Source organism: Rhinolophus hipposideros, assembly GCF_964194185.1.
Source record: "Rhinolophus hipposideros genome assembly, chromosome: 17".
In the NCBI taxonomy this organism is placed as follows: domain Eukaryota; kingdom Metazoa; phylum Chordata; class Mammalia; order Chiroptera; family Rhinolophidae; genus Rhinolophus; species Rhinolophus hipposideros.
Genome location: NC_138063.1, coordinates 3,548,752 through 3,692,930, shown reverse-complemented (window position 1 = coordinate 3,692,930; position 144,179 = coordinate 3,548,752). Strand labels below are relative to the sequence as shown.

At 45.3% G+C, this 144,179-nt stretch overlaps 2 protein-coding genes across 7 annotated transcripts; one reads left to right on the top strand and one right to left on the bottom strand.

The window, feature by feature from the left end:
* Positions 1 to 42,946: 42,946 nt before the first annotated feature.
* On the bottom strand, positions 42,947 to 136,786 carry FBXO15 (F-box protein 15). Of its 6 annotated transcripts, none has more exons than XM_081078968.1 (15): positions 136,704 to 136,786; positions 106,981 to 107,204; positions 105,234 to 105,372; positions 104,182 to 104,281; positions 100,804 to 100,947; positions 85,644 to 85,715; positions 82,365 to 82,475; positions 78,300 to 78,404; positions 71,801 to 72,043; positions 71,026 to 71,235; positions 67,932 to 68,058; positions 66,440 to 66,522; positions 65,423 to 65,565; positions 49,503 to 49,627; positions 42,947 to 43,474 (listed from the first exon to the last, which is right to left on the bottom strand). In XM_081078968.1, the coding sequence occupies exons 4-15, from the start codon at positions 104,190 to 104,192 to the stop codon at positions 43,205 to 43,207; spliced, it is 1,644 nt and encodes a 547-aa protein (XP_080935094.1). In that variant the 5' UTR covers positions 104,193 to 104,281; positions 105,234 to 105,372; positions 106,981 to 107,204; positions 136,704 to 136,786; the 3' UTR covers positions 42,947 to 43,204. The 6 variants fall into 6 exon arrangements, with proteins under 6 accessions (XP_080935094.1, XP_080935095.1, XP_080935097.1 ...); XM_081078969.1 differs by having other exon boundaries at positions 106,981 to 107,117; positions 136,704 to 136,741; XM_081078971.1 differs by lacking the exons at positions 66,440 to 66,522; positions 67,932 to 68,058.
* Positions 90,998 to 97,706, top strand: TIMM21 (translocase of inner mitochondrial membrane 21). The gene is made up of 6 exons (XM_081078974.1): positions 90,998 to 92,070; positions 93,208 to 93,270; positions 93,368 to 93,465; positions 94,989 to 95,062; positions 95,151 to 95,256; positions 95,345 to 97,706. The coding sequence occupies exons 1-6, from the start codon at positions 91,776 to 91,778 to the stop codon at positions 95,438 to 95,440; spliced, it is 732 nt and encodes a 243-aa protein (XP_080935100.1). The 5' UTR covers positions 90,998 to 91,775; the 3' UTR covers positions 95,441 to 97,706.
* Positions 136,787 to 144,179: the final 7,393 nt, after the last annotated feature.

The window sequence follows — 144,179 nt, the reverse complement described above, 5'->3', positions numbered from 1 at the left end:
GGATGGTGATGGAAGAACCGTGACACACAGGGAGACTGCCCAAACAAGTAAAGGCGGTCAGACTAATGGGAGACAGATTTTTCCCTATCAGAGGAAGAACAGAGATACAAACATGGAAAAAGAAAACTAGAATAAACCCTGTCAGATTAGACTTGGAGGTATCAGTGTGAATTGTAGATGTAGATTAGATAGATAGATAGATAGATAGATAGATAGATAGATAGATAGGCAGTTATACAAATAAATACAGGTGTGTGCGTGTGTGTGTACATGCCCACAGCCCCAGCACTGCCCACTAAGAGGGCCTGGGAGTGGGGCCACCCCATCGCAATGAGCACCCCTAGTGCCTAGAGCTTGGTTTCTAAATACCTTGCTATTCCCCACTGAAAAGAGCAAGTACTAAATGCAGAAACAGTTCATTCGAGGACTGGAAATGGAAAAGCACATGATACATCTGGAACATTTGTATCAGGAAGAAAGGACATGCTCAAAGAAGGATGATGGAAGACTATCAGGAGGACATGAGATGGAAGGGGCCCCCTCTGGCCAGACCTGGGATAATACGAGCATCAAAACCATAGTGACAGCAATAAATCATGCCTCACTGAGTAAAATGGGATGTCACTGGCCCATACTCAGCTACTAAAATATGAATGAACTGAAGTTTGACGAGGAAGGGGTGACTTAATTAATCTAACATATCAAAGGGGAAAGGGTAGCTTTCCTGGGAGAAGCCTGGCAGACGCCACCCCTGCCGAGCAACCCACATGAGTACCACCGTCAGAAACGGGGCAGGCTGAGGTCACATGCCACCTGGTCGGAAGCAGCGAGGACACAGCACCACTGTGCCCCTGTCAGCGACAGGTACCCTGAATCTCATCAGGACCAACGTCAGTCATTCCCTCGCTGAGGGATGTTCTACAAAATAACGGACCTGTGATCTTCAAAAGTGACAAGGTCATAACATGCAAAGAAAGGCTGAAGAACCACTGCGGTCTGAAGGGGACGAAGACACATAACTGAGCCGGTTTTCTGGGAAGGGCATTGTTGGGACAACTGGCCAACTTGCATGGAGCAGTAATAACGTACCGATGTTATTTTCCTGATTTCTATGATTGTGTTTTAGAGGAAATTACATCCTAAAGTATGCAGGAGTGCTGGGGAATCAGATGGGCGACTGACTGACTCTCAAACAGATCAGCAAAATAAAAGGCCTGTGTACTGTATTTCCAACTTCTTTCTAAGCTGAAGGTTGCTCCAATGTTTTAATTAAAATAACAAAATACAACAAGAATGAACTGTGTTGCTTTTCAAAATGTGCTGGGTGTTTTTTGAAACAGGTATCTTTCCGCTAGCCTTTATTACTGACCCCTTTCTCTCTGCCATATTCCCAGGACTGTTCATGCGCCCTCCCCCGGGTGCTAAAGTATTTCCAAGTCATTCAATCCTCTTGGAAATTGAAGTAAAATTTCTTCTCAATCTAAATCCCTCAGCCCTAGATCTCCTGAAGTTTGTTTTTTCTCTGAGGCAGAAAAGAAGATTCCAGACAACCAAAAAGAGTTTATGCTCAACACAAAACATCCTGCAGATAATTTGTGTCAAGTTTGCTGAAAAGTTATTTGAAAAAGAAATTAGATGTATTATAGAATTGTACACTTGAAACCTATATAATTTTATTAACCATTGTTATCCCAGTAAATTAAATTGAAAAATAAAAAGATTTTAAAAAATTAAATTAGAAACTGTCTTTTTCTTACTGTATACTTTCTGCCAACCCCCTCCCTCACCTGGACGGCAGACGTGCTAGGTAAAATATTCCACGTGTCACTGGGGTGTAACAGAAACTCAGAGAGACACCACAAAAAGCAGTGTGTCCTACTGCTCATCCTGAAGACACTTATGATATCGTGGCCGTGGTGTCGTTTCAACCCATTAATGCTAAAATAAGTGAGCTTGTCTTATTTCCAGCCATCTGAAAATCACTGGCAATAAATTTCCTTGAGCTGCATAAACAATCTAAAATAATGAAAATAAAGCAGGACCAGCAGACCTACTGTTTCTCATGTCATGTGGAAGTCCCACTGCTTTATTCCATATGTGCTATGCCTGTCTCATGCGAGTTGGCTATTGCAGACATGCACACTAACTACTCTTCATGCTCTCAATAGTCCACCGAGGTATATCATGTATGCACAGGTCACTGCCATATAAAAAAATGAGATGATTGGAAATGCATTCTGAATTAGTACATCCCACATATAGCAAGATGCAGGCAGGTGCGTTAGCGGTCGGTACACGCTCCACTCCTGTTTCAATCCTTTTCATCGCTCCTTGTTACCTGATCCTTGACATGGTCAGAACCAACCTTCTTCATGGCTACAGAAGTCAATCGCGTTTTTCTCCATAGGTCGAAAACATATATTTGTAAGAAGAGGAATTAAAATATATTCTCAGTATTTGAATGCAAAAGACAAAGCAAAAATAAGTAGCGGCCTTCCGAATATCAAGGCATCGAATGAGAGTTGTCAACTTTCGAAGAAATAGCGACTTCTTCCATTTCACATTCTGCATGTTGTACAATAAAATATTCTGAAAGCTGAAAAGTGGCTACCATCCTCAGATTACCAGTTATCTAAAATTACAATTTAATGCACTGAATGTTTTGAGCATAATGAATTGTGCCTTCATGAGCACGACAAGATGTGTTGAGTATCTACATTCTATGCCGGGAGCCAGGCTGGGTGGTAGACAAACAGATAACTAAGTCGAATTCTGTCCTGATGACTTCACACGCTAACAGGGACAGCCGACGAGCCCAGAGATCGTGGCAAACGTGCTAAGAGCCCCGTTGGTCCACTAGGGGTGCAGAGGAAGGAGAACCAGCCCTTGGAATGACAGGTACCAGTGGGGCCATGTCTTGAAGGAGTTTGGCAAACTGGGAGGGAAGGGGCGGGAGGACGTGGCCCAGGCCGGGACCATGCAGCAGCGGTGCCTTCAGGGGCGGCTTCCAGTTCCCTGACGGTTGAGCTTGGAGCAGGCCTGGGACTCAGAGATGGTGAGACAGAAAAGGCCATGTCTTCCAGCATTGGCTTAAGTAGGAAATGTGGTCACCTCTAAGATCCAAAACCATACCCAAAGTCTCCTGGGTAAATAAGCACCTCAGCACGTTGCCCTAATGTAGCCATAATGTAAACATTTGCTCAAGGGTCTACATGAACCCCAGCTACTGGCACCAAAGATAGGTTACAAATTCAACACCAGGCTGCTCTGCTTTGCTAACAAGAACCAGACTGGTTTCTTGTTATTCTGGTTATTCTCCGAGGAAATGACCAACTCAGCGTAGCATAGATGACTAATCAGCAGTTGGTACATTTGGATTTTTTTGGTCCCTGCTGCCAAGCACAGCCAGCTAGCAGGGGACCTCAAAAGAAGGTTAACATCACAAAATTCCACCAATTTAGTGAATTTGGGGGAGCATTTAATAATACCAATTCTTAAAAGCCCTGAATTTTTTATTTTTTAATGGTCTCAGGTATATAATCAACTGAAACTAGACAAAAAAAAAAAGCACTAACGAAGCATGAAGCATGCCTACCATGTTTCCCCGAAAATAAGACCAGGTCTTATATTAATTTTTGCTCCAAAAGACGCATTAGGGTTTATGTTCAGGGGATGTCATCCTGAAACACGTGCTAGGGCTTATTTTCCAGTTAAGTCTTATTTTCGGGGAAACACGGTACATAGAAATATTCTGGAATGAACACATGGTCCCATCGCTTTCCCCTTTCCTGCCAAAACCTCCAAAGATGACCTTGTGTGTGGTCCTGGCTCCCTGCCTCCCGCTTAATGCTCAAATGTGCCATCGTCCTGCTGTTGTAAAATTGCTCCGAGCTACCTGTTAGCTTCCCCTGGGTCTCATCCTGTGTGACTCTCTGCTAGAGTGGCAGCTTGTCTTTTCAAAGAATAGCCTTGAAAACATCTCCCATTTCATGTTCTCTTCTCACAATATGACCTCATGATCTTGTCCCAGATACATCAAGAGGTGTGGTCTGTCTCATGCCCTTGAACTGGGAAGACTTTTGTCACTGTCTCAACTAATAGAGTACAGCCAAGTGGCACATGTGACTTCCCAGGGGAGGTCACAGAAACAACACAGCTCTCTCTCTCTCTCTCTCTCTCTCTCTCTCTCTCTCTCTCTCTCTCTCCTCTCCTCTGGCTCTCACGCTCACTCTTCCTCCCACCCTCCCCCAGGGGACTTGCTCTTAGAACCAAGCCACCATGCAGAAGGAAGTCCAGCCCATCACGGTGAAAAGGCGATGATGGTACAGCCCCAGCTGAGATCTCAGTGGGCAGCCAGCACTAACCACCAGACATCTTTCCTTAAGGAGTTTTCATTATTATGTGGGAAGACAAGGGAAAGAAATGTAGTAACAAGACAGCGACAAACACCATGGTGGGGAAGCACAGAAGGCTTAGAGAACACTCAGGAGAGACTGGAGCTCAGCATGGGATGGATGGGGGTGGGGTAGTAAGAGGAGTTTCCAAGGGGAAGGAGAGAACCACACCGGAGAAAGGACTGTCCGAGCTGAGACCTGAAAGATAAGGAGTGGCGGGTGGGAGTGGGTGGGAAGGTGTAGAGAGTACATCCAAGGACCTTCCCCATCGAGCCCCACCCTTCTGTTCCAGCCTCGTTTTCTCCTATTCTCTCCATGCCTTGTCCTAGGCTATAATTACACACAGCTAGGTATGTCATCATCGCATTTGATCAACACGCAGTTACTGAGTGTCTAAGGGCCCGGGATCACATGACAGATACAGTCACTGCCCTCAGAGTGTTCACTGTCTAGTGAGGGGGTGAGATCACTTCACCCAACAGTGTTACAAAGTTCCCTGTAAACATTTATTCAGTGGGAGGATAAAGATAACTGTCCAGCACATGGGGCCCGAACCCAAGAACATAAGAAGAGCAGGTTTGAAAAGATAAGGAGAAGATGAACTTCTTGTAACCATTTAATTCAAGACATCCAACTGGCAACTGAAAATAAGGATCGAAGAGAGCAGTGAGGGCTGAAGACGGCAGCACCCTGGGGATCGCACAGCATGGTGGCACTACAACATGGCGATAATATAAGACACTGACAGCACAGCACGGTGGCAGGATGACACAGTGCCTTCGCACCCACGTACTGGCATCAGACTGAACTGAGTTCAAATCCAAACTTCTCCACCTCTTAACAGCCTCAGTTTTCTCATCTATAAAATGGGGGTGCTAATGGAAGAGTTTCCAGAGAATAAAATAATGATGGCCATTGTTATTTGGGGGGCATGTTGTTTATCATTATGTACAGGATGACTTGAACTTACTGTTTAGCATTTGATAAGAGGAAATAATTTGTCTCCTTTGAATCTGGGCATTCTTCATCCCAGTTGAAGATAATTATACAACCCCCCCCTATGCCTTTCGATGCTGGCTGGTGGGCGACTGCGTCAAAAGTAATACTCAGTCATGATGAGCAGCTCTAGCACATTTAGCACTGACAGGGTTTAGCTTCCTCTGCTCCCGTATTGTTTTGATTTCCTCATTTAATGTTCTTCCTGAAATAATCACTTTATAACAACTTGCCGCCAATCCTTTTTTGGAAGCAAAGGTAACATAATTATAAATATACATAAATAAAATTAACTGATGGAAAATGATTTCGGGATATAAGAAAATACAAACTGTTTCTGCAATGTCTATCTGAAAAATGCAAATAACACTGCCCTCCTTACTTTGACAGCGGTGCTCTAGCACGCCGGCACACGCGCACTTCTGCAGGCTGGCATGCACGCCCAGCTGGCAGCACCTGCGCCTGGCCCGGGAGACCCTCTCCCCCCGCGTGCTTCCTCGTCCCTCCGCTCTACCTCTGCTCTCCTCCGGGAGACGTCCTGTGTCGTGGCTGAGGATTTACACACGTAGGGTTCTCAGACCTCAGTCACCAAGCGTCCTCCCTGAGCGCGAGTCACACATTCATCTGGATCCTTACATTGCCACTCGAGAAGATAGTTATTATTTTAAATTCTGCGTGGCTAAAACTGAACTGTTGATTCCCACCTTGTCACCACCCCCACCCCCGACCAGCCTGTCCCCTCCCACAGCTGACCACTTCCGTTCGTCTGCACTATTTCAGCCCACCCCAAGCTGCCATCGTTGCTAATCTGAACAGCTGCAAAGTCCCTGTCCATGCAGCCGGGAAAGCCGTTACAACACTGCTTGGCCCACGGTGTCCTCTGCTTAGGATCCACTCTCAAACAGCGTAACATCTGAGCCTCAGGTTCCCACCATGAACAGAGTAAAAGCTAAGCCTCCCGCAGGAATCTGCCAGGTCCCACATAACGAGACACTGCCAGTTTCTCACTTTCCTTCTTCCGCGCAGACCCCCACCAGCTTCCTGCTCTCTGCGTCTCTCTCCCCGCCAGGCTCCGCTCTGTGTCAGGTCACTGAGGTCGGAATGTTCTCTGGGCTCACCTGGCTGCTTCCTCTCCTCACCTGGATCTCAGCTCACATGTCACCACTCAGAGAGACCCTGCTTGTGACGCACTAAACCTGCCCATTCCTGTCCAAACCATCACCTGACGTCTCTGCGACCTTTCCCACTTCGGGGAAATCTCAGACTGCTATGTGAAGTTGAAGACATGAGAAGGAGGTATTCATTCTCCTGTCCCTGCAGGAGCTGGGACACGTGCCCATGACCCACTGTGTCCCCACCCAGGACCCTCCCTGGAGGGACTGTCTCCCTCTGAAGGTCAGAGATTGGGGCTTTGTCTGGAGTTGAGACTCGAGTGCTGGCCAGTTTCCACCCTCAGCGATGTGGTGCTGAGGCCAGAGGAGAAGGCGCCCGCAGCCACTCACCGTGGTTTGTACAGCGGGGTCGCCTCCCTCATCTCTTCCTGGCGTCGTCTAGTACATGCTCTGAGCAGCCGGACAGGCCTCCAAACTCCCTCCCGTGTCAGCGAAGCAATGTGTGTTGCTTGCTCTAAGAACTCTGGGTGGTTCATACTTATCATTATCTAAACTATCTGGTCTATGTGTTTGTTCCCATGTTTATTATCTATCTCTCTTCCCCTCTAACAGGCAAGCTCAGGGACGGAAACCGTGTCTTCACCAGTGTGACCCCAGTGCATTCCGTGTTCTCAATAAATATTTGTCAACTAATTGGCTGAAACGACCCTAAGGCTCTCATGAACAGAAATATTGTGTATTTCATATGCTCCCTTATAGCCCCTAATGGACAAAGAGAAATTTAAATAAAGAAAGACACCAATTCATATTTAAGTCCTGGAGAACGTAAGATAAAAAAAAGTTTTGGAAGAATTTTCAGATGGTAAAGAAACTGATGTCAAGACCAAAAGCTGCCTATCTCTGATTTTTCCATGTGAATTCAGGCCAGAAACATCTAAAATGAACTACAGACCTGGAGACTAGGAAGGCATCTAACATCTGCCAGTACAAGCCACTTGGCAGCCATGTCTGGGTGTCACAGGCTCTGCCTACAGTGTCCTTTCTTGGGGAAAACACCACACCACACTGTGAAGCCCCCATGAGCTTTTGCTTCTGATCCCCGTCAGACTGAGTGACATATGAGAAAGATCGGGAGCAGGGTGGATAGTGAGCCGCCTACGCGTCCAAACATGGACGGTACCAGGCACACTGGCCCTGTGTGCCCTCGCCTCCCGGGTTTTCCAGCACTTTCCATATTGGTGCTCACCCAGAAGACTGGCAGGTTTAGAGCCACGCTCTAAGGATGTTTCAGCCAGGTGAAATGAAGTACGCTGCTTCCAGGAGACCAACTGGAATTGACAACAACAGAGATCAATTAAACTGGGGACTGGAGACTACGCAACTGGGGACAATACTCGACTCCTTTACCAGAACTACAGAGCACCAATTAACCAGCACACAGTCAGACATGCTGTCAGTGTTGACAAAAAGCTGCTTGAGGAAATGAATTAAAAAAACAGGGTTTGCCCAGCCCTCCCTACTTGGACGCACCTTACGTGTTTTAGGTCACAGAGTCCTTTGAGGGACCACAACGACTGCTATATAGCCATACTCCGGAGAAGGGCACATCGGACAACCTTTACGAATATTTCATACAATGCAAGTGCCTTCACGGGAAATCTGAAGCAAATCCTGGCGTCCATACGGTCTTCAGACCCAGTTTCAGAACCCACAGCCCAGATTTAACCAACATGAGAAGAATATAAGGGAGGGAGGGGAAGGGAGGCTAGGGGATGAAGGCATGAGAATCGGAGCGTCCTCCGTCTGCCCCACACTTGCAGGGGGACCCTGGAGGGACCCCTCACTTTCAGCACTTCATCTCTCTTCATCTGTAAAATAATGGCAGGTGGAAGGGATGATTCCAAGATCCCTTCTGGCTCCCAAATCCAGCCACACTCCACAGTCCTCGCTGAAATTTTTCCTCTTTGTCATCCAAGCTGACATCCAAGCTGTCATCACGTTCACAAAGTTCTCCAGGAACAACAGCAACAAAAAGCTCTGAAAGTCTCTTACCCTTTTAGGAAAAAAAAAATACCAACATTTCCAAATATAAGGTGTCCCCTTAAATCAGGGGTGTCCAAACTGCGGCCTGCGGGCCAACTGCGCCCCGCAATCCATTTTTAACTGGCCCACAGCAAATTCCAAAAATATATTTCATTTACTTAGATAAACCAGGTGAGGCAATATGTACTTCACCTCGAGTGAGTAGCCCGGCTGTTTGTGTATTTTACTGCATATGGCCCTTGGTGAAAAACATTGAAAAAAGTTTGGACACCCCTGCCTTAAATAGATACCTGCCTGTCTCAGTAGGATTTGTCACTCAGGAACAAACGTAAAAGAATCAATCAAGAAGCTTCCTAAGGATGCCAGCCCCTTGCCCCCCACCAGCTCTGGGAAGCGCAGAGAAGCACCCATGTGAGGAAGCACCCATGTGACAGCAAACAGCACATCTGTCTGTCTGTCTGCTCATGGGGAGGTAACTGCAGAGCCAAGCGCACTACCTCGAGTTAAGTGGTGGCAGCAGCTTCAACACTCAGTTCCAGCCAGAAAGGACGCCAACTTGTGTCAGAAAGTTTGTGTGAGCTGGAACACAACGCTCGGCAGCTCCTGTGAGAAACTGGAGTGGCGGGTCAGCCGCACAGGCTGACAAGGTCCCACAAAGTCTATGGAGCAGACGCCAGCATTAACCTTGACGTGTGTGACATGGTCTTGCTCCACGGGAAGGGCGCACCTGGCGTGAACGTCCATGGAAGCTACGTTGGGGAGACGGCCCTGTCCCTACATGTCTGCATTGATGTTTTAGGTAAACGTAAATATACGTTTAAAGGATCTCTCTTTTCATATAGGCACTTTTGAGGAAACAAAAAGCTGAGATCAATCCATCGTCCTAAGAGTAAAAAGCAGTCAACGAAAATTCCCTCATGTCATGTTTTCCTTCTTTCCTCGCAGGTGTTATGTTCAGACCAAGAGTCCAGTGGTTTCACCTCCACGAGGCTTCCGGTTCTAAGTTTGTGGCATTTCCTTTCACACAGGTCCCATCGCGCCACAGGGCTGATAATAGCAGTGTTCCCTCTTCCTATCGCTCAGTTTTATTTCCTAAAGAGAGGTCCCATGGAGCTGCTTGCTCACAAACAGTCATTTGTTTCAGGGCTATTAAGGAGTTTCCATGAAAATAAACAGACCAGGCAGGCATCATTTTTCTAGGATGAAAAGAGGAATTTTCATGAGATGTGGCCACAGTGGAGTCAGCGGGCAGGTGGAGGGTCGCCCATCCTCCCTGGGCGTCCTTTGCAGGGGGACCACTGTCACACTCAAGGCCGGGTCAGGGCGCTCAGAACCGGTCTGCATCCAGGACTTGTCTAGTCATGCCAACCGAGCAGTCCTGCCCTCCCCTTCCTGCCAGTCTCACCAGGTCTCTCCCTCACCCTGAGAGGCTAGATGGCTCAACCGAGTGAGAAATTCTTTGGACAACATCGGTGCGGTGTCCATGGGCTCAGCACTGTACGAGGCACAGGAAGCTCAGAAACAAACTGGACCCACGTGTCCAGGTGCCGGCAATCCTGGTTGGTGCCTGTGGTTGCAGGAAATGTTAATACACACACAGTCCCCAAAATGGACGAGTTTGGACTGTAAGCCATCCGTTCATCCTGAGCCGTGTCTTGGGCCTGTCTCTACCCTCCTCCCTCACCCTGTCCTCCTCCAGGCGTGACCTTAGGGACGATCTACTTCCACAGCTTCGCTACTATGACGAGTGCAGCCATGGATACGGCAGTGCTAATACTGCTTTGAGATCCCGATTTCAATTCTTTTGAATAAATACTCAGAATGGGATAGCTGGGTCAGGTGGTGGTTCAAGGTTTAACTCTTTGAAGAAGCATGATTCCTCTTGTATGAGGTCCAATTCCCAGAAGCAAAGAGCAGGCCGGTGGTGGCCAGGGGCTGGGGAGGGACATTCGGAAGTTACCACTCAATGGACGTAAAATCCCAGTTAAGCCAGACGAGCAAGTCCTAGAGCCCCGCTGAGCAGCACTGTCCCTAGAGTCACCAATGACATGTAAGTGTTCTTACCAAAATACAACTGAAAGAGAAAAGAAAAAAGGATTTGACAACTAACTCCCGCAAAGGTGTTACGAGCACTGATAATCTACCACTTAGATGCACTCGTATTCATGAAAAGAGAGGATTCTCAAATGATGGACCCTCAGGATTTCAGGCAGGGCTTGCATTTTCCTGGCACGCCTCCAAACACCCATGAAAACACTCCTCTCCTGCCAGCACAAACTGTCCCCTCAGAGGCTCAGTCGTGCGTTATCCCCTGCTGCCAGACAGCCCAGGTGACACAGCCTCGCAAAGGGAAGTTAACCAAAGCCAGCAGCGGTCTCAACTTCTTGTTCAGTATGCCAGTCAGCTGGTCCTCTGGTCAGCGGCCTTCACTGACCACCCGCTCTGTGATGCAAACCTTCCAAGACATGGAATCCACCAAATTTCGTGGTGAACTTCGAGATCCCACACCGTACGTACATTCTCTGAATGAAACATGCTTCCATATAATGTAGCACATCTGACTAATTTATTTAGCTTTCTTCTAACAGTGATTATAAGGAAGCAAAACGAGTTTGATGGCAGACGGCTCAGGTCTAGAGGTAATTTATTCAGACTTCACACTCTCTAAGGATAATAAAAGGCTGTAAATCCTCTGCTAAACAAACTCAGCAGCAGGGAGCCTCAAAATGTATTCCATTCTAGATTAGCAACGATTAAATCATACCGTGATCTATTTTAAAATACAGTGATTTTCAGGACGGCCTATGTTTAAAACATTGAGTTTTCTCCTTCAGCCTAAAATGAAGAATACAATTCCTTCATTTCCTCGAACAAGTGTTCTTCGATTTTTCCTCTGCTCCACAGCTGAGAAGGCACTTTCTGCCTGGAATACCACCCCTGACTCCATAAAGCACGTACATGTGTCCTTTAACCATCTTGCATGAGATATGCATGGCCCTGCACACTGGGAACTTTCCGAGAACTGAATGAGAAGTTGAAGAGCCACCTGCACAGGTCAAGTGAAGAGATGGATTATTAATGTAGAGCCAGCTAGAAAAGTGGGCTGCAACCCTCCGCCCCCCTCAATTGCTCCTCCTCCCCGTGCACAGGCACGGAAGAGGACATGGAGAGAAACGCAGTCCAGTCCTGGACAGAGCAGGAGCAGGATGAGCTCTGAGACCCAGAACGAGGGTGACAAGTAGCTGCCTCTGTCAGCTGCCCGCCTGAGCCCCGACATCTCCCCCAAGCCCTTTCCCCACAGTGTAGCTCTCTTCATGCTGCTACTGACATGGGGAGCCCTTGGTACCCAGCACAGTTCTCAGTAAGTACGACTGGGATCTAATTCGCTGCCACTTGATAAACGTGAACTGAAGAGACCAGCATTCTCCTGAGGCCTTTGTGCTGTGAATCAGACACTGTGTCGATGCCAAGTGTAGTCAGTGCACGGCGTCATGTCCGTTGGACACATGTGACACTCGCCTACATGTTGTCGTGTCCATCAGACACTGGGACTCGCTTACTGGTGATGCCATGTGGCGCCATGCACACACGTTTAGGAACACTCGGCTGACACACGGCCATTTCTCTCTCCTTTCCGGCACTACAGGACTTCCCACACCCCACCCTCCAAAGCTTTCCATCCAGTGACCCACCCCCTCTCCACATATTTACTTCAGGCCTAATTTATGGGAAGTAGGGCAATGGCATTCTGTTTATATCAGAACGCCATGGGAATCTCTATAGTGGTTTTTATATATTCACTATATAACAAAGTTAGGTCGCTCTTGTTTTACAATAAGAGTTTAGTCCCTCTCAACAAAGCTTTGTGTCCTTTTTCTATAAAGTCCCAGTGTAAAGAGCCCTCATCTCAGTATTGCTAACAGGTAGTAGAGACACTCGGCCCCCAAAGCAAGAGCACCAGGTACTTAACAGGTGGGTTTGCTACTCATTATCACTGTGAAGTATGAACCTAAAGACACACCTCTGGTGGGAGGACTCGCCAGGAAGTGCATGGACCATACGATTTTCCTCATAGTGTCTCAAACGTCCCACGTCCTATGTCCAAAAGCACTAAGGAACGTGTGTTAGGTGATAAATGAAGAGATACTAAAAGAGACTTTGGGAAAGTTCTATAAGTGTGTATCTGAAGTGGCTTAAATACCATCCTTCTTAACGACAGGACAGTGCCTAGATGACTTATTAAAATAACTCCTCACAGATGTATTCCTTGGTACAAAGATGGCTCAATATACACAAATCAATCAATGTGACATATTGCACTAATAAAATGACAAAAAAGAACCATATAATTAATCACATGGTAACCATATGATTATCATATCATTATCTCAGATAAAAAGCATCTGACAAAATTCAACATCATTCATGATAAAAACTTAACAAATTTAGCATAGATGGAACACATCTCAACATGATAAAGGCCATGTATGACAAGCCCACAGCTAACATCACACTCAATGGGGAAAGGTTGACAGCTTTTCCTCTAAGATCAAAAACAAACAAGGGTACCCACTCTTACCACCCTTATTCAATATGGTACTGGAAGTCCCAGCTGGAGCAATCAGGCAAGAAAAAGAAATAAAAGGTATCAGAATTGGAAAGGAAGAAGTAAAATCGCCTCTATTTACAGATGACATGACTTTACACATAGAAAATCCTGAAGACTCCACCAAAAAACTATGACTAAAAAAAAAAAAAAAAAAACTATGACTTGTGGATACCAGAGGCGGAGGGATGGGGTTGGAATTAGAGGAAGGTGGTCAACAGGTACAAACTCCCAGCTATACGATAAAGTCCCAGGGCTGTCACGTACAGCATGGTGACTACAGTTAACAGTGCTGTCTGATATGGAGGAACGTTAAGAGAGTAAATCCTGAGTTCTCATCATAAAATTTTTTTTTTCCTTTTTTCTTCCTTTTCTTTTTATTGTGTCTGTATGAGAAAATGGATTTTAGCTCAACCAATTGTGGGAATAATTTCACAATATATGTAAATCAAACCATCATGCTGTACATTTTAAACTTACACAGTGATGTACAAGTATGTCAATTATTTCTCAATAAAACGGGAAGAACAACACTCGTACAGTAATATATATATAAACCATTTCAAAGCAAAGCATTCTAATTTTTAAATGCCCTACAAAAAAGATTCTACATGCTTTTTTTATAAGCTTTTGTAGCATTTAACAACCCTTCCCTGTTCTACTGTTAGTAATAGTAGTAGTGGAAGTTCTACCTTTAATCTGCAAGTGTTTGTTAGCTTTTCTGTCGCTCATAGAGCTTGTTGAGAACCTTTTCAAAGCTATGGACATCTTCCTAAGTGTGGTGGACTGATGTGCATACATAATTTGATTAAATAATTACAAATAAATATTGATCGCCTGATAATAAAATAAATGATATGGGTTGAATTGTGTCCTCTCACAATTCCTACATTAAAGCCCTAATACCCAGCACCTCAGCATGTGACCTGTGGAGAAAGGGTCTTTACAGAGGTGAGCACGTTAAAATGAAGTCATGAGGATAGATCCTTATGCAGTATGACTAGTGTCCTTATAACAGAAGGAAATCTGGACCCAGAGACACAGGTAGAAGGACAGCTAAGTGCAGATAGACAGGGAGAAAACAGACATCTACCAGCCAAGGACAGAGGCCTGGAATACACCCTTCCCTCAACACTCATGAGGAACCAGCCCCGCCAGAATTCTGCCTCCAGAACTGTGAGACAGCACGTTTCAGTTGTCCAAGCGGCCCAGTCTGTGGTACTTTGTTAGAGCAGCCTTAGCAAACGAATACAATAATTTCGTGAGATCCCGTCATGTTGATATATGTACCTGCAGTTCATTTTCACTGCTGCCTGAACATACCAAAATTTATGTGTCCATTCTGTTGCTGGTGGATTTTTTCCAAAGTCCTGCAGTGTTGAAGGTGCTGCTATAAACAGAAATGCATGCCTCCCAATGTGTCTGTACAAGAGCTTCTCTGGAATGTCCAGGACTGCAAGTGCTGCATCAAAAGATACTGTTTGGAAAGTGGATGTACCAATTTATGTTGCAACTGCCAGTATATAAAGGGTTCCCTCTGCTCCTCAAACTTGCCAGAACTTCATATCATCAGAATTTTTCATTTTTTACCCATCTGCCTGGTGTCAAATTATATCACATTCATTGGAAGGAAGGAAAGAAGGAAGGAAGGAAGGAAGGAAGGAAGGAAGGAAGGAAGGAAGGAAGGAAGGAAGGAAGGAAGGAAGGAAGGAAGGAAGGAAGGAAGGAAAGAAGGGATAAAGGAAGGGAGGGGAGGGAGGCAGAGAGGGAGGGAGAAAAGAAAGAAGGAAGGAAGAAAGGAAGGAAGGAAAGAAGGGTTTCATTGATTGACTTACATTTAATATTATCATCATTATTCGTCCTTTTTTATTTTTCAATTTGTAAAAATCATGCAATATGATTTAATGTTAGTATTTTGTATCTCAAAAGTTGTTCAGTTTATGAACGAGTATAACTCCAAATAAGACAACATTGTAATACAGAATCGTACACCTGAAATTATGTAATTTCATTAACAATTGTCACCCCCAATAAATTAAAAAACAAAAAACAACAACAAAAAAAAACCCAGCCAATCAGGAAATGAACTTGTGATTATATCTAACATGTTAAATAAATATCAGCTACTGAAAAAGTTTTGAATTAAAAAAAAAAGAGAGAACATTGTTCACTCCCAGTGACTCCCCAAAATGTTTTTTTCCGTGCAAAGTTATAATTTCAAGGTAGTAGCCATAATAACAAGATGCAGACCCAACCTGGAGAATTTGTGAAAAATAAATACTATCTGATATATTTCTGTCTCAGTGTAGTGAATGTTAATGCACATCTATGGCTACAATATTTGGTTATTTTCCTAGAGATCCTTCATTAATGATAAAATAGTATACAGCCGTTAGAAATCCCATCTTTTTTGTTTAATGTTATTCTTTGGAGAAAATCACCTCATAGCACTCTCTTGAACTAAGAAGAAAGATTGCTCTTGATCCATACAGATGTAAAGCACACAGATAGGACTTAATTTCCCAGCCGTCAATATGCAGGTCAGTGGTAATATTTATAACAGAAGCCAAGTGTTGATCCCCCCATCGCTGCCCCATGCATTAGATGATGCCAGCTCCCTTGGTCAGTATTTGCCTTCAATTCTCACTCCAAAGAAACAGCTTTCACACACTTCATATAGTCTTCTTGACATGAACTTAAACTTACAGAATCAATATTTTAGAGCTGAAAGAAGCTTTAGAAATCAGTCTAATCCAATCTCTCCCATCTTAAATATTTCAAAAACAGGAGAGAGAAAATGGCATTCCTAAAACCACGCAGCTATTTAGTGACAGAACCAAAAGAAGAACCTGGATTTTCTGAGTCCCAGACCCGGCCCCTCCCACAGGACCACCTGTACAATTCACACTGTGAATTGTATACAGAGCAGCCCAGCATTTCACAGTTAACACCTGTGAGAGAAAACCTTGGTTCTCTGGACAGGTCTGCATAGACCTGAATACGTAGCACTGAATGATGGAGACTGAAGAATTTCTCACTGGGTAAGAAATGTTGCATTACCAAAGAAATGCGCTCTGTTTGAGCAAAGCATCCCGAGAGCAGAGAAGCCCACGCAGACCATCAACTAAGCCCAGTCGGGCAACGGAATCGTGAGAAATAATAACTATTGCTATTTTACGGGATAGATGACTAAGCCTTCATCCTCAGACACATTCTGTCTGCTTGAGTGTATGTCTGCTTGCATGAGCATAACTACTCCATACTCTGTTTGTGCCACTTAGAAGCGCTTTGCATTTCCACTAACTTCTCACATTCTTCTGTAACATGACTTCTATCGTGGTTCACGTCATGACTCCTTATTTCTGAGCAGTTAGGTGACCTCCACATACCCGCTATTACACATCCATAACGAGCATTCTTGTACACAAATCCGTCCACGGATATGTCTCTGCATTCTTTGGATGGATGACAAACATGTAATTACAACATCCAAGGGTTAAATACTTTTTATGGTTCTGGTCAAGTTGCATGGAATAAAAATTGTCCCAATTCCATTCCCACCAGCTGTGAAAGAAGATGCTAATCTCTGCCTCCGTGATCTGATGACACCACATATTTTTTTGTTTTCTATTACTGTTCCAATTTGGTAGATGAAAAAATAGTTTTTGATTGTTGTTTTAATTTGCCTCTCATTAATACAGGGTTAGACCTTTCTTTGTGAGTGTGAGAGGTCTGTGGTCGCCACACTTTGCTGCCTCAACCACGCAATAATGTCTTACACAATGTTATCTGACAGTCAAGGTTAAATGGACAATGCTACCAGGAAAACTACATGGAAACGATATTCATACACGCACAACAGGAATAATTTTATAGTAGGGCCTAAAATGTCATAATCAATTTTCCTGACAGAAGAACTTCACAATCCATTGATTTTAAATCACATGGATGGATGATAAAATGTCCAAAGCATTTGTACCTATCTATTTGTTACCTATCTTTAGAAGAAACAGTAAATGATTTCTGGGCAAACCATTAATTGGGGAAATAAATTTCAACCTGATCAAAGTTCTAAAACAATTATTTTATACTACGAACTATTAGTAATGGGAACTAATTCTCAAATTCCTCTTCCACACAATTTTTAATTAAATTGAATATGTCTGGCCCTCCACAGATATTATAGGTAAACAGCTTCTGCTGGTGCTAAAGGTTAGCAATATGGTCAAATAAAGAGCAGATCTGAGCAAACATTATTTATAATGTGATGTGCTAGACAAACAGAATTTTTAAAACCGCAATGCCATACAAAATGTTTCTTTCATTTTGCCTCCTTTGAAATATAATAAACAAAAAATAAGAAAATGTTTTAAAAGACTGAAATACTTAAATTGAACTTAAAGTTATTTTTAGGAGAATGTCACAAATATAACTTTAGATTTTAGTTGCATTTTCACATTATTATTAAGAAGAAAAACAACTAAGCTTTTGCTCACTTTCCTCCTCTCTTTCTACTTGTTGCACGCACCCCCCCCCCCCATTACATATTTCCCCTGGGTTCCATTTCTGCCCTTGTCTTTTAGCTACTATTTATTATTGGTGTACCATGGGAGGATATCAGGCTAAACTCCGTGTAGACATCAGTCTCTGCAGCTGTTTAATAATCACAAGAGTCTCAGGTGGCTATCACTAGCCTCAGCTGACAAAGGAGGAAAGTGAAAGTGAAAGAGGTTAAGAAACTTGGCCAAGTGACAAACACTGTCTCCCTGAGTAGCACCATAAACTAGTTTCACCAGCTAATTCTAAGATGTGATGCCAGCAAGCTGCCATTCCTCCAGGGATAGACTGCATTCAGAGGTCCCTTCCCGACGCCTGCCACACTGACTTATGGTCCTGGGCTCCACAGTGTTAATATGTGTGGTGTCATCCCAGCCCCCTGCCAGGTGAGCAGCCAGGGGATGGAGGACGGATTCCAATCCTGCAGGCAATTCCGAGTACAGACCCTTCACGCGAGCTGCCTTTCCTGTGTTTCTACCCGTGGGCCTTCTGTTTCCACTGCCCCTTCATCAGCTCACCCCGAAGGTCAGCGTGTCTCCCTTAGAGGGCAGCAAGCCCGAGCTCGTGAGAAGGGGAGAGCACAGGGTCGGTCCCCATGTCGAGGGGTCTCCACTGCTGTGCTGGGTGCTGACATGTCCCCAAATTGCTCTACTGGCCCCTGCTGTGCCGAGGCAGCCTTGTTGCTTGGAGGGGACCACGCTCAGCTGAGTCTTTCTATGGAGTGCACCCCCTGAGGAGAGGGTCTGGGATTAGGGAGACGGCAGAACGCCCATTTCTCCTGCCATATCTATAGCATGGTGTGCGTTGAGGTGCAGGCTTTAGAGATATACTAACCTAAGTGAGACTTCAGTTGCTTAGTGATTAATACCAACTGTAGGGAGCAGAGGGAATGTTTCAGAAGACGGATGCTGGCCTTTGGTGTCAGATAACCTGAGTGACACATACGAACTCTGTTGTTATCAGCTGCTTCATCTGTACAAGTGGGAAAAGCAATGTCCACGCCCCAGGGATATTTTGAGGATAAACTCAATAATCACATGGCTGGAAAGCATCTACACGTAACAGGTGATGATTTCTCTTCTTTTCTGGTAAGCTCTACACAGGTTTCTACGGTTGTAGTCATTCCAAACAGCAAGTTTTTGTAAATTCTTCAAAGAGAACAAAGGGGCAGTTTTTGACTCCCGTGTAACTTAAATCAGATGGGGGAGAAAAAGGAGTAGGCATGTTTTCAAAAGTATCAAATGTGTTAGAAATGGGAGAAAACAATGAATCATCTCCAGACATTGACTCTAACGTAATTTCTATTGTTTTCTAATAACGCAGTTTTCTGGAGAGATCAAGTTATCGTCAAGAAAATGGTATCCTGTTAATGTCTTATTAATAACAACTACATTCAGAAACTGATGTGTAAGAAGAATTCAACTTGTTCAAAAAGATACAACTTCAACTGTGTCGTTTGGTTAGAAATGTTCTGGTCACACAATGTCCATAATTACTGTAATTCTCTTCCTTGTTTGAGTCTGAAATTACACTGCTGACATCCCTTTAAGTGACAAAAGCACTTTCAACAACCAAAAAGTTTTAGATACGGCTTGTGCGTCCCTTTTGATTGGAAGTTGGTCGAATGCAGCTGCAATGTTTCTGAGTTAAGCCTTGTTCCAATGTCCTCATTCCGGCTGGAACATTTCAGTCTCTGTTGCTTTGATTGCAATATTGTCCACCAAGATGGGCTTATGATTAATCCACGTTATTAAGATGACTCACGCTCCTTTCAGATGGCAGTTGAAAATCCACAGCAAGAACAGCCTTGAAAGTGATTTGACTGCGGATTTAGGTGAGTGATGGTTCTGTACTTTTCCCTTCCATAATTCAGCAGTTTAAGCAGGATACACTTAACGTCCTGTAGGCTGTTGTGGGTTCTCGAGGGCCCTTCGAGTGGCTGGGAGAAGAGTCAGAACTGCCGTGTCCCCAGGTGGGGCAGGTGAATGCCTGGACACAGTCACTGACCAGGTAAACAGACTGGAGGCCCAGGTGGAAGTCAGAAGCAGGGCTTCTGGGGACCACACAGCTGATGTGCCCACCTCACCTGTGGCTCCTGCAGAACCCCACCCATATCCGGTTGGGGGGTGGCTCTAGGACACACCCAACACTGTGCCAGGGCGGCCACTTGCTCCAAGTGGATCTAGGAGATTTTTTTTTTACCTTAAAAGTTTAAATTAAAAGTAAAAAAAAAATTAAAATAAAAATCCACCGAGATTAGTTTGTGCCGGGTATTATGTGAGTGCGTGTAGCGGTGGGGGCACATCTCATACCCCAAATCCACCTGCTTGCCGGTGTTGTGAGGGGCAAGAGCCAAAAAGCCCGTAGGGAAACCAGCCTACAAAAGTCACACAGAGCGGGTGCACACGAGAAATGAGCTTCCTGGGGACAGAGTGCCCAGGACACTGTCTACCACCCCCACGGTCACTTCCTACGCCTGGGAGCTACGAGACTCTGTCATTACCAGGGATCCTCATGTACCTCAAAACAGCCTAACTGTGAAACCCCAAGTACCAGCGCCAAGGACCAGCCCTGCCCGCCCACAGCCACAGGACAGCTGAAGGTCCTGGGGCAGCTGAAGGAAGCCTCCATAACTCTGAAATGACCCGCGCGAGTCCCTGGGCAGCTTAGGGTATAACTAAGGCCTGAATCACAACTTTTTTTGGTTTTTAATTGGATGTTCTTTCACTATCTTAAAATTGCTTATTCTGGATAATGCAAAAGTGCAAAATTTGAAACCAGAACATGGGGCTCAACTCCTGACTTTATCACTTCCTGTTTCTTCGTGATGGGAAATTACTTAATCTCCCTGAATGTCTATTTTCTCCTTTAAACAGAGAGATGACAGTAATATGTGTCCTGTCGATGCTGGATGGTGTCCCGGGGGTTAGGTGTTTGTGCCTCTGGGAGCTGGAAGAAGATGTGTGGAGTGGAGGCAGGCAGAGCAGACATACTTTATTCACAGGCTTCTCGGGACACAGCCAGGGGTTTCTCACTGTTGTACACAGCTGGACATTCTCAGGTTACAACCTATGGCCGGCAGCGGTCTCATAATTCATCCGCCCACAGCAGCAGCCCTGGGGCACAGCCCCAAGGGCCCACTTCTCAACAGCCCACAAACAATACAGCCCATGGTCTCCACCGTGTTTCTGCCTCAGCCCATTCCTGCCTCAGCCGTGTCTCTCCCTCCTCAGCCTCTGCCCTGCCCCCTAAAATGGCCGGACCCCTCTATGCCATACAGAGACAAAAGAGGCACACAGCCAAGGTGCTTACCTAAGCGTATAAACATCATCATCTTCAAGATGGAAGGCGCTCGTGCGACATTCTTTCTTATTGGACCCGTGGGCCGGTCAGGGTCAGGGCCAGCAGCTGGCCAGGGAAGGAGCCTGACCAATTCTATTTTACCTACATATGTATCAGCTATTTTTACTGTTGTCTCCTTTATAATGCTTTCTCTAATTGTCCAGGATGGAGTCGGTTTGAATGGAACTTGGTTTATATCTCTGTACTAACAACGGACACTGGGATAGCTGATTTTATGTGTCAACTGAACTGGGGCACGGAGTGCAGAGACAGCTGGTCAAACACAATTCTGTGTGTGTCTGTGACAGTGTCTCTGGGTGACGTGCACATTTGAATCAGAGCAGTAAGTAAAGGAGATTGGCCTCATCCAATCAGCTAAAGGTCTGAATGGAGCACACACACGAATAAGAAGGAACTCCTCCCGCCTGACGGCCTATGAGCTGAGACATCGGTTTTTTTCCTGCCTTCAAACTCAGACTAAAATATGGGTTCCTGCTGGGTCTGGAGCCGGCTGGACCAGACTAGAATCACACCAGCAGCTCAGCTGGATCTCCAGCCTGCCAATTACAGACCTTGGGACATCTCTGCCTCTGTAACACATGAGCCAATTCCTTATACTAAATCTCCTTCCAAATAGATGCACATCCTGTTGTTCCATTTCCCGGGAAAATCCTAATGCGGACATACTATATTGTAATTCTCTGCCTGTTGGTTTTCTCCATCAGACTACAAGATCTACAATTGTCGGAATTATTTCAAAAGCATCTTTGTAAGCACAACACAGCACAACATCTGGCACAAAGTAAGTGTTCAACAGACATCAATGAATGAATGACCACCTCTCCAATGGCTTTGTGGCTGTTGGGAGGCATCAATAAAACATGTGGGAGAACTCGGAAAATAGTACAACTCTATACAGAGATTAGCTATATCTCTATGTCAGTCCCAGAATCCAGTCTTACTGGAGAAAATCAAACCAAACCAGGACTCGAGTATTTCTAACCTCTCTCTGTTTTTCACTAATCCCTTGTTGCCACGCAGCAGCCTACCTGTCTGTCTCCTCATACCTGCCCCTAAAGAAAGGAGAATCTGTGAAATGGATCCTTTCAGGGACGTGGCTTCACCTTTGTGCTTGCACCTTATGTTGTTGGGGAAACTGACCTTAAAATGGTTCCCTGCCACGTGGAACTGAGCTAAAATGGTGGCCCGAGCGGAGAGAGAAGTCCCCAGCCTAAGCCCCAGCCCACTTCCGCATAACCCCCTCCAAGCCACACCTTGAGCCAATCACCAGACGACACCTACCCCTTCCCCTACTCAAGGAAGTCCCCAACCCATAAAAACCTGCTCAAAACCTTGCTAGGGGCTCAGTCTTTTGGGAAGGATCCCGCTGAGCCCATCGGCGTCATAAAGCTGTGTTCTGTGTTCTCCCTGACGTCCGCGTGCTGCTAGAGTTTCTCGGTCCTTGTCATTTTTCTGCAACAATGTCTCCCTGTTTGGCCCCAGAAAGATGGCTGGTCAGCCAATGACAAGTAAGATTCCCCATGGGGGGGGACAACTCAAGCCAGGCGCAGTCGAGTGGGGACAAACAGGAGAACCCACGAGGTTCACAGAGGTGGGCACAGCCCCCCCCCCCATCTTCCCCTGGCTAAGGAGAACCTCTGCCTCTGTGGCTGCATTCCTTCCCACAACCTGCAGGGGAAGTGACTCAATGATGTGCTCTCCATCTATTCATATACATAAAGGTTTTGTCCCTTTGGGGAAGGACATACATTCTGAGACTTAGGGTTCAGCTGCCTGCAGGCAAGGATGATTGGCTTGAATCAGTTTCCTATTATGATGCCTGGGATTCACAGATCTTGAGCTTGATGAACTTTATCTCCTTTACTTCCACACAGTCCTTGAGGCTGCAGACCCTTGGCCCCGCTTGCATCTATTCATGGCTACTATCTTTTCTTAACCCTGCGCCACCCTCCTCACTCCCCACAACCCTCTTCAAATCCCTGAGGACAAATAAGGGATCCCCCATCCCCAGGTTGGGGGCGAACTTTAATAAGTAAGCATGTAAACAAACAAGATGATCGCCACTGATAAGAACCTGGAAGGAAACAATGCAAAGTCCTCCGGGGAGCAGAGCCTGCTTTAAATTGCACCAGTGTCCCCACTAGGAGAGCTCTCCTTTCCTGTGTTTTTTCCAGTATCTTCTGAGCTCATTTTCAGTTTCTCCCACCTCAGGAAGGAACTTTACGCAAACTCTGAATTCATCCAAATTAATGTTCCTAAAACAGAGTTATGATCACATCATTCTGATGCTTAAAAATCTGTGTTGGTTTCTCTTTTCCTACAAAGTAATGTACCAACAACTTACTCGCAACCCAAGGTCCTCTGCAGTTTGGTCTAAACCTGTCTACACCTTTCCTTCTTGTTAATCTTTGGATGTGCCGGCCGCTTTCTATTTCCTGAACGTACTACACCCCCCCACCTCAACCCCATGACTTCACTCACTCCACTCCCCGAGAAGTCCCTTCTTTCATCCTCAGTCCCACCCATCAGCACAGAGTCCAACATTTAAGACCCGGATCACATGGATAATGGGTCTTTGGTATGTGTTTTCTGCTTAGTGAACAGCAGGTCCTTCCTTGCCAGCTAGCAGGCAATCTCTGCTCCGCCACGTCTCGTGGTGCTTGGTCCAAAAACTCCCTTATGGCACGTATCTGGCTCTGCCTTGTGTTATCATTTTTTAGGAACATGTCACATCCTCCATCTGGGTTATTACTTCCTTAGGAGAACAGACTGTTTTATGCAACGATGTTTTTCCTACAGTCCAGTACAAAGCAGCCTTCAATAAGTTGCTAAATGGATCCATTTGGTGAATAAAAATGGCACAGCAAGTAAAATTGGAACAGCCCAAACTTTTTTCACATGTTTCTACTTCAACTGCGGACATCATGTTTCTAATAAGTCTCATGTGGATACTCTGATCACTCCTATGGAGTCTGGTAATACGCAGTCACCACAGAAGTTCTAAAAGTGAGAATCCTGCCTTTTTACCAAGAGTGACCACTTTGGTGACAATGCGGAAAATTATGTGATAGGTATAATTATGAGCCATTTCAACAACAAAAATAAGTACTTTTAAAGTTCTCTTTTACAAGAAATTCTAAGTTTTTGACTGGTGAGTCTACTACATGTTACCACGATAACATCCCCCAATAGGGACACGCAAGACTGGAAGCAGCATCAGAACATCCTCCTAGAGGCTGGCACGAGTGGCCCAGTAGACAGCAAGCATGGTGGTGAGGCCATCTCAGGGGACCAACCAAATGGCCACGGCCACACAAGGAACGCTAGTCCAGACCGGAAGAACCACTCAGTTCTCCAACTGTTGTCCCACAGAATCATAAGCAAGTAAAACCGCTGTTTTGGGCCCAGACTTGTGGGGTGTTTTGTTACGTAGCATGAGCATGAGATCACTGACTGCTGTCTATAACTAAGGGAATGAATAAGAAATACGTGGGGAAATGCATACTGTGGATCAGGACACTCTAGATAAAAGCAACAAACTAGGTATATATTCAGCAGGATGAATAGATGAGGGGAAAGAGTGGAGAGAAAAAAGTATGAATAAGAGTGAGATTTATAGATCAACACCATTTAGGTAAATTAAACATTTGGTGAGTAGACTAGACAAAATTTCAATTTTATCATGTTTTTTTTTTATCTCAAAATAGTTATATATTTCTGTCTCTTCTCCAAACGTGCCAATGCATTTTCTATCACACACACACACACACACACACACACACAAGCACTATCCTTACTACCTGTCATAATTTTTTCTCTTTTTTTCATTAACTCAGTAGAGGTCTCCATCTTTTCACTTTATCTTGTCTCCTAAGAAGAAACAAGCAGCACTGCACCAAATAATGACAGACAGACCACTCCAAACACCCTCATATAAATAGCAGTTGTAAACATATTTTAAGAATGTAGTCTCATGAAAATATCCCTCCTAAAATTCTCAGAGTACTACTTACAGAGCTCAGCTAAACTAGGCACTGTACGATTTAGTCATATCAATGCAGCATCACCCTCAGCGTCCCCAAGCCTGGGGGGCCACCGGAGTCCCCCTTTCTTCCTGTGCCCCCACCAGCAAAGGCAGGCTGACTGGTCACATCCACGTCACACGGTGGAGGCCACACATGAAAGTACAGAGCGTAGAATAAAAACATGGTGCTATCAGCTGCCATTTTAGCACAACTGAAAAAGGCAAAGTGAAAGTTTAAAATCAGTGGAACTCGCCCACGACTCTATCATGGAAACAGACACACAACTCATCAGAACATGAAGCCCTTAGCCCAGTACTGAGCAGTCGGCCAGTCACATGACGACTTAGTTTTCTCCTGTACATCCAAACTTTCAGCCCCACATCCACTCATGTCCTACCTTCCCTCTAGAAGAGCAAAGGAACGGATGGAGAGCAGGTGTCTTACCTACATGGTCCCTGGGGGAGGGAGTCACTCCTGGGAGGCAGGTGTCATCTCCTTTGGGCAGATGAAGAACAAGGGGTTGGAGAAGTGACAGACATGACTCAGATAACATCCCAGGAACTGACCAGGTTACACGAGGAATCTGGGTTTGGTGAACTCCAAGGTGCTCCTGCTTTCTGCTTCACCCTCCTAACTTTATAGTTCATCAAAGTTCTCTAAGAAAGATAGATGTTTGAAGTGACTTGGTTTCAATACACCCAACAGACACAGCACAAGTGCAAAGCTGGGGGATAAGGCTCCTCAATCTCCTGAGGGGTCGAAAGCTCCTCAATCTGCACGTTCAGTCAGACTCTGTCCCCGGGCCAGCCCCACCTCACCCCACTCCCTCTGACTCTCCGTGCCCCACCCAGCAGAGCTCCCTTTCTCTCCGTCACACCTGCCACCTCGCAGGTCTTAGCACCCAAAAGCATATAATGGTGCTTGTCCATTTCCCATCACCATTAATAAAATATGTGATCAAAATTATCAGGCCACGACCTTTCATTTATAAAATGTTCTTATCTTCTCCAAAGCACCTGGAGACATCATTGTATTTCTTTCCAGGTTCTTCAGGGTTTTCTGACTGATACTGAGCAAAAAAAATGGTCAGAACCAAAAGGACAAGTCAGAGAATGAAGGGGGGGGGGGGCATGAGATAACAAAGCTTTTTATAAGTGTGAAGCCTCGGGACCATCCAAGACATCTATTTGCTTCTCAAATATTAAACAGCAATTATCTCCTTGACCTTCAGAAAGTACGAGACTGTTAAGGAACTTGCCAAGCGTGCTAAAACAGGCTGCTCTTCGTTCAGAAATAATGGTCATTAATGTGCTACCCACTAAACCAAATCGGCCATGGTGGCAACTAATCATGGATTTCATTCATTTTTTCATTAAGTAAATTACATTTTTATTGGTCATTTACTGTGTGCCAGGCACCGGGGGTTCTCAGTGCTCCGGGGGAAAGAAGAAGCCCACACATCTCATCTCCCTGGCTCTTCAGCCTCACTCTTCATCCAACAGATGGAGTGGGCCTCCAGCTGTACCCAAACACAGAGGTGGGACAACTCTACCGGGAGGCCAACTCTCCAGTCCGCTTACGCCGCACTGCCCGTGGGGACACGCAGCTGCTGCCACACTGGCCAGGGGACATGCAGCTCACGCCGCACTGGCCGGGGACACACAGGCGAATACGAGAGGGAAGCTTTGGGAGCTTTAGGAAGCCAGTCGCACTTATCAGGTTAGATGTCGTCCAGTAGTTTCATTTCATTTTCCTCCTTACTACTGCAAGGCAGCCTGGTCCTGTTTCCAGGCCCTTTACTGAGAGTCCAAAGCTGCTGTCAGGGCCTTTGAGTGTGTTTCTACCAAGTGGGCAACAGGAAGTGAGCCGGGGGTGGGGAGGGCGCCCACAGCAAGCCCACGTAATTCACCCACCACCGAAAAGGACTCTGCAGACGGGCGTGTAATGACGATGGGCCCCAGGCAGCCCGAGGACAATCACTGCCTTCATGGGATTTTGCAGTTCTTCCCGGTCACAACGGGAAGTGACCGCAGAGCTCCGATGACAAGGACTCAGCAGGCATCACGGGTTCTTTTCTCACAGCAGAGGTTACTCATTGTTGCGGATCCCTCCTAAAGCTACACAGAGTAGCTCTCCTCAAATCAAAAAATAAGTGACTAACTAGTGTAGTCTGATGTGTAATCACCTAATGTACAAAGAAAAACACATCCAAGCAAGTGATGGAAATGTTTGCAATCACGTTATCCTCTTGTTGGCCTAATAAATGTGTATCTTAAAGCTCAGGCCACAGACTCGTTTTTCCAGACTGTTCTTAAATCCAGTGTTTATATTTCAGGTTTTATTGATGCTTCAGGTGTGAGGGGTTGGCATGGAAGGGCTGGGTTGGAGGGGATTACATGAAGTTCAGACAGTGCCTCACATCCACATTTTGTTTTCACATGTTCCTGAGAATTGTCAACTGATGTAGCAAATAAGATTATAGGTGTATGTATATTAATATATTGCTAAGGTTTATAAAAATTTAAATAAACCCACTTTATATATAATAAAGTACAATCAGGGAATCACTATTTAATATAAGTTTATGAAATACAGCAAACCCTTACTAAGGAATACTGGAGATCTTAAAATTTAAGACAGAAGATGGATGGATGGATGGATGGATGGATGGATAGATAGAAATGAATAAGTGAAAAGATGGATGAATAGACGGATATATGATGATACATACTGATGATATTTTTAACTTCCATACAAAATATTTCAAGCATAATCACTTAGTCACTTCTTAATATTTTGCCATGTTTGCTTCATAACACTTTTTTTTTAAGGATTCTCAGTCCCTTTACCATTCCTCCCTTCCCCTCTATCCAAATTTAAACACTCACTTGACTTGACATTTATCATTCCTATGGTTGTTTTTAATGTTTAAAGTGCATTTTCAATAAATGCATGTTTCAATAAAATATATGGGAGTTGCTTTCAAAGGTTTTTAAACATTATATAAATTGAATCACACAGTAACAGTTTCTGAGATTTATTCATGTTCTTGCACGTACGTAGCTCTGGTTCATTCACTTTAACTTCTGTATAATATTTGCATTTTATGAATATACCTCAATTTTTACTCATTTTCCTGTTGATGAACATGTAGGATTTTTCCAATTTCTTACCAACAACAGTATTATAAATATTATACATCTCTCCTTATGCAAACGTGCACAAATTTGCCACTGATATACTTAGAAACAGAATTGCTAAAGAGCGTGCAAGTTTTCAACTTATTAGACAACGTAAAATTATTTCCCAAAGTGCTTGTACCAATTTGTACCCTCACCAGCAGGACATACGAGTTTCTAGGCTACACATTTTTCAGCCGGTAGTTAAAATCGTCAGATCTTCACATTTTTGCCAGTTGAGGAATGTGAAATGGTATCTCACTCGGGTTTGTTCTTGGTTTTGTTTTTGTTTTGTTTTTTTAGTTTCAGGTGTACAAAATGATGTATCCCAAAGAGATAACTCCCCTCCCCCAATCTACTACCCCTCTGACACCGAATATAGCTGTTAAAATTCCATTCACTCTATGCCCTATGCTGTACTCCACATCCTGTGACTATATACTGTTTCCCCAAAAATAAGACCTGGCCGGACCATCAGCTCTAATGTGCCTTATGGAGAAAACTTAATGTAAGACCCGGTCTTATATTATATTGTGTTGTATTGTATTGTATTGTATTGTATTGTATTGTATTGTATTGTATTGTATTGTATTACATTACATTACATTACATTATATTATATATAAGACCGGGTCTTATATTATATTAAAATAAGACTGGGTCTTGTATCAATTTTTGCTCCAAAAGATGCATTAGAGCTGATGGTTCGGCTAGGTCGTATTTTCGGGGAAACGTGGATATATTATAGTTGACATTCATTCTTATTCAGCTTCAGCCTCAGGGGTACAGCGCAGTGGTCAGGCATCTACACCGTCCCTGAAGTGGTCTCCCTAATAAGACATGTGCCCATCACTTAGGTTTTAATTTGAACTCTGAGGACTCATGATTTGGATTATTTTTCACATGCGTAGTGGCCACCCGTTCCTGTCCTGTGACCTGTCTGTGCACGTACTTTGTCATTTTCCTGTAGAGTTTCTGGTCTCTGGCTAATTGCTTTGAAGCAGTTTTAGTGTATTCTGGCTAGCAATCATTTTATCAGTCATTTTATCACAATTTACAAATAGCTGTCCATCGGTGGTTTGTGTTGTCATTGTTTGTGAACGGAAGTTTAGTTTGTGTACAGTCAATTTGATCCGTATTTTCTTCTATCATTTGTCTTTTTGTTTAAAAATCCCTCCCCTACACAGAGGTCAGATATTCTCCACTGCTTTCACTTCAAATGTCAAACTTTGCTTATATCTTTAGTCTACTAGAATGTACTTTTGTGTATGGTGCGAAGTAGGGAGTCTAATTTTACTTTTTTCATATGGGCCTCCAATTGTCCCAGCACCATTTACTGGCTGTCCTATAATTTCCCAGCTGATTTATAATGCTACCTTGCCATAAACTGTCTCCATTACGCATGAGTTTGTTTCTGGGTTCTCAATTTTCTGTGTTTATAAATCAATGTTTTACTCTTGAGCTAATTTCACACTGTTTTAATTGCTAGAGGTACCAAAAAAACGTCTTAAAAGCATGGCCCACTACCTACTTCTTCACAACTGTCTTCTCCATTCTCAGCCTTACAGTTCTCTATTAGATTATTAAGAGTAAAACATTTTTGCAATTAGATTGCAATGGTATTGAATTTGTAGTTTAATTTATTGAGAACTGAAATTGTTAGAGTGAGTCTTTCCATCTATGAAAATAGTTAACTCTATTTATTTACATTTTCATTAATGTCTTTTGTGAAAGTTGTAAGTTTTCTCCATAAAGGTGTTCCATATCATTTGTTGGTTTGTTCCCAAGTACCACAGAGTTGCTTTTGTTTTGGGTAGATTTTTTGACAGTTACAAATAATACATTATTTAATTAAACTTTCTGATTGTTGATTTTAAAAGGAATTAAATTGATTTTTCACCAAAATGTTTTATCCAGGAACTCTTCTGAATTCTATAATTTTAATAATTTTCCAGTGGTTTAGTTTGGGGTTTTGATGTAGAAAATCAGATTATTTGCAAATAAGTTTCTTTCTTTCTAAGCCTTATTCATTTTTCCCTTTTTCCAGTCTTACTCCACCACCTCATATCTCTACCTAAAACATTTGCACAAAGTTCACACATGGACAAAACTAAAACGTTTAGGAATATATACTTAGATTATTAAAGTACAAAGAAAAATGAGGATGTAATTACTCAGAAGTCAGAATCATGGTTATCTTTAGGGAAAAGAGAGGGAGTTTTCTTTGGAAAGGTACTTGAGGACTAGTGGGGTTATGGCAATATTGGGAGGGGGTTATACAGGGCTTTGCATTATAGTAATTCATTAATCCGTACGTTTTTCCTTCATACAATTTTCTATATGTACTATAATTTACAATTTTACAAAGATGTTGAAACTGTTTAAAATGAATTGGAGAGAATTCTCTTTGCATAGGCTCTAAAACAGTTGGTTAAATATTGGTATTATCTGTCCTTGAATAGAAAGTGAAAAATGAGCTTTGAATTATTTGAACTTGGTGGGTTTTTTAATATGTGGTTTTTTGATTAAGTGAATTTCTTTAATATTTCATTCCCATGTTCCATTTCTTACTGAATCCATTTTTGGTATATTTTTCTAAAAAAAAGTTTGCTTTGTTTTACCTCTGAAATAGATTAATGCATGATGCTCTCGTATTTTTAAGTCTCTATCCAATAAGTACTTTTGTCCATTTTTTTATTGCTAATGTTATTTACATCTACCCTTTTGAGGGTGATTTTTACTTCCCTTTGTATTCTGTTCTGTACTTTTTAAATTTCTTATAAAAGCCATGTATTTCTTCTATAATCCGTAACAATCTACGAAGTCTATTTCAATTTTTAGAGGGGAAAAAATAAGGCCTCTGGGAATTCTTTCATAATGTGAAGAGGCACCTTATGAGGCAAAAAAAAAAGAAAAAAAAAGAAAAAATCCCCCCCTAATATCTCTAATGAGCAATCTAACATTTCACAAAACAATGCACTTAGGGACACGTATGGAAAGAAACATCTTGCCCCACGGACAGCCGGACGCTGTGTCCCTGGACATCCTCACTCTCTTGGTCTCCTGAAGACAAAGTGTTGCTTTGTTTCCATCTGGGTATTGGAATGAAATTTTTGGCAACATACTTAGAAAGATCACGTCCCTCAATGGAAAGGAAATAGATTAAAGACTTTTCACCAAACCCTAATATTCTGAGAGACTGTAGGGACACAGTGGTAGAAAAACGATTTCATTTGCTTTCAAGCAGGAGTCACTTACCAATGACTTGAATTCATGTCATGCCCCTTAGCTGCACCTCAGTTTTTATTTTAAATAAAATGTAGTGCCACAGGATCTCATCTTTATCTTGTTCTTTAAGCTACAGAGCTAGTAAGTAAAAACATCATCCTCATAGGTCAGCATTTAACTGCCAATTTCTTCTTTACTTCTTAGGGACAGACAGTCTCTCCACCTTGTAATCCCATCTTCCACACTCCACGTACTCTGCAGTTGGTAGTTTGGAAGGTAATTCTGCAAAGGATAGGAGTGGTGACTTGTCACCTGTATGGTGCACAGACTGCTGAAAGAGGACTTCTCCCAGTTTCTTAGGTGAATTTCATCCCAATTACATACATCTTCAGAGACTGACTCTGGAATTTCACAAAAGCTATGTTCCCAAAAATGAAGCTATTAACTTCTCTGGTCACACACAGCTGTAAAACATGCCGTACACAAAGATTTGGGTACAACCACTTGCCTCTGAAACGACTTGCAGAATCACATAAAAAAGCACCATTTCTCTGAGGAGAGAAGCGCTTGACATTCTGAGTCAAGTCAGGACAAGACTTGTAATTGTACTCATATCAGCAACCGCACTGGGCTGAACTTTGGTTGTCTGCCTACTATGCGAAGGGTGACATCAGCTCATCATTGTAACTTCTTTCCTTGGACAGACTTTCGTCAAATATGAAGCTTTATCAATTCAACATGTCCTCTTTGTAGGCTTTATTTAGCCTGGGGTCTTGGTTAGCACGATTCTCCTGTGCATGGAATCCTAGAGGTCGTGTGAAGGAGAACCACCAGGTTAGAAGCGGGACACAGCATCCCCCACGCCCTCCTCAGCGCCCAGGGCATGGCAGCAAACACTGTTACTGACGTCTGCGCAATCACAACGCCCTTCACGTTCTAAAATGGAACGTTGTCAGCTGCATCCTGCCGTCCCCAGCCACACAGCTAACGTCTTCCTTAGTTTAGTTGCTGAGGAGGGAGAAGGATACTGCAGCTGGCTGTTATATATATCGGATTTCCGATCCCAGGATGGGGTAACTGACTTCCTTTCACATGGAACAACTTCTCTAAGATTCCAGTACAGCAAGTGGAGACCAGAGTCAGGAACCCGTCTTTAATTCATGGGGAGTTTCAATTTCACCATGGAAAGTTGTCCGGGAGTTTTAATTTGAGCTCTGAAAATGTAGGCATATCTTCAAGTTTAATAGATACTGAAGGTTGAAAACAGGAAAATTACTGTTGAATCACAAACAAGTTTTATTACAGACTGTGGTAGCATAAATGTTATTAAGAGACAGGTAATCACCTGTGCGCGCTCTGCACTCAGTAAGTATCTGTTGTATTAAAGTAACGGCTTGGGAAGGAGCCTGCATAAAGGCAGCTCTCCACTCTGTCACAGCCGTGGTGTCTTCTGCACTTGTGCCTGGGTCCCAGTCCTCCATTGGACTTTCTCAGCAGGGAATGAGCTCCCACAGGGATCTCTCCACTCACCTCCATGTGGTCTGTCACACTGTATGTTCACGGTGCCGATGGGACAGTAAGAACACAGTGATCTACCTGAGGGCCTGGGTTACGATTCAGAACGCTTGGGGATTATCTGCCCAGAAAACTAACCCTGATTTCTGGAGGAAAGATTGTGGAGGGGAGTGTGCAGGCACAATATATATTTGTGCATTAAGAGTTGCATCATGGCTTTGCCACTGAAAGCGATGAAATTCACACCTACCCCCACCTCCCACAAATTTCCTACAGGGATGACCTCCAGAAAGAAGCCAATAAACAGTTGTTGAACAGCTACTAAAGGCACAAAATGAGACCCTGGGATGGGCAGCATGTAAGACAGAATTCTTAACTTGAAGGTCACTGAAAGTCATTATCATAAGTAAGAAATCTGAGTTTGACAAATATTAATACATGGTGTTCCTCGTTAGCATATCAAACACTTCAGCCAATTAATCCCACCCCAAAAAACAGACAAAGAATTATGCCTGGGGGTATCATCTCCTTTCCCAGCATTTGTGGAGAAACCTGAAAAACAGGATAAAGACTTCTACCCCAAAATTTTATTAGGAAGCTAAACTGTCAGAAACTACTAGGTACATAACACAGACGTTAAATCAGAAGTGTTTGTGCTCACCTGGAGGGTGGGGCTTAGACTCAAGGCCATATGTGACGGGTCTGCCTCCTCCCTCCCCTAAGTCTCATCATCAAGTTCAGGGGTACACACAGCTAGTTTGGAAACGTGCCCCGTGCCAACTAACCAGCCCCACTGTCTGTGCGGAGAAAGTGAGAGGGGGAGAGGACAGAGGCCTAGTCCTGCTGTGCCCGAGGCAGGAAGCACACAGCTGACAAGACCCTGGGCGCCTACCTAGCTTCAGGGCCCAGGCGGGAACCCTGCCCACCAGTAACAGGAGCCTTCCCTCTGCCTTGTGGCCTCACCGCTCCGAGTGTGGCCCCTGGGAGCTGGTTAGAGATGCCGACTCTCAGGCCCCACCCAAAACCACTGGAGCAGAAGCTGTAGTTCAACAGGATCTGAAGCTGCTTTGCCAAAACATCAAGACACACCGAAGCGCTGCCTGGAAGGCAGAGTCCAGACCTGAGCTCAGACAGCCTGGCACCAGGCTTTCCCCTCTAGGCCAAGGACTTGACAAACGAAGCCTCCTAGACCATGAGCCACCCACGCCCTGTCCAGTCTCACTGAGAAGATGGACCGTTGCGCTTTTGCCCAAAAACTTGTTTTCACTCTATTTACACAGAGGCGACCACATGGCCTACATGGCATGAAGTGTTCACATTCAGCGTCATTTACAAAGGGAAAATATGGTTTAAGGCATATCATGTGTGAAATCAGAACTGGATGCTATAAATGATAATGAACTGTATAAAATACAAACTCTTTCCATATTACTTCCCGAAACTGTGCCCACCTGAACTGCTGACATGAACCTCCTATGCGGACAACTGGCTGTTGTCCAGAACTCGGCAGTGTCCATCGCCGCTAAGAACACACACTGAGTGTTTACAGCGTCTATGACAACTTCCGTATGTGCGACACAAGCAGCAGGCACCGACTGGACCCGTGAACTGCCCGAGACTACTGACAAACATCAAAATAACATGACACACGTATCAAAGAAACCTCCCTGTGCGCACGAGACAGTGTAAGAGGGTATTAGAATACCTGACTCCTCTTAGGCAAAGAAGAGGAGTGTCTGTTTCGTTACCCAGCCACACCTCCCCTCCCCACGTCCCAGGGCACGGAGCGCTGTGGGGCGAGCCGCACGACCCATTCCATCAGTGAATGTGCGGAATGTCCACCTTTGTGTCACCAGGCCCCTGGGCACCTCCTGTACTGAACAGGTGCACGATAAATGCTGACCTTCGTTCCTGGAGTCGGTGGCCATTGTTCAGGGCAGAAAAGATTCCCTACCCGTGATTTATTATAATAGAATGAATGCCATGAAGTACGAGCAAGAACGTGCAACTGAAGTGTGAAGTACGAGCTGCAGCTCAAGGAGAATTTCCAGGTCTCAATCCCAGAGCACGTGCGGAAGGCTGAGACCAAGAATTTCCATTCATCTGCTACACAACAGTCTCACCACTTTCATGTATCTTAAAGAACTGAAGTCAACCCTCAGTATGCTATCCAAGAAGTCATGTTCAAGTCCTGACACAGGACCAAGTTTCAAGACTTAATGTGAAAAATTAAGGGACAATTTTCTCACATAGCCCAGCCACCTACAGATTTGGCGGGGGGGCGGGGGGGGAGTGTGGAGAGGGGGCCATGCCACACACAGAAGTAATGCTCTCTGAGGCTGGTAGGTTTTTTAACATAAATCATAGTGATTAAAATACACAGTGACACTTGCTAATTTAATAACACCCTTGAGGACTAAACGTGAATGGTGACATAAATCCATGAGGTTTCTTTACACTCTACGGCTCTAAAATGAATCTTTTAACCTTTTCCTAATACCACTGTACAAGGCTTTCCATTTTTGCCCCTCCATGAAACAAAGCTTGTCCAGGGTCTTTTATTCTCAGACAGCTCTGAGAATCTCTTTAAAAAATAATTAGAAACATGCCATAATTATCTCCTTATGAAAGAGAGAAGTGCCCACAAGTCAGGACGGGCATCACACAGGCCCAGTTTAGCCCCTGAGGCTGCGTGGAGTAAACAGAGAAACGTTAGCAGAGCTGTTTGAGAGGCTGGCTTCAGGAACCAATTTCTGCTGCGGGACCATTCATTCCACTTAAGCAGAACGAATAATAGGGCAAATGAGAGATTTCGTTGTGGAACTGTGGCCAACAGTCTTATTACAGAAAGAAAGAATCTTGTTCTGGGAAACTGGGTGGATGGGGTTTATAAATCTGTGAGCTGATACGCTTAGTATCTTATTCCATGGCAACTGCAATTTCTTGTGCCCCAACCAAAGGCAAGAAATCAGTACGTGTTGGAAAAGCACAAGAACCAGGGGCAACAAAGGACTATGGGGGGCGGAGGGTTGTATGTAAATAAAAGATAAAATAATTTTTATCACAGGCTCCACAATCTAGTTGACAACAGAGTTAATGCAACTGCAAACTAAATTTCAGGTTTTTAAATATTTGATTGCATTATGGCCACGTTAATAGAATTACAAATGGAATGTACTCACAATGCCATGACTTCAACATATCAACGCGCATTAATTTGTCCATTTTCCTTCTAGTCCCTGTTATAAAAGTAGGCACGTTTTGCTTAGCTGAAAGCACACTGCAGTTACAAAGTACCTGACATTTAAAGTCGATACAGGATGTTTTAACTCCACCATTATGACCCCAGGATGTTTACTCTATCAATAACAATATTTTCCTCAGAATTATAGCAACATTAAATGTCATTAAGCCAAAATAATGCTCTGATTAGTTTTGAGACTGCATGAGTAAACTGTCTGCATTTTTTCATTTTCATCAGGACCAATCCCTTTCCATGTAAATTTTACAACACAAATTTGATTGATTCTTTGGTCTCTATCAAACTTTGTAAATCAGCATTTTTGCCACTTAGCATTTTCTTAGGTGCCCATTACTCCTTCCAAGTCTAATGTTCTTATGAGAAGTTTCAGCTACTCTCAGTTTTAGTTTAGATTTATCATTTCCACCAAGTCTAAATTTTCCAGATAAGGTACAGTCAACACATCACTGCAGCTAAGTTTTGCAGTAGAGTTCAAAACTTCTGTTTTATTTACCCATACGTTATGTAACAAGACTTTCCTTTTCTTTTCCACGGGGATTGTCGTCCATGAATGCATAAATCCCCTATCAGACACAGCACAGGTAAGTCCTCCAGCTTCTTCAGGTGATGCTTTGAACCTGCCTCCACTTTCCCTTTAAAAACAACAGAGGCGGGGCCGGGTGGGTCCAGACTTACTCTGTGCTTTTCCAATGGGGGCACTGTGGCCTCTCTTCCCCCACGGCCCTGGTACCACCTTTATCAGGAAACGCGTGTCTAAAGAGAAGTCTGTTTCCTAGCTCTGTATCCTGCTGCATTTGTCTGCTGGTCCTCTTCTTGCTCCAAAGGGCTGTCTCACCTGTCCTCTGGCTTGAAGGGAAGTCCTCCTGCACAATAGAGCAGGCCCTGCCTACCTGTGCTTCTGCAAAGTGACTTGGTGATTCTCAGCTTTTTACATTGGTGTACACCAGTTTCATTGATTTAGGCATGATTCTTTTAAATGTTTTGATCCCTTCCTCACTTCTCACCTGTGTTTGCTGACTCCACGCTAAATACCTACTTGACAATATTCTCTCTCATAACGGTCCTTCTACCTCCCAGCACCAGAGTCTGTAGCAGGACGCATCAAGTTAGGGTGCGGGCTTCAGGAACAGGAGAAGCCTAGCTCTGTCTGTTCCCAGACGTTCACCTCTGTGTATCTTAACCTCTCTGAGCTTCAGCTCCTCACTGTCATACCATCTACCCCATAGGGTTATCGAGGATTTGAAAACATACAGGGAAAGCTGTTGCACAGTGCCTGCCACACAATAAGCTCCCAAGTTTGAAAAATCAAACTTCTTACTTCATGGGGGATTCTCACGTTCTCCCTGGCCAACACTAGGTCAGCAACAGATCACGCGGTTTTGTCTAGAGTCTACAGGCACGTAAAAAGGAATGTATTTTTTACACCCATTTCACTGTGACTCAATCACGTGACTTACGGTCAAACCAGTAAATGCACATTTGCCTTTGGGGCACTTTCTGGAGTTCACTTTATAACCCCAAGAGGCTGGAAGGTAAAGTGAATGGAGAGCTAAGGCTGCTGCCCAGGGTGAGGCTGAGAAGACTCTATGGTCCCATGCAATACCCAACTTCTACACTTTTCTCAGATGATGCACTCGCCCATGCATCGTTTTCTGGAACAAAACATAATTTTAGGTATACTGGAAGTGATTGCGGTGGGAGCCTGGGTCGCTGCCTGCATACTCTTGTTTCTCTAGTTGCTTTTGGGGACTGGGATGTCGTTTGAATCCTCTTTGACCCCAGATCAGCTTTTTCTTCCCAACCTCTCCGGAAGCCTGGTGACCTTGCACTGGTCAGCAGCTCTGAAACCTGTGTCATGACCCTTGCCCACAGCAGCTCCGTCTCCCTGGGCACCCTGCTGTCTGCCTTTCTTTCCTTCCACTCATTCTGCTGAGCTCACTCGAGAGCGTGGCTCTCGGCCCCAGTAGCTTCTGCAGACCCAGACTAGACCGGCAGAAGCTCATGGAAAATGCAGGTGTGACTCCTTGAAGCTGCAGGAGACCACAGAAGCCTTCTGCTGAAATCGCGGGCCGAGTTCTTCCACGTACAAAATGCCCACTGTAGCATAGGACCCCCTTTCACACCAGTGTTTTTAAAGTACATTTCCTTCCATGACAAGCATAGGAAAAGCATTTTGCAAAGAGTGATTTTCTCATGTGCATACTTTCTTTCTGCAGCTGTTATAACCATTAGACTTAGGAGCTGTTTATGACAGTAAACAGTAAAACTATCAGGTCACATGTAAAAATCATATCTGCTCAATCTTTCGTCTGGTTTTTAAACCAGTCAAGATTTTACATCTGGAGAACACGCAGAATAAAAATATGTCATTTGATTCTACACCAGTGTGGGTACGTTTTTCTGTACCTCACCCTTGTTTCTTTGCCAACTGCATAATTAAGAGTTTGCACCTGGTACTCGAATTGACTGAGGATCCCTGCTTCTGCTCCTCTGGATGTAGTTAAGATGCCCCAGCATAATCACCCTGTCACTTTGCAGACAAAAGGCTTCCTCTCAGACAAAGGAGTGTGATTAACAAATGCCTTTATTGCAAGTGTCTGACAACTTAATTTCAATACAAACAACTAAGATAGCCAACCCCCAAAAAAGGGTTATTGGGTGTCATTTATGACACACAGAAGTAATATAACGGCAGTATTTTCATCCTTGAGGTGTCTCCCTGCCCTCACTGTTGATCCCCACAACCAGCAGTGAGGTGGGGTGAGGGCTCCTGGGGGCAGCCTGGTGTGAGGGAGAGGCAGCGCCTGGGAGGGCGGAAGGACACCCATGCAGAGGCTGTAGTGTGGTGAGTTTGGGCATCTGTAAATGCTGTCTTGCGCCGGTCTTGAACTGTTAATGAAGCCCACCCCCACCCACCGCCCTCAGTGGGCTCGCACCCTGCAGGGTCCCTCTGCACCTGCTCCAATGGGCACGGGCCCAGGCACCACCAAGCAGAGACAGACAGCTCCTGTGCCAGGAGCCCCTGGAATTATTCAAATTTTCCAGTCCACAGGGAGCTTTCGAAACCTAGCTAACCGCAGCTGCTGGCCACACCAGAGACGCCCCCTACAGCGCCAGTGTGCTGTTTCGCCTTCTGCCTCGCCTTCCACCTTCCGGGGTACAGCCCCTTGCATGGCCCTGCTTGGGAGTGTTCTCTCCTCTGAGCTGCCTGTCATCTTCCGAGTGTCAGCATGTCGTGTCCGGCATCAAAAGCATCTTTCAACCTTATAAATAGTGGCCTACCGTGAGGTTTGTTTCTGTGTGGAGGTGAGGAGGCTGCACTGCAGGCGTGGGGGCACCGAGGCCGGAGGTGCTGGGGCCCTGGGAGAGCATCCAATCACAGTGTAGTCAGAGGGGAAGAGAGGAGGAGAGGCACGAGGCTGCGGGGGGCAACCGGAGACTTGTTCACGTTCTCTTTCCTGGTTTCTCTACCATGAACTTACTCTTTTTTCCTTTGTAAACTTTGTGTCAAGAAACTCTGAGGTTCTATGTTAATACCTTCTCGTCATTACTTCACCCACCAATTTTAGAATCCATTGTGATTCTTGCCTAAATTTACTGTTACAGTTTTGCTAAATGGTGAAGACGAAAAGTTTTTGGAAAATGAAAACTAGTAACCTCAGAGATTTTGTACAGGGTCGCAATCTAAAACCTGAAGGCCACATTCAGCCCGTTGCCTGTTTTAGTAAATCAAGGTTTTTGGAACAGCACCAGGCCCACTTGCTTGTGTACTGTCTATAGCTGATTTCATGCTGTGATGGCACAGCTGAGTGGACGCAAAGGACACTGTATGTCTCACGAAGCTGGAACTATTATCAGGCCCTTAAAAGTTTACCAAACATGACTTTCGAGAAAATATTGCATTTCTCAAATAGGTTCCGAATGTGTTATAAGAAACTAGAAACATAAAAAGAGTTCTAATAAAGTAAAAACCCTGATCATCAAAATAAATAAAATTCAATGCAAGGGTTGAAACACAAAATTGAGGCAATATTCCAGAAAGCTGAACAAAAGGCTAAAAGATGGAAGACAGAAGAGATAAGACACTTAAGATGACCAATCCAGAAGGAATGACAGTTGATTAATAAAAGTTACAGAAAAGACACAGAAAATACTGACAGATTTTTTAATCCAAAACTGAAGTACTCAAGTTTGTAGATTAAAATGACCCATGACAAACGAAAAAGACCTACTTCAATGAACATCATTTTCCAAATATCAAGAAAGAATAGTAATTCAAAAAGCTTCCAGAAAGAGAACAGAAACAGACCAGATCATATGCCAAAGAACCACCAAACTGGCATTATACACATCCACAACAGCGGGATAAATATAAGAAAAAAAGTCTTCAAAGTTCTAAGAGAAACTATCTTCATCCTACGATTTATACCTAATTAAACTATCCATCAGACATTTCCAGAAATTCATGGATCCAAAATGTATCATCCCCCCTCACTTATCTTACACGCTACAGGAGGTGTGCCACTGAACAAAAAGGATATAAATTGAGAAAGAGGGAGATCAGATTCCAGAAGACGGATGATTCAAATAGCAAAGTCCCCAGGGTAACAACTGTTCACCAGGGCTACAGAGAAGATGCTTATAGTAAAGCAAACAGAGGCAGAACTCTGGGAATTAAATAGTCTGGGAGGGACAAAAAGTAGAATTCATACATGATTTAGTTTGTTTAAGCATTTAGGGGAAAAAATATTAACCAACATATGAAAGATTGAACAGAACTTTAAGGACAATTTCAGGTTCTTTGAAAACCATGCAAGTAAAAAGGAAAGACAATTACTCATCCAAGAAAAATAAAACGTTGTAAAAGAAAGAAGCATCACAGTACTCTATGTGACCCTGCAGGGAACAGCATCACAGTTACAGCAAATCATGACAACTTATCTAAAATTGTAGTAATTATTTGGTATGATGCAAGAGGGAAGGTGGCTGGTGTAATAGAGCTTATCTACCGTAAGTCAACAGATGTCTAACATTGGTAAGTCCAGAAACAGCCACATTTCCATTTAAAATATGGAAGCAAATATGAGAAGAAACAGCTTTTAAAGGTTGGACATTATCTCAGACCTTGAAAGGGCAAGTGGAGGCAGAGTGTGTCTTCCAGCTCTGGGAAAAGACAAATGCCAGGACTATGAATGCCCTTCCTCTGCTTCACTCAGCCTTCCCCCGGCACTGCCCAACACCCTTTCCTTCAGAGTCAACTCAGCTATGAAGGGGCTCCCACAGGCACCAAGTCAGAATTATCCCACCTCCTTCATCCTCCCACAGCAGCTGGAATATTCCTTATAGCAGCACTGATTCCGAAATGGCGACTGTGTATGGATTATGAGCCTGGCATCCTGTTAGGTGCAGGAAACAGAACAGTAAACAAGACATCACACACCTGCTCACATGACTCCCAGCCCGGCGGGAAGGCAGATGCTAGGCACACAATGAATTCAGTATGGACAAGTGTTGTGACACTGAGACCTGCCCCAGGAGTTTCCCCATGTATCGCCATCCTGGAAGTACGAGGCTTCCCATTCCATCCAAATATCATTAAACTGGGGGGAAAGAGACTAGCACTCTTTCTCTGGCTCTACCTTGCTTCCGATATTTTCAGGCCATCTATTCCCCCACAAGTTAACCCATTGAGTTCAAGGAGTCACCACACATTGTTTTGTGGTCGCTTACCAATTAAGTCCTGCAGGTGACAAGTGGCTTCTGCCAAGCGCCTCCTGAATTTTGTCCTCTTCCATCGTGGCTCACTGCTCAAGCCACTGCCTCTCCGTCTTCTGACTCTCACCCAGGTGAGCCAGGTGCTCTACACCCCCTCTATGGTGACCCAATGAAAATAATGCATTATGATCACCTGTGCTCTCCTTCCCAAGGGCTCTGCCCCAGGCCTAGGAAGTCGGGAGGGTGCCAGCAGCAGGAATCTTTTCAACATTTCTTTGGCCAAGGACCTAACATCTGTCCCAAATCTTTGACTGCTGTCTTCAAGCTCTTTATTCTACACTCATACCATACACACCTGAAAACAGAAAACTGATCAGATCATTCGCTGGGAGAAGAATGAGAAATAAAGAAGAGGGACGTCTAAGTATGGGTGCCCCAGTGGGAGTAATATGGCATTTCAAAAATCACTTCTGAGAATAACTATAAGCGGAAGATAAAATACAATCAAAAAAGAATCAGTATAATCAAAAACAAATTTAGAACCAAATCCCTAAAAAGCATATGCTTAGATACAGGATATGTTACCTCTGTGTGAACCGCAAGCATCTGTCAATTCTCTGAAAACATTTCTGCAGAGGAAGCAATCACGCTCACTCATCTATCTGTCCTCACTTACTGGATTGGGTGTCTTAACCGCATTTCTATCACGCTTCTCCTGATGATTTCAGATACAACTTTCCTGGTGCAATAAGCTATTTGTTTTGCTTTGTTTTATTAAATACTAGTAAATACCATGAAGTTGTATTTAAATATATTCTCATTTGAGGTTCTAACCAATAAAGAAAATAAAACGTGTCTACACTACACACATACACATACACACACACACACATTCACATATACAGTGATTGCATGCTTAAGTAGAATACCTTGGTTTTTTAATTGTCAGGGCAGAAGAGAAGTAAATATCTTTTCCCTTTTTATTTTATATAACTTTTCATCGGAATGTGTTATTTTCATGTATTTAAAATTTACCTTAATCCTCTAAACATTAACTTTAAAATGATCCAGGAATCATCATTTCTAATGTGAAATAAGAAGGCATCAAATGGACTACTGCTTTATTTTAACTTCCAACACCAAGAACAGAACTGGTTAGTCCAAAATAAACCAATAAACAGCAACATAATTTGCCAGCTCTGCTAATGTTTAGTACTGGGTCCCAAACCAGTGGTTGATTTTTGCCACACGGAGGTAAAGGACCAGGCTGACAATAAAGTGCTCTTCTGTCTCTGGAATCCATACCAGCTCCATGTGCAGTCTTCCGGCCGCGTCCACGTAGTCGACATGGTACGTCTGTCCCCAGAAATGAGGACCATCCGAAGGCCTGGGAGAAGACCTCAGGCAAACCGGGGAACTGAAACACCAAAAGGGTTGCCCATATTCATCCAAAAGAGTCATGTCCATGATAGAACAACTCTACAAAACAAGCACAAATATAAGTGTAAGGATAAAATGTCCACTTAGACCTGACTTTCAGGTCTAGTTAATAAATCGAGAAATGTACAAGCGAAGCCTGTCATGAGGATGATAAGAGTTAAGTGAGAGGGAAAAAGAATAAAACAGCAAGAGGAAACAGCATATGCAAAGAGCGTGAGAGAACATGGCACATTTGCTAGAAATGACTCAGTGCGGCTGGGCAGGGAGGGTGAGTTGTGAGGACCGGTCAGGACAGCTCTGTCCATCACGGCTCCTCTGCCACTCGCTTGCAGTAGCCGGTACCAATAAAGGCATGTTGGGTAAAGGAATGACCGCAATACCACGGGTGGGAGCAGGGAGAACAGTGGCATGGCTAACTGGTTATTGTCATACTAGTGAAGAGATGTCAATTATCAGCGCTAGTAACTCACAGGAAAGAAGAGATGGAAGAACCATTTGCAAGACAAACTGAGCAGAAGCTGGTATCTGGAGGTGAGAGGAAGGGAGTTGGGGGTCTATCTCCTCCTCTCTCCCAGAAGAGGAGGATTTGGGGAGAAGAAAGGGGTCAGGTTCAGACATGCTGAATCTAAAATGCAGGTGGGCAGACATCACTGCATGGGGACTGGACTCAGGGAAGAGACAGATGGGAGACACTGATAGTCATTAATGTTATTAATGAGCTATATTTTAAATTTTACTTTTGATTATGGTAAAATACATGACATACAATGTACCATCTTAACCATTTCCAAGTGTCCAGCTCAGTGGCATTAAGTGCTTTCACATGGTTGTGTGACCATCACCACCGTCCATTTCAGAAGTCTTTTCATCTTGCAAAACTGCAACTCTTGACCCAGTAAATAACAATACCCCACCCCCTCCTCCAGCCCCTGACAACCACCCTTTTACTTCCTGTCTCTGTGAAATTGAGGACTTCAGGTACCTCATAAGTGGAACCCTACAGTATTTGTAATTCTGTGCCTGGCTTATGTCACTTAACATAATGTCCTCAGGGTTCATCCATGTTGTAGCAAGTGTCAAAATATTCTTCCTTTTAAAGGCTGAAAAATATTCCATTGTGTGGAGAGGCTACATTGTGTGTATCTACCCATCCGCTGATGGACACCTGGGTTGCTCCCACCTTTTGGCTGTTGTGGAATAGCACTGCTATGAACACGAGTGCACAATGTGAGCTGTGTCTTCTAACACGTTCTACGTATCAGACATGAATCCAAGCAGGTTACTTATACTATTTTATTTAGTTCTCAAGAAACTAGGCGGTAACAACAAGGCTAAAATCTACTAACACTTTTTCAGATATGGCTTATTATTCGCCGTGACTTGTGCCCAATATTAGTGTTTCACAACACTTTCTCTTACAGACCAGCATAAACTGAGCATAGACATCAGCATAATTATAGATATCGAGAAATACTATAGATAGCGGTATGAACGTACATTCAGAGGTCTATACACTACTAAATGTGGATGAAAGTACTGACCATTTGGACCTGCATATGACCAGGTCAAAAGGTCTTGAGTCAAAAAATGTGTATCTTAGAGAAATTTAAGGAACACAAACATTCCAAAAGTTGAAAAACATGGGACGTTTACTAAGTGGTGGATGTGACCTGGTTCCAGATCCAGAGGAGACCAGAGTGAAGACCAGTCCCGTGAACCTTCCCTAACCCCCGACATCAGACAGCACACATAGGAGCAGAAAGCTCCTCCTCCCACGTCAGGTGGGGATGGCCCGGGGGCCTGGGCCTCACTGCTGATGCCGCGCCAGGCCCTGGAGCAGAGCAGGGCAGCCCCACGACAGCCCTCTGCATCGCGCCCTCTGCTTCCTGTACAACAGGACCACAGCTCACAGATGGAGGAGAAGGGCCCCTCCACACCGCAGCCTCGGGGCTGAGAACAGAGACTGGAAGCCGATCCTGCGAGCTGGGAGATGTCTCTGTCACTGCTCAGGCGGCCGGAGCCCTTCTGGAAGCGGCAGCTCTCAGAAGGGCCATTTGAGGGAGGCAGTTGTGTGGCCAGGAGGACTCCCAGATAACACAGCAGGTGACGAGAAGCCAAGCCTTTCTCTACCCCCTCACTCTTCACTTAACACTGGTATAATGGACAGAGATGGTGTTCAGAATCAGGACCAAGGAGTCTCACCCATGGGGGCCGAACATTTCAGAGGAAGGTAGAGAGGAAGGAACCAAGAAGGATTCGCCAAGGGGCACACACTCCTAGACCAGGATGGATATACTCATTAGCCTCACACCCTGCAGCAAATGACTTAGTGTCTCCGCTTTCAGCCCCCTCAGCTGCCCGATAGAGGTGTGAGCTGACCGTCTCCAAAAGCCCCCCAGTTCTAAAGTCTAGCACCACCCACTTCCTTCCCAGCCTAGAAAACAGCAAGGCACACGAAACCCTTTAATAACCTCCCACAGACACTGAAACCCAAATCCTAGTCTGTTACCATGGTGCTTAGGCCCTGCATGAGCTGCCTGGCCTGCCCAGCTCCCCTCCTGCCATCCCTCCCTCTCTCCATGTCACACCCGGGAGTGGCAGCCTGGGAGCTGGCACCTGAAGCACAATGCATCGGGGTGGGTAGATGACCCCTCCGGGGCTTATCCAACCTGCCTCCAGCCTCAGCAGGCACCCAATCCCGTGTCACAAGGCAGAGGCCATGTCCTCCTTTCTTCCAGACAGCGCTCCTTCTTCCTCATCCTGAGCTGTCTCCTTTTCCGTGTGGTTCCTTTTTCATAGCAAATCACTTCTGTCCTTGGAGGACAGTGGAGGTAAGGCAGAGGTGTGTGCTTTACAACTGCCCACAAACCTTCCACCACTCATTCTCTCCATCCTTGTCCTCGAGAGAGCTGTTTCCAATATGCTTTCCTACATCAGTCTCCCTGGGCCAGACCTTCTAGAACGCACACCCCGAAGCAGGAAGCAGAACTCTTGTCCCTGGAGGAGTAAGTCAGTTTTTCTCACCTGCACCCCACTCAGCAGTGGACTCTGCCAGATTCAAAACTCGGTGTCTGGGAAGAACACAGCGCTGGCACCCACGGGAACACCATATTCCTTTAAAGGTGTGGATTGTACAGGCACCATCGCCTGTTATAACCCATTCCATGACAGAACTCATCGGCAAATTGGCCAAAGCAGCTTTCTTCTGGGGGGAGGGGCATCACCACAGCAACAAGCTGACCCTGTGACACACCCATCGGCGGTTCTGCTGAACTCACCTCATGTAGCAGAAAGTGAACCGGAGTTGGACGTACTGAAACACCCAGCTTAAATTAAAACTGAGGCCAAGCTCCATATAGGAGCCTAACAGAAGAATCTCCACCAATCAGCACTTCTGATAGGAACTGAGAGCAGACAGACCAGGAGAGCATTTTATTTTGAATTAAACTGAAGACTGAAGGGAGCGTGGCTGTTCCAAACAATAGTGAAACGGTGCGGTAACCAGTCACAGGGCACCTGTCCTAACTACTAACACATCAGCCTGTAAGCATTTCTACGTGTATCTGATATCATAATCAGGCTTAAGGAAAACAGGAAAAAAAGGATTTGCTTATCATGTGACTTTTTATGTTGAATCATCTCCCATAGAAAATTAGGAGCTGTTGAAGTTAAGACTCCAGGCGCTGACTGGACAGCTACATCCTACTTGAATGACCTCCGTGCCAGGGAGCGTTGGCTGGGGGGCCCCACCGTCTGACGAAGACTGTCCTGGGCACAGTAAGCCAGGGGGAGCTCAGAGACGCCTTCTTGACCCCGGATCACTTCAGACAATGGGATGCAGCAGGCAGGCAGCCATCCATCTGTCATCATCACACACGTCACTCCCTCGCCGTCCGTGCTTGTGACCAGAATCACAGGTTTGGATGACGCGCTTTCTCACTGATCTGGGCTCTGATAAGTGAGACAGTCACTAGGAGACTACAATTTCCAGGAGAAGCAGGGTTCTTTGTTGGTTGGTTTTTAATAATTATATGTTCCTAGGAAGCTTGTTCTATCACGTGCCCTTGCTTATAAAGAGTTTTTAACTCCTTGAAACTGATTCTTAGTACAGTTTAGTTTCCATGCAGGTGTGGGGGGGGTCTAGGTAAACTCCTGACTGCAGGGCAATGATTAGGGACATGGCACATGGCACCCCGGCCTGACTTCTACTCTCTGGGAACTCGAAAGACATTTCAGTCTTAATACTGAACCCAAAAGTACCAGCAGCACAATGCAAACCGGCCAGGGCCCAGGGAGAGGGCGTGCACTCCGCAGCGACTCTCACCTCCACCCAAAGCCCACCTGAGAGAAGGGTTTCTAGAGAACACTGTCCAGGTGACACGCACTCCATTCCCGTGTTTCATGGCTCGAAATCCTGGGTTTAGATCCAGCCGTTCTGGTAGAAGCCTGCAGGCGTGAGTCACACTGGTTCAGCACCATACAGAACCACTCTGGAGTGCGTGGTGAGGCCCTGCCCTCAGCTACCGTCTCTGAGAGCTGCTGGAAGAAATCGGTCACTGCGTTTTGCTGCTAAACGCCACTGAGCATTGGCCCATTCTGTGGCTCAGTCTGCCCTACATATCCGCCCACCGGGGACTGTGTTTTTAATGATTGGAGCCAGAATGAAGCTTTGTTTCTGGGTATAATTACTACATTTCCCTTTGAGAACTAAGGAACAGCTCTCATCCTGCTCTCAACTACCAGAAAAGACAGAACAATGATTTTTTTAATTATGCTGACCCTCACAGTCTATTTTTATTTCAATGTTCCATTTCAGCGCATATTTTTGTAAGACCCATCTAAATCCATTTTTGAAAGGTCAGGTCTGTGGTCTTGAACATTCTTTTATGTGCAACAAACATAATCTTTACCAAATTTAAATATTTGCTTACACGCAAACAGAACAAAATATCTCATTATACCAGCCAGCACGTGGCCGGAGAGGTGACACAGCTGACCTGAAGAGCCGGGCTGGGACCACACACGTCCTCCTGCACGTGGGTTGTCTCCAATAAACACTGTCGATGCCCTTTCCTTCAGATGTCCTTCGTAACGTTTTCTCCTGTCTAGCTGACTTTATTGTAAGAACGCAGGCTAAGACACGTGCAACATACAGGATACACGGGAACTGACCGCCATGTGATCCATCAGGCTCCCCACCACCAGCAAGCTAGGAGGAATTAGGTTTGGGGGGTCTCAAGGCCCACGTGGATTTCCAGCTGCGCGGGATTCAGCGCTATTCAAGCGTCAAGTGTCCTTGGTGATGGCTAAGTCCTTCTAACGCTCAGTGGTCTCACTGTCCGTGGCCTCAGTCCTCATGACTGATGGTTCTGACAGGGGTGCAGACCCGTGTGGCAAAGAAAAGCCACGTCACTGAGGGTCCTGCGTTCACAGGACATGGGTCCCCCTGAATATGAAGATCCTATTCATTCCACAAAATAAAGCTGGGGAGTAACCGAACCAGGGGCAGCCGTGAGCACAAAATCGCAGAAGAAAATGAAACCATGTCACAACATCCCCCGTCCTCTCCCTCTTCCTCTACCCCCACCCCTGCACCAATTCCCAACCACTAAACCAACTCTCCCATCCACAGGCTAATTTTTGATAGGGGTATAAACTGATTTAACTGTTCAAGGAAATAACTGTGTCCTGGAAGTCATAACTGCAATAAGTTTTAAATTGGTGGGTAAGTAATTAAGATATTTTGAGCAAATGCTTCTTTGCCTGGTCCAAGCCACAAAATGAACAGACGTAGGGGCCCTGAGGTGTGCAGTGTCAGTGCCACCAATGCTGCCCAGCCCGCTGCTGCACGCCCCTGCCTCCGCCACTCTCCACGGAAAACAGGAGGTCCTCAGGAAGCATCCGATGGACGAATCACCTGACTGCCGATGGCTACGGACACACAGACCCCTCCAGACGCCAGCACAGGAAATCCAGGACTTTAAAAGCTGCATCACACACGTGCATCAACAGACATTTTTATTCTACAGAAACCAGATTACTTTAAGAAAAGAAAACAGCAAGTTACCTTTATACAGCCATCAAAAACATCAGTTCTCCAGGAGAGGCCAACTTTTCCAACAAGAGGAAGGTGTTCTGTGTTATTTTTTAAATGGATCACAATGAGCTTCGCATATCCATTTTCAATATGTCCTGAAAAGATTTAATAGTTTTCAATTACTATAACCAATGCAGGACAAGCTGTGCCTCTTCAGGTTTGCCGCTCCATAAAGGATGGCTCATCTGCAAGGCCCAGAGTCACTGACGGAGGGGGACATTGCCAGAGCTAACCGGTGTCTAGCTTGAGGGCAGGGCCACACACCTGCACCCCAGAGACAGAGAAATGAGGGGGAGCTCTGGAAAAGTGATCCCAAAGGCGAGTCGGGGAGAGGACGGCAGGAACCTGGACTCCCACCCACTCTGTCACTGGTAGAGAGCAGCTAAGGAGGCAAAGTTTCTGCCGATGTGTTAAGCTAACAGCAGTGAAAAGTGGAAAGCCAAAACTGGGGAACCTAAGAAAGCAGACCCCAGGAAATAGCCCAGGAAGGACACTGAATGTGAGGGAGCAAGGAGAGAGATGTGGGAAAAAGAAGGGGTTTGGGAGCAGGTCAGTATGGGCGCACATAAAGGAAACATCGCTGCACAGGCTTATAAGTGAGTCAGACTACTCGCACATGCTCACCAAGAGCTTGAGAGCAGAGGCCCTGCCGCCCCCCATTCTGACCAGCGCGCAGCTAAGAGCAACCTCTCCACGAAGGACCCAGGACAGCCCAGGCACACCCGCCTTTCAAGGCTCTTGTGATGGGGCACCTTCCGTGCAGCTACACTTCACACAACCATGTGCACACCTCCCGAAAAGCGACCAATGGCACCTTCGCTCATATCAAAGACCTCCTCAGAGAGAGACACCTGAACAAAGGTAAGATGTAAGTCACGGGGCAACGCAGATGGAAGAAGGATAGAGAAGAGCGAATGTGTTTTGACCCTAGGTTGGTTATTTCACAGGACAAAGTAAAACCAAAGCTAAGCTGCTGTGGCAGCCAAAGCCCTATTCTAGAAATTTTATATGGTGTTCTCACTTAAGTGTAGCCAGAAGATTCAAACCAGGGCTCCACCAGCCGGAGCCAGCGGCCTGTTCTGTGACACAAGGCACTGTAAGTGACAGCCCCCATTAGAGAGCGAGCGCTTGGGGCCCTGCAGGAGGGCGCTCTCAGCCTCGGCTACACACAGCCATTGCCCAGGTTCGCTTTTATTCCAAGGACAGAGGCTGCCGAGTAATTAGCAGGAACTGTGAAGCTTCACTCCTCCCAGTCGGTGCAGGAGTGAATGCCAAACGACACTGACCCTCCCCAGCAACAGCGCTCTGGTGCCGCGGGAAGAGGGAGGGCTCCGAGGGGGCGCAGTAATGACAATCTGGGTGGACCAGATGTGGCTCCGTATTACTGCACAGCCATGTGCAAAAGCAACAGGCCTCCGACTGGCCACAGCCCAGGCGGGCATGCGTGCTGGCAGCTGGACGGTGCCGGCCAGAAAACCGGCATTTCATTGTCCAAGTGGCTTGTCCTGAGGACACGGCAAAAATCGGGCCCCAAAGTACAACAGCCAATAACATCTCAACAGCAACTGTCTGAGCTAATGAGCACGAATCTCGGCAGGAAGCAGGGGCTGCTGTTATTCTGTCATTACCAGATATGCCCCCTTAGAACAACTACTATGACATCTGCAGTGTCTTAAAAGGTCAGAGCCCTTTCCACCAACCTTCTGTAACCACTATTTCTACAAGATTTTTAAAAAAGGTAAAGCTCTTTCCACATTTAAACCACTGGCACACAGAATGTATGTGTGAACGTGTACTTAAACAGGTCCTAGTTTTCAGTACTTACTGTACACCAGGCATGGTGGGAAGCACTTTGTATAGCAGCTGCAAAGACTGAGAAGAACACCTTAGATAACACTATTCATTAGGCATGCGAGTTTTCTGGACCCATGGGGGAGAAAACTGGACACACAGAGGTGGACAGCACCTTGTCCAATGTCGTACTGCTGATAAGTGGCAAAGACACGATTCAAACCTTGCTCTGAGTTGAGTCCATGTTGTAATACATGAAAGCACACAAAAAAGGGAAAACAATCACCTATTAGTTTAAATGCTGAGAGTTCACAATGTGGGTTTAAATTCTCATGAAATTGTGCTTTCATATTACGGCCAATAGAGAAAAATCTATAAATGAGCAGGCAAAATATGCTGGGGAATCATTTACAGCTCCCCAAAATGTTTGGCAATTTCTCCATTTGTGAGTCCCACACTCACTATTGCCTGTTCCCAACCTGCATTATAATTAAGTCAAGAGGAACCTGGATTCCTTGGCTGTGAGCAAACGTACCCTTAGTGAAGTCCTGTGTTTCTTAAACCATTCAGAAAAAATCCTAACCTTAACCTACCAATACATAAGACCTCCCCCAAAATGCAGAAATGCCATTCGAGGCTCACTGCCTTTAGCTTCCAGTGACAGGCACTTAAAGCCTGGAGAGTTGCAAAGACCTCATTAAACCCTGCCCAGCCACTCAGTAGCTGTGGAACCACGGTCAAGCTCCACGCTGAGGAAAATAAGGACACAAATAGAAAGGACTTTATAAGCCTTTGTGAAGAGGAATAGAGCTAATAATAAACATTAACATTACAGGGTATCTTATTACATATACCCGGCTAAGTGTGCTAAACACCTTATAAGCATTATCTCAACAAAATATTCTATCTAAAGAGCCAGTATACGGCTAAGCAGAAAGTAGAGATGTACCATGTTCATGAACTGCAAGGTTCAATACTATTAAGATATCCACTTACCCATATTAACCTATAGATTTAATGTAATCTCAATCATAATCCCAGCAGGCATTTAAATAAGTAATCTATAAATAATCAGAATTAATAAATACATAATTAAACTTGACGAAATGATTCTAAAATTCATACGGAAATAATAAGGACCTAAAACAGCCACACAATCTTGAAAAGAAGGAAAAAGTTGTTCACAGCTTACTGTAGAGCTACAGTGATCAAGACAGTATGGCACTTGCTATAAAGACCCACGAATAGAGCAACAGAATAGAATAAAGGCATTCAGAAAGAAACCAACACTGTTACAAGCAACTGACTTTTGACAAAGATATCAAAATAATGCAATAAGAAAACAAAGTCTTTTCACAAATGGTGCAAAAAAAAACTTACTATCCACATGGGAAACTAAAATGAACCTCAACTCTTACCTCATACTTTATACAAAAATTAATTAGGGATGGATCATAGACCTAAAATGTAAACACTAAAACTATAATACAACTGGAATAAAGACTATTTCTGTAACCTGGAGTACAACAAGCTTTTAATATAGAAAAAAGAAAACAATGACCATAAAATTTTACAAGTGATAAATTAGATTTCATCAAAATGAGACACTTCTGCTCATTAAAAGATATCATTAAGAAAATGAATAAGTAAGCTACAGACTAGCTAAAAATATTTCCCAATCTATCTGACAAAGGACTGGCAGCCACAATACACAAAGAACCTCTACAATTCAGAAATAAAGAGATAAACAACTCATTTTTTTACAAAGGCAAAATAATTAAGAGATACTTCAAAAAGAAGGTATGCAAATGACTAATAAGCACATGAAAAAGTGCTTAACATAACTGGCCTTCAGAAAATGAAAATCAAAACCACCATGAGGTACCACTACCACCACACAGGAGATCAACTAAAATAAAAGACGAATCACATCAAACATTGGTCAGAATATGGGACAACCAGAACTCATACATTGATGATGGGAGTGTAAATGGTGCAACCATTGTTAAAAAAAAAAATTAGCAATGTTTTACACATAAAATGTTCTTATACATAAAAAAGAAATTTTAATACATAAACCTACAATAAGACCCAACAATTCCAGTTCTAGGTATTTAGCCAAGAAAAATGAAAACATATGTCCATAAGAAGAGAAGAGACTTTCACAATAATTCTATAACAGCTTTACTTATAACAGCCCAAAACAGAAAATAAACCATATTTCATGTCCATCAACAGGGAAGTGGGTGAGCAAATTGTGGCATATTCAGTCAGTGGTATACTACTCATCACAATTAGGAATGACTAACAATGCTGCAACAGGACAGCTGAAACACAAAGCCATTTTGCTAAAAGAAGAGTCTGGACGTAAAAGAGTGCAGTGAAAGAATCCAGGAACAAGAACACATACTGCATGATCCCATTTACATGAAGTTCTAGAACAAGCGAAACTAATCTAGGGTGAAAAAAAAATCATCAGAAAAATGTCTGTGGAAGTTCTTATACTAGTCTTGCGATTTTTCCTAAGTTGGAAACTATATCAAAATAATAAGTTACAGAAGAACTGGTACTCAGGATGGGTGAGCTGCTAGCTGGGTCAACCTTCCTGCAATGGCCCTTCTGCGTACTGCATTGGCTTCTCCTTTCCTACCCAACCTGTTACTGGGCAAGCCCCAAATCTGTGTCCCCAGATCTGCACTCACCCTTCTACCTCCACTAATCTTGTCCTTTTCTAAAACCTACTGCACACGCTTTAACATTTAATTATACTGAACTGTTTCTGCATGTTAGATCTGTTTCCTCAACCTACACTCTTTGGGAATAGAGGTCACATCTTCTATGGTGTGTTAATGGCTTCTAATAACATTTCTCATTTCTCAGCTATGATTAGAGTTCATTTTGCTGCCTCATAAAGAGAATACAGAAAAGTTGGGAAATAAAGCATGTGGGGAAGACTGACTGACTGATTTTCCTAAGGCAAACAAAGAAGAAAGGAGGGGGTTAAATTAGATCAGAACTGCCTGAAGCAGGAAACACAGAACACAGTTTAACTGAAGAGATAAACCCAATTTCACTGGGGAAATTGAATGTTATAGAACCCTAGATCGCCATCTGAGAGACCAACTCAGTAACACACGAATAAATGGGACAGACATCAGTAGCAACGCTGAGGTGTGTGTAAATCTTGGGTAAAAAGATAGGGAGACCCTATAAACTCAAAAAATATTTGCCAGAGTATTAACATTTTACAGTTGCCGAGACCTGATACTGCAGAGGAATAATTAATAACCAGATGGTATAGACTCTGATGATCAAACAGAATCGGCACTAACTCTTACAGATAGAAAAATCTTTAGTATTTCCCCTTTTCTGTTATGAGTATTTATAATATTTATGTTATGAGGTGTCCAACATAAATTCCCTCAAGGCACATACAACATGACTTTTCTCTTTTTCTCAGCTAATTATCTTCAGATGCCTCTCTTCTTTCCCAAACCCCTGATCTACATGAAATTTACGTAGCTATATGTGGACATAGACCACTGAATATCAAAAGAGAGGTGGTCTCTGAGCATGAGGATCAGAACTCTCTCTTCCCTTTTTGCTTGTTACACAAGTTGCAAACGTCAAATGAACTGGGGCTGTATTGGTGAGAGACTGGAAAAATAGAACTTCCAATTCTTTAGGAAATTTCCGTCCCCAGTTCAGGCTTGGTGGATGTGATGACACCAATACAATCTACTATAATCTCGCAAGCCACAGGGTGTCTACTTCTTTCATATTAACTGGACCCTAGAAGTCTACATTTGCTGGTGGTATTGTTTCTGATACTGGTGACAACTACCTTGATTTTACAGAAAATAAAGTATGTACTTAGACTCTTTAAAAATTCACTGTTCATTAATTCAATCGTGTTTGAAAATCGCTTTTTCTATTGATTTATTTAAATGTTCAGATTGGTATTTTCACAAGACCCAGCTCTATTTTCCATGCCTTTGAGCATAAATTATTTTTTCTAGACTAGTTCTTTCGAAGATGCTTACGCGCACAGTACGTGGTGATTTATTTGCGCACTCCAACCCGGGTCCTGCTTCTCTTGCTGAGCATTTTCCAGTGTTCCTCCGAGAAACACACCCAGGTAGGTCAGCCCCGCGCTTCAGGTGGGAGAAGCGAGGCTCAGAAACACAGAATCCCCTTCGCCTGGCCACAGGACCGAGTCAGGGATGATTCACGACCCGACCAGAGCCAAGGAGATGCGATGAGACTAGGGCGCGGGTCAGGGCAGGGGAGTCTTGTAAAGGACAGCCCCAGTGGACACGCATTTATAATTGTCCCCAAAGAACTGCCGATTATTCAAGAAGTTAGAAAAACAACATCAAGGTGAGCAGTGCTCTGTTACCAAAATCTAAACAAAATAAAAATATCATATCCTTCCTTTTGAATGATTACAAGAATTCAAATCACCGAAAAGAACAAATCGAAATCTGAGGTCCAATCTCAAACAGAAGCCAGAGCCCAGAAATGCAAGTAAAGATGAGAAAGTCTCACCTGAAGGACTTCAGAACCATGAAGCTCCTCCTTGCGTGTCCCATGTTACAGCAGAGCCAGCCCCAGGGGCACAGCCTGTGAGCCACAGAGGCGCCTGGCAGCTGACTACTCTGCTGTCACCAGTGTGAAACTCTCACTCATGTTCTCACAGGAGCCCTGTGGCTGCACTGGGCTGGGCCCCACCAATCATACAGCCTGTCTTGCCTACACGTGAAGTACCACCTATTCCTGATGTGTTCTGACCCAGTACATGGCTAACTGGGACCTCCTGGCCTGTGAACAGAGGTTTGTAACGCTGAGTTTTCATGGGTCACCAGATGCACGAAGCAGGAAAAATGAACTAACCACCACTGATGAGGATGCCATAAGGAATTCTCTGTTCTAATTTCTCTAGGTAATCACCACCCAGACTGTACTAATGGCTCCCTGTTATGATAAATGCTCAGAGAGAAGATGCTCACCTAGAAACACAGAAAGTAATTAGCATCAAGGAACAGAGGGAACAAAAACAGTTACCTGTTTTTAGAGCCGGAACATTAAAAATGAGATAATATTCTGTATGTGAAAAATATCGGAAAGAAACGATGACACTTGAAAGGACTTTCTTAGAGAAGGTTACCTGGCCTTATCAGTTTGTGCTGCTAACGACGTGAACAACCCTGTTTTGGACAGGAAGAAAGAAGTTTCTGAGGCCCACAACTTCTTTTTATCTCCTCCACATTTTCTATCATGTCTTACAGAGTAAGCACTGAATATTTATCATTTAATCAGTATTTTAATGGAAAACATACTGCAAAACTCTACAGGACACAGAAGAAATCTACCAAACATAATGGAAACAATCTGAAAGAATTAGTCACCACGCAACACAAAAGTGAAGTATCAGTGATGGGAGAAAGGTACAGGGTCTACATAAGGAACATTTCTCCCAAAGGCCGTGAAGGAAACTTAAATAAATGGAGACATTCCAAACCCCTACACAAAAACATACCAACCCCTTCCAAATGAGTGTACACACTTCATAGAAAGCTAATCAAAACCTAATGAAATATTTTAAAATCTGGCCAAGTAATTATTAAATACATCTAAAAGAATAAATGGATGACAAAAACTGAGAAATCTTTGGTAAAAGTTCATTCATTAGTAAGAAATTTCGTATTTAGGGAGGGACATGTATTTTCATAACAAAACACACAGGTAAAGCTTAAAACATCTTGTCTGGTAGGGACACAAGAAGAAGGGGAGCTGATCCTCAACAGAGAGAAAGACTCCCGAGAGGGAAGGGTATGGATGGAGTCTGCAGGCTGTACACAATTTTCATGTGAATCAAAAGGCAGCACGGGTTTACATACAATTAAAAACACCTTCAAGTGATCCGAAACAACATACTCGTATACAAGTTAAAAGGCAAAAGACAAAATGGAGGAAATATTTGTCAAAAATATAAGTCGTAAAAATGCTGTAAGCATTTAAAACAATGGAATCCATCAAACAGAAACATTTAGAAATTTAGTTAGAAAAGAATTGTAAAAATAATGACAAGAGCAGCAACACATGCCCAGCGTCCTGGAGACACTCCTTACTGCCCCACTTTAGTCCTCGGGGACCTTGTAAGGTAGGTGATGTTACTGCACTCTGCGAGTGAGGACCCTGGCTGCCCAGGGTCACACACCTGTGAGAGGTGGTACTGAAGCTGGGTCCTAGGAAGATGCCTCTTAAACAGCCCATCTGATGGCCGTATAATAACCATGAACCCATCATCAATGGGTTTTTAAACAGTCAACCTAACTTTCAAAGACATATGCAAATTTAAAATAGATGTCACTTTCACCTCTCCCACCATCAAAGATTTTTCAAAGTAATGCTCATGTTAATAGTGCTACAGTCATGAAAAATGGAGACCTAAATGCCCATCATTAAGAGAATGGGTCAATAAATCATGATCAAACCAAACAATGGAATGTCACACAACTTTTCAAAATCAAATTTTCAGAGACCACTCACTGACATGGGAAAATGCTCACAATGTAATTAATTATACGGGGGGAAAGCAGACACTATTCCCATAATAAGGTCCACAGATATAATCTAAAAATGGAACAAAATTATAAACAATCATTGTCCCTGGGTGATTTTTATTTGCCTCTGTATAAACTTCTATACATTCAGAATTTCAAACCACAGAATAAGAACAAGATGTTAGTTTCTAAATGCATTTTTATAACACCACCAATGAAAAGTCAAATGGCAGAAGCAGCACACTCTGTGACGTAAAAACACCCTTCTTTATGCTTCCCTGTTCCCCCTCTCAGTCCTGATAAGAAGACTACAACACGGTGTACTATGCAAAACCTTTCTCCTTCAGCTTCTGAAATTGGTAATAATTAGTTTGATGCAAAGATCAAAAAATGTGCACTCCTTCCTCCATTACATCACTGATCACGCCCTTTTGCAAGTTCTGTTTACACTTCTAGGACACAACCAGACTACTTCGGGTCTGCTTCCTCAGAGGCTGCCCCATTCTCTCAGCCAAGTATTCGTGGACGCTCTGTGCAGACAGCAGTTACCACAGCAGGCCGGGGCTGTCTGTTCTCAGGACGGCCTGCTTGCAAGCGTGGCCCCTGCCAGCATCTGGGGACGTGGACCCACTCCTACCTGATGAGGGCGCCTCCACGCTCGGTGCCAACAGGTCGTCTATAATCATCTTCCTTCCGGGAGTCTGCACTCTGGATAGTACCAGGCAGAGGGCACCAGTATGACCAGCCCCCAGGAAAATCCCTGGGCCCCGAGTCCCTGACGAGCTTCGCAGGTACATAACTTTTCACACGTGTTCTTACAACTCATTCCGGGAGCAATAAGCACATCCTGTGTGACTCCCCTGGGACAGGGCTCTTAGAGCTTGTGCTTGATTTCCTCGGAAATCACCTCATGCACCTGTCGCTTTGCCAACCCCGCTCTGCCCCCTCTCACCGTCAGGAATCTCAGCCAACTCTATTCTGAGTCCTATGATTCTCCAGCGGTTCACTGAGCTGGGGTTCAGGGCTGGTCTTGGGGACCCAAGGCCAACAGTCCATCCACATTTCCAAAAGAACAGAAAACCCGCAAGACACTTTTATAAGCTTACTTCAAGTTTTCATTTGCAAATTACTCGTTCAGTATTTCCTTGTCTGTTTATCCTCCCCTCCGTCTTACTTCTCATAAATCCAATTCAGATGACAAAATATGTCTTCACCTAACCTTCCTTTCAGCTTAATTATAGTGGCAACGCACTAAGAAACAGGTAGCAAATATGCACAGGTTCAGGCATCACAACTTTTTTGAAAACAGATCATTAGGAGCCCTTTCCCAAAGTCCTTAATGCAGCCATGACTTGTCAAAGTGGCAGAATACGTACAAATACAAGGAGAGAAAACTCTCCAGTTCTTAGGGGAGGAGTCCATCAAACGTCCAAGGAGCAAGTCAAAGGAACCTTCAAGGAGAGAAGAAAAGCCACAGATCCTCTTAAGTGACTAGCAGGGAGGCTCAGAGGCAGACAGTCCTGTCCCCTGACCAGTGGCTGGCTGAGGGGGAATAATGTAGGGGCTCTAGTAGGACAATCTGTTAGGAAATGAGGACCGAGGCTTCTCCCGACATGCCACAGCAGACCTGCTCGGACCTGGAAGGGCAGTGTGGATGTCACCACGCATGGAACCGAGCCCCCAGATCAGGGCTGCAATCCGAAGCCAAGAGCCTCAGCTGTGGCCCTGCGTGGACCAGGACAGCACTGCCGGGAGCTAGACACCCTTGAGTGTCTCCCATCAGGCAGCTCGGGTACAACCTGCCCGTGACTCAGGAATCTCACCCCACGCACCAACAGTTAACCTGGGTCTCCTGGTTTGACTTTAGTAATATGTATTTTATTTTTTTAAAAACCCAAAGACCTTGGGAGGGCAGGCACCACGTCCCTGTCTGTTAGCAAAGAATACGAGACAGAGTTAAGAAAATAGAACAAAGGGGTATTTTGTTCCGAGAAAATATTCTGACCGTGAGGCAGAGAGCATCAGCTGGCCGGCACTAACTCCGAATGCTCCTCCGGGAGAGTTCTGTCTAAATGTAAACGTGGCTCAAATCCTTCGATTATTTGTGGTCCCTGCATAGTTGAGTCTACAGATCTTTTAGTTAACCTTAAGTAGCTTATTCTATACAATGCGTTCTATCCCAACACTCTAAAAATATATACAGATCCTCTAAATGATGATGTACTCAGATATACAGATTATCGTGGTACAATTAACTGAAATAGCTCCTAATTGCTTTGCTGTGAGTCCAGTGTTTATCAGAATAATTTGACAGAAGAATCTGGAACCACAAAAGACGTATACAGGTATTTCGCTCCATCCATCTGGGAATCTATTACTTCAGTGATGCCATACTGTTTCCTGGTTACTGTAGTTTATAGAGTCTTTCACATTTCATAAGGCCACTCCCCTCTTACTATTCCTTTTCAAAATTTAATCAAGACCTGAAGGGGATCACACAGGTGTTTGCTTTATGATGATTTGTTTCATGCATTTCTCTGTCATTTCACAATCCAAAGAAGTTTAATTAAAAAAGAGAAAAGCAAGGGAACAATTAACATGATATACAGAACAGTAGTGATACAATGTACAGAACTGGCAGGAAGAAAGGTACCTGAGAGCAGGAAGGGACACACAGGTGACTTCAAAGTTATCAGTAATGATCTATGTTTTAAACCCTGTGGTGGCTACATGGGGTTTTGTATGTTTTTCTGGGGCCTATATACACATCACACAGAAAATATTATTCCATCTCATAATGAAATTTTTAAAACAAAAATTGATCAGCCATTCCATATGCATATGTATATTTTTCTAAATGGAGTTTAGGCTCACCTTCGTTAAGTTTCATGATAAATTTCCATTGGGATTTTTTAATAGAACTACAAGGAATCTGTGGACTAAACTGGTACATCCTCAGAATTCTTATTTAAAGATGGAATGATGGGAATGGCCCCTCGAAATGACCAAATTCGGGCTGTTTATAAATTATGTCATATTGAGAGCTGTGTCCTTTCTGCGCTACCTGACCCCAGTACCTCGCCTGGACCACTTCCCCTTGATCCGCGCAAACTTCGGGCACCCTCAGCTCTCCTTGGGCTGCCCTTCCTCAGAAGCCTCCAGGAATCCCATGTGCCTGTGAGGTGGCTCAGCAGGCTTCCCTGTACCCATCCCGTGGAGGGCAGGCACCATGTCCCTGTCTGTTAGTGAACAAACCACATAAACAAGTCGGCCTCGTCCCCTTTACTTCCTGCCACTCCCTACAGACGGCCTTCTTAGAGTCAGGCCAAGGTCTCACTTCTCACTGATGACAGCAGATAGAGCCACTCAATTCTAGAGACAAGACGATGAAACAGTTTATCCTTGATAGAGAGCAAGTGTTCTTTAAAAATAGGCGCAGAGTGCTGTCGTGCCCAACTGCAATGACATAGCTGGAATTTACTAAATATGCGGCATGGTACCACAAGAGAGTTTCTCAAAAACCGTAGAGGACATTCGTGGCTGTACTTGGTTAGAATGTGAGAATGACTCTGATGGCAACAGCACCCTCTGCTGGTTCCAAATCAAAGAACCACATGCAGAGGAAAAGCATCTGAGTCTTGTAAAGTCTTCTTATGGTGAAAATTTGTTTTCTTGCTGTGAAAACAACTGATGAAAGGTGAATTATCCCCCATCTCAGTTTCCCATCATCCTTCATTTTACTTAGCCTCTTGCACATTGTAACAACCATCTGATCTCCATGGGGGTTTATCAGCATTAGCAGAAAATTGGCTTAAAGCTGCTTCAGAAGCCAGCTGACAAGGCCCCGTGTGACTACACTTCCGATGCCAACATGTTAAAGAGAGAGTCACATACACTGAAAAGTACAAACACACAGGAGACGGTGCGGCCGAGTGGTTGGCTCTCAGCTCTGAGGCAGCCGCCATGTGTGAGGGCACGGAATTGGAGAGCTGAGCGCCGCTGTCAGCTTCAGCCACTTCGTCAGTAACAGCATGGGAGAAACAGCAGGACCCAACTCCCAGGCCTGCGACTATGTAGGGTAAGTGCAATATTCATATGAGTATCAGCCGCTCGGCAAGAACCTGTGCGTGCCCACAGTGCTCCCCCACTTGTATCTTCCTCACTATGAAGGGTACCGCTTGGGTAGCAGGAAGGCACACAGAGCTATGTCAACCTTAGGTTGTATTTGCTGAGAACTCGGAGAGGCTGAGTCCTCGCCTCTGAAGTTCTAGATGCCACATAAGACACACCTAGACCTAACCCCTGGAGAACAGAAAGACAGGCTCTCAGGAGACTGCAGATCACATCTGACAAGAAAGGCTGGCAGTGAGGGGGCAGCTGAGGACAGGAGGTTGGAGCCACCAAGAGGGGAGACTCAGTTCTCGGCTACCCCTAGAACAGAGGGCACAGGCGCTTGTATCCTGGGTATAGACTGGGGTACATTAGGAGCACACCCAACAGCACACACAGGGAAGAGGCATGAGTTTTCTCATGTAAATAACAGAAAAAAGGGTAAATGGGTCAAAGTCCAGAGAAACTAAGAAAAGGCAGAATCCTATGTCTTCACACCTAAAGTGGGGTGGGCTGCTCCCAGAGCAGGGCCCTGACCAGAAGCTGCACAGTGAATTCAAGCCCAGGGGGGTCACTCTCTAGATGACCTTCCAGTTCCTTCCTAATTCTGAGAGTCCTAGATTCTGGGCACAGCAAAAAGAGCACCGAAAGAAAACTAGAAAACTTGAAAATTAAACAATCTAAGCAGTCAATTCAAACAGCTATAAAAATGATCAAAAGGAACCCAAAAAAAAACAAATGATTTTCTAGGAAATCATATAAATAAATACTAAAAGTGATTCAGTGGAAAGTATAAAACCTGATTGCAACTGGATCAGAAACAGATAAAAGAAAATTAAAACTATAGATGTTCTAATCTGTGAGTGTAAATGAAAAAACACTAAATACCAAAGAACTGAAACCAGTAGCTTAAAAGTCAGCACACACGACACGAGGAGCTTGTCTTAGGGATGCTAGGATATTACAAGATATTTTAATAAAATTCACTACATTAATAGTGTAAAAGAAAAAAATTATGCAGATCAATAGTTGCCCAAAATATTTGATAACATTTAACAACTATTTGTGAATTCTTTTTAAAAAACATCCAACTTATCTACGAATAGAAAGAAATGTCCTTAACTTGTAAGAACACAGAACAAAAACCTAGAACAAACATACTTCAGAATAAAACATTTTATTAACCTAACACCCCCATTAACTGGAAATACAAAACGATTCAACCTCATCCAGGGGAATTTGCTCGTGTCTTTCAAGATTACATATGCATTCATCTCTAGACCTAGCAGATGACCAGTGATGGCACACCCTATGTCTAAGACAATCATCCGCAGGCAAGCTGGCAAACTATGAAGCGAGCTCTGAACAGAGCTAGTCATTGTGCCACTACCTCTAACAGCAAAGGTTGGAAAGCACTGAGAGAAACCATTAACAAACTACCTACATAGCTGTGTGTTTATTTTATTTTACTTATTTTATTTTCAGAATACCTGTTAGAAAGAGAAAGGTATCTATCTCATTGTAAAGAATAATCTTCAGAATAGATTATTAACTGGGGAAAAGCAAGGAACTTATAAGTGAGTAGGTGAGCCTCATTAAAAAGCTGGGGGGAACGTGAATATGTTGATGTACAGCATTTTATATTCAAAAAGAAACATTTAAAGAATAACCCAAATACTCATGATAGAAGGGTCACCTCTGGGAGGAGGGAAAGAATAGGGGTCAAGGGACAAGGAGAGAAGTAAACCTCTGTAAACTACCTTGTTTTATACTTTCAACTTTGGAACTATGTAATTGTGGTAATTTAATATACAAAAAAAAAAAAAGCCAAAGCAATCCTGAAAAATAAAAAATCAACTGAAACAAACAAGTTGTATATCAAAGTGGTACACAACCACACAGAGAAAGGTTATTTTAGGTAACTTAGTCTTATATCTCTAGGATGACATAGCCTACACAGAGAAAGAACCACGAGGAAATTCTTAATTAAGAGCGTATTCAATAAATCCATTACTGATAACGATATTGCTTTTGTTATTTTGAAATTATTATATATTGTGATGTTGTTTAGAACAAACACGTTTAATCTAAGGGAAAAAATACAAATATATAGTCAAAGAAGTAAATTAAAATCCCTAAGATCTTTAAACAAATGCATGATTTATTTCTTCACATTATAAAACCTACAAACTTCTTAGCTCTGTCTACCGAAAACTCTAAAAGGAATGAAAACCTAAGTAACGTGCATCTCGAAGATGCAGATTGTGGTCCCTGAACAGCATCGTGTAGTAAGAACTGAAAGGAACCGGAGCTCCGAGGGAAAATGGCCAATCCCAGGTCTAGACAGGAAACAGACAAGATGAGCCCCAGCTACTTTGTCACGCTAAAAGGCAGGCAAACCACCAAAGACGACTAGAGTCCTGTCAAGTCACAGGAACAGATGACCGACCCATGACAGGATACTTTGAACATCACAACAGCAATGTACAGAATGACTGCAAATAAACTAAAATGCATCGACTATGTTCTTTAACCCATGATTTCATAATAACACCCCACTGCTAGAGCATCAACTCACTACTCTGGAAATTAATGAAGAGAACGAATCAGGCATATACCTGACCTTTCCTGTACTAATTATACTTCGTGGTAACTAAATAGTTAAAAGAAAATGCTCCTTTATAGAAGAAGCCTAGCTATTAGATGTAGAAGGAATGACAGAACCAGGGAATCACCATTTTCCAATCGCTAGTAACAACGGACACAGGTAAACCCATCAACTGGTAAACCATCTGGTCAACATTCATGGGAAAATTCATAATAAAAGGAGCAGGCTGAAAAATCCCTGAACTTAAACTCGAATCTATGCAAGTTTTTACACCAAACCTCAAGTCTACAGGATACAGAGAAATGATGCCAAGAGCAAAGAATCAGACAAAGCAGAGAGGGGCGTTCTTTCCCTTGGCTGTAGCCCCTCCAGTCCCTGCCTCAGTCAGCTCTGGTGACCATAAACACTGCTGTGGAATGTCGAGGGCTGGGCTGTGCGTTCTTATCCAGAACAGACAGGTGCTGCACCGGCCCTGTTGCCAAAGTCACCAAATTCCCAGGAGAGAGAAGGGAAGACATTGGGGGAGGGGGCATGGTGGGGCACAACAATAAGGAAAGCATCAGTATGGGTGAGTGGAGAATATCCGGAGGCAGAGAGATGGTGGGTGATGAAGGCGACAGCCAGAGCTGAGGAGCTTAGACCTGACTGAGGGATTCACAAGTCCCAGAGTGCACAGGGGTCTGGAAGGGTACAGTGCCAATGGACGATAAGTGACCAGCTAGGAGGACAATTCTTAACTCCCATGTAAAAACTGGTGCCCTGTCCCCACCAGCCTTTTAATTTCGTGCTAAAACAAAAACTCAGTTAAGTGTCACCTTTCTTGGTAAAGAGATTGCGAAATGTACTACACAGGTAGGAAATTCCACCGCTGTGCATATCAACATGCAGTTGGTAGTCATGCAGTCCATACTCTGGGGTGTCATCCAAACGGGGGGTATGAGGAGGCAGCTCGTAGGGGCTAAAAGGCAAAACAGAACATACACACAAATTTGTCAACACCAGAGATAAAGGGCTTGAACTGAAAATACTCTTTAAAAAATTCACATCCATTCACAGCACCAGCCCCTATCAAGCCTCTGCAGTATCCCCAGTAATCTGCAATACCATCAGCTCACTGCTCCGTGTTCCTTCTAGCAACTTCTATAAAGACAGGCAAAGACAGGAGTCCGGTAAGTATCCACCAGACCACCGCGGTGCACGCTTCTGAGACCTGCCCGGGACAGCAGCTCTGCAAAGGCCACCCTGCTCCTCGGGGGACACGGATGCCCGAAAGGAAAACGCACCTCCAGCAGCCCTACGGGTGCGGGGTCTGGACGGAGTGGTCAGAGCCCGATGAACAGAGACTTGTTCAATCAGGGAAACCTTACTGTTACCTACTAACACGGTAACAAAGTCACAGGCCCTCAGGAGCGTTTCGGGTACTGTTTATAGAGTACGAGAGCTGCAGGAAGGTGGACAACCTGTCCCCACCTGGAGACCTTCCAAGTCCTTAGAAGACACACACTGGACAGACCAAGCAAAGCCTCCTGCCCGAGCCCCCAGGCCACGGGTCTGCGAGCCCCCGAAGAGGGCCCCACCTTGGCGCCTCACAAGGGCCTTCTGCAGAAACGGGGACCCGGCCCTGGGAACAACATGGTCCGGGCCCCAGAACCGGGAAAGCAGCTGTGTGCTCAAGCGTCACCACCCGTGTCCGCAAACGCTAAGCACGTGCAGCTGCTGGCTGTGCCTGCTGCCTGGAACCAGCGTCTCTGCCGCCCCTGTCGCGGGGAGACGTGTGGGTTCCAACCGCTGGTACCGACTTCAAGGCAGACGCGCGGCGCACGGATACATACAGAGCCTCCGAGCCTAACGTGCTCCTCTCCGCAAGGTGGTGGAGGTGCAGATTCGCAGTAACAAAGGCCAGCTCTTCCTCCCTCTGAAAGTCAATTAGAAAGAATACGGTTTTCAAAGGACACAGTTGAGCCTTTCACAAGGTCGTCGTGCAGACGGCAGCGCGTTCTCGGGACACACCACCCAGGCCTTACAACCAGGCCCACGCACTATGGGTTCCTAAGGAGACGCGTCCGTCACGTGACAGCAGCCCACGGCCACCCGCAAGCACAGAGCGCGCAGTGCGGAGGGACTGACTCCCTAGTATCGGGAAAGACCAAAAGCCCCAGGGTGGGACACACGGTGACTCTGAAACTGCATCTTGGCAGTTCCGAGCTGTTGCAGACTCTTCTCAGAGATGAGGATAATTCTGCTAAGAGCTTCACAGACACAAGATTAATTCCACAAATGCTTAACATTCGTGGCACAGCGTCCCTCCCTCAGAAGTACCTGTTGGAGCTGGCAAACCCAGTAGGGATGACCAGATTCCAAGTCTTCTTCACTTGTCCGTCAGGGGACAGACAGGAAAATGTGACTGTAGGGGCCCTGACAGCCGCCTCTCCCCAAAGGCACAGCTGACGCAGCCTGGGGGAGGTAACCCAGCAGGCCCCATCTGAAGGGGCCGCTCCCAGGGGCCAGACAGAGGCCAGTGGGTCAGCCAGAGCCCTTGTAGCTATGCAGGCCGACAGAGATGGATGGATTCAAGTGGAGAAACACAGGGCAGGGAAACTGTCACCTGGCCCACTGGTCCCCTCACACAGAGAGGAGGAAGAGACCGACGGCCGTGCTGGGCTGTGAAGAGACAGGGGCGGGAGACGAATGATGTGTAGGTCCTGGCTCTAGTCCTTGTATATAGAAACACACTGCTGTCGCCAGAATCCCATTTGTGGACTGCTATCTTCAAATGTCCGCGGGCCCAAGGCACAGAGGAACCTGTGGTGTACACAGGACATCACACTGTGCTCCTCACTGAAGGGACCGTCCAGAAAAGAACCCAGAGGAGGGAGCTGGCCTGCAGCCTGACCCTCATGTGGTGGGAAAGGCGAAATCTTCAGCCACTTTACCCTGAAGGGCAGATGGCACTCGGTGCCCCATCTACAGGACCAGGAACAGGTGGGAGACACTCCTGGCTTAAACAGACAGACTTTGGCAGAGAAAGGACATGGAAAGAGCAAAGAAAGGAGCATGGATTGACCGGAGGAGAAGGGAAGAGGCCTATAATTCAAGGAATACATGAGCAAAATCATCCGGGCAGAACAGGCTGTCGCTTGTGATGGCAGAGTGGCAGAGAAGCCTCTCGTTCAGCTAGGAAAATGAAGTTGGTAAGGTGGCAAGATGGAGTGCACTCGGCGAAAGGTCTTAAAGGACTGTCCCTTGATGTGGTGCCCAGAGGTGAGTCAGTGTGGGGTTGTGAGTGAGGAAATGCCACCGTCCACGCAGGGGCTCGAGTCTTACCTTCCACAGCCCCACCAGGAGGCCTGGGTTTAGATGGAAGATCCGAATGAGTCTGTCACAGCCAATCATGGTGGATTCAGGGAAATGACTCAGACTGTACTTTGCAATTAGAGAGTGCCATCTAGGTCTTTGAACATGCGTGCCAAAGAAAGGAAAGAGAGACGTGAGCACTGGCATCTGCGGCATTGTCGATTCTACTGAATGGACCTAAAAATACTCTGGAAGAGCGTGCCAGTACCGTGCGCGTGGCTACGAAGGGGCACACTGAGGAGCAAGGCACACACACACACACGGACATAAATGAAGGGCCAAATGCGCACATCCCCATTCTCGCCCAAGCCTGTCTTCCTTCTTTCTCCTCCCTCCTACTGTTTACTCCGTGGCCCAGGCAGAAGTACGCTGAAGAACCGCCCGCTATTCTCTTCCCCTCAGATCCGAGCACAGTGCTACAGTGTACAGTACGTTCTCCCCGTGGTTCTGATCCAGTGAAGTGACGCATCAGCCAAGGTGAAACACTTTCAATGACAAAAGAGCAGGTGGCGTCAGAAGGCGACCTGAAAGTTAGGGCACCTTCTAGAGCTATCCTCGTATCACTCAGATAGCGAAAGCGGTAACTGAGAGAATAAATTTAAACCACAGCCATGAGTGTATTCCTGAGGAGACACCCTGGGACCTCTATCAGAACCGGTGCTAACAGTCAGTAACTCCACTGTGTACAAACACAACTCAACTCCGCTACTCTTAGGACTTAAAACCAGTAGAGTGAAGTACTCTAGAAGCACTGCAATCGTACACAGACGGCTGTCAACCCAGGAACCTAGAGAAAGTTCAGGAAACTACAGGGAGAGTACAACTCAGTGGTCCTTTAACATAGCTCAGCGAGGCCAAACTCCCTACGGGGCTGGCCCCTCGCATTCAGGAGTCGCCTCCAACCCTGAAGAACAAGCCAGCAGGGGACAGGGATTCACAAGTTCACCCAGCAGGATAACGTCCCTGTGGCACTGTTTCCAAGTGAAGGGGGCTGTGAGTACCAGAACCAGGCCAGGCCCCTCGTTCAGTCCAGAGAACTCCTGTGCTGAGAACCTTCCCGGTGGTTAGGAGAGGTGGTCGGTGAGCCCCATCTGCCTTGCCCCACAGGTTAATGACACGGAAGGGAAGGTGACATTTATCCAACACTTCTCAAGAATTTGGGGAATGACAACATAAGCAGAATGGGGAGCACTGAGGCAATGAAAACAATTTAATGAGTCTGCCTAGAAAGGTATAAATTACAGGGAAATTCAAATTGCAAATTACATAAATACAGCTTTCATGTTCTTGGAAAAAAGTCCTCCTTGGAGGAAACAAACAAAAAAGACAAAGCCTCAGCTTTGCTGTCACCCAGATACTCACAAGGGTTGTATTTCTGCAAGATGACAGTATCCGCTTACAAACCTGCAACCAGAGTGCCAGCAAAACAGATTCCTGAAAAACGCTGTCAGTGTTCGCTCCCCAGTGGATCAAATGCTGGCTGAAGTCCACTGAGTTTTAATGGAAATAAGTTACATTCACTGAATTTTCCCAGTGAATTCTAGCATTTCTGTGACTGTGCCATAGGTCGTATTCCCAGCCTGGATGACAATTTTCAGGACCATAGAATCTTTAACAGAACTTTACAGTTCCACACCTTCCATTTAAATGAGGCTTTCATGATCATTTTCATCCATGCTAATAGTTGTGTCCTACTTCTGTAAACAGTATTTCATGATATGCAAGTAACATCCTGTCCAGAAAACTCACCCTCCAAACATAATCTCACGGTGGCGCACAAAACCTGAGTGCTGCATTAGGAAATTTCAGAGATTTATCCAAATAAAGGCACCATTTTAAAAAGTAACTGTTAGCAAAATAGCTTCAGTGATATACTCAGGGGAAATGATTCACATGCTTGTCATCAGGGCAGGAAGGATATTTTCAGAAAGCAATAAAAGCTGGATTTCACAGCACAGAGAAGCTCAGTGCGTGTATTCCCAGCACCAGCACTAGATTAGGGCTCAGTGAAAGGCTCCTCCCAGAGCCTGCAGCAGGGAGAGGAACCAAAAACAAGGTCCAGGCATGAAGTTGCAACATGTGTCTGTACCCAGGGAAACCATGAAAGAATGGCACCCCTCCCTGCCTGGAGACAGCAGGCCAGGATGTGAGCTCTCTCAACACCTTCCACAGAAACCTGGGCGGGGATGGCGTGGTGAGGGGGAACTGCAGCACACAATGCAAATGGCACCTTAGGGGCAAAGGACACTGAGACTGTGAAGGAGGTGGTCCACAGGTAGAGGGCAGGAAACCAACACTGGAGACTGCAGCTATGAACTTTGCAAGCTCCGGATGCTACACATGCCATAGACCAGCTGTTAGGAGAAAACGACTAATGGTGAGAAGAGTGAGCAAGACGCAAGCCCTGTGATGAGTATGGGCTCAGAGCAAAGCCACCGCAGACAGAGTAATAAGTACTCAGGAAGCACCAGCAATGTAATCGCACGTATCTGATCCATGCCTCTGACAGAGAAAGCCTATGATCTTCACAGCAGCCATGCCTGCTAAATGCGCCAGTGTCACCCCCCCACCTTGTTACAGATGAGAGAATGGTGGCACAGAATGAGTAAGTTACCTGCAGAAGGCCACAGAGCTAGAAAAGCACACAACACTAAAGTACACAAAAATTACTGGTAATTATGGCTTTATGATCAAATGTTTATACTATGGTTATTATGCCATTTACTAAAGAAGGAAAATATAATGGATAGATTTATATATGTTTGTGTTACAATGGTTAAAGCTAAAGACCTCAAAAGGTTAGCCATCAATCACCTAGGAAATTTTGTTAACTGGAATATCACGCCTAACTGTTACTGATCGCCAAGATATGAGGAACGTAAACTGAGACCTAACATGATGAACCCATTCTTTTCCTGTTCTACAGTGACCCAGAAGAAAGAGAAGTCACTAACATGCCCTCCAATTAAAAAGCACTGGTGGTATTTTTAAATTACAAAGTAATACAACTAGTATTTACACATAAGATGTTCTCACCCCAAAGTTCTGCTGAATTAGTACTTACCCATTTTTGGTGGGGATTTTGGACCGGTCCATAAAAACTGGTGTCACACCACACAGATTTAAGGTTGACAATGTGGCTAGACGTGGCCAATTTTTGCCATACCACACAATCGTCACGGATGAATCATTTACAGAAAGCTCAACGTGTTCCATGACATATTCTCTTCCACTCTTTTCTTTCAATATAATTACCCAACCTAGACCAGATATTCTGGAGAAAGAAAAGCAAGCTAAAAATGTTTGCCTCGTTGAAAAAGAAAAAAGGAAAGAAAAAAAAAGCTCAAGTCTACTTCATATACCATCTCTAAAGCATCTAGTTCCCTAAAACCAACGCCAGAGTTCTGAGAACAGGGCCAACATAAGGTTTCATTTCACCAACAGTTTTCTCTTTGGACCTTTTTTCCGTACCTAACACACCCTCACTGAACATCTACCAGGCTCTCGGCACTGGCAATGCACGGGGAAATAAGACAAAGGCTCTGCCCAGACGGAGAAATGCCTGGAGTGCTCTTTCCTTACTAGAGCACATTACTAGGTTATTTCTGCTTTTCATAAAAACTTTAGATCATTTGTATGGAATAGGAAAGTAGTACACATCTTACAGAAGCCCAGAAACACACAAGTATCTGGAAACAGCCCCTCTCGGTATAAAGCGATATATGTCCTATCTACACAGTTGTCTGAGCTTATGCCCCCCTTCATTTTAAGGTGAGCGCTACTGAAATGCGTAACTCTCGAGTAATCGCTATGCCCACTGGTAAAGAAGACGCGCGTACCTGATGGCCTCTTTGGTTTTCACCGGAAGGCCAGTGTAAGGGCTAACAGGTTTCATAAGCTGAGCTAGTGCTGCTTTTACAGAGGCTATTTGTTTTGTGATATATTCTTTCTTCCAATATCCAGCTTCTTTATCCTCAACTGACAGTAAGTTCGCAGACACGGCTGTCTTCGCTACTGAATTAACTTTCCAACTAGATCTTTTAGGTGAAAAGGCAGTTGAGTAGATTCTGATCCAAATAAAACTGGAGGGAAAGAGAAAACGAGTAAACTGTCTAAGAGACATTGTCACGGACCTGTAGTTGCAATATATTAGTTTGGAGGTGCACAAGAATTTGTAAACAGTCTAATTCTAGGAATATTCAGACAACATTTACAGTTCTTCCCGTGTCCAGGTGAAGTGCAGTCTGAGGTAAGTGCTGCAGATTCGCCAGCCCCACAAACACTAACTAAAAGGAAAAGCTTGTTTCCCAGTGTCAAGTTAAGGTGAGTGACCATCCAAACCACTGCCGTCTATACCAATAATTGAATAGCAGGTCTATTATAGAAAAACAACAAGAAAGGTGTGGTGTGATTCCTATCTTGTTATTTTGAATACATTCATGGTTTTAAAAGGTCCGAAAGGAGATGATAATATATATATATATATATATATATATATATATATATACACACACACACACACAGAGAGAGAACTATCAATAGCGTGTGACTAAATTGTTCATTCTTTTTGCTCTGTTTTAATTTTTCAGCCATGTGCATGTACAGCTTGCACAGTTAAAAAACAGATCGTTAACAGCTCCCAATGACAGTTAACATTTCTGAGCACCTGTGCTAAGCGCTGATTCTGTGCTTTGTACACAGCCATTCATTTAACCCTCACAGCAAATCCATGAGACAGCTACTGCTACTGTCCCCGCTGGACAGACAATGGAACTGAGGTCCACACGTGCCCATGCCTGTGGACGGGAGCCAGGGGACCCGGGACTGAATCCACATCACCTGGACCAGACCCCACACCTCAAGCCCTGGCTTCCCCGCCACTGCAGTAACGGACAGGAACGCACTCAAAGGACCTCAGCAAGTTACCCCGACATAGCCAGCCAGCCGGCCACAGTGCTGGAATCCAAACCCAGCTCTGACCCAGTCTCGGGTCCTCCAACTCCCTGAAGGCAGGCCACAAGAAGTCACCCAACAGCACAGTTTCAGGGGCCAAAGCTGAGCCAGCGTGCCTCTCTCCTAGCCCATGTAAACTTCTGTTGGGGAAACTGACGCAGAAGTTAAAACCAGTTTCCTAATGTGAAAGGTGATATTCACATAAATAAATGTAATTATTTGCTAATTTAGGCCTCCACTCTCTGTTCGGTGCAGAGTGGATGCCAGTGCCGATGGCCCAGTGGGAGGGCAGACGGTGACTCCACTGCAGGAGGGGAAGCCCTGGCCTCAGCTGCCTGGGGTGATCATGTCTTGGTCATTCAGTAAGAACCTCAGCGGAAAAGGAACACTTCTCAGACGCACGGCCTGGGAGCACATCTCCTGGATCAGACATTCCACAAACTTTCCAACAAAGTTACTGTGGGGACAGAGCCAGGAGTGCCGTTTCCAGGCACTCTCCCTCTCGTGGAAAGGTGCTCATTCAGGTAGTAAATGGTCATCAGCTGTGATTAGATGGCCATCAGCTGTGGCTCATTGGCCTTCAGCTATAATCAGTGAGCCATTGGCCATTAACATAACTGCTGTAGCTACGTTAGCAGGAAGTGGGGGTTAGCAAGGGCGGATTGTGGACTGCGGATTGTAGAGAGGCGGATGCCGCCAGCGAGACTATAGCGGTATGACTCCCCAAACATGGCTCCGTGGGTGTTCCTTTTTGGCCTCACCATGTCCTGCGTTCTTGTGTGGGGAGCGGGAGCTGAGACCCCACATGACACCCTGCATGACACCCTGCATCACAGTCACACATGATCAGACAGACCCCTGCTGACATCTCTTCCTAGGATGAGTTTTTCCAGTAACTTCTCATCCCACAAAACCATTTCACACCAAACTTTTGTTTTCAGTTCGGAAGTTTGACATGATTCCGTACAGACTGCAGCATTCACGAGGTACAAAACCACACATGGCCATGGGGAGGGGAACAGAGCGTGAAACCCGCACGTGCCCACTTATAGTTACCACGCCTGACGTGTGTATGCTGGACCACTTCCACACATGTTATCTCACTTTCTTCACTGCAAGTGGAGCCTGAAGAGAATAAAAACGTACCAGAGAATTCAAGTACTCTGCGGACCGTTTCCCTTGATTATTTGTGAAATACAAATGTCAAGTTTAAGAGGCTTGCATCAGTCTCCAAAACCCAAACACATTCATTTCCTAATCACAAATGTTCCATCCTGTTACCGAGCTAAGGCGAATTTGAGGACAACACTTTATTTATCTAATCTGACTATCGTCAGGCACAGGAACTTTCAAACGAGTTGTTCAGAAAATGGGGCCAATTTAATGTTCGGATAAACAGCGTTTCCCAGAGTGCTGGAAAATAAAAACCCCACATGAAGCTGCAGATCCAGCCTGAGTCACACGTCCTCGTCACCCCACGCGGAGACCAGTGCTCCTGCTGAGGGCTCGATACACACGGCAGGGAGGCCGCCCCCACCGAGGTGTCCCCCAGAAGGCAGCAATGTAATTGGCTGCAACACGTGCTCCTGTCCGCTCTTCAGAAGCAGGGCTTAGCGAACCCCATTCACTTTCCAGAAACACTGTTGTTAACCCATTCAATTATTAACATGTCCTTTCAACGAAGACTGACTTATAAACACAATTCAACTTCCACAATTAAGATTCATCCTCTGAAAAAGAAAACAAACATGAGGGTAATTTCATCAGAACCTCAGATTTTTACAGGACAACTTCCAAGAAGTGGGATGGCCCATACGAGTAATATTACTCGAGCTGTGGCCCCAAATTCACTGAGAGGCTCAGCGCCTGCACCCGATGGGCCTTAAAGTTCGGTGGGGAGAGGTGATATTTACAGAAACAACAATTCATAATTTATCAGCTTATCTGAGTACTCGGAGTTCTAGCCTTAAATACAGTAAGAACCCTCCAAAAAGCGACAGTTTGGGACACTGAGTTGGCAGCAACATCCCTCGCGGCACTTTGCTTCAGTAAATGCCTCCAGCTCTTGTTCGTGGTCAGTAAGAGACACATGAAAATGGCTCTGCGTTCATTCTAGAAAGATTGCTAAGACTGTGATGTCACACAATGTGTGTGTGTTTATTGACATAAATGGACAGACATCTACTCCCCATACAGAAAACATCGTAAAATAAAAAATAAGAAAACCGCCCTTCCCACTCTGAGAACGGTTAATGTCCCCGCTGATTATAAGAACCTGACTGCTCATTAGTATGACCTGGACAGATTTTTAAATGCAGATTCCAGGGCACAGAATTGAAATTTCCAGGCATGCAGCCTAGGGATCCGGCTTTCTCGAACTGTCCCAGTTGATCCTAAGCCGCCGTCCTAGGCACTGGCACCGAGAAGCAGGGCACCACACGGCGCTTCCCGCCCACTGTGTCCCCGGGCTGCACACGGTCACCACCCTCCCTCTGCCACCCGCCACCTCCTCGTCTATTAGACCACCAGGGAGACGGGCACCCTCGGCTTGATCCTTTCCCTGGTTGGTGTGTGTGTTCTACGTGGGGTCAGTGCCTGTCTGATCTTCAGATGCTGAAGGACAGAGGGACCGAACAGCCAAGATGTCCAACTGTAGCCACAAAATTCTCCCCATAAGTTAGGAGGAGCCCCCAGCTCACCCCAACATAAAAATATGAGTTGCAGACAGAGATCTGAGCGACAACACAAAAGAAGGCTTCACTCCTTTTTCCACCGATGCCCGACTAGCCCAGGCGAGCTGGGTAAACCTCATCCCGGGTTCCTGCCTCCAGGGACAAAGCCTCTGACAGCACGCTCCCAGCCTGTCCCTGTGCTGCTTCATGCTTCCCCCCCCAGCCAGGTGCCCCCCCAGCCAGGTGCCCCCCCAGCCAGGTGCCCCCCCAGCCAGGTCCCCCCTCCAGCCAGGTCCCCCCCCCAGCCAGGTGCCCCCCCCAGCCAGGTCCCCCCTCCAGCCAGGTGCCCCCCCCAGCCAGGTCCCCCCTCCAGCCAGGTCCCCCCCCCAGCCAGGTGCCCCCCCCAGCCAGGTCCCCCCTCCAGCCAGGTGCCCCCCCCAGCCAGGTCCCCCCTCCAGCCAGGTGCCCCCCCAGCCAGGTCCCCCCCCCAGCCAGGTGCCCCCCCCAGCCAGGTCCCCCCCCCAGCCAGGTCCCCCCCCCAGCCAGGTCCCCCCTCCAGCCAGGTCCCCCCCCCAGCCAGGTCCCCCCCCAGCCAGGTGCCCCCCCCCAGCCAGGTTCCCCCCTCCAGCCAGGTGCCCCCCCAGCCAGGTCCCCCCTCCAGCCAGGTCCCCCCCCCAGCCAGGTCCCCCCTCCAGCCAGGTGCCCCCCCAGCCAGGTCCCCCCCCCAGCCAGGTCCCCCCCCCAGCCAGGTTCCCCCCTCCAGCCAGGTGCCCCCCCAGCCAGGTCCCCCCCCCAGCCAGGTGCCCCCCCCAGCCAGGTCCCCCCTCCAGTCAGGTCCCCCCCCAGCCAGGTCCCCCCTCCAGCCAGGTCCCCCCTCCAGCCAGGTCCCCCCCCCAGCCAGGTCCCCCCTCCAGCCAGGTCCCCCCCCCAGCCAGGTGCCCCCCCCCAGCCAGGTCCCCCCTCCAGCCAGGTCCCCCCTCCAGCCAGGTCCCCCCTCCAACAAGGCCCCCCTCCAACAAGGTCCCCCCTCCAACAAGGTCCCCCCTCCAACAAGGCCCCACTCCAGCCAGGTCCCCCCTCCAGCCAGGTCCCCCTTCCAACAAGGTCCCCCCTCCAACAAGGTCCCCCCTCCAACAAGGTCCCCTCTCCAACAAGGTCCCCCCTCCAACAAGGCCCCCCTCCAACAAGGTCCCCCCTCCAACAAGGTCCCCCCTCCAACAAGGCCCCACTCCAGCCAGGTCCCCCCTCCAGCCAGGTCCCCCCTCAAACAAGGTCCCCCCTCCAACAAGGTCCCCCCTCCAACAAGGTCCCCTCTCCAACAAGGTCCCCCCTCCAACAAGGTCCCCCCTCCAACCAGGTCCCCTCTCCAACCAGGTCCCCCCTCCAACCAGGTCCCCCCTCCAGCCAGGTCCCCGCTCCAACAAGGTCCCCCCTCCAACAAGGTCCCCCCTCCAACAAGGCCCCCTCTCCAACCAGGTCCCCCCTCCAACCAGGTCCCCCCTCCAGCCAGGTCCCCGCTCCAACAAGGTCCCCCCTCCAACAAGGTCCCCCCTCCAACAAGGCCCCCCGTCCAGCCAGGTCCCCCTTCCAACAAGGTCCCCCCTCCAACAAGGTCCCCCCTCCAACAAGGTCCCCTCTCCAACAAGGCCCCACTCCAGCCAGGTCCCCCCTCCAGCCAGGTCCCCCTTCAAACAAGGTCCCCCCTCCAACAAGGTCCCCCCTCCAACAAGGTCCCCTCTCCAACAAGGTCCCCCCTCCAACAAGGTCCCCCATCCAACCAGGTCCCCTCTCCAACCAGGTCCCCCCTCCAACCAGGTCCCCCCTCCAGCCAGGTCCCCGCTCCAACAAGGTCCCCCCTCCAACAAGGTCCCCCCTCCAACAAGGCCCCCCCGTCCAGCCAGGTCCCCCCCCCAGCCAGGTGCCCCCTCCAGCCAGGTGCCTCCTCCAACAAGGTCCCCCCTCCAACAAGGTCCCCCCTCCAACAAGGCCCCCCCTCCAGCCAGGTCCCCCCCCCAGCCAGGTGCCCCCTCCAGCCAGGTGCCTCCTCCAACAAGGTCCCCCCCTCCAACAAGGTCCCCCCTCCAACAAGGTCCCCTCTCCAACAAGGTCCCCCCCTCCAACAAGGTCCCCCCTAGAACAAGGTCCCTCACCCAACAGCCCCTAACAAGCAAGGTCCCTCCAACTAGAAAGGTCCCCCTCCAGCAAGGTCCCATGGCTGGCAAGTCTCGGTTCTCCCACGACCCGCCAGCAGAGCCCTTTCCCCCTTTCTCCAGGAGCTGCCTGGCTGCTGGCAGAGCACACGCATCCTGCTCTGCAAACCCAGGGCCACAGGTAGGCAGGGCCAAGTCCCTCAGTGCCTGAGACCGTGTGGGTGGGGCCGTCTGCTCCCAGGGACAGGATAAGTCCTGCCTGCTGGCCTGCAGACCAAAGGCCACCTTCTCCAGCAGCTACACCAATAACAAGTTCAATCTCTTTCAGTTCATGCAAAGAATATTCCTTCCTTTAAGCAATTAATAGAAATTGTCGACAATTAATAGAAATTGTCAAAAATATTACACAGCTGCTTAATGCATCAGACATACCTACGTCTAAAAATTTTCTTGAGATTAAGTCTTTTAGATTTTAAAAAATGGTTAGAAAGGTCTTACTAGTTTTCACGACTTCCATCAAAGCACCACCACAACACGACAGGAACACCTGGTTTTCTCCTTACTTGTCATTGGCCAGATGATAAAAGCGCCTGTTCACACAGCCAGCGCACAGCAGGGTCACAGCATCCAAGTAAGACAGTATCTTCAGCAAGATTTCCGGAGGCATGCTGAGGGAGAGGGAAAAATCAGGAGTGGGTGAGCTTTACCCTACAGGCAACCGAGAAGACACACAACGGGCCGTTCATCTCCAAAGGGGAGGTGATACACAGACCCTTCTGGACACAAGGCACCCTGCACCCTCACTATCAATTATTTTCTCAATTGATATGCTCTGGTTATTACAATTCTCAGGCAGAAACCAATACAGAGACCCCAGGTACAAGGAGCCAACTCCCTTTGCATTTTAATCATGTTCTCACCCTGACTCAGTGAGCGGGATTTCACTGCCTCCCTAATGAAAGTATTATTACTTGGTGAGATAAATGGAAATGAGACAGAATGCATTCTTAGCTATCAATAAGAAAAACACAGAATACCCCCACCCAAAACAAAAGAACACCACAGACACAGGTGGAGTAGGAAGTGTCGCCAGGTCCTCACAATGCCTCTGCTTCCTCTGGACCTCAAAGAGACACCAAGCCCTGCATGGTTTTCGGAAGTGTCTGTTTCTTTTTCGTTTATATGCCTCAATAAATAGGACGTTGAGATGCACTCTCAATATCCCATGCATTTCTATGATTAGAATTTTACAAAACATGTCAGAATCTGAAAGTGGCTAGAACACATCACTGGTGATAGCAAGTGAGGAGGGGGTACCTGTGAAGCTCAGGCAAAAGGACCCGTGAAAAGGAAGCTACAGGAGTTTGGGGCGGGGTGTCTAGGGACTGGGGACTGGAGGGGACAAAACCCTCCAGCCAATTGAAAATGGCTTGCCAATACTCTCGAATTGTGATTTTAACTACTTTAAGTGTTTAAGTTATGATGAAAGTTAGGTTATCAAACCTTTCATAGGGAAACAATCACTCCTAAAATTCTGATAATAGTGAGGAGGAATGAAGTGGGTCCTCAGACCAAAGACGAGTAACACGTGACATTTGATCCGTGTCACTGCCTAACTGCTCTCCCTGCCCAAAAGCCTCTGGGACCTTTAACCAGGCTTTCTGGGAGTTTAAAGGCGCTGCTTTGCTGGGGTCTGAGTACAATGCAAGTCCTTCATTCAGAGTCCCTAAATGAGATGCTCTTGGTGAGAAAAGTCCTTGAATGCTAGAGGTAGCAAAGCTGCAAGCAAATACATTTTTATGAACCATTCAGGTGACGTACTGCATGTCGTTTTTATATTTTGATTCAACTATTTCACGAAAGATCATGGTTATTTTCGAAATCAGTGTGATTTTTAAAAACATAGAGTTGGACTTAAACGCTTCAGAGAGGTATCCCACAAGTGCAAGAATTATTTAATCAGAACAAAACCGCATTCAGGAGGGGCCCTGGAGAGCCCCACCAGACTAAGGTAACAACGGGGGAGAGGACTGTCATCTCTGCGCTTCCTGCAGGAGGAGGAGGCAGAACACGGAGACCAACGAAGCTCCCAGCCACTCCCCACAAGAGGTGGCAGCCAGACAGGGTCACTGCCTGCCGGGTTCTAGTGATATCCCCCTGCACAGGGTGGGCCGGGGGGGATGCGGAGAGAAAGGAGAGAGGCAGGACGATCCCAGAGGTTCACAGTGGGACCACGAAAATCTGCTTTAGGTCACTGTGCTTCCCTGAGAACGGGCGTTCGCGTGTGTGTTCACCAGCAGGACTGTGGGGATTCAAGTGTGAAATGCCCTTGTCCCTGTCCCATCGTGTGGCTCCACAGCAAGGTTCCTGCACCCACAGCTTCCTTGCTCCCTGTTCCCTGGGGGCAACCCTCCTTGCAAAGCCACTGTCTGGACCCCAGCATTGGGTCCCCAGCCCGTGTCCACTCAAGGGCTGTGGCCTTCCGCTCCTTCCTCCCACTCCTGCATCGTTCTCATCAGCCTCTGAAACGGCCCGACATCCGCGCCCTAAAATGACCCTCACCCTGACCCCAGCTCCCTGCAGCCACCAGCTCCTTCTCACCGCTGAGCTTCCGGAAAGAAGAGAGAACACAGCCATGGACACCTGCTGCCACCGCTGCCTTGCCGCCCACTTGCTTCTCGTCTTTCACATTTTGGTGTGAAGTAAAACATACAAAATAGATATATGTATAAATGAATGCCAGCCCGTCCCCTCCCACTGGGTTGAACCAGCTCTTGCAGCGGCCCACAAGCGCCCTGCCTCCACAGCTGCTGCCCGCCCACCCCACCCTCCCTCGGCAGCACCTCCGTTTGCACCATCTCCTCTCTGGCCACACAACACACGCCTGCCAGTTGCTTGGACCTCGCTGGCCTTTCCCGGTGCCTTGGCTGGTTTTAAATGTCCCAGCTCCTCCACGCCTACTGCTAAGCCTTTCTGCGTTCACCGCTGTGCTCTCTCCCCAGGACACAGGGTCCACGTCCACGGCTGCAGACCCCTCCCAGCCCTCACCCTGAACCAGGCTCCGACGGCCACTGTCCTTCAGACGTTCGCACATCCCAGGTGTCTGCGACTCTTTCCTGCCCCGACCCCTGTGCGTTTCCACCCCAGTAGCAGCACCGCCACTTACACATCTGCTCAAGACTGCAGGTTCCAATTCCTACTCCCTGTTTCCTCCTCACACCTACATCGAATTCCTAAAGGAATTGTGTCACTTATGCCCCAAGTATAGCTCAAATTTGCCTGTCTCTCCAGCTCCCCTTCTTCTAGAGAAGGGAGACAGATAAGCAAGCAAACAAGATAGTCGGAGAAATCAAATGACATCGCACCTCGGTGCTTAGAATCACGTGCTGTGCCTGCAGCCTAAACGCCTCCCCAGGGCCTAGGAGGCGGGGCCTGAGCGGGACCTGCTCTCCGTCCTGGCCCAGGCCCGCCAGGCTCCAGCACCTCTGTCCACCTGCTGCCCTCTCTGGACACTCTTCTCCACGCTCTTCAATCTCAATTTTCAGTTCTCAACTTCAATGTCACCTCCTACAAACAGCTTTTTTTTTTTACCATCCTACCCATTATTCTGGATCACAAAGTCCATTTATTTCCTTGAAAACATGTATCCCAGCTTGTAATTTGTTATTTTCTTTAATCTGTCTCCCCCCCTGGACTGGAAGCATCATGAGAACACGTGAGTGGCTCACCATTTGTGTCCCAGCTCCAAGCACAGAATCTGGTACAAAGGCAGTCCTTGAATTCAATGGATGGATTAACTGAACTGACATTTGTTCTTTCTCATATCATATTACTACATGGTTGCTTCTATTCCCAGAATATAGGCTTATAGCTTAAATGATGTCCTTAATTAGATCTTTTCTGGCTTTTCATTTCTTTTTAAAAACAGCTAAAAGTATGTATACTGTTAGCTGAGCTAGTTATGATATAGTACTAAAAGCCCAAAACTTGAAAGCAGGCAACTTCTGTTTTCATCTGAATGTTGCCACCTGCAGACTACGTGAGCCTCCTTCCTCCACTGTGAAATGTCTATGGCAATGCCCAGCTTGCAGGCGCCATACCGCTCAGCACACAGCTGGCGCCCCATTGGCGAGTTACAGAATGAATCCACAGGCAAGACGGCAGCCGTTTCATACAGTCATTTAAAAAAAAAACAAGATTCTACAGATCTCGTTGCGGGGGTCACTGTACAGAATCTTGCGATGGCCAAAAGGGTTCCCAAAATACTGAAAGCTAAGACATTCAGACACCTCCTGAGCTTTCAGAAGAAGATACTTTCATCTTCTTTCTCCTTTTTCAAGGGAGGGTTCTTATCCACTGAAAAGTGAGTAACTGAAGAACATTTTTTTAAACGGGAAATTAAATTTACTTGTCACTTTGAGAAGTTTCGCTTCATAAAGCTGGTCTAATGATGATGGTGGTGACAGGCTGATGACTCATAAAACTCACCGTGTCATGTGTTCTTCCTACACAAGTCTATTCTTGGACAGCTCCAAATGGCAGCCTTCTGCATGCAGCATTGTAACTTTCTCTAATAACTCCATTTCTAGGGCCCCCCCAAAGGCTGGCAGAAGACCTCTGCTACTTACCCATCCAGGGACACAGAGCAGGCAGCAGAGGGTGCCTCACACTTCCTTCCGCACCTGGCATACTGCTTCAGCACCGTCCAAGCGGCAGCAAATTCCACCCCGGCTCCCTTTCTGAAAGTAAACATGGAAAATTCAAGTTACTGTAATGAAAAGTGAACCAGCCATTCCCCACTACAAAACTTTAAAGGATTCGTAATCTCCAAAAATTATTCAATGAGGAAGGATGGAAGGAAGGGAGATGAGTCACGAGCCTAAAAACTGGACTGACTCGGATGTGTTAAAGCTAAGATTTAACACTTGTCATCTTATAGGCTGTCAGAATCAGAGGTGCTATAAAATGTGTTTAATGAAAGCAAAAGGGGAAAAGATAAAATGTATTGACTGGCCAGTTTCAGTACCATACCAGGAACCTAACAAAGATAACATCAGTAAATTTTAAAAAATTTAAAAACCTAGATTTATGAGCCGGAACTGCCAAATATGATCCACGACTCTGCTGACCTCTAAGGGACGATGACTGGCCCCGACTCATAGGTTCCAACTCATAGCCACCGAAGTACCAAACACTCATCCATAAATTTTCCCACATTTTAACAGCTCACATTCAATGGAATACATACTTTAATTGTTCATCATTTTTTTTATTTTAGTAGGACATAAATGTGAATCTTATAATCAATGGCTATTAAGATTTGATGAAATGGTATGTAACATTTTATACAATCAGTCCTTTTCAAAAGTTCCCAAAATAATAGCTTAAAGTCAGTCCTCAAAATCAACTGAGTGACAGGTGGGTAGGGATCTGAAACACGCAGAAAGTCCTGAGCCCAGAGCCTCCCGTTCCTAGGAGGCGGCCTGCAGAGAGCTGCTAGTGGATATGCTCTTCCTCTTGGAAGAGGTGGAAGCCGCCTCTTTACCCAACACACAGCAGTTACTGACCCTCCTCCCGGCCAGCACGCTGTTTACGGTACTACAAGCCAGAGTGCACTTATCTATGTGCGCAGATCACCAGCCTCATTGCTCGGGTATGACTTTGTTCACCAAAAGTTTAGCCACCATCAGCTTTTTCCACCAAGCTGACTCCCTGGGCATATTTGGACTAACGCTCAAAGAGGATATGGGCGATCACTGGGGACAAAAGTGAGGGATCACAAGAACTTGGAAGGAAGGGCAATAATCTTTCTAGAAGCTGAAGAATTTTCATCCTCATGGACCGCCCTGAGCACACGATGGCCTCAGGCCCAGCACCACACCAGGTAGGAGCCACAGGGAGTGTGTCGCCCAGGGACTCGGTGTAGCCTGATGCCTACTGCAGAGCCAGGTACAAGATGGACACCTGTCAGCAAGCATTCAAATTACCTGACATTGCCCATGTGCTTCTGAGCAGCCAGAGATTGACTTTGTCTCCCCTCGGTATATTTTTCTCTTCATGGCTGGCACATGACAAGCCCTCGATAAACTTTAGCCGGCATCCCAATTCAGGAGAGGCTAAACACCGGAAACCTCTCCAGATCCTGGAGGGTAACAAATTGACCAAGGTCAAAACCGCTGAGGACCCAGCCTCTCCATTCCAGCTTCAGCAAAAGGCACTTGGTGTGCTTTGGTCTTATCTGACTTTCAAACCAAGGTGTACTTGGGAAACGCAGAGCAGTTGGGCTGACCCAGTGGTTTTCAATCTGCTCTGCAGACCAGGAAGGAGAGGGAGAGAGGGCAGGAGGATGCTAGTCTGGAAAACTTAGCAATGCCCACTCCGCCTTTAATCAGAGAACTCCACCTGCACTATATATTTTTGTACTTCCGTTGAAAAAAAATTTAAGCAACAATTTCCATGGCAGAAAAGTTTCAACTCCACTGACCTGGCTCTCACACAGTCGTCAGAGGTAAAATACAATTTCCTAATTGTGTTACCTTCCAAGAGCTGTCTTAACAAAGTACTTCAAACTAGGTGGTTTAAAACAACAGAAATTTATTGTCTCACAGTCCTCGAGCCAAAGGTCCAAACTCAAGGTGCTGGGACGGCCATCCTCCCTGGACGGTTCCAAGGAAGAACCCTTCCTGGCCGCCTCCTAGCTTCTGTGGCTGCCAATAAGCCCTGGCGCTCTTTAGCTTGTGGCCAGATCACTCCAATCTCTGTCCTTGGATCTCTTCTCATAAGGACATCAGTCATATTGGATTTAGGACCCACTCCAATCCAGTATGACCTAATCTTCCCTAATTACATCTGCAAAGACTCTATTTCCAAATAAAGTTACACCTGAGGTTCTGGGTGGACAAAATTGGGGGATGGGGTACACTATTCAACATGATATACAATTTTTTAAAGTATACATTTTTTTAAAATGTTTTATGTCAGTATAGTTGGTATACAATATTATATTAGTTTCAGGTGGATAACACCGTATTTTGCCATGTATAATCCACACTTTTTTGCCCAAATTTGTGAGGGAAAAATAAGGATACTCATTATATATGGGTAGTACTAATTCCATATCTATATGTTTTTAGTTCTTTTATTTATGTGTATGAGTTAAAAGTGTAACTCTAGAAATCAATAACAGTATCTGTATGAAAAATAATGCCCTGGAATACGACAATCGGTTTTGTTGAACTTACGATGAACCTGCAACGATGCTAGTTCTTGGCCTTCTATGATGCGTAAACTTGTCACCGGTGCATAAAATTTCTTGTACCTTGTATCTATTCTTGTGTTTTGTAATTATTTGTTACATTTCTTGTACTGTAATGTGTTAAAAAATAAATGCTAAAATTCTTTTTAATACAAAAAAACAAGTACCTAATGTAAACAAACAAAAATTTGAATTAACAAATTAAAATGAAAGATTTTTTTTTCCCCTGAAAGTTTGGGACAAAAAATTGGGTGCACATTATACATGGTAGTGCACTATACATGGCAAAATATGGTAAGTCAATATTTTTATACCTTACAATGTGATCTCCTCACTAATTCTAGTAATCATATTGACGTCACCATGCAAATTTATCACAATATTATTAACTATATTCCCCTTCCTCTTTTCACCCATCCCCACCCCCTCCCTTCTAGTAACCATACCTTTGATCTGTTTCTATGAGTCTGTTTTTGTTTTGTTTTGTTAGATTCCACATATAAGGGAAACCATATGGTACATTTTAAAATGATCAAAAGCACTTCTTATTTTAAGTGATTAACTATTCTTATAAGTTCTATATTAACCTGTATCACATACTGAAAAATAAAATACTCTCAGTTGACAAAGGTTTCTAACACATAAGACTTACGTAAAAGGAATTTCTATTGCTCCTCCATCAAACAATATCTCTAAGGAGTTTCCACCTGGTGTCCTGTCAATCCTGCAAGTGTGAAGGGTCATGCCAAAAAGTTTATACACACATTGTATGAAGACGAAGGAATGTCTCTAATTTTTTAAACAATTTTGTTTAATTAGTGAATACCATTGTGGTTAATCAAAAATAATTTATTTAAAAGTATTACTAAATTGATCAGATTTTTTGCCATTATGTATTTCTTCAGTCAGAAGATGCCAAAAAATAAAAACTATTACCTTAGCCCTTTCCAAGGGAACTGAATAAAAGTACGTTAATGTGTATTGATCAGTTTCAATCCAGCAAACTAGCAAAGACCAAATAAATGCTAAGGACTTGTGCTGGGTATTGCGGATAAACAGGCATTCTCATTCATGGCTGGGAGCAGAATTTGGTACGTTTCATATAAAAAGCCAAGTCTGGGGGTGTATGTCAAGACTTTAAAAAGCACGTACATTTTTTACACCAGGGATTTCACTTCTAGAAATATAACTTAAGGCAACAAAATGTGCCCTATGACATCACCCAAGAATGTCTATCTCAAAGTTGTATGCTGGGACAAAAAATACTAGAAACGGTGCAGAGATTGGCTAAGTTGCATGGCCCACATATAGCTACCGATGTTCAGCCAGTGAAAATGCAGTTTTAACACAGGCAGAAGCATTTGAAACAAGTTCATGATGTCTTCCAGACGTCTGTATAACTTGATCCCTCACCTCCTTCAGGCACTCATTCAAATGCCAACTCACTGAGAACTTCTGGCCATGCTCTAAAACTCCAATCCATCACACACACACACACACACACACACACTTTATGCCCCTTCCCTTTTTCTCCTTAGCACATGTCACCATCCAACACCATACATTTTACCTATCTCCCTTGTTTGCTATCACTGGAACGTAAGCTCCATACTGGCAGGTATTCTGTGTGAGTTTTATTCACTGCTAATTCTTCAACACACCTGGCATGCAGAAGGCAGTCATTCAATAAATATCTGCCAAATTAACAACATATCAATTGGTAAAGCAGGTTAAATCACTATACATTTATACATGATCTTATTTTTGTATTTTTCTCTTAACAGAAAAAGTGAATGCATACATACAAAGAAAAGAGGTCAGGCAGGAAAGACAACAGGTGTTAACTGGTAATACATGTGATTCACAGGATTACAAGGGTTGGTGGTGTTGGCTGCCTTTAAATGCGAGCTGGAGGGATTGAAAAGACAGAACTCTGTATTTTCTAATATTTCATATACTGAATATGTAATAAATTGTGAGGGGGACTGTTGTTTTAACTGTTTAACTGAGAATCCCATAGACAAGGTTTCGAATGAGTTTCAGAGCACAATCCTTTCAGCTGGAGCAGGGGTTCCAGAGGCACCCACAGTATCCTGGGGCACCAGGCCCTCCGAGATCTAGGGGCACAGCCTGCGGAAAGCACAAACCTTCTTAAAAGTCTCGTATTCGATCTTAAAATTCATTGCAAATGTTGTCTTCTACCAGATAACTTATCTGTGTTTATCTCATTATAAAAAGGGATTATACTGCTTACCCAGGGGTGTCCAAACTTTTTTCAACGTTTTTACCAAGGGCCACAAGCAGTAAAATACACAAACAGCAGGGCCACTCACTCAAGGTGAAGTATATATTGCCTCACCTTGTTTATTTAAGTAAACTAAATATATTTTTGGTATTTGCTGCGGGCCAATTAACAATGGATTGCGGGGCGCAGTTGGCCCGCGGGCGGCAGTTTTGACACCCCTGCTGCTTACCAGTTAAACTATGGAACACTTGCCCCCCAAGCCGCTGTACTCATTTTCCATGTGGGGAAGATGCTCCATGCGTTCCCTGCCCATTGGCACCTCTCCGCTTGAGAAGTACAGCCTGTATGTTGGTGTTTGTTTTTCCACAATTAAAATAGATCTCATAATTCCCTCATTTCACATAAGACTAAGGCGCTAACTAGGCAATTACAGTGACTTGTTTGAGGTCCCAAGCTGAAGGCCGAGAGCCAAGAGACCTTCACCTCCTGCTTACCTTCCAGAGCTTTCTAACATTACTATATCACACATCTCATCAGCACGGTTTGGGGGCTACTGAAAGCACATCTCCATTTCTCCATAAACTAAAGGCACATTTTTAAGGGCCACCCAAGTAACACATCAATAAGTTCCATGCCTGTCCTCATGTAGCTCTTCATGTCTATAAAGTGCACATTTAGCTGATATAATTAGTAAGATGAGATTTAGTTTACAAACATTTTTTTTCCAAGCTACACATTTTACCTGACAGCTTTGAGTATGTTCAATATTTAAAAAATCTATTTCCTAAAATAGTCAAAACTTGGAAACCAAAATGCCCCTTAGTAGACAACTAGATTAAGAAACTGTGGTACATTTATACAATGGAGCATTACTCAGCTATAAAGAAAGAAATCTTACCAGTTGCAACGATATGGATGAACCTGGAGAACATTATGCTAAGTGAAATAAGTCAGTTGGAGAAAGACAAATACCATATGATCTCACTTATATGTGGAACCTAAAGGTCTGAATACATGAGCAAACTAAACAGAAATAGTCTCAGAGATATAGAGGAAAAACTGATGGTTGCTAGATGGGAAGGGGATAGGGATGAGGAAGAAAGGGAAGTGATTAGACAGCATACATTGGTAACTACACTATTGCCACGGGGACATGAAAAACAGTTTGGGGAATATAATCAATAATGTTGAAAGGATTTTGTAGGGTGTCAGATGGGCACATATCTTATTAGGAAGACCACCTCATGGACAGTACAGATGCTTGAGCACTGCACTGTATACCTGAAGCTGAAGTTGAATAATACTGTATGTCAACTATAATGTAACATGTACGGTCACGGGATATGGACTACAGCATAGGGAATAGAGTCAATGGAATTGAAATAAATACATACGATGTCAGCGGGGCAATAGATTTGGGGATGGGGGATTATCTCTTCGTGAGGGGTGAAATCTCTAATTAGTGCATTGTTTTGTACACCTGAAACTAATAAAAAAAATAAAAAATAAACCCCTATCAAATCTGGAAGAAAAAAAGAATACCAACTTATTTAAAAAAAAAATACCAATTTATTAAACCATAGTGGGGGACACCAAAAAAAAAAAAAACAGAAAAAAAAAAGAAACAAACAAAAAAAACTACTTCCTGGGCTTTTTAATACCTGCTAAATCAAAGAAATTAGGCCAAGTAGAAATTAAGCTGACTTGATATGCTTTCTGCTATATTTCTTAGAGCTTATATTTATTCACATTGTTTAAAAGGGAACCACTGATTCCATGTTAACACTAGTCTTTCTGCATTGAAACATTAAAAATAATCGCCTATTTAGACCATAATCATTCTTAGCACCTGACTTTTCTTTACCAAAAAGAGGTATGTACCACCAAAACACAGGCTGACATGCAGGCTCCTATCAGGCATAAGGCCAGGCCCTCTAATTACAACATTTCACCAGAAAGTTCAGTCAACTTACAAAGTAACCAAAAATTCATCATATAAAAATCATTCTGCTTCCCAGAATACCAGAGAATGATACATAAAGACTAATTTTAGTAATAGTGGCAAATTGATTTCAAGTTCTCTATTTAAATTTGTCTTTCTCTCCTACTTAATAGAATTTTTGCAGGCACTGTCACCATTTTATTTGTCACAAGGCTTGTGGTATGTCTAGCATTACAGATGTTCACTTAAGAACCAACTATTATCATTACACTAAGGGACAGGGCCCTGCTTCTGAAACCAGGGTAAGCGAGGTGATGGAAGCGTAGAATGGACGTGGGGACATAGTCCTGGAGATTCGGGGGGGGGTGGGAATAATAAGTCATTTGGTATATTAGAAGGCATACCATGCATGACCTTTTCTATCTATACATCAAGAAGACTTGCAAGCAAAAAGATAATCCTCAAGAATGCACACTGTCCTTAGCATTACCCTCTATCTGGTGAACTAACTGGGATGATGGGTCCAGAGCTAGGAACAGCGACAGGGACTGAATAAGATCCCATGACAGCACGTTGATACTTCTGACCTACTGGGTGATTCGCTTTGTGAAAGGAGCCATTACCCTTGAGAGTCAAGCTAAAGATGTTTCTGGAAAGCAGCTGCAGCCGCCTGCTCGCTGCCCCTTCCCCATCTCCCTCCGCAAAGCTGGCTTCTCTCACTGGGGAGGAGGACCGCTTTTCAGCTGCAGGGTTCCCCGGGAGACACGGAGGAGACGAGACTATGCCAGGCCCCAGCACTTGAACGGGAAGATGGGCAGAACCGGAGCAGGAGTCCAGCACCGAAGGAGCGGCCGTGTAGAGCCGGCCCTCGGCGTTGGCTCAGAAACGCCCACCGGGCCTTGAGTCCACGCGCAGAAGGTGCTGCCAGGAGGGGGCGCGCCCAGCGCAAGCTGCCTGCCGGGCGTACCCGCTAGGGGTGCGTGTCCTCCGCTGAACCGTGGGGGGGAAGAAAAATCGCCACGTTCTCATGAGGAGGTAGAGTCGACGGCTCCAACTTATCAAGTCACTAAAAAGACGAAAGGTGATCCCAGGTCGCAGAATACGGGAGCAACTTTGGGGACGCTTTCGGAAAGCCACGCCCTTCCAGGAGCTGCGGGTGCACCTGTCTCCGCAGGTGGAGCTCACTCGGGCGGCGCGGTCTCGCGAGGCGAAGCCCAAGGGTCGAGGGGCTGACCCCCCAGCGCCTAGGAACTGCACGGAAGCAGGAGCCTCTCCCCCGGAAACCACTCTGTTTGTATGACTTGGGATAACCCCACGTTTCCAAGTTGAAGAGACTTCCAGACCTTTCCCCACACTCCACGGAGCCCCGAGCGACACGCCCGAGCCGGGCCACTGCACAGAAAGGGGAAAGGGCGGGAGGAGGGAGGGGCTGCCCTCGTGGGGGCTCCCCAGTCACGCAGCCCCGCCAGGCGGACCCCACCCGCGGCCCCCGACAGTCACCTGAACCCGCCGCTCCCGGGGGCCGCGCCGACGCCGCCAAGCGGCAGGCGCAGCGCCTGGAGGCCGAGCCAGTGCTGCAGCAGGAGCCGGCCGCGTCCGGTCGCCATAGAGACCCGGCGGGAAAACCGGCGCTGCGCGAAGTCCGGAGAAAGAGGCGTGCTGCAGCAGGCCACGCCCACCCGACGCCGGCTCGCTCCCGACACGCGTGCGCACAGCAGGGCGGGGTGGAGGGTGGGCCCTTTGATGATACAGCCTATCCACAGCCGCATAAGCGGCTCTAGAAACTTCCGGGGCGTGGCTTTTTCTCCTGCAAGGCCTAGAGAACGCTGGGCGGCAGTTAGCAGCTTAGAGCTTTTAACACCTGTGTGGGCACCGTGGGGCCTGGTGTCTCCCCACGTGATGGCTGCAGAGTAGTTGGCACTACTTAGTCTCGTTTCCTTGGAAAGAAACGGATATGCAAAGGCTATATCATTTGCCCGTAAGGAATGGCATGGCCGCAATCACGCCCTGGAATTTCCCACTGTACACAGTCCTCTCCAGAGGACAGCAAGAACAGGCGGTTTGCAATTGCTAATTTGACTTTTGCAAATTCAACTCCTCTGCGCCGAGAGCGCCCATCAGCCCACGCGGACGGCCCCACCTTCCTGCCAACTGGCGCAGCGCACGCCTAGGCGGACCGCGCAGGTTGGTCTGGGAGCCGGGCGCTGTGGCCGCCTTGCACTGTGGGAGATGTAGTCCTTGTGCCTTTCCAGCCGCAGCAATTCTGGGACAAGTGAAGTCCTCAAACTACTATTCCCAGCACTCTTAGGGATTTCCCAAGGTACTTTGCAAAGGAATGGCGGGGAGAGTGTGAATGTCAGCACAGAAGGTAACCAACACACTTGAACTCAAGGGAAAAGAGGATCTAAGAGAAGGGGAGGTGGACTTGTCAGCGTCCCACAGGCTGCTGGAGCTAACGTTTTTGCCGAGCACGCCGTGCGGAGTTCCAGGTGTGCGTGTGTGCACTGGAGTACACGTCCGGCTGGGTGCGTGGTGGGTGGTGCAGCTTTGCTAAGTGTAGTTCGCACTGTCCCTGAGCGGAGCGCTTTGCTGTGAACATGATGTGTACTTTCCTCCGAGCGGTGCAATGTACGGAAAAGCTGCACAGGTCCTCCGGGAAGCGGTTGTTTTGGCCACCCTTCGTCCTGAATAAATCTTGCTTGAAGACGGAGCCGGGCGTGAGCTGGCTGCACCAGCAGGGAACGACGCTGCGACCCGGACGTCGCTCAGGGGTCACCCCGAAAACCATCTGGACGCAGGGACAGAGCCCACAGAGAGAGAAGGACGACGGCAGCAAACAAGTGTCCGTGCACGGCCCGCGAGGGGACACCGCCGTCTCAGCGTCGCAGAAAGGTAAGGGGGGGGCGCCGGCGTGGGCCGGCCCGGCCGCCACGTGGCGAGAGCTGCGGCCACGGCCGCCTCGGAAATGCGGCGCGGAAAGCGGGGGACCAACGCGCGCGAAGCAGAGAGAAGCGCTGGGCGTGGTGGAGAATCAGAGAACGGAGGTCCACAGGTGTCTTCCCAGCCTGGGACTCAGGTTTCAAAGTTGACTTCGATAGAAGTGTTGACTCCCGTCTAGAGGATTGTTCTCCGCTTGTGTTGGTTTGGTGCGGAAACAGACACCGAGAACCACGGCTTAATTCCTTCCAGGCAGGGGTTGCCAGGTGTTGTCTCACCGATTGGACCCTCACAGGCATGCCTGCACACGCGAGTCCTCTCGTGTCCCAGACACGCTTCCCCCGTTTCACACAACGGAAAGTTCAACGGAAACAGCCGTAACCTCAGTTCTCTGATATCCAGGCCACGACGACCAAGCCCCCTGTGGCGACAGCGTGTAAAATGGTGCGAGTGCGGAGGGACTCAAGTTTTATCTCGCGTTAAGTTAACCGAACGTTAGGCCGCTTGTAACAGTGAGCTGAAATAGCCGCGCGTGGCGTGTGCTGCTGCGTTGGACACCCCAGGTCCAGAATGCCCAGGTCGCTCACAACTACGTTATGACAGGGCGGGAGACCTGGCACATCCTGGCAAAACCGTAAATGTGCACTGCTGGTGTCTGTTTCACGTTGCTGCAAACGAGCATTGTGCCTTGTCCGTAGAAGTGGAAAAGAATGCATTCTGCACACGGATGGCCGCCACCGTGAGGCTGTGCTGATGAGCGTCCGTAAGGTTACCACCCGTACGGGGTCCCTTACTGCTCGGCTCAGTTTGCAGCGGCCCCTCATCCTCTGCGTCTGTCGGGTTTTTGTAAGAGGAGACTGGGGAATGACATGGGAACATGACATGACGGGCCCGCCACCCCGGTATCTTTAGGCCTTTAAGACCAGCCCTCTCTGCCATCCGCTCTTAGATGCGACACTGTTTCTGATTTGGTTCTAGTTCACAGGGAGGTCCCCCTCGTTGGGTCTTGCGTCCACAGCTCACCTACTGCAAATACTAAAGGGTCCCGCCTGTGTCCCACACGTGTGACTCACTGGTGTTTTCTCTTTCTAGTGAAAGAAGCTGGAAGAGATTTTACCTACTTGATAGTGGTGCTCGTTGGAATCAGCATTACAGGTTGAAAACACAGCAAGTATAACACCCCAGATACCTTTTCACTTAGTGTTTGTCTCGCTCCGGCTTTGCTTGATCTGTTTTTTTCTGTGACTTTCAGGTGGCTTGTTTTACGCACTTTTCAAAGAACTTTTTTCTTCGTCCAGTCCTAACAAGATATATGGGAAAGCCTTAGAAAAATGCAGGTCACATCCCGAGGTGAGTCGCCAAGACTGAGTTGCACAAACTCTGATATTAGGGAGCAAATATCAGGGATGGGGGAAGTGGGCCAAACTCACATACTGGTTCTGTCTGGTGAAGTTTATATAACCACACGGAATGGCTGATTTGTGACTGTGGCATTAGCGCTTTGTCCGGAGGTACGTGTCGGGGTGTTTTCTTCCTAATTGTACGAGAGAGTCCTTTCATTATTTGTCAGAGATAATAAGTGGACCAGAATGTTCCAGAGTACTACACCCATGTGATAAGTGTCTAGTCTTCTTTCAAAAACCTGATTTGTGACCTCATGGTCACAATAGTCATTCTTACTGAGAGCATATTATCAGCCAAGGACTACTTCGCGTTTCAGTGCATCATTTTCATTAAATCTCACAAAAATCATTTGTGACAAGTACTGCTATTATCCCATTTGCAGAAGGGGAAACTGACACTTAAAGAAATTAAAATAATGCAAGTTGTAGCATAATTAAATGTTAGGACACATCTCTGAAAGGATGAAGAGTTGCCACGTTACTCACAAACTCAGCCTTTCCTAGAGCTTAAGCATTTTAAACAAAACAAAGTACACAGAATAAACGCAAAGAATGGAATGTTATTAAAGTCATAGCTGAATTTGCTGCCTAAAAGAGCTCAACAAATCATAATTAAACTTGAACAACTCAATCTGGTCAACATGTATAAAGGGCCTATTCTTTGCCAAGCATTGTGCCTGCTTAAAAATAGAAAACCCTAACATCCTGAGGTGTTTAATTTGTTAAATTATTTGAAAAGGTTTTCCATTTGTTTCAGCCACACAGTTCTTAAATATGTGTCATCTTACACGATTCCTTTTTATTTATGTCTGAAAAATATGACACTAGAAATGCCCAACACAAAATAAGAAAAGTTTTATAGACTTGAGGCAACATTTGTTTGAGTTAATATCAAATTTGTTGTTTTTTTTTAAAGGTTCCAAAATGTTTGCAGTTTAAATTCAATAAAAATTACATTTCCACTTCATTGTCAGTTTTCCCATTGGGAATAATTGATTCCCATCTCTCGATCTCGTTTGTTTTAAATAGAACCTTACTGTTTGTTTGTTTGTTTGTTTGTTTTCACTGTGTCTCATGACTTAAAAAATCGTTTTTGTCTCATAGCTTTTAGTATTAGACCCCATTGATAAATTTCACTGGAAATGTTCAGACACTTAACTCTTCGAACACTTTGTTTTATTGTGTTTGTTTTTATAAGGGGTATAGGAATAGCTTCATTTCAGCCTACACTGTTCTGAAAGTACAAGTAACATCATAATATTCCCTGTATCAGTGTCTGCCCATGAAATGTTGACTTATGGGATGATTTTTGTGGAATAGCTTTTTTTCCCCATCATTGGAGTTGTCATTTTGAGACAACTCAAAATTTTTTTTTTTCTATAATGAATCCCTTGGTTGGTCAGGAAATACTTCCTCAGGAGATTTTTTAAAATGCCACTTAAGAAACATTACATTGTCTTTATTCTGCAGGTTATAAGTGTCTTTGGTGAGCCTGTGAAAGGCTATGGGGAGACGACAAGGCGTGGTCGAAGGCAGCATGTCAGGTACTGCACGTGGCTTGAATCTGGAAAGCTCGGGGATAATGTTTAAAGGAATGGAATTTAGACCTGTGTTCTTACGTTATCTTGACAGTTTTATTGAATATGTAAAAGACGGGCTGAAACACATGCGTGTGAAATTCTACATCGAGGGCTCCGAGCCTGGGAAGCGAGGAACAGTGCATCTTGAAGTGAAAGAGGTGTGGTGGGCAGACGCTATCCTGAGTGCACTGTTAAGGAAAGTACTGGAAAGAAAAATGACACCTTGAAATTCTTTTTCTTTTTCAGAACCCAGAAAGTGGCGAATATGAGTTTCGATACATATTTGTAGAACTTGAAGCCTATCCTAGAAGAACTATTGTCATTGAGGATAATCGAACCTAAGAGAATTAAAAGAACCAGGAAGCATGCTGTTTCTTGAGGGTTGAATGGTGCAGACGCTCAACTCTGATCTTCACGGCTCTCCCAGAGGCGGTTTGGAGTAAGATAGGCAAGAGAAGAATTCATAAAAGCAAATGAAACTGGGTGGTTGTTGCATTTAGACAGACTGCATTCGAGATGATGTCTTATAGAGTGAAAAATCATGAAATAGAGCACATTTTACGTTATTGAATCATCCATCAAGAGCAGTATTTCTGCTCTACTAGCATCTTCTTTCATGGTTTAATAAATTTTTGTTAAAAATCTTTTACCATGTAAATAAGAAAATAAGAGTTCAGTATTTTGTGCTTTTTTTATGTTCTATCGCTGTATAAAATAAAGACTGTGAGAAAGCTGTCAGAAGCAGCTTCCTTCCATATACTTTGGGATCTGACTTAGAATTGTAGGGAACCAAAGGATAAACACACACCCTTCAAAACGGTTACAGAAGGTACACGTGTGTTTCAGTAATCTGGTAGAGCTCCGGTTTCCCACCAGTTGGGGGCGTCGTGTGCAGTGGGAACAGTGGGTGCTGTGAAGTGGGGTGGACCTCCCTGGTTCTCACCTGGTGCGTGGGCCTGTGCAGGGACCTTTGCCTTGTCCAACCTCGCTGTCATGCTTGTCGGGGAACGCATGGAGTGTCCCCACCCCTTAGAACTTGTGCTGATACTTTGCCAAAAGAAGTGTGGAAGTACTGAGTGTAGTCTGAGTTTGTGTAATGCCTTTTTTGGATGCGGAGCCCCTATTTTATCTGACTTACGTTACAGGGCATTTGGAGAAAAGTGGCCTTAACTTACAAAAGTGTAATCACTATCTGCGTGAAGTGCTGTATATGCTGGGAGAGCTCTAAAATGGCCTTATCTCTGGTGCCTTCAGCTTTGAGGTACCCCCTATAAAATGCTGCTCCCTCAGAACTGTCTGTTGAGCAATTTCTGATGTGTACTTGAAATTATAGGATATTTAGATTAGACGGACACCCAGGCAGGCTATCTCCCCTCTTTAGGCCATCTCCCTCTTAATTATGCAAAATCGCCAACATTTAGGTAGTACAGAAAATACCACAGGAGACATGCTTGTCTCCCTAACGGAACATATTTTACGTGCCTGGGTAAACTCTCCTCTTGGGCATTGTCTCCTAACCATTTTTTCCTCTCCTTGCCAGTAGAATGTCCATTTTCAGTATCGTGGTCCTTGACTGAAATGTCAGCATTTCACAGGCTGAGGTCTGCTTCGTCTCCTCTGCTTGAAAAAGCAGCCCTACTCATGACTTGCTCAGGCCGCAGCTCGATGGAAATGGGCCTCTGAGCAGCTCGGGCTTTAGCCGCCCAACCCTATTTCTATGGCATAGGGCCAATTTTTTCCCATCTGCATCTTTATGTACCTCCCACTTGATATGCCCATGCCCCTTTCAGATATGAGCTTATCAAGTTACTTTTATAATCAGAAATGAAACCTTCAGAAGGAAAAATCTCTGTGCTCAGGTTCCTCTGTACAACCATGGGAAAATGTAACTGCAATTTTTTAGATGCCTTTGTTTTCTTTCCCTATGATAATTTGATACTGCTTTTTAGAATGTCTTTTTTAAATGAGCTTCTTTAGTCAACTTTGGCATCTCTGACTCTGATTCTGGCATCTGTCCATGGGCTTACTCCCATGTTCGAAATTGTTTCTAAAATCTAGGGTCCACATCTAACTGCTTATGCATAGTATCCCCTTCTGTCATTTGTCTGAATTTGTCATCTGCTTCCAAGGCTTTTGTTACTTCGTCCCCAATTAGTGAACCCTTTTGTCAGAATTAAATCTAAAGCAGCATTTCCTCTCTCTCTCCTTAATGAAGAAACTGTTGGTAAGACAAGTCAAGAATTTGTCAGGGCAGCCGGATAGCTCAGTTGGTTAGAGCACGGGCTCTGAACAACAGGGTTGCCAGTTCAATCCCCACATGGGATGGTGGACTGTGTCCCCCCTCCGCCGCCTGCAACTAAAGATTGAAAACAGCGACTAGACTAGGAGCTGAGCTGTGCTCTCCACAGCTGGATTGAAGGACAACTACTTGGAGTTGATGGGCCCTGGAGAAACATACTGTTCCCCAATATTCCCCAATAAAATTTAAAAAACAAAAAAAATTTGTTAGAGTTTCTGCTTTTAGCAAAGAGATCCCCAGCATATCTACCTCCTTCCATGACGTTTTGATCAGTGCTCCTAACCATTTCCTTCTATTTAGTAAACAACAATGACATCACTTCCGTTTCCCATATTCTTATCCAGATATGGTTCCCCAACTCCTATTTCATGGATTTCCAGTTAGGGTCATATTTAATATACTACTATATAATGTACTTAGTGCAGTATTAATGTGTCCCATCTGTTAGATTGCATTCATTCAATAAATACTTGAGGACACACTATGTCAGACTCTGCTACGTGCAGAGAACCCTAAAACGAAAAGGAACTACCCCTGTTCTCAAGGGATGTCAAGTAGTAAAATACAGCATGTGGTTGCTCACTGGTCTTAACGTGGGGCTTGGGCAGCGAGTCGGCCGGGGCAGTCAGGCTTCAGAGAGGAGGCGCCATTAGAGATGACGTTGGTGAGTGGGTAGGAGTCTACCAAGGAGAGGACATTCTCAGCCAAAGGAAGAGCACGTGAAAAGGTCCAGAAGCTGCTACGAGCACTAGGTAATTGGCACAATACAATGGAGGGGGGAGGGGAGCTACTGATGTGCCAGTGGTGAGCAGCTGCAGACCCGGCCCTCGCCAGGGAACCCTTCTCTGCTCTGGGGGGACACTGTGGAACCTTTTAGATTGTCCTTGCTTGGAAAAAGTTGAAAATGTACATGCTGCATTACCCAGGACTTTCTCCCATAGGTGTTTACTGTAATAAAAAAAAAAAAAACCTGTGGCACACACTGGAGCCAATTACAACATACATAAGCACAAAAAACTGGCAAGTGTGGGCAGGAGATTGATAAAAAATACCGTGGTATACAATTTCACTTAGCACGTGCTATGGTTTTAATGGTTGTCCCTCCAAAATCCATACTGAAATCCTACCCCCCAAGCTGATGGCGCTAGGAGGTGAGACCTCTGGGGAGATGAAGTTGTGAGGGTGCAGTGCTCATGAGTGGGATTCGTGTCCCATGAAGGAGATTCCAGAGAGCTCCCTCTTCCCTTCTGCCATGAGGACACCTTGAGAAGCCTGCAACCTGAAAGCCCCCCCACCCACCCACGCTGGCGCCCTGATCTCAGCCTTCCCTTCTCCAGATGGAGAAACCAAGTTCTGTTGCTTATAAGCCACGCAGACTGTGGTAAGAATTTTGCTGTAGCAGCCAGAGCAGGTTAAGACACCACAGTACTTTTCGAATGGAGGAAAGTTTTCCGATAGTGCATGTATTTCATGCACCGCCTGTATTTAGGCAACATGAGGGAAAAGGGACCAAGGATAGCTACATGCGTCAGCACAGAGGAATTTCAAATACTTTGAGCCAAAAAGCAAAATAACACATGCATTTTGACATTATATAAAGTCCAGAAATAAATAAATATATTTATATATGTAAATACATATATAAATAAATATAATTTATATAATATAAATAATTTGTATAAATATAATAATTTATATAAATAATTTATATAATTTATATAAATTTAATATTTAAATTGTTTAATAAATTATTTAGTTTATATAAATATAATTTTTATATAAATTATATAAATAAGTGTATATGTAATATAAATAAATATATGCATATATGTGTGTGTGTGTATATATATATATATATATATATATATATATATATATATATATATTAGTTGGAGATACATATGTGACAAACTCAATGAAAAAACATAAGAAAAGAAAGCCCACATTCTGGAGAACGACTCTGATGGGAGAGGGGGTGGGGGTAAACTTTGTGGGGTTGGTCCTCAGGCAAGTTCTTCACTGGGAAGGCGGGGCCCATGGCTTTTCATGCTTTTATTATACTTCACACCTTCTATTACCCACGGGCAGATCTACCCAGAAGGTAATGAAGCTGAATCCAGGCTCCCTCACTTTCCCAGACCCCAAAGGCCAGCACCCAATTTTGTATTCATAATTTTCTATTCCATTTTTTACAGAAGACTCCAAAAACTGCCTTAGCCTCAGGGTCCTCAAAGCATGGAGCCACCGCTGCATACAGTGATTAACTTTTATACAAGCCAAGTATCCTAAATTTTAGAATGGGAAAATCAGACCACTTACCTACCGGGCTTGTGTGCCAGGCCTGAGTGTATCCTTCGGCCTCTCAGCCTTGGGCTGTACTAATATTTAGCTTGTTACATTGAATCCTTGTCTCCCCAAACTCTGCATTTGTGTATAGAAACTACCTGAAAACTGGTTTTTGTTCTCCACTATAATATCCTTACATTTGTTCCTCTCAGTGATATTTTTTTGTGTCCTCAATTACACTTATTTTACAGTTTGGGCCACCCTTTTTTCCTCCTTCCTCATGGTAGTCTTTAATCCATGCCCCACTCCCTGATCCCCCTTCTCTCTTCCCCACGTTACGTGCTCCTAGCGGCTGTCGGCTGGGGACTTATAATCATCTCCTCAGTCAGGTCACTGTCCCCCAGTTTCACTCCAGGGAATCTTTCCTGCTCACAGCACAAGAGTAGCTTTCTAAAACTCGGACCTGACTGCTCTGAACCCACCCACAGCTTTCAGTGACCCCCAGCTGTCCTGAAACGCTAAATCCCGTCAGTAGAGCCCTGATTACAACATCACATCTCCATGTTCTGCCTTAGATTCCCCCTCCCCCAGCCACTCTGGGCAAGGTCAGACTCCATGGGCTTATGCTTTCATACCCTGACATTCAACATTTCCACTCATGGGTCCTTAAGACTGTCACGTGAATTTTGCTAGTCAACATTCTCAGCTACTTGGAGTTGTCTTAATACTTTACATCAGGCCACTTACACACTCCTTTCTCACCAGGTCAGTTGTGGAAGTTGCAATTTTGTTGGGTAAGGTTCCTCCTTCCCTCAGTGGCATTTTCAGAATTCCATAAAATTCCACATACCATGTTTCCCCAAAAATAAGACCTAACTAGAAAATAAGCCCTGGCATGATTTTTCAGAATGACATCCTCTGAACATAAGCCCTAATGTGTCTTTTGGAGCAAACCTTAATATAAGACACGGTCTTATTTTGGGGGAAACACGGTAAAAATCAGGGCCACAAGACAATCTTTATGGCTCATAAGTATTGACAATACAGTTACAGGGCACAAAAACCACCAGCCAGTTCTCCCACAGCCCCGGACCCCTTATTGGTGAAGCCAAAAGCTTACCAGATATTGTCTCCTTTGGTCCTCGCAGCCACGTGGGGTGGACCAGGGGCTCCTGCTTTACCAATGGGGAACGTGGGGCTCTCCTGGTCTTTGGGAACCAATGCATTCAATCTTCTAGGGCCTTTTAACACATCCTGTGTCTGCCTGACAAGGAACAAGAGCAAGGGGTCACTACCCTCTAGGGGACTGGAACTGATCTCATCTGATTCCCATCTGGGTTCACCTCCCACCGCACCTCCCAGACCCTCACCATGTTACAGAGCCATGTGAACAATATGCCCCCAAAACTGAGGGAGAACCACTAAGAAAATAGCACGTTCCTTCCTGTTCAGTGTGGTCGGCACAAAACTGATAAACACCGGGCTCATCCTGTAAAGAAGTCACAGCCTGTGCATACAGCCGGGGCTGAATCGTATCCCCTACCCTGAAACCCAGTGGGACCGCGGCTGTGCTAGTTTGAGGCTGAAGCAAATAACGCAAGATGAACTCATCCTTACCAGATCCTCAATTAATCACACCTTTGCCTTAGAAGATAATATCCACAGGTTCTGGGGGTTAGAATGTGGACATATCTTTTAGTGCCCACATTTCAGGAGGCAACCAAAAACGTCTGCAAAGTCAGTGACTGGCTCAAAGACATGTGCTTTGTGTGACCTCGGACCCGGGTATTTGACACCAGGTGTGTCTGAATCTCAAATCCTGGGTATTGAACCAGTACCTAATGTTGCCTCTAACCTTCCTTTAGCTCTCCATAGCTCAGTTTCCTCATGGTTCACATGAGGACAACAATATGACCTCAAGGTCTTTACAAAGATTCCACGAGCTGGTACGGAAGGCGTTTCAACAGTAGCTGGCACTTCAATATATTGCAGCTGCCAGGGAATCTCTCATCCTCCCTTCAGGTGGTAGAGAGAGAAGGTGTCATTTTCATTTTTGTACCTCCAGTTCTCAGAGTATGTGGAAAGTATTATAGCAGGTTCTCAAAATTTTTTGTGAAATCCAAGCCTTAGAAACATCTATAGTTCTAATACATGGGCGACACATTACTCAAAAGTGACTTGGAAAGCTGCTGAGTTCCTGGTGTGCCAGCTAGGAGAAACAGAAGGCTGCAAAATTAGATGCAGTCCTGTCACATCCCAAGGCAGCCCTGCCTTAGTAGGACAAAATTACAGCCAAAATAATGTAATCTAATGCCTCTAGGGTTGGAACAACCCAGGAGCAGGGTTGGCGCAAGGAAAACATATATATACATAAAACAAACATATATATATATATGGCAGCAAAAAAATGGTTTATAGAATGAGCTTGTACTACCATTTACTTCATAATATAACAAAACAAAAATGCAAAGAAAAGAAAGTAAGATTCTGATCAAATAGATAGCAGGACCTCAGTAAATGCTTCGAATTGAGCCTAGAGAGAGCTTTGTGCACTTTACCACGAATGTTTTCATGGTAAACCACTTCTTTGATGACAGTAAAAACAATGTAACTATTTACTTGAAACTCCCACTGAAGCAGCTCAGAACAGTCATTTGCATGAAGCAGACGTGTGGGATATTCGTAGTTACCCACTGACTGTCCTGACTGGCATCTTGGCCCCATGTTGGTTTTCACTGTGCTGCATGCGATGCTATCAGCAGCCAGTTGTTTATATGGCGCTCGTAAGCAAGGTTCTTCCCCACTTCTCCCGACGGCCAGATGACTCGCTTAAGCCACTCTGCCCCTTTTCCACCTATTTCCAGATTCCCCACCGAACCTAAGAAAAGATCCGTCAGTGCTCTACTGGTGCACAATCATAATACTGAGATTTCTGACAAACGATGAAATGCCTCGCCCTCTCCTCTTTCTGTCCTCTTCCCTTTTTCATGGAATTCGTGACGAACTTTTGTTAAAAACAGTGCACAACAGACATGCAAATGCCTCACAAGATATCTAACATGCACCGACACCATTTGTTACTTTGAGATCTGAGGAATTAAACAGATACTAATAAAAGAAAGCATACTAAAGTGGCAGTTTCATTGAAAAGACCAAATTTATCAACTTGAGAATCCTGACCTCACACCTCGCCATTGGTATCAACAGCTGCGTATACTGTTCACACTTCTGATGGCATCGCATTGTGGGAGCGGCGGCACATAAATGAACACAGAGAAGGATCAAAATGATTTTTGTCCACAATGATACTCGCGTCCAAAGGGGAGTCTCACTTATGAGAAATTGTCACTGTCATTCACTCAGCGTTCCCGCCACAGAAGAATATGGAGAGGGGAATGTTCATTTATTTAAGCAAAATTGCCAGAAGTAAATGCTGTCAACAAACAAATGCTGTACAAGGCATAAATATGGCTTTCTGCCTATAGAGGAGACGCTAAAGAAAAGTGTATTGATTTCTCCGTGAACCAAACAGGACACCTTGTCTTTGGCACAGATGATGAAAATCAACTCTGTGTTTCCTGGAAGCCGCCAGCTGCTGTGTGTGATGGACTGCCAGTAAATGCTGATTTTATTTAGGAACAATTCAGATAAAAACCCTAAACTTATTAAGCTAAATGTCACAGTCATTGATACCAATTTGCATTTAGCCGATAGAGTTATGAAATGGACATAATATATAAAAATAATATATGTCCTCCCAAGTAGTTTCAAATAATATAATTGAATTGTAATAGGTTTCCTTATTTTTCATGTCAAAGAGTTATAAAAATGTTCATTTTTGTCCTTATCAAATATGATGGCATTATTATTTGTTATTAGTAATACTGATTTATTTTATTTCTAATTTATTTAATCCAGAAGTGCTATGTGTTTCCTAAGACCCAATAGGAAGTTGTCATTCACGATGCCACCCAGTACCTGAGGCTCTTTCTGTGCTCTCCTTATGGGGTAGCAGTGGGGACACAAGTGCCACTCGCACCTTGACTGCATGCAGACTTGGATGTGTTCCTGATTTGGTTCCCTGTGGTTGCAACCCTGAGGTCATTTCCAAGATGGCTGCTGGCATTCTTCCTACATGACAGGCACCTGCACACTCTAGAGTCTAGACTAGAAACTTGGGATTCTGGGGTGTGAGAGACCCGAGTAGTAGTTACAGAGGGGCCAAACATTTCCCTCCCCAGGTGACCACACAGAAGATCAAAGCTACCCCCTTCCGGCCCCCCACCACCAAAGGATGCAGTTTCTAACCCTTGTTTAAAATCCATCAAGCCTCAGGTTCCCCCCACCACCACCATGTTTCTCCTCTTTTGTGTCCCTTTCTCTCCATCACTATCTCTGACTCTTTACCTCTCCTCTCTAGTGTCCCTCTTTCCTCCTCCATTTTCTCGTCTTCTCCCCATTATCTCCTTAACAGTCTGTAATAAAGATATCTGCTTACCTATAGGCCATCTTGACACACCTTTATGTTCCTTCTTCGTGATTTCAATCAGACAAGATAAATCTTGTGGGTCTCACTGGATCAGGAGAGACGAGTGTGACTGGTTGGAAGAAGCACAGAATTAGAAATGAGCCATTTCATTAAGTAAGCGAAAGATGCAGAGAACCCCACTGATCTCGCCACGGCTAGCACCAGTACTCCGTCTTTTTCTCAGACCAGCTCCTCAAACGTTTGTTTTCTTATTTGCAGTAAACAGATCCAAAGACTCAATCTACCTTTCTTCAGAAGTAATACAGTTTCTGATCAAGCATTTTTGCTCGAGACTCAGACAGCCTTAGCTGAGTTAAAGTCCAATTCTGCCCACCACTGTGACAGGTAATTTACTTCACTTCTCTATAAAATGGGATCCTAACAGTACCAATTTCGTAATTTCTTCTGAGGCTTAATTACATGTAATGTGCTTAGGAGACAAAATACCTACAGAGTAACACATCAAGAAGCATCAAGAACTTCATTAAAAACAACATTCTACAGAGGGAGGAAAAAAAACTTGAATAAAGGAAAAAGGCATACTCTATTCTTGGAGTAAAATATTAATTCCTTATGTGGGTCATTTTCCTGTGTCTGCACCATTCAATCCACTAAGCGCCCACTGTAGTTTGTAATGGTTTTCCCAAGTCACGGGATGAATTGGGAACATCCACCATTGTCTGTAACTGTTTGAGCAGCTTCCGCCTTCCCTGAATTTCCTGTGTGTGCTAGCTTTGTCTCTCTCAGTAGGCTATGTTTTTACTGGGGACAACACCTTAGGGATTTGATAAACACACAATCATGAGATCGCGATCTCTCTGAGACGCTACACAGGGTTGTACTTCAACTTCTCTTTCTCCGGAACTCAGACGTGACTGTCCTAACCAGTTATGCTTCTCAGGGGTCTGCTCCCATCTGTTCACATGTCATCTCTGGTCATGTAATAAAACCCAGGACACAGAAGGTAACTCCGTTTCTGAAGGATATTTAACCTGCTGCAGAGGTAAATTATTTGACTGTACCTGGTGAGAGCAAAGAAAGTCGCCCCGAGCACAGCTTTCGTCAGGTTCCCTGTGTCCTGAGGGGAAGTAGGAAGCTGAGGGCCAGACACGGTTTCCAAGCCACTTTTCATCCAGCTGAGCCTTCTCCGTGCTCCAGGCACTGGGGAAAGAAAGGGGAAAAGAGAGTAGATTATAACTAACAAAGTACTCCAAAAAATCTCAGCTTCTGCAGAGCTGTCTCTTTTTTCCCTGAAAAGCATAAAAGCACAGATCTTATTCCACAATTACGGTGCTCTGTAATATGGCTGATCAGATGTCAGGAGCCTGGTTTAGAAACCACCACAGGGACTCCACAGTAGATGGTGGCCAGTCACCCATCTGCTCAAGGTTAAAACTATAGTGAATTTCTTGAGTTCAAAAAAGTAATCCAGGTCTTTTTTTTTTTTTTTTTTTTACTTAGACGTTCATCATTTATATCCCTCACACTGTGAACCCCCCTCCCCCCATCCACTATCCCTCCGACCTCGCACCGAGCCATCACGTTTTATATATAAAATTATAGCTGGCATTCATTATTGTTTAGCTTCTGGTGTACAGTGCCATGGTCAGGCATCCACAGTAATCGGGTCTTTGTCCACCCAAACTAACACCTTTTTATGATGTTACCATGAAGTCCTCATGACATAATCACCAGAGGGAAAGCTCGCACATGATTTTTCTGCCTACCTGCAATGGACTTCAGAAATACCCTTTGGCTATTTATGGAAATGATGACATTATGAAGTCGTATTCATGGGAACCAGCAGTACATTATAATTCATAGGAGACCAGCCTTCAGAGTTGAACGTATTTGCAGAAGGAGAAAGAAGATTGAATTGTTCAATGTGCTTGAACGTTTTAGCTTTATTAGATTCTGTCTTTTGGTCAAAATAATTTACATAGCAAAAAGGAAATAAATCCTTGGCTCAGAAGCATTTTTAATATGCCATTCAAATACCTAGTTTGAAATTATATTGAGCAGAACTATTTGGAAAAGTATTGAAGCTATTTCCTCTGTCCATTTTAAAACCTTGTCAGGAGCTAAGATCTGGAATTATCACTGAAAAGGAGAAATGGTTTCTTTATGCTACGAAATCTTTTCTCACACACTGCACTCCATATATAACCTAATTTTTTTTAATCGCTACTATCTCCCACTGCCCTTGTTCATTATTAGGATTTTAGTTGCAAGAATCCTGTTTTGCCCTGCCCTGTGATTGCTTTCACGTGTGAGAGGACATCAGCTGCCCAGAAGAGAAGCACCAGGAGTGGCGGAGGTGAGATCCCAGTGGACTGGGGGAGGTGAGGTCCCATCCCACTGGAGGAAGTAAGGTCCCATCTCACTGGGGAGGTGAGGTCCCATCTGACTAGGGAGGTGAGGTCCCATCTCAGTGGAGAGGTGAGGTCTCATCCCACTGGGGGAGGTGAGGTCCCATCTGACTAGGGAGGTGAGGTCCCATCTCAGTGGGGGAGGTAGGGTCCCATCTCACCGGGGAGGGGAGGTCCCATCCCACTGGAGGAAGTAGGGTCCCATCTCAATGGGGAAGGGAGGTCCCATCTGACTAGGGAGGTGAGGTCCAATCTCAGTGGAGAGGTGAGGTCTCATCCCACTGGGGGAGGTGAGGTCCCATCCCACTGGAGGAAGTAAGGTCCCATCTCACTGGGGAGGTGAGGTCCCTTCTGACTAGGGAGGTGAGGTCCCATCTCACTGGGGAAGTGAGGTTCCTACCTCTCAGGGGGAGGTGAAGTTCCCATCTCACTGAGGAGGTGAGGTTCTCACTCAGTGTGTTGGAAGAGACCATGAGTCGAGCCATCCAGCTGGCTGGATAAAGAAGATGCTCCTCCGTGAGGCTTTTCTATGTGTGGCTGCAGACATGTTGTAGAAATCAATGATCAAATAACCTACATTTCCACTCTTTAGAAAAAGAAGTCTTCTGAGAAATCTTGATAATACTGCAAAAATCAAAATAGAATTAACTATGATTTGAAAATTATTAAACTTCTTATGGTCAAGTAGTTAAGGGTACAGGTTGAGTGCTAGATAAACCCAGGAATGAAACCCGTGTTCTGCCACTGACTGGTGGAGTGACGTGGATTATTTTACTTAATCTCTCTGAGTCTCAATTCCTTCCCAGGTGACATGGGGACCAAGAAATGTGAGGGTCAAAGGCAAACATGCATATCCTACTGAGCATGAGTCTGGAATACAGGAAGTTTATAATCTGCAATTACTACTTCTGTCTACGCACCTTTGCTCAAAAATAACTGTTCACATTGACTGAGATAGATGTTTTGGAATTAAATGCCACATTTTTTTTACACAGTGGAAATATGTGACCACAAAAATTCAATTTTGCTTTTCAGGGACAGATTAATCCATGTAACCAAGTATGCAGTGTCAAAATGCCATATATATACATGAAATCTCCTCACAGATGCCCGAGTCGACTTTCTAACCACCAAGTCTCACTAAAGGAAAACAGAATTCTTTGCAGAAATGAATGGTTCCCGGCTTGGGGCAGGCAAGGTATGAGATAAGTCTAAAACATCTTATGCCAAAACACAAGAAACTGCCAAAGAATAACAGGGACATATCAAAAGAACACAGAAGCCAGCTTGAAGGGCCAAATCAGGGACAGTCTGCACATCAAAGTGAATAACAATAAAGCAAAACCAACTGAATAAAATAGGAAACCCATACTGATAGGAACAAAGAAATTGAAAGTTTCAGAAGGAATGGGACTTTTACATAGTCTCATAGTACCTCCCCACAAAACTCAGTATATATTAATCGCACAGCGGGGGGAGTAACTTTGTGGGGGAGAAACCGACAGATCGATCGTACCTTCATCACGTGGCTTCAGTGTCAGCAATGGGGCAAATGGAAGGAGGCAGTGAGGACACATCACTACTTGTGTGACGTTCCTGCCACAGATGTATAACATTAGACATGTCCAGATTCAGGGATATTCTACTAAATAACTGGCCTGTGATGTTCAAAAGTATCAAGGACGTAAAAGTCAAGAAAATAAACACCCTGAGGAACTGTACCAGGCTGCAAGAGAAGAAACAAGACAGCCAAATGCAACACGTGATCCTAGACTGTTTCATTATAACAAGCAGTATTGGAACAACAGGCAGAACTTAAAAGGAGTCTGAGAATTAGATGGTGGTAATGAGTCTGTGTTCATTTCCTGATTCTGGTGGCTGTTGTATGGGGGTTGTGTTTGGTGGTTGTGAGGATGTAATAATTTTCTTGTGCTGCCATAGCAAAGTGCCACAGACTGAATGGCTTAAACAACAAAAATTTAATTTCCCATAGTCCTTGAGACTGGAAGTCTGAGATCACGGTGCCATCAGAGCTGGTTCCTTCTGAGGCCTCCCTCCTTGGCTTATAGAATACCGTCTTCTTCCAATGTCTTCACATAGTCTTCCTTATGTAAAATAATCTCCTCTTCTTACAGGGACACCAGTCTTATTGGACCAAGGTTGCCCCGCAATATGACTTCATTTCAACTTAATTACATCTTTCAAGACCCCATCTCCAAATACAGTCACTTTCTGAGGTCCTGGGAGCTGAGACTCCGACATATGAATTTTGAGGGGATACAGTTCAACCCATAAAAGCAGGAGAATATCCTTGTTTGTAGGAAATATGCACAACAAAATATGAATGCAATGTGACATCATGCCAGCTGCTTATTCTCATAATGTAAGAAAGACAAAAGAGTTCTTCGTACTCCACTCACTTGCAACTTTTCTGTAGATTTGGAAACTGTTTCAAAAACTTGTTAAAGAAAAATAGTCAGTGAGAGGCACTTAAAATTTTGTTAATAGGTAGGTGAGTCTGCCAGAATGAACTAAACGATGCCATAGCACTTTGAAATCTCTCAATTTATTCGAGCTATTTTTTATTCTTCCTATCCTTTTACCAAGATAAATGTTGCACTAAGCACAGCATTCTTGAGATAAGCCATGATCAAATGTTAGCATGAATTCTGAATATTCTGAAAGAAAATTATCCTGGAAAGTATAAAATATTTACAGCCCGCTCACTGTCTGTTCTGCCTCACATGAGGACAATTCTCATCTGTACACAAATGCTCTTTAGCATTTGGGAACAGATGGTGGAGAGTAATAAAAAAATTGAAAACTGGGAAGGCAGGAATGGGAGCATGATGCCCAGCAGAGGGAAGCCATCTTCCATGCGGAGCAAATGTGTTTCTGTTCTTGAGATAAAGAACCTGAACTGGTGTTGCAGCTTTAGGCCTCCAGACTGTCCGTTACTCCTCTGAATTTTATATCAATCTCCCATTTCCTAAAGATGTGCTCTGACAGAGGGAAGGTGCCTGACTACATGCTAACGTTATCATTCCCTGGGGCCTCTGCACAGGGAGATGACATCGAGGCATCATTAATTCCCTCACCTCTGGACAGTGACGTTAATGAAGAAACCACAGGTGCCTTCCCTGGTTATGAGTAGTCCGTGCAAAATGCCGTCACCTTCTTCACTCACCTTTGTTCTAGGAATTGCCAGCAGCCCCCACACCATGACCTACTCCCTCTTCCTTTCTTGGATCCATGGGACCTAATCACGATATTGTACTCTTACTCAAAATATGCAATCATGAGACTCCACCATCACACACTAAGCTATCTTTAGGAATTCATTGATTCATTCATCTCAGCAAGACTATGAAACCAGAGCACATCCGTACTTCACAAATAGATATGGACCTAGAAAAATAACCACAGACATGCACCCATATACTAACATTCTCTGACTTTTTAAGACCAATAAAACTCAAACATGCCCTATTATATTCACCCTACCTTTGGGTGCATTTGATAGTAACTTATCCTTTCTGAGCAACCTTACAAATTTGCAGACTTTCACAAATTCATCTTATTTGAATTAAGGGCGTCATTGTCTTTTTTATGCTAAAATTGTTGTAATTAAATTAGCAAAAAGCCCTTTGTGCTAGTTTCTTTGTCCTGAGAACTCCAAATATGGAATATATCACCTTTCTAGGAGCACTGGTTGGAGGGAGTAATGTTAGAGATTATCACCGGAGCTGTGGAAGTTGGGTGAGTGAAAGCAATGCTTCTGCTGCCCTTATTGGGCCACTTCTCATAATGAAATGAGGAAATACTTATTTTCAAGGTCATAATTTTAAATTAAGTTTAATTTAATTCAACCGATTAAAATTGAATTTAAGTTAGTTTAAATACTTTAAAATTTTAAAGCTTTTTCTAAGTTTCTGTCTTATTTCCTCTAATACTTATATATTTTAACTTTTAATTCTTTTTCCAAAATGGTAACCATATCTCCTTCTCTTCGATATGTTCCACATTATTAGTTACCATTCTGTAGCCAGTTTATTGACATCTCCATTCATGAAGCTAATCATACTTGTGTTTGAGGAAATCAAATCTTAAACTGAAGTACTAGGGCTCAGAGTGTGAAATAAAAGGGTCCAAGCCAATGGGAAGGGAGGTGTCTTAGAAGAACAGGTCTTCCCCATTTACCTAAGTCCCCCCGACCCCTACTACGGAGCCAGTGACTCTGGCCATCATCACAGAAGGAGGCTCAGGATTCTCCCTGGAAAGTACCAACCTGAGGACTTCTCAGCCCATCATCCCAACTCAGTGAGACAAATCCCCAAGCTATTCTCTGTCTTACAGAAAATTAGCAGAGCAAGATTCTTTCCTTTGCTTTCCAGAAAGCCAATGTAGCAGGTTTCACCGTTCATGTATTTTAATGAAGGGAAATAGCTTTTAAGTTTGTCACGCCTTCATAAAGCTAGTGCACATTATATTCACTAGGAGTGTTTTGGAAGACCTTTTTCAAGTTCCCTCATTACTCTTTAACACATACCTGTATGGAATTGAGCTCTGATTCTTAGAAAAACAGGAGGGGGGAAAAAAAACCCTCTTCTGCAGGTGTGACCACTGACAGACTTGGAAGGTCAATGTGATTTCTTTTATTTACGTCTTCTACTTACTGTTCTTCTCTGAAGAAATACAAATGTGCCAATTAGGCAGAGTGAATTGCAACGCAGGTCTCCTGTCTTCACCAAACATTTCAACTTAGTTTCTTTTAAAAAGCAAAACCCCTGACTGAACTTTGTGATACCATATATACCACAGAACAATATTAATAATCATACAGAGGCATGATGAACTGATTTTCAAAGTGCTCATAGCACAAAAAGGTAGAGGATGCAGGTCTGATCACTTGCATTAACTGATGTCATTCCAGGTGGAACTGGGGCCTCACCTTCTGCCGAATGCCTCAGAACACTCCGGAAGTTCTGGAGGATTGTCACACAGGATTACTTTCAGTTCCCTTCAAGAAGGACAATCTGGTGATTTATATCAAAATCCCGAACAACATGTTTGTTTTATAGCCTAGCTGCTCCTCCTCTGTACATTTATGTTAAAAAAAAAATAATTCAGAGGTTTTCTAAACCCCAGACTTGTCGAGTTGACAATAACTGCTGTTAAAATTTAGAAACATGTTGCATATTATTACAATGTCACCATTTCAAAGATAAAATACTTCCCAGATATCAGAAAATAAAACTTAGAATCAGAAAAAAAAACTGAAAGATATTAGAGACAAAAGGGAAAAGATGCTATTATTGAATAAATATTTGGGGATGATGAAATGTCAGGAAAAGCATATGTCACATAATTCTCACAATAACAGAGAATGAGGTTGAATGTATTACCACCATCTACTTCCTTGTCCACTGTAATTGATAAATTTCCTGAAATATTCAAAAGGGAAAACAAACAAAAATACTTTAAGCCAGTTATTTTATCCTGGAGACTTTGAGGTCCTAATTATTTTGATTAATTTTTTTTAAACTTCTAATTGGGCTCAGTAATTTGATTTATATAATTTACACAGAATGGTTTTATGTTTTTTTAAATTGTTGTTGTTGGGGGAAAATCGCATTTCAAATTTCCTAATTCTCACAAATGCGCTTTGTGGGCCATGAGTGACCAGGGCTGACCTATGCTAGCTGGAGTGGCTTCTTGGGTGTTCTCATAGATTTCTAAGGCTACACTACTGCCTAATTTATCTTTTAACAGGCATAAAAAAAAATAAATGGAAAGCTTTATTTGCCTTAGCTTTTCACAAAAAGAAAAAATCTCAACCCAAGAAAACACAACAGATGTTCACTGATGAATATCATGGATCCACATCGGGCAGGGTATTTGATGTCAACTCCAAAAGTAATAAAAATGAAAAAAAGCAGAGTGGCATTTCCAAAGCATTTCATTTTTCAGCAACTTTGATTCTCCTGCTGCCTTGGTAAAGGATAGATGAGGGTCTAGAACAAGGATCCCCAAATTGGTTGTGGGCACGGCGGTGGGAGAACAATAGAGCAGACAGCACTAAAGCATGAAGATTACAGAAAGACACACAGTGTCAGAAAGGCTTCCGCTCAGAGCCCTGCCCCGTCAGCCACCCATCTCACAACATATCATCACCCTGAGCGGTTCTGCACAAAAGCAAGCGCTAGGTCTTCTTTCTCTTTCTTGAGTCTATGCACTGGCTTTTCTCTTGACTGTTGTTGGGGATTCTTCCACATAAGTACCTCTGGAGCTGTTTCTTTCTGGTCACCCACTGCATAAGAGGCCTTTGTATAGTGCAACGCACATATCTTCTAGTCCTCAGCGGAGGTCCTTGCCAGCCCTCTGCTGTTCAAACAAAGCTGTACTGTTTTAGCTTTGATGTCTCCCCAGCTGGGGAGTCCAAGCCTCTCTTCTCAACCCCACACACCAGTCGCTACTTCTCCAAGGAACGCTGGAGACCAGGAGGCATGGCTGCCCTCTGTGCTGCCATCTTATGGCTGAGAGTCTCCCGGGAGCTTGTTCCGACTCCCTCCACTCCCTGCTTCCTCCCACAGCTGAAAACTGCCATTATTTTAATGATATGAAAAATGGTAAGAGAAAATGATCATGTTCTTCAAAATACAAAGGATTCCTTCCTTTGGGGGATCTTTCTGTGGCTCTTTCGCTATCTCCATTCTTTTCTTCCTAAATGGGTATCCGTCGGAGTTGTGTGGCACCCTGACTCCTGCCCAGTGGTGGGAGACTGTCAGACGCCATCAGATGTCAGCTTTCTCCTATGGGACAAAATGGAGCGAAGCCTGTGACCCTTTCCATAACTCAGACCAAAGTGGGGCACAAACCAGACACAGACACACATTCTGCACACACAGAATGGAGATAAGAGAAAAAGAGGGACACTGTTTTCAAGAATATCGTTTTCAAAGAAATACCTCACAGTCCAACAGGACAGGGATCTGCATAGCAGCAGATAAGGAACAGAACAGGGAGAGGCAAAGTCCTGTGTGACTAGAATGGAAGCACTGTTCCAATGACACACCCGTCCTACGTAGCCAGTCAGTCCCCAGAGGTTCTGAGAAGGACAAGAAATTCAGTCACACGGGCTCTAGAGAGTTCCAGGGAGATCTGGGCAGGGGATGGGTTGGAGACAGTTGGTGACTGTTCTTACATACTGGGGTGAGAACTTACATTTTATTCTCTGGGAAATGGAGGAGTTGTTAGCACTATAAATACAATTTTTAATTTATTTTAGGGAGGTTACTAGTGTTCAGCTGGGACCTTTAAGTGATCTAAAAATGCAACCTTCTTTCTTATAAAAGCAAGACATACAGGCACACTCAAATATTTGGAACAGCCCCACTGTCAGGGAAAATTCTTTGATGTCAAGTCAGGGCTTTGTTTTGTGACGAACATTTCAATTGCTTCATGTCTTGCTACAACTATAAAGTATAGTTGTTTCTTCATGCTTATCAGTTTTGTCCACTGTAAATTATTTGTCACCCTTGTAGCACAGGGTTGTTGTAACCTTGTGTTCGTGGTGAAAGGCGTTTGCCAGGTACCAGAAACACCTGCCTCGGTGTTTACAGACAGAGAGCTAAAGGACCCACCCTTCCCCAACCACGAAAGCTTCATTCTCACGGCACCCGCTTAGACCATACGCCCCCCTGAACCACTGTGGCTGGGAAAGCACTGTGCAGAATGGTTTAGGGAGGCGTTCTTGTTCATCCCTGAACCAGTAACTGTGTGGAGCCTGCCCACAACCAGAGCTGGGTTTGGGTCTCTATAAGCTCAAACCGCATGGTTACTAAGTTATGGGGAGCGTGACATGGATCTTAGGGAGGCAACCACAATTTGCCAATTTCCCCATCTAGTTAGTTTTCCACTGTGTATTGGGAATACATGTGGCACGAGGAGTCTACGTTCTTTTATCCTGCCTATGCAGGCTACCATAAGAGAGCATACAGAGACTGGTGTGGTATTTGTAGTGGGTTGGTGTCCTCTAAAAGTTCATGTCCACCCAGAACCTCTTATTCAAAAATAAGATCTTCACAGATGTGATTAGTTAGGCTGAGATCATACTGGATTAGGGTGGGTCCTAAATCAAACATGACTGGTGTCCTTATAAGAAGAGGAAAGGGCACAAAGACACAGAAATAGCCAAGGAGCACGTGGAACCACCAGAAGTTGGAAGAGGCCAGGAAGGACTGTCCCCGAGAAACGTCAGAGGAAACACGCCCTCATTCCACACTCCTGGCCTCCATAGCTGGGAGCAAATAAATATCCATTGTTTTAAGCCACCAAGTTGAATAAATATTAAATAAAGAATAATACACAGATTGAATGAAGAGTGGGAAAAGCTTTCCTTCCAAAAAGATTTGGAAATGGCACATAAATATTAACGTAATGGGAGTGGCTGAGACTACTGAGGGAAATGGTAGCATGAAAAGAGGACAAAGACTAAAAAAGAACAGGCTAAGGGAGTGCTGTAAATAATTAGCATCATATACTTAATGACTTGGAGCGTCTGCCTAGATTCAGGAAATGCCAGCTTGAACTGCCCAATGTGAAGCAGAAGGTTTCTTTCCTAGTATATAATCTGGCACGACCTGTCTCACATGTGGAATAACTTTTTGTTCTTGTTTCTAGTTCATCACTTTCATTTAACTCTCTACAATAAATCTAACTCCCCACTTTGAAACAAAAAGGAATAAATCAATTTCTTAGCATCACTACACCTGAGCTTTACAGTGACTATTTGAAATTTGGTCAAGTCAAGCAAAAATGTAGAACGGTGTCCGTAAGAGAAGCCATTTTCCATCCGCTACTGAGACAGCTCTCATAACATGCCCTAGGGTTTGGACAATGATCTCACTCGCTGGGGTCCACTGGTGAATTTTGAAAGCATACATACTTGGAATCCAAGATGAAGAATGTATCTGATTGCTGCTGTCAGGTCCCTCCCCACTTTGTGTGTACAACGTGTGTGTGCAGGTGTGTGCATGTGTGTATTTGTTTCCACTTTGTTCACTAAAAACTGTGGTGGACAATATTAGTACCTACCCATACACCCTCACTGTCACCAATTTAGTGTCATTACCTAGTATTAACTGCCTGCACCTGTAAATGTTGGCAAATCACAGGTAACAGGTTCTGAGTCCCACCCCAGAACCTTCCTGCCACTTGGAAACCGGATTCATTTTCTATGGCTGCCAGAACAAATTGTCAAAAACTTAATGACTTAAAATAACACAAACGTATTACTTTACAGTTCTGTGGGTCATTAATCCAACATGGGTCTCACCAGGTTAAAATCAAGGTGTCAGCAGGGACACAATCCTTTCTTCAGGCTCTCAAAGAGGATCTGTTTCCTTGCTCATTTGGGTTGTAGGCAAATTGAGTTCTTAGTGGTTGTAGGACTAAGGTGTCATGCGGGCGGCCTGTGGGGTCTCTGGTCCCGCTCCCCACATAAGAACGCAGGATGTGGTGAGGCCAAAAAGGAACACCCACGGAGCCATAGGTAGGGGAGTCATAACACTATAGTCTCGCTGGAGGCTGGGTTGGAGACACAGGAAGCAGGAGCCACACGATCCACAACCTGCCGTCCACTTACGTCTGCCAACCCACCACACTTGCTAGCTGCAATTCGCCGTGTTAACTGCAATCCACTCTTGCTAGCTCAGCCACCATCTTCTTGGTAGCCCCCATTTTCTGCTAGCGTAGCCACAGCAGTTATATTAGTGGCCAGTGGCTCACTGGTTACAGCTGACGGCCAACTAGCCACAGCTGATGGCCATCCAATCCCAGTTGATGGCCATTACTACCTGGGCCAGCACCTTTCCACGTGAGGCCAAGAGCCTGGAAACTGCACTCCTGGCTCTGTCCCCACATAAGGTCACCGTTTTCTTGCTAGCTATCTTGTGGGGGCCATTCTCAGCTTCTAGGGGTGACTCCCACTCCTCAGCTCCTGGTCCCCTTCTTCCATCTTCAAACGCCTTGCACACTGTGACTCGCTCCTCTGTCTGACCCAGCCAGGAGTGAACCTCTGTTTTAAGGGGTCACATGACGAGGTGAGTGATGAACTTGGCCCCGTGTCAGGCACCTAGTAAGTAGGAGCATCTGGTTTAAAACCCAGGAATTTCAGCTACTGAGGCTGGGTCTTCACCACTCAGAGACACTCTTTTCCTAACAAAACTCATTTTGAACAAAGAGAAAACACCGCCTTGACGAGTGGCACTGGAAACTGAGGTGAAAAGGAAAACCAGCACTACTGAGCCTACATTTACCTAAAATGTTGATATTGTGTTCATCATGGATATTTTGTATTAATTTTTATTTTAAAAAATATATCTTAAATTGTTTATTTATCTTGATTACTGTGTTTTTGGCACACACACACCCTTCCCGCCCTCCCCTGCCAAAGTGTGTGCCACACTCTCCTCACCACCCTCTCAGAGCCCTGAGAGAACACATCGCTGATTGCCCTTTACTCAAATCTACGGATACAAACAAATTCCCCAGATTATAAGCTGCTTAAAGGAACAAAATGATTCCACATGACAGAAAATGAAAAATGGAACCAAAAACTATTCATAACATTCTGAAACGTATGATGTAATAAATCAGGAGAAGAGGGCACTGATTTGTGTTTCCCCAGCACCTAGGGTTTTGAGGTCTTTACTTTGTAAAGGAATAGTGTGGGGACAGAGTCCCAAAGAGCAGTTTCCAGGCTCTCAGCCTCACGTGGAAAGGTGCTGGCTCGGGTAGTAGATGGCCGTCAGCTGTGGCTGGGTGGCCGTCAGCTGTAACCAGTTAGCCATTAGCCACTAATATAACTGCTGTGGCTACACTAGGGGGTTGGCTGGTTGGCAGAGAAGTGGACAGCAGGTTGCAGGTCGTGTGGAGCCTGCTTCCTGAGTCTCAAACCCTGCCTCCAGCGAGACTATAGTGGTGTGACTCCCCTACCTATGGGTCCGTGGGTGTTCCTTTTTGGCCTCACCATGTCCTGCGTTCTTATGTGGGGAGCAGGAGCTGAGACCCCGCCTGACAAATAGAGTTAAGGATCCTATGACAATAGGCCAAGTTACTGTTTGAGTTAATCACACTGTTGCTGCCTCAAGCATTTGTCTTGTGCCATTGTACTGGTCTATCTCAAACAGAGAGTTTCTGCTGGTGAGCAGCCATCTTGAGAGGAGTTCTGTTTCCTTAGCCTGAAACCAATGCTTTAACCCTTTGGGGCCACTAGAGGGCCACTGACATCCACTATAAGGAGTTTCATATTCATGGAATTTAATAAATTGGAAATTATTTACTCTATAAAGGCATTCTTTAAGACAGTTGTTTCTTTGGGATAGTCTTTTAAAGATATCCATTTCTTTAGTATTCATATTATATAGTGTTCATTTAAATTTTAAGATCCCCTCGTACCTCCAATTAAACAAAAGTTATTTGCATAGCCTCCGTGTATTCAACAAATAATTAAATGCCGCAGCCTGCATTCTGTAAGATTCTGCACTAGACAGTGAGGCCACAAATTAAGAAAGGCTCAATCCCTGTCTCCAAGAATAGACGAATTAGAAGCATAACTAATTCGTTACAATGGATGGTAAGGGTCAGAGTAGACCTCTGCACAGGAAAAGGTAGGGCTGGCGAGACAGTAACCCACTAATGTCGTGGAACCCTAACGAAAAAGGACCAGTACGTAAGGCAGCATGCATTTGCTATGGAAAGGGATGCAATCTAGCCACTCTTCCAGGTTTAAAGTCTGAAGTCATTCCCACACTCTCCCAAACAAAAGATTTTGTCCACCATTGGAGTTTTCAGAGAAAACGAACAAACAGGGGGACTCCCTAAGCCCTGACTGCATCAGAAACCTAACGTGACCTACCGAACCCCATCGTGAGGTTTTACCCCCACAAGAAACTTCACTTTTTAAAACGCTTTAAAAAATATTTTTAATTTTAGAAGAAGAGGTAAAAGCAAAATGCATTTTCTCCAAAAGCCGTGCCTTCTTGCCTGGTCAGGGACTCCCCTCCGCTCACTCTTTGAGAAGTCAGAGCCATTGGTAATAGGCCTGGCTGTCACCATGTTTCCCACTGAGTGAAGTAGGACATATTTTCTCTTCTGTTTTGCATAAGGGCAGCTGAAGGGGCCATTGAACAAATGGGGGCACAATGGGAGCTGGAAGCTCTTGCCACTCCAGAGGTCTGAGTGCCACCCTTTGTCCCACTTTCCTGTGGCTCGGGCTTCCAGCCAGCTCAGGTCAGAGAGCGGTCAAGGCTGCTGCAGGCCTTCATTCAGCGCCCTCTGTCCCCAGGAGCTCCCTGGGCTGTAAACTGGGGACAGAAGTCAACAGGATGCATAGATAGAAACCAACCTGAAAAAGCAAAGTCTTGGTCTCAGCAGTCACAGCTTGACCACTGGGGATTCGCAGGCAGAGGGAGAGACGAGTGAGCCAGCCCCTGGGAGGGTGTAAGCAGGTATCATGCTAAGGAACGCCGAGGGAGCGCAGAGGGACAGACAGCCATGGAGGGACAGACAGCCATCCAGAACACCACAGTTTGGGCTCCTGGAGCAAATGTTGCTAAGCTTTCAGCCAGGAAGGGCCCATGGGCAGAATACGGGCTGTTTACGGAGCTCTGAGCCAAAGAGGATGACCAGGTAGAGAGGGGAAACGGTGAATAAGGGTGCCCCTGAAGGGCGGCTGCCTAGATGGCACCATCCAGCGAGGGAGTGACCTCCAGGCCCTACATACTGGCACCGAAACCCCAGGGTCCTAGGGAGCAGGGCCTGAAAATACACCTAAAAATTGTATCAGTTATGTGTGGTGTGCAAAGAATAAATGGCTTTGCAACAGTTGGCATAACTGGACAAGAGACATATGTTCTGGTATAATGATCTTGTTTCATGACAATCACGTTTTGTGCCAGCGGGCCCTAGGCTCTCACACTTCCTCTACCGGCTGGCTGTGTAGGAGGTAATAAGCCCCACTCTGCAAGACAAGAGCGAGGAGAGGGCTCCATGGCAACAGTTGAGATTCAGCCAATGGGAGGGGCTCTGCCACCGCTGTCTGCTCTCAGTCCTGCAGAAGGAGCTTGCACTGCGTGGCCATCAGCCACGTTCTACCCATGGGAGGCCTGATGCTTGCGTGGTCTTCCCTGGGACCTGGGGTCTGGGGCAGGCAGGGGGAGAATGTGCCACTCTGTTCACAAATCTCAAATGCATAGGTCTCTTTATTTTCGTCTGAAGTGCCTGGTGTAAAGAGTACTCAATTTAGCCAAAATCCATGGGGGAAAACAACAAACTTTTTTTTTTAATCTGGGAGAAAGCAAAAAGTGGAAATATGGTGTCTGTAAATTCCTCAGATTACTGGCATAAGGAACAGAAAACGGAGTGGGAAGCTGATCAGAAAATCTCCCCTTCTTGTCGCTTAGAATGAAACTATCGTGCTGGTCACCTTTCTCTGGGAGGCACAGGGTCTGCAGGTCAGAACTCTGAGCATGTGTTTGCTGAAAGGCTTGTTACGTAAGGCAGACAGCTTGCCCTCCTTCGTGTTCCTCTTCTGATTTGCTGTTCTTCGCGTATTCAAAATAAAAGGCTTAGATTCAGTCTCCTTCTGTTCTTCTGTCCCCTCCAACAGCTTCTCTTTCTGTTCCCAGAACTTCAAGTCACCCCGAGGGTCAGCTGGAAAGCCTGGGCGAGCACAGAACAAGGATGCAGTGGGTCCTGTTTCCTCTGCTTGGAAAGCGCCTGGATCCGGAAGCTCCCTCTGCGTATGCGAGCGGATTCTGCAGCATCTTCAGGCAAGGCTGCTGTCACAACCCGCATTCATGCTTGGGTGTCACCTCCTTCCCTTATAAGAACACACAGAGGTGGTTGTGGAGAAACATGTGTGTGTGCTCCAGGGGTAAAGGTGTGCTGCAGGGGTGCGGAAGGGCAGGTGCGAGCCCTCTGCAGTCGGCTGGCCCGTAGGCGGAGGGGCACCGGCTCTAAATGGGACAGAATGGACTTTGTGTGCTGGCTCTGCACCTCTTACAAACTCAAACCTGGAAAATTACTCAACTGCTCTAAACTTGGGCTCACTCAACTGTAAAATGATGGTAACTGTTAAGGGTTAGTTATGTCCACCCAAAAAATGTGTGGATGTGGCCTTATCTGGAAATAGTATTTGCAGATGTAATTAATATGTAAATTAAGACAGGTCTTATTGGATTAGAGTGCACTTTAAATCCGTTGACAGGTGTCCTTATGAGAGGAGGACACATATTGGGACACAAAGGAGCAGGAGGCAGCGACTGGAGTGGTGTGTGCATACGCTGAGAGGCACCAAGGATGGAGATGACACTGGAAGCTGGAGAAAGCAAGGGCGGATCCTCCCCTAGAGCCCTCAGGGCGGGGGTGGCCCTGTGGACACCTGGATTTGGGACATCTGGCCTCCAGAAGTGTCAGTGAATAGAGCTCTGTTATTTTAACCACCCATTGGGTACTTTGTTATGCAGCCTGAGAAACTCATAGTGTAATAAACCTAGTTCACAGGCTACTTGTGGGGATTAAATGAGGTTATATAAGTAAATGCTTCTTAAGTGTTAGATATCATCCCTTTTCTTTCCTCTTGCCAAGGGCTGAGAATATAAATAAACTCAGGGAGGGCTTTCATAGCCCTGCTGTCACCTGAGAACTCAAAGGTGAGAGCTCCTGGGCATTCAGTAATCTGATTTGAAATGTGCAGCCAAATGACACAGAGCTGCCGTCTGTTTCTGCTGACTTCCTGCGCACAGGACAGGTTCTTGGCCTCAGCTGGTGGCTGGAGGCTTCCTCTGGCCCAGGGATCAGCCAGCTTGGCAGGAGAAGCTTGGTGATGATCGCAAAAAAGCTCCAGAGCTGACTATCCTGTTCTGCGATGGCACAGAGACCCAGGCCAGTCGCCCCCCAGGCCTCCAGTGACATGCCTGTAAGACGAGGCACCCCAGCCAGATGACCTCCAAGTCCCCTTCCACGTCTGGCTTCCAAGGCAGTGTGAGTCCAAGATTTTGGGGTCCAAGAACCCAAAAGTCCAGCCCCCAAGGTGGTGGCACCTGACAACTCATGTTATTCCAACAAGAACATCTCAGAGACATTCGAATCATCTGCGTTGTGCCAAGTTTTGAGACAAAAGTGTCCAACTTATTTGAAGATGCAAACATATCCAAATATAAAAGGTACTAGCGAAAGCAAATTAATGTATGAGGGAGCAATTGTAGTTCCTTATAATTGAGCAGTTAAATAATTTATAACAGTGAAAGACTCCCCCAAAGACGGTTTCTCTCGTGAACAAGAGTCATGCAAGTGATGCACTGTTGAATTACTGAAATTCAGACAACAGCCATGTGCTTCTGTAATGGGCACCTCAGCTTCACGGATTTCATTGCTGAAGGGAAAGAGGCCTTATATCGATCTTTTGTTAAACAATAAAGAAGACACCCAAGTAAGTTGAAGTTTGAGATCCCTTTAAGCTTTGAAAAGATTTAATCATATATCAGTCTGAGAAGAATGTTATCCTGCATCTACACACTGGGAAAAAGATCAAGTACATTCTAAGAATGTTTCTAAAAGTAAAGTATTCAAGAAAGATAAGGTTAACATCTCCTCATACATCTTCAGAAAGCAATCAACTCATCTTAAAATGTAATTTAACAGTGGGTGAATATAAAAACATGGTTTTGCAAATGGCAGGACTTCTTTCTCTCCTGGCTAAATAATACATATATATAAATCACATTTTCTTTGTCCATTCATCCATGGACAGTTGCTTAGGTTGTTTCCATATCTTGATTATTGTGAATAAATACTGCAGTGAACACGGGGCTGCAGTCATCTCTTCCATATCCTGATTTCATTTCCTTTGGATAAATACCCAGAAGTGGATCTTACGATAATTCTATTTTTAATTTTTTGAGGACCCTCCATATTGTTTTCCATAGCGGCTGCACCAATTCACATTGCCACCAACAGTGCACAAGGGTTCCCTTTCTCCACATCCTCGCCAACACGTGTCATCCCTTGTCTTTTGGGTGATGGTCATTCTAACAGGTGTACGGTGGTATCTCGCTGTGGTTTTCATTTGCTTTTCCCTGAGGAGTAGTGACACTGAGCATCTTTTCATGCGCCGTGTTGGCGACCACATGGATGGACCTTGAGGGCATTACGCTCACTGAAACAAGTCGGACAGAGAGAGACAAAGACTGCATGGTATCCTTACATGTGGGTTCTTAAAAGAAAGTCAAACTCATAGAAACAGAAACTAGAAGTTGCCAGGGGTCAGGGTTGGGGAAAGTGGGGAGAGGTCGGTAAAAATGTATCAACTTTTAGCTATACGATGAATACGGTCTGAGGATCTCATGTAAAACATGGTCATTACAGGCGATAACACTGTACTGAATACTTGAAATTTGCTAAGAGAGTAGAACTTAAATGTTCTCACACATAAAAGAAGTTAAATATGTGAAATGATGGTTCATTAACTAGATGGGAGAATCCTTTCACAGTGTATACATATTTCAAATCACCGTGATGTACACTTCAACTATCTTATAATCTGATATGTCAAATAGACCTCAGTAAAGCTGAGATTTTTTTAAAAAAATGTTTTTAAAATATGTCTAAATGAAGAAGGATGCTGTTATACTAAGAAAGGTGCTTAGGAGGGTGGTGTGCTTCACAGATTCCAGAGGAAAAAAATGGGAAGGTGAGAATTTGCCAGCTTGTGTATTGTGGGCATCAGCAGCACAGTGATGAAAAGACATGTCCCAGGGACGAGCACAGCTGTACCCCTCCCATCAGGTCCCTTCTCACTGACATCTGCTCATCTTCTAATCATTAATTCAGTTTCTCGGGTCAAACATAGCAGATATACGTGTCTGTACGCGATTCGGGAATAAACTGACATTATGCGTCACAAATTAATCTTGTGTAAATCAGGCTTTGGTAGCCTCAAGTGTCAGAAACCAGCTCAAGCAAGTTTAGGCACAAGAGGAATTTAACAGCCCTTGGAGCCCCAAACAAGCTTGGACAGCCAAATGTTAGAAAAGTCACAGATGCAGCTGGGCCTCAAGGACATGTGAGGCCAGGCCTTGACACCAGCAGGAATCTCCCTGAACTTCGGCTCTGTTCGCTCCCATTGCAGCTGGCTTCCCTCATTTCCCAGACACAGCTGCACCGCTCTGGTCTTGGGACCCACAGCCCCAGTGGGACCCACAGCCTCCGTGCTCAGCGCCCAGCTCCTCCCCACTGTCCAGCAGAAGTCCCAGGAGACAACCCCACAGAATATCTGTGCTCTTAGTGGGGGCCTACCAATCCCACTAGAACCGTGTGCTTGGACGTGGGAGTGGCGGGTGGGGGGCCCAGAGGAAGGGGGCTGGTTCTCATCAGGCAACAGAAGTCCATCACACCCTCCAAAGTACAGGTGGCTGGCAGGAGTCACTGCCCAAGGCCCGGTCACCTCCCACGGAGTCGACTAGGGAGGTCACCCGTCTTGAGTACTAAGAATTCAGACCTTGGATAAGGATGAAATGAAGCCGTCAGGGACCCTTATCACAAAGTCTGTCTGAAACAGCTCTGGGTCTTGCCTGTCGAGTTGTGACGCAAATTGGATTGTGTTTTCCCAGTGTCATAGCAGCATCAGAATTGTGTGAAGCCTCACTTTTTTTATTTAGTATCTAAATGACGAGTAAGTAAGCACACTTGCGGTGTTTGTTTTTTTAAAGACAACTTCCTGGGGTCAGAACACACATAACTCTGTCTTCTATGCCTTTTTCATCAGGAGGCTCTACATTGAGACCAGCTATTCAGCAACATGATTCTCTCAACACCTAGCATCTTCCAGGTGTCATGACACATGCTGAGGGTCCGTGGTCAGAAAGATGGAGCCCTCCTTAGGGAGCCTTCGAACTTCATTGGCTAAGTTACTGGGGGGGCTGGCCTCTCAGGACCTCAGCTTCTTCACCAGAAGAGCTGAGGGAATTGACACCCACCGACCCCTTTGTAATAAGGTGATACACAGCCTTCTCCCCACGACTCTAAAACATCCAAGATGGGTTATGTTCTCTTAACTTTTTGATGTTAAGCATGCATTACTCTGATTTATTTTCATTTTGGAAATCCAGTTATGGCAAAAGTCATTTACCTTTGGTTTTCCACAATATTCAATTTATAATCATAATTGTTATAAATTCCAGTAACATTGGACATGTGACTGACTGGGACAGCTTCAGTTATCTCACTAAATGAGTTAATTAACCAACTATATCGTGCTTCAGCTATTCCGAACAGAGGCTTATAGTAATAATAGCAGGATGAGAACAATTAAGTCTTTGGAAATGAAGAAAGGAGCGTTTTAAAATAATTTTTAAATGTTTTCAACTTTTTTAATGTGAATAAGGTCACTCGAGTATAAGAAACTCCATATGAGGTACAATGGGGCAGACTTTGGCCTTGTTGATGTGTTATATTTTTTTTTAATCAAAACTTAAGAACAAGTAATCAGTAATGGTCTTCAGGTTTTAAGAGCACTTTTGAACATCATGGAAATTAAAAGCTGTCATACTTACGTGTTTTGGGAGTGAGCAACTCACTTTCTCTTAGAGCCAAGAGATTAGCGGGAATTTTGTCTTTCATGGGCTAAGACTGAGCACCCAGGAATTCCTTCTAGAAAATTCTACTGCATAAAGGCAGCAGTGATGGGGGATGGGAGTCGGAGGCACTGAATAGTAGGATTTCCTGCAGACATTTACACCAGGGTAATATTAGCAGGGGTCAAGTTTTTATTTTCCAAAGAGCAAATGTTTTACAATCTTGAATGTTGTCAACCAAAAATAAATCAGTATGGAAGAATGAGAAATGGCATTCTACCAGAAAACTCTACCAGAACAACTGTAATAATATGGGAATATTATTACTAAGCCTGTGACACATAATCAAAAGAGGGTACCATGTCATTCTAATAATAGAAATTAAAAGGCCTGGAAAAGACAAAGCCTGTTAGTGTTTGGTTCAGCGAACAGTGAAATTGCTCGGCTCAGCTCAATGCTAGAAGCAAAAGCAACTTAAAAAAAAAATGAATACCCACATTTGATAATAAATATGCTGAGTATTTAACAATAATTTTACCTAGTTCCTTGTAAGCATGCATCCGTAAGATGATATAGTAGTATTATGCTGCATGCACTCAGAATTAAGATCTTCATAGAAGAAACCTAAGCCCAAAATAACCGTATTACATATGTTTAGTGCCTGCTGTGTGTAACTCATATTACTTTTGAAAATGTGATTGTATATCAAAATAACCAGACATAGCTTTAACTGTGGGAATTGATGTTATTTTTAGATTTGCATGTCCAATAATGATTTTATTATTTCAATCCTGGCCAGTAATCCAGATTTAGAATATTTTCCACTCTCAGAATAGAGCATGTATTGGTATGTGAACTATATCTCAGTAAAGCTATTAGAAAACAAAATAGGGACTACAATCACAGAAAAAGCAGGTACACCTTCATGCACTATCCCCTAAGCTGTGGCTCATTATTTGGGTCTCCTCAGTCTAAGCATGTGAAAACTCCAGCACAGAATATGAACCTACAGAATCATCACCTTACTACCAAGACCCTAAGAATAGCTAACATTTATTAAACACTTACTAAACACCATGAAATGTTCCAAACCCTTTCCACAAACTCACTGAATTCTCACAATGACTTTAACACGTAAATGGAAGAGGAAACGAAGGCACAAAGAGTTTGTACAAATTGCCCAAGGTCACCCAGTGAGGGACAGAGCTAGCTAGCATCTGTGCTTAGGCAGTGTGGCGGCAGTGCAGATGCTTGGTGCCGGCCTAGGTTAGGACAGCCCGAGAACTGGACACCACATGGCCGAGCTTGCTCTGTCATCCAGTCCGAGCCCAGCTGGAGGCCTCTTGGTGGACCAGTGGTCACACCCCTACACCACTGGGCACCCTTTCAAAGCATCACATAAAGATACCACGGAAAGGCGCTGAACTGCAGTCAGAGTAACGGGCCCGGGAATAAGTCGCTGCAGGGTGGCCAGGACGCCTCCGAGAACTGCCATCACTAACATCTCACGGCCCTGCAGACGTCATGGACATCATTCTATCCATGGTTGATGCAGGTCAGGGTCCCCTCTAGGGCTGCATTTGGACCAGGGACTCTGGAGGGGGCACGTTGTGAGGCAGGACTGCCTGGCTGGCAAGTGAGCAGGTGCTACACGGCCCTGTCACTGGAGGGCTAAATTCAAGGGCCTCTAGAGGTAGTGGCCGTGACCTCTGTCCCCCAGGGCCACAAGCCTGGAATATGGAAGCAGTGCCTGCTCCCCCCCTTTCCTGGACCCCGGAGAGGGAGCTCAAGAAGTTGTCTATGCGTACTTCGCCTCGGGCAGTCCTCCCTCGAGTGGAGTGACTGGACTGACTCACATGGTGCTGTGATGGGTGAAAACTCTTTCTAGAGAAGTTACTTGGCTGGACCCCAAAAGATACACCAATGTTTAACAATAGGAGAGATCCCTAACTAGCCCTGAGTCCCCCTTAAAACCGTAATGTAAAACAGCCTAAACCAATAAAAGTGCTGCCTTCTTCTCCCTCTGCTCCAACCGCCTGCTGCTGCCCCTCACTGTTGCTTTCTCATTCACATTCAGATCTTTTTGTTAAGATTTATTGATATTTACCTAATTTCAATACCTTCCCCCAGGTGGTCAAAACATAGCATTACTCCTTCTTCAAAGCTTCTCCGTTGCCAGGAAGGTAGACACACTGTACCTGAAATACCGCTCTATAAAATAAAATATGGTAGATACACAGAATCTGAAATACTGCTCTATGAAATAAAAGGTACAGGAGAGCAATGAAGCGAACGTCCAAAGCCTGAGTTTCTGGAATATATAATGCTTCTGTCATCTTACCTCTGCTAACAGAAGCTATGTCATTGTCACTGCAGAAAGCTGCAAGTATTACAAGGACAGACAGCAGACGTGGATAAGAGGCACGTCTTTTTGCCACTTCTACAGACTGCATTTAAAATACACGTACACACACACACATACACACACATACACACATATACACATACACATACACACATACACACACACCACACACACCACACACACCACACACACACATACACATACACACACACAAAAAGAAAGCCCCCTCTTCTGGATTCACTCTGGATCTCTTGCTCTGAAACTTTAACTTAGTAAAGCTTTTTTCTCTTATATAAAGATTGATTATACCGTTGTAAATACTTAACTTACAAATACTTTTTGGCATTAAATTAGTCTGTAGTATCTTAACTAAATAGTGAACAAAACAAAATAAGAAACTTTAAAAGACGATCATGGTTCCCATTAGTGCTGTTGCTGCAAAACCTGTTCAGTGAAGAAACAATAATTTTTAAAAACATAAGTAACTTGGGGTGATTTTTTGGTTTGATTAAATTAGGAATAAAATATAGGATGCCCTGCTTAATTTGAACTTCAGATAGACAACAAATAATATTTCAGTAAAAGTATGTCCCAAATACGGTTACAAATGTTGTCTGAGACTTACTTATGCTAAAAAAAAAAAAAAAAAAGTTTCACTATCTACCTGCAGTTTCAATTTAACTGGGAGGGCTGTATTTTCATTTGCTAAATCTGGAAACCATAGGTTGTTCCTGTGTTTTGTCACAAAACATTCTTGACAGGTAGAAAATATTATTGAGAGCTTTGGAAATTAATACTCATATGTATAAGATGCAGAAAGCCCCCCAAAAAACTTGTTGTGAGCTCAAAATATATTTTTACAAGCCAATAAGCCTATACACGCAAGTTAGACTTGAGAGCTAACCCAGCAATTGTTTCCAAGGTCAATATGGAGATAAAAATGACCTAATTCAAACTGGGAAGAGTTTAATATAGTTACAGAATTAGTGAACAATAACATAGATTCCTTTTTTTAAAATCTTGAATGCTGGTTTGAAGAGCCAGCCTTGCCTGGTGCATGAGGAGTGCCACACACCTGAGAAGATGGAACGTAGGCCGTCATCAGGGCTTCTGGACTCACAGCTACACTGTTTCCTTTAGAGAGGGATAGCACCATGCTCACAATCAGAACAATGTTGACTCTCACAAGAAACAAGCAGTGAACGTTTAGGGCAAGACAAGGGTTTCCCTACCAGAACTGGGAGAGAGGAGGGATGGAAGGAGCTTTTGTATTCCAGCGGGGGGAAAGATGGTGTGCGGTGAAATTAACTGGGCTTCCAGAGGGAGGCAGCCGGGACAGACTGTTTCTCACACTGGCCACCAGATGGTGGGACAGCCCTGGACAAGTGGCTGCCAGGGCATGGGGGTGGGGGCAAGAATGGTCTTGCCCCAGAAATGGAGACTCTGATGAGACGAAATGTTAAAAAGCTAAATTTCCACATCAGGAAGTGATCACATCTCACACAGCCCACAGTCACTTTACTGTCCCTTTTGAGCCTTTCAGAAATGTGCATCAAAGTTGGCATTTACTGATAAGGAGGGGTGGGTTTTGAAAATCTATTAAAAAAAACAATTGGCTTCCTACATTTCTCTCAATTTGGTTATTTAAAATCATGCTCTGTGTCTAAACCAATACATTTGGAGTTCCAATATTATGGGACAAGTGAGCATCGAATGGCTCCTGTCCAGCTTTCAGTGGCGCTGGACTCCAGGTGATCTGGTCTGTGATGTCTCTGGCATTTGGTCTGAAGACCTGGCTTTGCCCTCCGGGCACCTTGAATTCGCGATGTGGTCTGCGCCTCCGTTTCCACAGCTGTAGAGTGAAGGTGCAATACCTACTGCATCAGTCAGGCTCAGAGCCACAGAGAGGGCATTCAATGCGACAGGCTTTGCCAAGCAGGTGGTGGACCTCAGAAGCCACTCCGCACTCAGGGAGGCACAAGCTGACAGAGGGAAGGACAGGGGCACAAGGGGGGAGTGGCGTTAAGGGCCTCACTGGGCTCACTGCCGGCCTCAGCGGCGAATTAGAGCCTCAGCGGCGAGTTAGAGCCTCAGCGATGCCACCTGAGTCTGAGTCAGGGCAATGTGCCCTGTTTGTCCCCTGCCGTCCTGCCCAGTGCTTCCCAATGACTGAGCTTGGCCAGAGCGGACCACCTGGGGACACCAGGAAGCACACCCTGTCTGGAGCCTGTAAGAGTCACTCTCAAGTGACACAGAGCCAGACAGGTGACAGGTGAGGAATAGATCCAATAGCAAAAAAATGCCAAGGACAGGACCTTGCGTGGCAGGCTGGGATGACCAGAATCCATAAAGGTAAAGCCAGCTGTGCTCAGAAAGCTGAGCTCTGGTGAGCATGGACGCTTAGGACCTGAAGCAGTGAAGGAACTTGCGAGACTTGTAAACAGAACTACTGAATGTGACTAAGTAAGAGGAATGAAAATACAGTGAAGGGACAATCGAACAAGCAAATACTATAATATTTACCTCATGTAAGGCATTCATCAGTCCAGATGGGCTGTTCTGAGCACAGCAGACACCCTGAATGTGTGTACAAAGGAGGTAAGCGTGGACTTGCTCTGGGGAGGGGCGTCACCCACGGCCCCTCACATGCATGCCCGGCCCTGAGACCCCTCTGAGTTCACAAACAGGTGACAAATACACAATGGTAAACAGGTCACAGACGTAGAGTTTGGACAATTAAGTTCGCGAACTTGTTGCAATGATGTTGATGTTGCTAACCTTTTTTGATATCAGAGGGATTATTAATTATGAATTTGTCCAACTGGACAGTAAACCAAGTTGACTATTTGGAAGTGCTGAAAAGGCTGCATGAAAAAGTTAGACAACTTGAACTTTTGGCCAACAATTCATGGCTCTTACATCACGACAATGCCCCAGCTCACACGGCACTGTCTGTGAGGGAATTTTTAGCCAGTAAACAAATCACTGTATTGGAACACCCTCCCTACTCACCTGATCTGGCCCCTATGACTTCTTTCTTTACTTGAAGATAAAGGAAATATTGAGAGGAAGACACTTTGATGACATTCAGGACATCAAGGGTAATACGACGACAGCTCTGATGGCCATTCCAGAAAAAAAGTTCCAAAATTGCTTTGAAGGGTGGACGAGGCACTGGCATCAGTGCATAGCTTCCCAAGGGGAGGACTTCAAAGGTGACTGTAGTGATATTCAGCAATGAGATACGTAGTACCTTTTCTAGGATGAGTTCAGGAACTTAATTGTCTGACCTCAAAAAACACCTCCTTTACAACATATCATTTTCAAAACAGATCCAATATTTTAAAAAATATCCTGTTAAACCTCAGCTACCACCTGAGGCTGGAATGGTAGCAGCCAAACTAATAAAGCTGCAAGAGGTTTTAAGGAAACCTCATCTAATGAGCCGCCTCCATGCAACACACTAATTTCAGGAGAATGAAATCACACATACTACATTCAAAGGCACGTACAGTATTGTAATTCCTGATTTTTTTTTTCTTCGTTTCTTCCGCCTACCTCCTGCCCCCCATGCCGGTCGCCGGTCACCAGTCAGCGGCTCATAGCAGCTCACCGCAGCTGGCCGCTCACGATGGCCACTGGCCACTCATGGCAGCACATGGTAGCCTGTGGCAGCACAAAGCACCCCATGGCAGCCCACGCCAACCTCCAGCTGCTCACAGCAGCCCAGCTCAACTCCAGGGAGAGCTGTTGTTCACAATCTTAGCTGCAGAGGGTGCAGCTCACTGGCCCATATGGGAATTGAACCGGCGACCTCGGCGTTAGGGACGGTGCTCACGCCACCAGGCCAGCCCCCAATTCCTGGTTTTAAAAGTACCATTTCTTTCCTTCTGTAAAGGAGACCTGTCAACCATGTTTTTCTTAAACTGGCTCTTGGGCAACAAAATGTCTCTTGTCCATTATTTCTGGATTGAAGAAATTTGGACCCAAAGAAGTTGTGTGACTTGTTGCCCAAGCCCACACGGCCAGTTAAAGGCAAAACACAAATTACAAACCCACTTCTCCTAGCTCCTAATCCAGTGCTCTTTCTGTTTCAGCCAGTGGTGGTGCCAAGGATGACAAATATGAGCTCACTGATGGCCCAGGAGGTCACGGTGAGGCAATAGCATGTCCCTTCCAAGTGTCCCTGGAGGGCAGTCAGTCCTGTTGGCCATGGCACCATTCCAGCCTGTGTCGCAAGATGGCTTGAAACACCAATTAAAATTGCAACATACTGGACTTTGAATGAAAACTTTGAGAGGTCAGACTTTGGACATCTCTAGTTCTCGTTTTGGAAAAAAAGCATGTGATGTTTCAGGTTCTACGTGTCAAGTGCATTTAGTTTGTCTTTCATCTGCCTTGTGCTCCCGGCCCTCCTAGACCATGTGGCACGCTTGTCCCAGCACATACCCCACTCCACCATCTTCTTTTGAGTACACCCTCCACCCCACCTGCACTGGCTATTTGCAGCGTTGTATCTCCTGTAACAAATGGTTCCAACACAGGAACACTGGATAAATATTTGCTCAATAAATGAGTAGAAGATCATGACCAATTATCCTATTTTCTAGAGCCTCACAGTTCCTATAGCTGTGCAGGTAATGTGTCACGTGATCTTTCTTGCTGACATTCCGTCAAACAGGCAGTACATGTGAATCGGAGAGAAATCAGATCCATAGTCTTTACTACAGAATTCTAATAAACTAAGAGCTGACAAGTCTAATTCCCACAATACCTGTTGGAACATGATTTAGAGGCTTGCTATTATCAGACAATAATATGAAGTATGTTACTATGCCCTTTCATGTCTTGTTTTGAATGTATTAAGATTTTCTTAAGAACGATTTATTTCAAATGTTGTTTCCAAATAGGAAAATGAAAAGATAAAACCTGTGAGCATTAGCACAAATACAGACTTCATGGGACCTGTCAGTGAAGTTGAGGTACCACCAGAGAAGTCTGTGTCTCAACCTAGGTGTTCCCTGCAAGCCGACCCTGGGACAAGCCTCGGAACGGTTGATGTGGGAGGTGACACAGAGAAGGCAGGAGAGGCAGTGAAGTTCGAGTTCATGAGGGACGTGGTCACAGCAGCGGGGGCCCAGTTAGGCGGGGGACTGCAGAGAGGGCGTAGAGCATGCCTCATCACCGTCCCCAGAGAGGGAGGAAGCCAAGCAATTTGCCCACCGACTCCTGCGCTCTTGATGGAGTGGCTCCAAGGACCCTACCCCCCTGTCCACTAGTGAGCCAACCATGGTCCCAGGCAGAGCCAGATAATCCCTCAGGCAGAGACGCAGGAAGCCAAGCGCTCCAACCAGAACTGAGCCAAAGTGGCTTCCTGGGTAGGCTTGGAGGACACAGGTGGGACACTAAGTACCCGCTCTGCCCCGGCTAGGGTTGGGAACCCGGAGCGTCTACACAAACCTAGGTGTCATGGAGACCTCCTGACAGGCAAGTATCAGCTGCAGAAAGCTCTAGCCAATAGTTAGCCAAGCCACAAAGGCTAGCTCCTGCCAGCATCTGCACAAGAGAATGCAAAGCATGCTGGCCCACCAGAAGTAAAGAGAAGAGGGGGAAAGGCAAACTCACTGGGGAAGTGATGCTCCAAGAAAAACATGGGGAGACACTTGTCCTGCCAGTCTCCGGGGCCAGCTCCACCCTGAACCACCACACACTCTCCTTCCTTTTCTTTACAATGTCCTGACTCGACTTCTATGCCTGAAAATCAACATGGTCAAAATTTTGCAGTGACAGGAAGCGTTGATGAGATTTTTAAAGAGCTACCAGAAAGCCTCCTCCATCACTGGCTTGAGAGGTGGTGTTAACAAGAAGGTGAGCATTAGATGTGAAGACCTGTCGTTTTTAATCATCGGTCACAAACTCAGAACAGAGCTTTAGACAAAAACATCTAACATTACATCCATTGCGAATGTCCTTCTCCCCATTAGAGACTGAGAATCTGAAGTCAGTTGGCCATGGTCTAGGAGGGCCTGGAGCACAAGGGGAGGAGCTGTTTGACAGCCACCTACATAGGCACCTGCCGTGGAGAAGGTGCCCCAGGGAGGACTGGCTTGATGGCAACTTTAGGCTGTGCTCCCACCTTGGTGCTGAGTCATCTGCATGGGGACTGCCAAACACGTGGGGCGTTTTCAACTTGGCATGGTCGCAGAGCCTGATGCAGCTACCGGTGGCCCAAATCGACCACATGGAGGAGATTTAACAAAGTAGAGGGCGGATTGGGGTTACTCTGGGTTCCATCTGCTCTCGCCTTGTAGCTGAGTTCTGTCATAGCTGACGTGTGTTTCACTTGCTCCACCTTGCTCCTACCTGCCCTGCTCTCACCTCACCTGGTTTTTCTAGGGATACCTGCAGCATCCCTAGATGCAGCATCCCTAGGTGCCCATTCTGTGTATTCTGAACAGAAGTGATGAAGAGATGGCCCATTAGCTGTTCTCCTCTAGGAAATAACCCTCACCGACTCTGACCCAGGGTCACCAGTGGAATGGAGTAATTGCCAGCTCACTACTTGGTGTTCAAATAAGCATGACGTCAGACGCTTCCCTCTCGCTTGTCCTCTGTTCTTGGACTTCTCCAGGAAAGGTGACCGTGACACAGGCGGCCTCGCATCCACCCCCCAAATAGCTAATGCTGACCTCTTCTGGTCTGTGTCACAGGTTTCATACCTATTAGTCATTTTGTTATCATGTGTCTTCTGATGCTGGAGATTCATGGTCGTTAAAAAAATTAGGTCCCAGGTTGCCATTCTAGCTTGCATGATTTTGGAGGTTTTCCCAAAGGGCTTTCTAGCATATTTTCTCAAAAGACATCTCAGACCATTATTTCTTGATAGCTACAGGTAAGGAGTTCATGTCCTAGGAAATTATAATATTTTGATGGCATCCTACGCAAAATCATAATGTAAACCTTGTGATTATGTAATGGTTTGGCTAGCCGTAAGACCAGCCCTTAAAAGCAGGCACCCTTAGTATTCAGTATGCCGTCCTTCTTGTCTCCTGCCCACACAAGAATCACAGGCAGCTTGAGCAGAGCTGAGCGAGGCTAAGTGCTGCTTCATTCAGCCTTTCCGCTCCAAGGGGAAGTGATTACGAGAACGTGGGTCTCATCTCAATATTGAGTGCTACCACCATCCGGAGCCATCTCATGCACACATGAGAAAGGCAAGTGCCAACAGACGCTCGAAAGCTGACTCTCACTATTAAACCCTTCTGCAGTTCTTCCCTGTCCGCCGCTTACACAGAAGGTGCATGGATTTGAACCGCTGCTTGAACCCCAGGCCTGGTGAGGACAGCCATTACCTATCTGGCATGTACCAACAGTTGAGCTGTCCTGGGAAGGTTTTGGCTCAGGAAGGAGCATGTGAGCTCATTGCTAGGGACAGACTTTAAAAACCAACAAACAGGTCGGGGGAGTGACAGACAGGTGACCATGTTTTGCTAATAAACAGAGTTAAGTAAATCTCCCGAGAGGCGCTTTACTTTGAAAGGTTTGGACTCTGAAAGTGTGTCAGCAATGTGTTTCACCACATTGTTGTGTTCAAGGTATTATTTGATGATTGGGAAAGCAAGAAGTGCTAGGGACCCCCCCTAACCTTTGTGGGACTGAGAAAAGCCCAAATTGTGTCTTCTTCGGTTTAGGAAACAATTGCTCCTGCTGGGGACCAGCTCCCATCTCAGCAAGACCCAGGTGGCAGTGAGGGGAACAGGCATGTGTCCCTTCCCCATGGACACTCGTCCCCTCCCCCCTCCGCCTATGAACTCCTGCCTGCCGCCTACTCTGCCAGGAAAGGAGCAACAGTCAGGATAGATGAGGAAACAGACATATTTTGCATAGGAATTGCATATATGCCAACTCTTCCCCTAAATAAGCATATGCCTAAGACCTGATGAAACAGGACGGGTTAATACTAACCAGCTATGAGTTCAAGGTTACCTTACAGTTTATTGAGCGGCGTGAGCAGAAAAAACCAAGCTCTAAACTGTGTGTTTTAACTTAGGAAAGGTTCCTTTAGCCCGCAGAACTGGCATTGGTCCAATTTAAGTCACCCAAGTCCCTTCTGGCTACTCCCAAATATTCACTCAAGTTAAAAAAAAAAGCCAACCTCTGTCTAGACCTTGCAGTCCCCCGACCCAGCCTCACCACACTCGTTTCCGGCCACGCTGAGGCTTAGGCTGAGGGACCATCTGCCTCAGAGACAGCCGACCTTCCCCGAAGGCAGGTTTCCGTCCTCCGACCCCCTGAGCCTGCTGACATGCCCCATGAAGGGGGGGCTCCCAGAGTTAGCTCACGCCCACTTACTTCCCTGGCTCCACTCCAGCAGGGCCAGAAGTTACTAGGAAGATGGTTCCGTTGGGTTTCTCCTGCGGGAAGGCAGACTACTGCCCTCCTAGAATGGCACTTGTTTGTGAGGCAGGCGTGTGATACCAACACAAACTGTAAATGGAAAATGTATAACTTGAGCTCGAGATGGGTGAGAGCAAGTCAATAGTCTAGATTCAGCAGTATAAATGATACTGGTGGGCTGTCAATCCATCTCTACTTAAACCAGTCGACAGGTGAACCTTCTCCCTCTCCTCTGAAATACACAAAAACCGACGCCCACAACACTTAAGTGTCCGCCTCCCAGCATGCACCGACCCCAACAGGTGAGTGTATGCTTATCACTCATATTTGTTCCCAGTCTGCTTATTTCACCTATACCTGTAATTGCATTTACACTGCTTCATTGACCATTACCTAAGTTAACAAAAAAATGGTGCAAAGGGACAGATATTCCAATAAAGACGGCAAAGGCTGTTGAAAGCTGTGATAAAGGGGTTGTTAAAAGGACTGCTTACGTGTGGACACAACCACTATAAGAGACCAGGTGGAAAATTCTAAAACTCTAGGAATGCTGGAAGCTTCTCTAGGTTCGACTCCACCTTGAAGTAGGAGAGAGAAATTTTAAATGATGCCTTACTGATGCAGTCAGTGGGCCCACACCCAAAGAAAAGCTCTCGACAGATGAAAGGACATTGAATGAACTTAAAAGTAGGTTAAAATAAGATGACGATTTCTCCACTTTACCTGACTTTGAGTAATCACCATCCAACCGTACCATGAAGGGGGCTTCTACTACATTCTAGAAACAGGGAGATGGGACAGCCAACCTGAAATCAGAAAGGAAAGGGAAATCCTGTCAGCATTAGGGACTGATTGTCATAAAGACGTAAGGCATCAGACCCAGTTTATTTTCCTCCTGTGTGACTCAGCACAGTGACAAGAATGGTGTATCTGGGACGGGAAGGAGAGAGCTTTAAACTGAGGGGAGTGCAGGTGAAGACAACATGTGAGAAGAGCTTCATGAGAAGAGAAATGAAAGAGTTCTGGAATCCGGTTTGAACTGGAAGAGGAAAGGGAACCAGCCAAGAAAGGACATCATGCTCAGCCGTGATGATTCTGAAAAATAAATCTACTCTGTGGTTTCCCTAAAAGCATTGTTTTCTCCAACACATGAAAGCTTCAGCCAAAACCAGTGAGTCGCTCTAAATAGTATGTGATAGGAATTCTGCGAGTTTCTCAGTGTCCAGGGGGAAATCAGTGACCAAGTTCATACCCAGTGGAAAGAGGCAAATGCTTCCTCTAGTTATTGCGAGGCCTCAGTAGCTAGCCTCGAATGCTGAAATAATTACCATTTTCCCCCAGGAGGACTGTGTCACTTGGGACCTTCCCCCACCCACCACCCACCCCATCCCCACCCTGCCTGAAAATCAATGGGTTTTAGTTCAAAGGGAGGCTTTTAGGTACCAGGCCTCCTGCCAAGTAAACTTCACCAGCTTGGAAGAGTCTACAAAGGCAGGTCTGGGGCGGGTTTGCTGAAGTCACAAGATAATACAGCTAGGCAGAGATAAGAGCGACGTAGCAGAAATTCATCAAACTCAGGTCCAAGAGCACAGAACTTCCCTGACCTTCGGGCCCTGCCCTCCATCTGTTTTGCTACTGATAACCTTCCACCTTCTCTCACCCTCGCTGTCTTGGACAGGCTCCCAGATCCAGGCACTAATGGAGCCTTCCATGGCACTTCACCAGCCAACAGGATCTGAGAACATCAGAATATTAGAGCTTTGGCAGACAACATCTTTCTCTGCTACCTGCCAGGCTGAGAAACTGCTGAAGTTTAAACACACCTGGACTCCAGTGCATGAAACTGAGTCAGCGTCGTGGCGGGAGCCCTCAGACTCACTTCTCTTAACGGCCAGGCAGCACTCACTGAGGGCCTTCGGCAGGGCCGCGGACTTGGTGCCAAGAGTGACGTCAAAGTAAAACTAATCTGATGATGGTGGGAATAGAGACTAGAAACAGAGATGGCAGGTGGGAGATCAACTAACGGACTTTGGTCATTTATTAATTTAGGTATTCAGTCAACAAACACCTCCTACGTCCCAGGAATTGGACAAAGCTCTAAGGATACAGTTATTTCCAGCACTGCCTCATGGCTCCAAGAATATTAAATCAGGCCACTTGAATGGCTCCTTAAATCATGAGGACCGGAGGTGGGATTTTTGCGGGCGCCCATTTTGCATTGGTTATCTGGAGGAGCTAAGCTGCAGATACAGAGAGTTTGTTTCACTTGCTTCGTTTCTTCTTTAAAGGAGATGGCGATACGATAGAGTCAACTTCAACCTGGTCTTAGAGACTCCAAACACTCCCAGATGCCAAGAGACCATCTGTGGGATCGAAAGGATCCACTACCCATCCACCGCCCTTAGAACAACAACCCTTTAAGACGAAAGTGCCACTTCCAAACTTCACGTGGCTTTGGTTCATACTGACTCTCATGACGTACCGGGTTCTTTGTGTCATCAGCCTCAAGAGGAAGAAGTGGCATGATCAGGGGGATACTCAGCCTGAGAGAAGAGTGAGACAAGCAGGAAAACAAGCTATTTGTCCAGTTTTTAGGACTTGCATCGTTCCCACCCATAACTTGGCCTTTGCTTTGTATCTTGATAGAAATGTTCACAGTGGGCAATCAAAAACAAGTGAGACTGATTTATGGCTCACAATTTCATGAGTTTGTGATCTCTCCAATTCTCAAAGCATTTGCTGACTGACTGCAAAGTATGTTTCCTGATAGAACCCTCTCACCACCACCGTCCATCACTATGGGAACACCCTGGCCACTTCCCTATTGCTTCTGAAACTGACGTCCAGGCTTCCTGCATAAAACGTCTTCCTGCACGGCGGCCCCTCCCCGGTCTGCCCTGCCTCTGAGCAGCTGACGGGGCAGATATACTCATAGAAGCCCAGCCCCGTGGATGCCATTCTGTCTTCACTTCCGGGCCCACCCCTCCCAGGCACACGGGAGAGCAGGGACCACCTCATCTCTCTCACCTCACAGGACAGCTGGCCATTGCTAATGCTGATGGCACAGGAGGGGACCCTGATCTCTCAAAGGTGACCATTATCCAAGTACCAGAGCTCCCCGCCCTGATAAGGAGCCAAAGCCAGTGGCTCCTCAGATAAGATGACAGAGCAAACACACATGACGTCAGAGAAGAGCAGAAAGAGTTTGGAGACTGGGTGGCCCAGCCGCACAGAGATTCTGGTACCTGGACACGATGTGGCTATTATCTGTAACTATCGCAATTTTAGCTAGTTTTGCTCACATTTCATACACCGAGTACCTCGCCCTGCTTTCATGCAGCCTCTTGTCTACGACACCTGGCCAGGGAAATGCAAACATTCACTGCCAAGCAGAAGAGGGTAAGCCGGATGGTCATTTTGTTTCAGTCCCCACAATAACCCTAAGAGCCGCTGTCCCCTCACAACCTTGGGGCAGGGATAACTACAAGTGGAGGTCTGAGTATTTAATGTTATGAATCTGCTAAATAACATGCATCCTCCTCCTCTCTTGACAAATGGCCGAAAAGCTAGGTTTGAGTTCAGGGTCTTTGATTCCTTCAAGTTCTGTGGCAGAAGTGGTGATACCAGCAGAAGCAGCCCTCAGCCCTGCCTTCCCTTCTTGGTGCCTGCTCCACGCTGTACTGCAAAGGACCCCGAGTGCCTGCACGTAGACCTCGCTGGGGCTCCCACACTGCTCACCTGAGGTGTTCACATTCCCTGAACACCACCACCACCCCTGGCCACCATTCGGGCCCAGACCCACAAGAGCAGGCTGGGTCCATCGCACAGCTCCTCTAGGGTCAGGGTAACTGGAGGTTGCCTGGAAGAGGGGCCACAGGCTGAGCTGGGTGTGTCTCCTCTGCCCCCAGACCCCTTGCCCCACGTGGAGGGGCACAGCCACGGGTTCAGAGAGGGACCCTCTACTGTGGGACAGGGACCCTCCTGGAGAGGGCAAGTGCGGCACTGCTCATGACTTATGTAAATGGAAAAGGAAGCTTCGGAAAGAACAAGGAAGTTCCTCCAGGTCACGCACCGAGTAGGTGCAGAGCCAGCTTTCCAGCTGAGGTCTCTGGGACTAAGCGGTCGCTGTCTTCGATCCTGACTGTGTACTTAATACTGCAGATGTCATCCTGAAAGACGGGGTGGTTTTCATTTTATCCATGCTTCATAATTTCAAAGACGCCTGCCTCACCTTTATTTAAAACCAGGACTTTTTCAGATTTAGGATTTCCGACTAAACAGTTTCCTCCACTTCAGGGGCAAGGAGAGGTTTTAAAAACAAATCAAAGACTTGAAAGCCATGGAAAATATCAATGACAACTCACGATTTAGTTTCAACGCAAAACCTTGAATGTTTCCTATGAGCGAGGCTATGTGCTGAAGCCTTTTACTGACAGAATCTAATATTTAATCTGTTGAAAGAATTTTTTTAAAAAAAGCAGGCAGCCTGGCGTTAAAATTGAGTGCACAGCATGAACTTCCCTCCACATACCCCATCGTATTGTAAAGTCACGTTTGGAACTCATACTGCGGCCAAAGCACAGACGTGAGGAGAGGTGTGCCAGGGAGGAGACACGGAGCACGTCACAATCGTGGTCTTCATGTGCTTGCTTCTGTTACACCGTAAGGGGATTTCAAAAAAAACCTTTTCAAATATTTGCAAAGGGATCATCTGGGCCTATTTTAAATATTGACATTTTAAAAAGAAAGCTGAAACATCGCTCTTTTAATATGCTCAGTAGAATTTAAATATCAGAACAACTGGCTGTCATAATTACCCGTTCGTCAAAAAGGCTTAGTCACTCGACAGAAATTTCACATTGTCCCGTTGTTCTTGACCTCATATTTCCATTTCTTCTCCCCAGTATTTTATCCCAATGAAAACTGTTACGACTGAAAGTCTTGGTCACCCTATCCTACTTCTCTGCAATAGAAATATGTTTGTATATACCAGTAAGATAAAATTTTAGTTTGATTTTCTGTGGACCCGGGAGAAAAAGAAACTCATACTGTTATCTCTCTGACAGTCCTCTTCCAGGACCATCCCTCCAGAGGGAGGCACGCTTTCAAGCTAGTGAATGTATGGGCGAAAAGAAATCATTAAGTTTGTCCTCAGTCCACTGCCCAGTCTATCCTATCTGAACTGAAACCATCCCAAACAGGCCTAATTGCCCTAATTCTAGGCCATGCTTTGCTGTCACCAGAGATCCACATCAGAACAAGCAAGCACAGAGCCCGGTTTGAGGTTCCAATACCTTGACGAAAGAAGAGTCTCAATGAAAGAAAGCTTCCTAGACCCAGTAATTCCAACCAAACTTTGTTTGATGGCAGTTTTCACACTCTGGGGCAATGCACGATATTAAAATATAGGATGGGTGAGAAAAATGCCTCTTTTCTGATCATATCAGTTCTGAGTTAAAAGGGGAGTTAGGAAGAGCCAGCGTCACGTGACCCCTGGCCCATTGCCGTACAGACTGATTTTAGGAAACCATGTGCAACGAGTTGTGTTCCCCCAAAAGATATGAAGTCCCAACCCCCAGCACCTCAGAATCTGACCTTATTTGGAAATGCATCACTGAAGATGGAATTAGTTAAGATGAGGTCATACTGGGACCCCTGATCCAATGTGAGTGGTGTCCTTCCAGAGGCAGAGAACAGAGGGATGTAGTTGCATGCCAAGGACCGCCAGGGACTGAGAGCCACCACCAGAAGCTGGCAGAGACAAGGGAGGACGCCACCCCTCACAGGGAGCCTGGCCCTGCTCACACCTTGAGTTTGGACTTCGAGCTCCAGAACTGTGAGATAAAAATGGCTGTCTTAAGCCACCAACTTTGTGGTACTTCGCTATGGCAGGCTTGGAATACTATTAATTCCAAGTCGCAATTGAGGGTCTGAAATTGATTCCCCTGACACCATGAGCGTCTGCAGACCCCGTGGGAAGTCTTCCCCTCATAAGAGAATCAGCTTCCAGAACTCCCACTGGATGTTGCCTACACAACTCGTGAGGGAAGGCAGATGGAGCCTGTCCCAAAAAAGGCAGTTACCACGGATGCAGAGGCAGGGAGGGGAGGCGGCTCCGGGGTGCCACCTGCTGCATCCCATCCAGCCTGGGCTTGGTCCCAGGAGCAAGGCTGCTCAAGATCCCGGCTAACTCTCCTGCCCACCAGAAGTTAAGAACCATAAACGGGGAGAAACGATAGCTTCAGCTTTGTGAAATCTTTAGCTCTCCTAACAGAGCAGCGGAGAAAAAAGGATCAAATCTCTCTTCTTGAGATTCTGGCTGCACAAAGTCGGTTAAAAATACGATATAAACCACATCTTTCTCCCCTCTACATTGTTTCCAAAACAAATGAAGAAAAATTGACAAAGCAGCATATTGCAGAGTCAGTGATGAAAGTGTACAACTGTTAGTTATGGTCCCTAAAAACTAACGGATGAAATTGGCCTGCTTCTTAAAAATCATTGATAAGCCAATCCTTTCAACAGTCTCTAGGATATGATACACACACTTCATTTTAAAGCTGATTTAGGAGCAATGGTTTGAAAAGGACTAAAATTGCAAGCTTCATAGCTTACAAGTGTTATAACTTATCAACTCCAGATCATAGCTCTTCGGTCTTCTGTCTTGAATGCTTTATTCCAATAGTACATCCTTAGCCTTGTAATGGAAGAGGGGAGTGGAAGTGAAGTGAACTCAGAGGGGGGCGAGAGGAGGCAGCAGAGAAACCGGAAGTGGCCCAGCTCTGGGCCTGGTCAGATTCCTTCCCAACGTTGTGGGTCTGGTGGGCAGCTGATGGTTAGGAAACACCTTCTGTGGGATCCAAGCACTCCAGACGTGCTTCGCAGCTTCCTGGTATGCCACCAGTGACGGACTAGTGCAAACACTTGCCTCCGTCATGAGCCAGGAGCTCCCGAAAGCATCTGTTCTCTGTGTGTCCTTTAGAGCTCCGAGCACAGGCCTGCCTGGCAGCTCAGCAGATACGCATGTAACCTGCATTGATTCTTGGTCAAAGGAAATGCGCTTGGGAGTCACACTGAGTTAAGCTGTACTGTGTTTCCCCGAAAATAAGACCTAGCCAGACCATCAGCTCTAATGCGTCTTTTGGAGCAAAAATTAATATAAGACCCGGTCTAATTTTACAATATTAATTTTTGCTCCAAAAGACGGATTAGAGCTGATGGTCCGGCTAGGTCTTATTTTCGGGGAAACACGGTAATCCTAGCTCTGCTACTGTAAAATCGGAGTTCGGCAGTAATTCCGAAGATAAAACGAAGATTCCTGTAAACCTTGAGACCAATGTCTGACACCCAATAAATACTCAAAAATGTCACTTAATAAAAATGATAGCAATATTACATATGAACACACTAACCACATACATTTTAACTGTGATACATTAAATTGTATTCATCTGAATTTTCATCGACACTGAGAATAATAAGAGATTAATAAAATTACCATGACAAACTCTAGTATTAATGATCTCTAGTTCTTGAGTATATACTTTAGTGAACTAATTTCACAACTAAACTTTTTCTAGATATAAATAAATGGTAAACTTAGACACAAAAATATCCCACCTGGCATAGTTTTACACTTGAATATACTCAAGAAAACTTTTTCAAGCACTTTCCAAGCTTTGCCTCTCTACCATGGAGACGTCGTAAGCTCTCATTAGCAATGGTTGACAGGAGTATGTTTTTATGTTACAGAAAAACCTGGTAGTAAGGACTAATTTCTTACTTTAATGTACCCCTTTGGTTAGACTGCTTAGTTTGCAGACGCACACTTCATAATGATGCTGAAAAACACGTTTTGAGCAGTTAACCAATTGCTCTCCCAGCCCAGAGGAAAAACTGAGGAAGTTCACATGGAAATCCTTGATGTGCAACCATGAAAAAGCAGGATGATGTTCTTAAAGTAATTTTTAGTTCGCTTCTGCACTCTCATGAACAAACAGTCGTGACAGCACGTAGCATATACCAGCGCCTGCTGGCCTGTCACGTCGGTGGACATGCCAAACTCGGGTGAGTGTTCCAGAGTACTTCAAGTCTATCACAAAAGGCGTGATTTCATCCCAGGGATATGTTTATCAAAATTCGAAGAAAGGATTCCTCTGCAAGCTACCTTCCCATGTGATAGAGCCACCTTTCCCCACC

Bases quoted from the DNA above. Each gene is read 5' to 3' on its own strand.
- TIMM21 (XM_081078974.1), top strand. From the start codon at position 91,776: ATGATGTGTACTTTCCTCCGAGCGGTGCAATGTACGGAAAAGCTGCAC. The intron at 92,071-93,207 runs GTAAGGGGGGGG...TTCTCTTTCTAG, and splicing joins CGTCTCAGCGTCGCAGAAAG to TGAAAGAAGCTGGAAGAGAT. The intron at 95,257-95,344 runs GTGTGGTGGGCA...TTTCTTTTTCAG, and splicing joins TGCATCTTGAAGTGAAAGAG to AACCCAGAAAGTGGCGAATA.
- FBXO15 (XM_081078968.1), bottom strand. The intron at 72,044-78,299 runs GTAAGGAGAAAA...CTTTCCCTCCAG, and splicing joins TATCATCTGGCCAATGACAA to TTTTATTTGGATCAGAATCT. The intron at 66,523-67,931 runs GTAAGACTCGAG...ATTGACTTTCAG, and splicing joins TCCTGGTGGGGCTGTGGAAG to AGGGAGGAAGAGCTGGCCTT.